Source organism: Mustelus asterias, chromosome 20 (genome assembly GCF_964213995.1).
Source record: "Mustelus asterias chromosome 20, sMusAst1.hap1.1, whole genome shotgun sequence".
In the NCBI taxonomy this organism is placed as follows: Eukaryota; Metazoa; Chordata; class Chondrichthyes; order Carcharhiniformes; family Triakidae; genus Mustelus; species Mustelus asterias.
In genome coordinates, this window is record NC_135820.1 from 2,448,400 (window position 1) to 2,584,643 (window position 136,244).

The following is a 136,244-nucleotide window of genomic DNA, read 5'->3' on the forward strand; positions in this document are numbered from 1 at the left end:
TGGTTACATTTCTGCCTGCTTTTGATTGCCATTCTTCAGCCATTTTGCTTAGCCATTGATCCTGCTTCTCAAATCTTTGGATGATTTTAAAGATATTGTTGAAGGCAATATTCTTTGAAGCAGATGAATGGTCAGCTTGAAGGAGACAGTGTTTCTCATCAGAATTTGAATAGCCTCATTATTTTCATCCAAAGCTGCCTCGTGTTTACCAGCAGACGTCCCATGTGTCCCTGGTGTTCTGGGATATGAGAGTGCACCAGATCTTTGAAGGCTACTCAGTCATCCTCCACATTGGAAGGGACAAATTTAAGACCAAGCTTGGAATCCTTATCTTCTGAGATGTTTTAAGACTTGAGACATTGAGTTTTTTATCGCTTGTTTTCTTCTTGAGGGTGTCTCTGGTGTTGAATATGGATGTTGAGCTTTGAGACAATGAGTCTGGTCAGTCCAATAAGCTGATCCACATGTGGCATCCTGCCTTCTGACAACAACACTGTCAATTAACGCCAGTGTTTAGAGCAGGTGGGGGGAAGCATCCAGGATTTTTTTCGGTTTGGCAGGAGAAAAACAGTGTTGGTGATGAGGAGGTCATGCACACAGTCAGCAGAAGCCTGGTGCATCTCCCAACTTCATTCCTCCTGAAAACTCCCCACCGGGTCTGGTGATCATTTTCAACTCTGACTTTGAAATCATTAAGGCTGATGAGTTTGTCTGATCTTAGCATTATAGCAAAGATTCTAGTTCTTCATAAATTTCATCTTCCACTTCAGGATTTGTCATGGGTGGTTAATCTATGGTAATGGTGTTGTGAACATTTATCTGTGCTAGCAAGTTGCAATATCATGAGCTGGTCATTTTTGTCTTGTGATCAACAGGCATGCTGCACAGCACTTGTACTTGGCCAACAGATTTGAGGTTCTTGCAGCCTTTGTGGATGAGAATAGGGACTGCAGGGAGAAGAAGCAAATTGATTGCATTACCCTGGTACAGGAAGCCATTCAGGTTGAGAGAGTAAAAAACAAATGACATATTACTTGGAAACCATGTAGATGGAGTGGTAGATACTGGTTTCTTCAGCCTAGAATGCAAGTCTTGAAGATTGTGTTATTTCAGGGACTCTTTAGGGCTGGAGAAGAGCTGGGAATGGGAGGAGAAAGATCCAGTTGCCATGGTCTGTGTGGGTAACAATAACATAGCAAAACAATGTTCATCCTACCTAATATGAGCAGCTGGGGACTAAATTAAAAAGCAGGACCACAAAGGTCTGGATTACCACCTGAATCATGAGTAAGTTGGAATAGGGTAAATAAGCTAAACTGTTCAATAAGTGGCACAAGAATTGGTTTGGGAGAAATGGGTTTCAATTCGTGGAACACAGGCAGCAGTAATGGAGAACAGGGGAGGTATAGATGCAGGGAGGATGTTCCATAGATGCAGGAAGGACGTTCCCGATGGTGGGGGAAGTGCAGAACCAGGCGTCACAGTCTGAGGATACAGGGTAGACCATTTAGGACGGAGGTGAGGAGATATTTCTTCACCCAAGAATGGTGAGCCTGTGGAATTCATTACCACAGGAAGTAGTTGATGCCGAAACATTGAATGTATTCAAGAGGCAGCTGGATATAGCACTTGGGGCGAATGGATCAAAGGTTATGGGGAGAAAGCAGGATTAGGCTAGTGAGTTAGACGATCAGCCATGATCGTAATGAATGGCGGAGCAGGCTCGAAGGGCCAAATGGCCACCTCCTGCTCTTATCTTCTATGTGTTCCATTAGGCCCCACTTAAAGTCATGTGGGACAAGTATCCTGGCAAATTAAATAACTAGGGCTGTAGAGAAGGGAATGGTTCACATGAGAGGAAATTTGGTTAAAGGGACAGGAGAAGGCAATAGTGCAGGATAACAATGCCCCTAATGATAGGAGAGAGCATATCAGGAGTGCATCAACAAATGAAGTCACAGTATGGCAAAATGGTAAAATAAATTAAAATCTCTTTACCTGAATGCACACAGCTTTCATAATAAGATGGATAAATTGGTGGCACAAATATAAATAAATCTGTATGATAGCCATTACAGAGATATGCTTGCAAGCGACCAACACTGGGAACTGAATATTAAAGATATTTGACTGTTTAAAAGGATATGAATAAGGGGAAAATGGGATGGGGCAGCTTTGTTAATAAAGGATGAGATCAGTACAGCAGTAAGAAATTACCTTAGCTCAGAAAATCAAGATGTAAAATCAGTTTGGAGATGATGTCATGCACTTGGAACTTTACAAAGTAATTTTGTTTTAAAATGTTCCCTTTAACTTGAGGTGAAAAGGAGGATGGTGATGTCATGATAAACATTTCAATTTGAAGAAATGCCCATGTCATCTGTTTGCCATGAGGAGAGAAACTCAAACAAATCCATTGAAGCTATGTGGCAATCTTGATACCTTTTCATAGTTTCTCAAACAGAAAAACACACCGATGTTTGAGATGCAGAAGGGGTCAGAACAGATGGGATTTTGAAAGACAGCCAAAGTGTTCCTGGTTGGATATAATCATATCCTTGGAATTTCGGGCTAAGTGGAATGATTGTTGAAGGACACTGGAAGTTTTGATCTAGGATGGAAGGAATGACTGAATCTTTTCTGGAGAACTGGGAGTACCAACGAGTTTCTGTAAAGTGCTACATATCTGCCAGATTTAATTGTGTAAAAGCATTTCAAAAGTTATAGGTCAGTTGTATTCATTAGTGAATTGGAAACTATCCTGTTTCTTTAGTTGCCCGTTAACCTAAAGTCAACACAGATCAAATTTTTTGTTACAGTAAGAGCCTTAAAACAGTGAAACCTCCATTAGTTCTTTCTGTCTTCAGGATTGCAACAATAAGAAATAGCAAAAGGTAAATAAGTCAGCAATTGGAGTAGTTCCCAGGCCTCAAACTGTAGCTACTCAGTAGGACAGAGTACAAAACAAGTAATAATGCAGCATGTAAAAAAAAAGGTACTGCGATAATTGTGGGCAATTTTAATCAAAGATAGCCTTGGGTACCAGTTCATAAGAGTTTCTTAGATTAGTACATTCTAAAATTAACCAGGGGACAGACTATGCTATAAAAGAACTGGCAGATGTATAATAAGACAGGAAAGAATTCTCCTGGAAAATGATCATGATAAACTGACAGTGAGAAATGGTCTAAAAGTAGTCTCTTACATAAGGAAAAAGGTATGAAAACTGTTGACTGAAGGGGACTGAGAACATAGGCTAAAATGGTAGATAAATAGTATAAAACATTTCAGGTGATATTTCATAATTTTCAACAGAAAGGAAGACTACCATAGCAGTTTCCAAACTACAGGTCTAATGGGGGGGTTGCAGAAACTGAATTGCTTTTTGAGCTCTTAGAAATCATAGAAACCCTACAGTACAGAAAGAGGCCATTCGGCCCATTGAGTCTGCACCGACCACAATCCCACCCAGACCCTACCCCCGTATCCCTACATATTTTACCCACTAATCCCTCTAATCTACACATCCCAGGACACTAAGGGCAATTTTAGCATGGCCAATCAACCTAACCCGCACATCTTTGGACTGTGGGAGGAAACCGGAGCACCCGGAGGAAACCCACGCAGACACGAGGAGAATGTGCAAACTCCACACACACACTGACCCAAGCCGGGAATCGAACCCAGGTTCCTGGAGCTGTGAAGCAGCAGTGCTAACCACTGTGCTACCGTGCCGCCCCTAAAGTAAATTTCATCAGTAGCCATGGTGGGTTTTGAACCTGTATCCCAGAGCATTTGTCTGGGCCTTTGGATTACTAATCCAGTGATATTACCAATGTGCCACCATCTCCTCTACCTCCTCTGAGAATGCACTCCACGCTGATACTGAGACCTAGGCATGTCTAGCCCTTCCCATGTTCTGCTCGTCCTTCTCTGGGATGTGGGCTCTTGCCTGTGGCCACTTTACTGATTATTGTAGCACCAGGGAATATGGAGAGCTTGGCTGAAACCTCTGGCCAGTAACTTCCCAATGTTATGTTGTATGTCTGTTCAGAAGTACTCTGCTTTACTCATGAAGCTGGACACGGACTATAAAACCAGAATCGACAGTGGTGCGCTTTGACCAATCTCTGAGCTCAATCCCATCACCCTGGCACTGTGCAAATGACTTGGACTCCAACATCAGCTCGAGATCCTTAACCTGTGCTTGCCCTGCTTCTTGGCCAAAGTTCCTGAGCTGGAGCAGCTCAGATGGAGCAACAGACTGGTGAGTACAAAAAATAACATTTTTACAAAGTACTTTAAAACACAGATTTTCATATTTACATGATTTATCACGATCTATCATACAGAATCTCTAATTACAAACAATGTTACACTCCTGCTTTATTGCTGTTTTAAGTGTTAAAATTGAGTTGCATTGGAAAATAGTAAGGAAGTATGTTATTAAAAATTATCATTGCTGGCTCAGCCATCATTTGTTGCTGATTTCTGAGTCAACCCATTGCTGTGGTTCTGGAGTCACATGTCAGCCAGACCAGATGAGAACAGATTTCCTTCCCGAAAGAAAATTGGTGAACTAGATGTGTTTTTAATAACAATGGTTTCACCTGGTGGCACAGTGCCTAGCACTGCTGCCTCACAGTGCCAGGGACCCGGGTTCGATTCCTGGCTTGGGTCACTGTCTGTGTGGAGTCTGCACGTTTTCCCCGTGTCTGCGTGGGTTTCCTCCGGGTGCTCCGGTTTCCTCCCACAGTCCAAAGTCATGTAGGTTAGGTGCATTGGCTATGCTAAATTCTCCCTCAGTGTACCCTAACAGGTGCCGGAATGTGGCGACTAGGGGATTTTCACAGTAACTTAATTGCATGTTAATGTAAGCTTAGTTGTGACAAATAAATACTTTTTATGGTCATCATTTTTTTTATTGAATTCAAATTTTATTATCTGCCACAGTGGGATTTGAACCCCGAGTTCCCAGAGCATTACCCAGGGTCGCTGGTTTACTAGCCCAGTGACAAAACCACTATCTCGCCTGGAAAATGAAGGATCTAAGTAAGGAAGTTAAGCTGGTTTCAAAATCTTTGAAGATTAATGGTAGACCAGAAGATTGGGAAAATTTTAAAAGTCAGCAAGTTGACTAATAGAAAAGAAATAAAAATAGAATAATAAAATAAACTCAAGAAATATAAACATGTACAGCAAGAGCTACAATTACATTAAACGGAGAGGAGCTGACAAACATTGGTCCCACAGAGGATGAGACTGAGGAATTAATAATTGGAAACAAGAACAAAGGAAAGTACAGCACAGAAACAGGCCCTCCAAGCCTGTGCCGGTCAAGATGCTCTAACTGAACTAAAAAAAACCTTCTGCCCTTACTTGGTCCGTATCCCTCTATACACGTTCGCATCCAGATGCCTCTTAAATGTTGCTAATGTGCCTGCTTCCACCACTTCCTCTGGCAACACGTTCCAGGCACTCACCACTCTCTGCATGAAAAAAACTTTCCCCATCTCACCTTCAACCTGTGCCCCCTTGTTATTGACACTTCCACCCTGGGAAAAAGCCTCGACTATCCACCCTGTCCATGCCTCTTATTTTGTAGACCTCTATCAGGTCTCTTCTCAGCCTCTGTCTTTCCAGTGAAAACAAGCCTAGTTTATTCAACCGCTCCTCATAGCCAACACCCTCAAGACCAGGCAATATCCTGGTAAACCTTCTTTGCAAGGAAACAGCAGAGACTTTTAACGAGTATTTGTATCTGCCCTCGTGGTTTTAAAGGTTCCTAATTTCAGTCTCTTTGTCCTCACTATCTGCATCTGAGTCTTCATCGGATTCTTCCTCGGAGGCAGGTGCACCTGCAGCAGCATCATCTGGTCCAGCGGTTACCCCCAAAAGAGAGAGAAATTGTCAAGAGCACAGCAGATAGTTACAGTGTGTGACATTCACTCTGGCAGACATTGTAGGGTGCAGGAGTGGTCCAGGCATACAAATCTCATCTTCAGCAGGGTTATTGTCCTTTTCATCACTGCCCAGGTGGAGACATAGCTTAGATTGTAGCTCTCCTCTGCCCTCGGGTACCTAAGAGGCACATCAACCACCTTTTCAAAGGATAACCCTTGTCAGCAATCAACCGTCGAAGTGAGCTAGAGCAGCGAACAGCCCTGGCATTCGAGTGGCACTATGTGGGCATCATCTGAGCTGCCAAGGTATCTTGCACAAACTTCTAGAATCTGGGTTCTGTGATCACAAACTATCTGAACACTCATGACCTGAAACCTCTTCCTGATGACAAAGGCACCCGGCTGGTACCTTGATAGCCACATGGGTGCAATCAACAGCACCCTGGATATGGTGAAGCTCAGCAATTGCAGCAAGGACTTTGGCCTGTTCAGTCTAGTTGACTTGGTTGGTCGTTAAACATAAATGCTCTCACCCTTCTGAACAGAGCTTCAGTCACCAACTTGACACATCTGTGTGCAGCTGAATGGGAGACTCCGCAAAGATCACCCAAAGAGCCCTAGAGAGATCCAGAGGCATAAATGTTAACTGCCATAATGACCTTTAGATCTACCGGCACTGAGTGTCCAACCACATAATTGGAGGCTACCTCCGGCCCAATCATCTGGCAAATGGTCATGATGGCTTCCCTTGAAAGCCATGGCCTTGTGTGGCAGTAAATCGCTGCCTATACACCCTGGCAGCAGGGTAGTGGCGTCTTCTGTGGGGATATCCTCCTTGCTGCCCCTGAGCAGCCTGTGCTCTAAGGTGATGCCTGCTACCACTTGGCCTCCCCTCTTCCTCATACGAGGTACTCCTTGCTGAATAGACTATACCCAGCTGCAGAGAAGCAAATGAGGCTGACCCGTGCACGGAGGGTGCCAGGAAGATACAACTTTCTCACGGGAAAGGACTGCCAAATCCTGAAATCTCCAGACTAGATGCTGAAACCTCCAGAGAATGCAGAAAAAATACTCTCAATGCCCAAAACCAAATCCTCACTGAACTCTTTAAAACCTCCTAACAACACAGCCTGCCATTGCTCCTCTCCCCTTTTATACCATCCTTGGATGGGAAAACTGCAAAAACAGTATGTCTGGTTTTCTGTGTTGCTTGTGCCGATCTAAAAATCGCATGGGCACGGTAATATTCTGGTCAATTGGAGATTCAGTTCTCCCAAGTTCCACCACAATTTTCAGCAGGCACTTGATCCACACTTGCGCCTGACTGAAATATTGCACAAGTGCACAATGATATCAGGATACGCATCCAACATCACTACGAGCTTCCAGGTTGGGTGTGTACCTGCCTGGGCACCATAAAATTCTACTCCATGTTTACTTTAACCAGCCCCCTCAGGATTTTAAATACCTTTATCAAATATCAATTTTCTCTTCTCCAAGGAATTATTTTCACATGCGAGATGGAGACAGAGACATTTCTTCACTCAAAGCAACTGAATTTTTAGAATTGCGAGGGCTCTGTATGCTTCATTTGTGTGGATTCCAAACTGAGGTAGAATCTTTAATGAAATGGAGAGATATGAGGTGCAGGTAGAAAAACAAGTTAAGGAAGATCAACCACGGTTGTATTGAATAGCAGAGCAGGATCAAGGGACCATAAGGACTACTGCTCCTATTTCTTAGGTCATTTAAAGCAACAGACATTTTCTCATTATCTCAGTTTCACACTTCAAAAATTGCTCTATGTTTACAAAAAACCAAAGATTACAAGCAAACACTTGACAATGTGCAAACATGCAGGAACTAAACTGGGTATTTTGAATGACCATTCTGAATGTTAAAATACTTCAGTGAATAAAACTCTTGCATTTTTTGTGAACCTAACAATCCTCTTGTGTTGTATAATAAATTTAAGTAGGTAGTGAAAACTTTTCAAACACTCAGAAGAAACAGCTTATTACACATTGGCAAAGCAGTTCTGATTCTGTTCAAGTATTTGGTGAAAGCATAACTAGACATCCTGTGCTTAAAGAAACTCAACTGCAATATTTTGCATGTCTATACTAGTAACCATTCTGTGATTATATGGCACATTCAGTCCTTGTGTCCTGACTGCAATAAAAAGAGTAAAATATTTTTGCCACTTCTAATAAACCTCTGACTACAATGTTTGTCGGTTTCATTGTGCCAGTGCATAGGCTTTATTTTACAGCTAAATTTTAGATTTCATGGTAGAAGAGTTAAAATGAATTGCAAAAAGCAAACAAAATCTAAAATATTTATTGTATATGCAGGGTTACAAAAACCTGTGTAATTGACATCAGCTGATACAGGCAAGCTGCTCTTGAAGTCACACACCATCCTCACTTGGAAATATATCACCATTCCTTCATTGTTGCTGGATACAAACTATAGAACTCCCTTCCGAGCAGCACTGTGGGTGTACTTACAGCCCAAGGCCTGCAACCGTTAAAGAAGACAGCTCACCACCACCTTAACAGCTTTGAAGAGACTCTATGTTTCTGACCATATTTTTCAGTATGTACAAAGCAAGAACACATTTTGTCTTCTCGATCTTATCACCTTTCCACTGATTCGAAATGACAAACATGGTGTGTTTTTTCATTCCAATATAATCTGACAACTTTGCAAACTAAGAGGAAAATGGAGAGAGAGAAACAGGTCAAGTAATTATCTTCTAGGTTATAATTACATGTGCTACATCATTCATTTGAACCAATATTTATTAAAACAAAATCTGGTCACTTTATTGCTGCTTGCTTGCACAATATCACTGTTGTGATTTCCCTTGTTAAAACAATGACTATATTTCAAAATGCTTTGGGACATCTAGAGTATGTGAAAGGTGTTACATAAATACAGGTAAAATTGAAGTCATTGAGAATCATGGAGAAAGTTCTCCACTAGCTAGAGTCAACAAAAAAATGATGATTGTGCTTAGTGAAGGCAAATCATCTCACTCCCAGGATATCACTACCAAGGCCCGATCATCTTAACTGTCTCATCAATGACTACCCCTCCATCGTAAGGTTAAACCTGATGATTGCACAGCATTCAGTTTCATTCGCAACTTCTCAGACTGAAATAGTCAATGTTCATTCAGCAAAACCTCAACAAGTGTCAAGTAACATTCGTGCCACACAAACTTCAGGCAATGGTCGTCTCCAATAAGGGAGACTGTAATCATCATCTCTTCACATTGCATGGCATTACCATAGCTCAATACCCCACTAACAACACCCGGGAGCAGGGGGTGGGGGGCTAATGTTGCCATTGACCAGAAAAGTAACTGGACCAGTCATATAGATGTGTGCCTACAGAGCAAGTCAGAGACTGAGAGAGGTCTCTGTGACAAGAAACTTGCATCCTGATTCCTCAAAATCTGTCCATCTACAACACAGGATTGTGATGGAAGACTGCCCACTTGCCTGGATGAGTAAAGCTTGAACAACACTCAGAAGTTTGCCACCAACCAGAACAAAGCAGCCTGCTTGATCTGCACCATCCTGACTTGGAACTAATTATCATTCCTTCATCGGGTCAATTTGCTGCAACCCGTTTTCTGCAACAACTGTGGGTATAACTACAACACTGACTGCAATGGTTCAAGGTGGAAACTCACCATCACCTTAGAGGGCAATTAACAAAGGAAAACAAATACTGGCCATGCTACAATGCTGCTATCCCATGGAAGAATAAAAAAAAACAAATTACATTCAAAAAATAAATTTGGCAACAGGATTTCAGATTTGTAAAATGACTGACTCAAATCATTGTATGATCTTCGGGACTCTTTGGCAGTCCAAACACAATGACTCTGGGAATTGCCTGAGGAACTTCCAGGAGGCAATTCTCTCCAACTTGGAATTAGAATTAAATTGCGGACAGTTCTGACATATTATTTAAACCGTTACTCAGAAATTTTAGACAAAAGTCCTAGTCTAACTCCTGGGTAACTATACAACTGACACTGTCCACACCCCCAACTCCAAAAATCCCCCTCCCCCACCACCAATTCAAGCCCTTCTTCCCACCCCCCTCAACCTGACTATTCCCCACGATGCAAAACCACCACTGACCCCTCAACTCCCCCACCAGACAAATACGACATGTCCTTACCCCAATCTGCCACCTGACTCACTATCACCCTCCCTATCCACTTTTCTTTCCCACCCCGCCAGCACCCCAGAACGATCCAGCGCTTTTAGTAAACAGTTCAATGAAAGACCACACTGCTCTGAAGCCATGGGGCAAGGGACCTGGCCGAAATGCCAAGTTAAATTGTGATGCATAGGAGGAGGAATGGAGCAGCAATTTCCATTCGTTGGAAGATTTGGAGCCTGCAGTTACCAGTGGTGTTACATTTGTCAACATCCAATACCCTGGACATGTTCTAGAATCTAGGGAATTTTAGAAAATCATAACCAGTGCATCCATTATCACTGCAGCCACGCCTTAGAACCAGGATATAGGCTGTCAGGTGCTGAGAATTGGTCAGATTTCAATCCCTTAAGTTACTCCAATACATTTTCTCTGCTGATACTAATTACTTTAATTCCCCCCTTTGTTCCCCACTATTTGTGACACGAAATTTGTCTCTTCTACTGAGAAAAGAATAATATGTCTTTGCCATTTCCTTAAACCTCATGATTCTCCTTTGTCTGCCTCCAAGGGACCAACAAATACTTAGCTACTTTCCTTTATTTATCTTCTTGTACAGGCTCTATTTTTATTCTCCTGCCTAGTTTACTCTCCTATTCATTATCATTTTAATCAAGTTTTTGGTGACCTTTTGTTGGTTTAGAATACTCCCAATCCTCAAACTCACTGTTGTTCTCTGCAACATTAGAAGTCTCTTCATTTAAACCATCTGTGGGCAATTCTCCCAAAAAAGCTAAGTACCCAATGGGCAGGAAAACAGAAGATTTTCCCATCCGTTCTTTGGGCGTACTCAGTTGACTTGAGTCTCCGGCACTCTGTGCATCACAGAGTGCTGTTGGCGAGAGGCCTACTCCCACTCATCGTGCTGAGTGGACCATTGTGCCGGTCTCAGTGGAGAAATTGCCACGTGTGCACTGGCAACCGCTGGCCTCCCAATTGCTTCCCAGGCACTTCCCCTCCCGACAATGCCAGGGTGTCAAAAGGGGCCACCTCGCCGGGGGACCTCAATGATCTCTGTCCCCACCAGCGGGGAGATCACACCTGGTCCCTGTTGATAGACATTAGTCAGCCTGGGAATACTGTCCCCAGAATTATATGGAAATAAAGATTTCCATATTGTAATCAGCCTCGTGCTGATTTTGGCAAAAAACATGGTCTGGGAGACTCGCGATCAGCTGGATGCCGTTACAAGCTCCAATTATTTCTTAACGCTCAGTCCAATGGCATAATCGCTGTTAGGGAGCCAATAAACTACTTCCACCAGCATTATCTGACTCTAATCTCCACCCACACAGATTCTTCTTCCTCACCTTCTGACAAGATCCTTTTTACTGCTATCCTTACGTCATCCTTTAATTTCAGAACTGACTTTTTGAAATGTTGTGCACTAATTTCCCAACTACGGTCATCTTGTATTCATGTCTGTCATGATAATTAAATATTTATTCATTTTTCGTCTATATTGTGAAGAATGCTGTATGCATTCAGATAAAGGTATTTTCATTTTAAGTTTTCTATCACTATTTGCTTATCACTTCTCCAATTTAACCTCCTGTTCCACCACTACTTGTCTTTAGCCAAATCACTGCACTGCTCAATTGCTTGGACCTTTCTTCTCAGATTTCTAAATCTCCCTCAAGTGACCCCTCCCCCACCACTTAGCTTAAAGATCTACCCACAACAACTCTCCAAAGATCCTTCAACAGCACATTTCAAACCTGTGAGCTCTATCACCTAGAAGAACAAGGGCTCCAGACCCATGGCAACACCATCATTTGCAAGTTCCCCTCCAAATCTCTCACTATTTTGATGAAGTATCTTGCCTGTTCTGCCACTGCATTGGGTCAAATTCCTGGAACCCCCCTCGCTAACAGCACTGCGAGTGTACCTACAACATATGACCACAGCAGTTCAACACCACTTTCAAATGGAATAGGGATGCTAGGCTTGTCAGCGATGCTCACGTCCTGAGAGCCATTGTATTTTTAAAAAATTGTATCAGTACACCCGATTCCACCAATGAAAACACTCCAATTACCTTCCGTTTTAGTTTTTTGTTTTCATAAATGTAATTATAGCTTTTCTCCGGTATCCTTAATCGGTCAAAGTTTGTCCCGATCACAATCTTGTAAATGGCTGAAAAGAGACATTTGACATAAATATGAATGTTAAATATGAAATTGAATAGTGACAAGGGTTATATCAGCAGAGAGAAGAGAGACTTACATTTCTGTGCAACATTTTGTAGATCCTGAAACTGCTTCAACAAATCCACGTCAACATTGTCCATGGTAAAGGTGTTAAAAATGAATGCAACTCCATGAATTACATTTTCTGGAATGACTGGATTCTGAGCATCGTCTGAATCAGGATTGAAATCCTTCAACTAAATTAGAGAAAAGTGAATAGCTACCAATGGCATAAAACTTCACAATTATTCAGCACGAAGATGAAAGCTTACTGAAAAGGTTCTCAGTCCCAGACAAGGCCCAGTCATTTAATTCACCAATTCTATTGAAATCAAGGTTGGCCCCTATGAGTACGGGTTAACTTCTCACTCCATCAAGCTCCAACAGTATCTCTTCCTATAATTTTGTTTTTTTTGCTTCATTTTCTCTGTACATTTGGATTATCCTCTATGTTCCAGTTCCTCTGTCCGCATGTTATCTTGGGCCATTCTCTGTTTCTATTACTCTGCCCGTACGTTACTGTTGCACAATTCTCAATGTAACTTTATTGCTCTGTCTTGTGTATTACTCCATTAATATTCTCTATTTTCTAATACTCAGTCCCCGTGTGTTTCTCCATGACTATTCACTATATTTTTGCTTTGATTACATGTGTCACTCTGACTATTGTCATGCCCAGAAAACATACATCATCCTGACTACTTTAATGGATAAAAAAGGGACAAAACCTTACTAGGTACGACTGACAAAAAGGAAGTTCTAGCCTTCAGAAAACAGCAAGAAGCTGGTTATCTTGAAAAATGTGCTAATGTCCTTCTTGTGACTGTAGAAAACAATTTCCAAGGAAATACACAAAGACCCTTCTTCATTTCTAACAACACTGACTAGCTACAACTCTCAGAAAAAGGAATATCTAACCTTCAGAAAACAGCAAGAATCTCATTGTCTCTAAAGGTGCACTAATGCTGCTTGTATCTGCAGAACTCAAATTCCAAAGAAATGCACAAAGACCCTTTTCCATTTCTAAGGCAAAGCTCTGGCCAATGGATATGATACGTCTGAGAGAATAAAGGTGCCCTGAAACTTATTGAACCTTGATCACGAATGAAACATTAAGCATCTCAAGAATCCAGACCATCCATCCTTTACACAAACCAAGGGGAAGAAGTGGGAGTGCTGCCAAATAACAACCGCCCCCCTTCTAAAGAACACACCATTGGACTTCTTGCTCACATGAAAACCATACTTATTTTGACTGTGGTCTTTGCCGAGTATATCTTTCTTTATCCCTCTTTTATTGTTTTTTTAAATTAATTTTTGGGACATGGGCATCACTGGCTGGCCAGCATTTTTTATTGCCCATCCCTAGTTGCCCTCAGAGAGCAGTTGAGAGTCAATTCCATTGCTGTGGTTCTGGAGTCACAGACCAGACCAGGTAAGGACAGCAGATTTCCTTCCCTAAAGCACATTAGTGAACTAGGTGGGTTTTTCCGACAATTGACAATGGTTTTATGGTCATCAGTAAATTCTTAATTCCAGATATTTTTTATTGAATTCAAATTCCACCATCTGTTGTGGCGGGATTTGAATCCGGGTCTCCAGAACATTAGTCGAGTTTCTGGATTAATAGTCTAGCAATGAGACCACGAGGCCATCACCTCTCACTGAATGTGTGAATGTATTGGGGCGACATTACAACCTGCCCCCCTCCCATATTTTTGAGCATATGTAAAATAAACTAAGTGCTGTGGTAACTAAATCCCAAAGGGAAACTTGGCAAGCTACCACAATAATTTTCAATTTATTAACAAAAGAAAACTTGAATACACAGGATTACATATACAGTTAAAATTTACAAAACATTTCCCCCCCAAAAAATGGCTTCCTCTTTCCATCACTCCAGTGTGTGGAATTCCAGAAGCTTTAGAACAGAACTCTGATTTCTGAAGACAAAAGGCATTCTTTTGGGTAGCTGAAGATGGTTTCATTTTGCTTCTGAAGCAAATCACATTCAGAGAAGTTAAACTCTGAGGTTTTAATGGAGGTGAAAGCTAATTGGATGCTGTTGTGTTCCAGCTTGTTCTGTAGTAGCAGGTCTAAGCAGATATATTTCACAATGCAGAATTCACACAAGGGGAAGCAAGTAAAACTCTCTATCAATAGATTAATTTCCTGCCTGGCAGTAAGAAAACATAACTTCAGAAACCGTGCAAGGAGTCAAGAGACTGAATGTTAAAAGTGGTGCGAATAGCTCAGTCATCCTAAACAGTTGAGACTGTGTATTAGAGGACCAGACTCTGAACCATGTGAGTTTCTTGGTTGGTTTGAAAGGACTATCAGGACTAATGTGACTAGAGTGAAAGAGTGCTTACAGATGTAATCTTTGTCAATGTATCTGGGAACTTCGGATAGAATATGGTTGCTGGTGAACACAAATTGAGGGCTGAATTCATTGAGTGGGAAAGTGAGAGATCCTGCATACCAGAGGCCACATTGCACAATTTTAGGAATGCATTTGTGGGCATGGAATACTGTGGCTTAGAAAGCTGAATGGGTAGATGTTGTCTTAATCTGACAGCGCAACACTCCTTCAGTCCTAGCACTAAGGGCTCTGATCACTGAAGGGGGTTTGAACCTATAACTGACGCTGAAGTGAGAGTGCCATCAGCTTAGCCACTACTGATTAAAGGAAGCCTTGCTTTGTAAATATTGCTTCTTTTTCACTCCAAAGGTTTTTGAATTCCACGAGATTATCTAAAGTGGTACATCTTAAAAACATGAAATAGATAAACTTACGTTGGCTCCTAGTGGCACCCTTCCTTCCAGAATCATCCTTAACACTTTCTTTGTCTTAACTGGATCATCCAATGAATTCCAACCAGCTGTGTCCCAAAACTTCAATGAGTTTGACTTGTACGATGTGAGCTGTCAAATAATTGTTATGATGTGCATTTATATGGTTCCTTTCACAACGTCAGGAGATCCTAAAGCACTATATTGCCAATTAAGTACCTTAATGCTGTAACATAGGAAATGTGGGAGCTAATTTCTGCACAGCATGCACCACAAAGAGCAACAACGTAATGACTAGATCTTCTGTTTGAGTCACTGGAAAGAAGTCGGCTATTAAAAATAGTGGTTCTGGGATCTTTTGCCTGAGGGAACAGACATGGCATTGGTTTAAGGTCTTATCCAGAAGATGGCACCTCAGACCTCACAGAACCCTCCCAGTACTGGCACTGGGAGTGTGTGGATTATTGTGCTTAAATCTGTGGAATGAGATTTGAACCCTCAAATTTCTGACTTGATGCATTGCCTCAAATACTAAGTCAATTTACAGTATGATCATGTCAAGGCTACAGTATAGGCTTAATAAGTGAGTTTAAATCACAACAGGGCAGTTTCAGAATTTAAATACAATTTTAAAAGTCTTCAAATAAAGTGCTAGTCTCAGTAAAAAGTAATTATGAAGCCTCAGTTTTGAATCAGGGTTATAAAGGATGAGCAATTAATGCCAGCTTGCCACAACACATTTTCCAAGAATTAAATTTTAAAAACACATGGGAGAGGGTACCTGTTGGGTGAGAGAGTCAGGATGCTGGCCAGTTGGGACACAGTTTATTGTTCTTCTATCTGGATCCAGAGCTGAGAGAAACGTATTAATGGTGGATGATTTACCAGCTCCTTTCATGCCAAACAGCAAGATGTTTACAGAGCCCACACATTTTTCAGGAGGTTTGTCCATACACAGATGGCTCCTCAGAGTTTTGAGGGCACTGCAGGAAGGGAAGAAAGAGTTAGATCTCAAAGACAGATTTGTTCAAGCAAAGTAAAGATTATCTTGTCTGCTCTGGAAACACACTTTCTGATCAAAGTAGCTTACCTCTGGTTGATAGTTAAATGACGAACAACATAATGCCTTGAATATGAAGTGTGTGGGTATTTCTGCTTTGAAAAATCTGAAATTAAAACCAATTACATTAAATGATACTTTAAAAAATATTAGTGGAATGCAGGAAAAGCGTAAAGTTCAAATCTACAACCTCGTATGTCAGGATTCAAAATGCCATTAGAAACCCAATAACATGCAGAAAACAAAATGAACTTGTTTTCTGATTTTGGAAAAAAAATTATTTCTTCTGTGAAGAGACTCAAATACTTACTTTAACCTGAAGTTGGAGTGGGGGACACCAGTTCCTGATGAGCCTTGGCCTTTTGCGCATGCACCTGCTGGGAAATGGTTGCATATGCGCACTACATTTATTTTACCTTCGCCAAGCAGGAACTGGTTTTGCACATCTGCACAGAAGCAAGGAAGGGCAAACAGCATGAAAAATAGCATGAAGTAGAATATCATTACCAAGCAGCTGCCCAGAGAGCAGGAAATGGGAGGGGGAGGAGCTCTCAAAAGAGAGGGAGGTGCCAGAAGGAAGTCCCAGATAAGGAGACACAGATCAGGACTAGGTCCTGTTAAGGTAAGCTAAAAGAAAGGAACAGAGAAATAGACTCCGAGTAAAAGAGCTGCCCAATATGTAGAACGGATGAGGTATTTCTTCAGAGTGAATGACATAGGCTCAGATGAAAAGCAATGGGTTATTTTGAGATGGCTTGTGGACCAGCAGCTTTCGCTGTTATGTGCAGTTTAACCTTTCTGGAGGCACCGGACACAAAAACCTTCTAGGAATTGATGGACTTGGTAAAAGAGTATTATGACCCTAAGCCACTTCTGATCCTGCGAAGGTAGCGGTTTTACACAGCATTCCAAGAGACAGGGAAGGCAGTCACTACTTTCCTGATGAGGTTAAGGCAATTAGTAGAGGCTTGCAAATTCAGATTGACATTAAATGAGATGCTCGGAGACGGATTGGTGCGCAGAATCAATAATATGACCATACAAAAATGCCTGATAGCAGAGGCCAAGCTGGATTACAAACAAGCATTACAGCTGTCTTTGTCCTTGGAAAAAGTGGTGAGTGTAGCACATCAGTTACAGGGTATTCCGATGGAGGTAGACGCCCACATCAGTGCAACTGAGTTAAGGGACCTCCACTGTGGGGCAGGCAACTATATAGCCACCCTCAGGAAGAATTCGGATACAAGGAAACCCAGGTCTGCCCGCACATCCACTCCTAAACAAGGCCGAATTAGGACTAGACAGACAGTAGCCCCTGCAGAATCCCAACTGGCAAGATAGTACAAATGTTGTCAGTATCCGGCATCAGAGAAGAAAAACAAAGTTCCAAAACCGACATTTTGGAAAACGACACGTAGGCCAGGATACAGGAGAATGCAAACTCTGGAAGCTCCACCTACCTCCGACAAGGAACAACTACTTTGTGTCACAATGACCAAATTGGAACCTAGTAAATTATCTGTAAGACTGAACAGACATCCAATAATAACAGAGGTCAACACAGGCACAGCCGTATCCGTGGTCAGGGAAACAGTGTTCAATAAAACTCACACTGGACTCCAACTCCTATCCCTAACTGAGACTTTGGCAAGAATAAGGACTTATACAGGGGAACCACTGAGAGTGTTGGGCACAACCCATGTTCCTGGCGCTTATGGAAAGCAACTGGTTAGGCTACCATTGGTGGTAATGGAAGTTTCAGGACCGACCCTTTGGGATGGAATTGGCTGAAGGAGATTCAACTAGACTGGGTAACCAATTTTCAGTTGGAAAATGGTCGCCTGAGCGAAGTCCTGCTCAAATACCCAGAGGTCTTTCGAAAAGGCTAGGAACAATTAAGGGAGCAAAAATGACATTACTTGTCGATCTGAAATTTTGCAAGGCCCAGCCAGTACCTTTCACATCAAGGGAAAAGGTGGACATGGAAATCAAAAGATTGTAACATGAAGGCATAATAAAACCGGTCCAGTTTGCAGAATGGGCAGCACTGTAGTGCCTATCCTAAAGCTGGACGGCTCAGTTCGCCTTTGTGGAGATTTCAAGCAGACAATAAACCGCTACTCTCAAGCTGGCAGGAGGACTCTTATTCTCTAAACTAGACATGAGTCACGCATACCTACAGCTGAAGCTGGATGAAGATTCGCAAAAATTTTCCACAATCAACACACTGAAGGGCCTTTATCAGTATAGAAGATTACTCTTTAGGGTATCATCAGCCTGTGCGATATTTCAGAGAATGATGGAGAACATACTACAAGGGTTACCACAGGTCGCTATTTATCTGGACGATGTCCTCATCACTGGGAAAACGAGGGCAGAACACCTGCAGAACCTGGAGGAAGTCCTTAGAAGGTTTCCAGCAGCGGGTGTGCGCTTAAAGAGGGAGAAATGTGTTTTCTTAGTACCGCAAGTAACCTATGCGGGTTACAAGGTCAAAGTCAGGCCTGCATCCTCTGGAGGATCGGGTGCGGACAATCAAAGATGCCCCAGCCCCCACCACAATCCAGGAGTTATGGTCGTTTTTAGTGACATATTATGGGAAATTTATACAAAACAGGACCTCCATCTTAGATCCCCTACATCAGTTACTAAAAAAAAAAGGGGCAAGCCTGGGAATGGTCTTTCCACCAAGGCCAAGCCTTTAAGAAAGTAAAACAACAGCTCTCCTCATCAAATGTTATAGTGCATTATGACCCCAGGAAAGAGTTGGTGCTCACTTGCAACACATCTCCATATGATGTGGACACAGTTCTGGCAGACAAATGGCAAAATGGAGAGGAACACCCTATAGCCTATGCCTCCAGGACCCTAGCAATAACAGAAGTACGCTCAGGTTGAAAAAGAAGCGCTGGCCTAATTTTTACGGAAAATAAATTCCACTAATACCTATACTAAGGGGCGGCACGGTAGCACAGTGGTTAGCACTGCTGCTTCACAGCTCCAGGGACCTGGGTTCGAATCCCGGCTCGGGTCACTGTCTGTGTGGAGTTTGCACATTCTCCCTGTGTCTGCGTGGGTTTCCTCCAGGTGCTCCGGTTTCCTCCCACAGTCCAAAGATGTGTGGGCTAGGTTGATTGGCCATTCTAAATTGCCCCTTAGTGTCCCGGGATGCATAGGTTAGAGGGATTAGTGGGTATGGGGATAGGGCCTGGGTGGGATTGTGGTTGGTGCAGACTTGATGGGCCAAATGGCCTCTTTCTGCACTGTAGGATTCTATGATCTATATGGGTGGAAATTCACGATCCTCACTCACAAACCTTTGCTGGGTCTGCTAAAAGAGGACAAAGCGGTGCCACCAATAGCATCAGCCCAAACCAGCGCTGGGCATTACTGGCAGCATATCTGTATCAGCTAGAGATCTAGCCGGGAACTCGAGTGGCAAATGCCAATGCTCTAAGCAGGCTACCATTGCCAGACACCCCATTGTTGGTACCCAGAGTAGAAGAAAGAGTGATGACACTGAACTTTCTGGATACCCTTCCGGTGGCCACACACAACATACGCCTGTGGACACAAAAGGACCCGGTACTAGTGCAAGTTAAACACCTGGTACTAACAGGGGAAATGGAAAGACCTGTCCAACCACAATTCCATCCATATTGGAGCAGAAGAGAGCACATCACCATCAAAGACGGGATACTGCTCAGGGGATCATGGGTCATAGTCCCAAGTCAGGGCCATCGGGCCGAATTACATCATAGGCACCCAGGAGTGTCCAAGATGAAGATGCTGGCCAGGAGCCAAGTCTGGTGGCCAGGTTTGAATATGGATATAGTGACATTGGTGGGTCGGTGCCAGGAATGCCAACAAGGGCAGACGGTGACACTGGCAGCCCTGCTGCACCCGTGGGAATGGCCAGGTAGGCCATGGACCTGACTGCACGTCGATTTTGCAGGCCTATTTATGGGTTCCATGTTCTTGGTAATAGTAGATGCTCACTGAAAATGGTTGGATGTCTACAAGGTGAATTCGGCAAACAACGACAACCGTCGAGAAGCTGTGTGCCTCGATCTTGACACACGGAATTCCAGAGGTGCTAGTCTCGGACAACGGATCAGCTTTCTACCAGCCAAGAATGAACCAGATTTATGAAATCGAACGGGATTCAACACATCTGGATTGCACCGTATCATCCAGCGCAAATGGGCTTGCGGAGAGAGCTGTCCAAACTTTAAAAGCTGGATTAAAGAAACAGCGAGTGGCGTCAATAGACCCCAAACTCTCCCGCTGGTTTGATTACCAGAGAACCCTACACAGGAATAACACCAACCAACCTACTCATGGGCAGATGAGCCTGCTATTCTCAAACCTGGGGCGGAAAAGTACCAAGGGGCCCATTGCAGGGGGCATGACAACAGCCACCGAGGGGGGCATTTTGACATGGGCAAAGAAGTCTGGCTGAGGAACTTCACAAATGGTCCCACAGAGATAGCGGGAACGGTAGAGTCAAGGACCGTTATCCTACTGGATATGCATGGTAGAGACCGTCTTAAGAAAGCACCTAGACCAGGTGCGGGCCTAGAATTCGTCGCCTATCCCAGAGACGATTCTGCCCAGCGGGCCAAGGACCGAGGAGAGTCTTTCCTGACAGACCAGCTCCGCCTCTCCGGCACCCCTGGAGAGAACCTCTGAGTCTTGAGATGGACACAGTGGACCCCTACCGCTGGAGGAAGTGGGCAAACCAGCCCTCCAGCATTCATGGAACAGTGGGGCTAGCAAATACACCCCTCCCTCGTCGGATGCTGAATTTGAGGATCCAGACCTGGGGCGGAAACGGAGAAAGAAACGAAGCGCCCGGACCAAGGGCATTTCGTGGACTTTGGGGGCGGGGGGTGGGGATGAAATGACTTCAATAAGGCCATTGAGGTTGGCCTATTGGAATATGAACTCCCTGATTAAGGAGTCAATTGATGGGCCAGTCAGGGAGCATTTTCCTTGTATTTAATCGGGCATGTCAATTCCTCTGCACTCCCAAAGGTAGACTGCTGACTGATAGCACTCTGTACTGCTGTTGGAATTGTAAATTAAGAGATTTTGGTGAAGGGACTTTTGCCTCCGAAGACTTATTACAAACATTAATTTTCAGTTTCTTCCAATCTTTGTATTAACAAGTTGCCTTCTCGTGCCAGATTCACAATTAGTTATGAGTCAAAAACGGAAAATGCTGTAAAATCTCAGCAGATCCGGCAGCATTTGTCGAGAGAGAAACAGAGCTCGTGTTGAGTCTGGATGACACTCGTCAAAGCTAGAGAGAACTGGAAATAGGATGAGAATTATACTGTTATGGGGGTGGGGAATGGTGGAGCAGTATGGGCTGGATAGAGGGCAAGCGATAGGTAGTAGCTGGGGAGAGATTGACAAAGATATTGTGGACAAAAAGACAAAGGGGAGAATTTTCCTGTCCCGGCCGCCATGGGAATCGTAGCAGGCAGGGGGCAGACCATACAAAGGTCTATTGACCTCAGGTGGGATTTTCCGGTTTTATGGTGAGCGCGGCCAGGAAATCTTGCCCAAGGGGAATGTAAATGGTGATGATAGTGGCACAGACCAGAATGTGTTAATAGCAGAAACAGGGAGGCCAGGTTGTCCTTTGACACATTGAATAGGAAACAGATGGCCTGAATGGAATGGGGAGGGGAGAGATGGTGGTGTGGGAAAAAAAAAGATGGAAAGCAGGATTAAAAGGAGATGGAAAAATGAATCAATGAAAGTAAACTGATAATAAATTTAAAATGGGGTGAAGTTACAGGAGAGAATTCACAGTCTGATGTTGTTGAACTCAGTGTTAAGCCCAGAGGGCCATCATGAGCTCAATCGGAAGATGAGGTGCTGTTCCTTCAGTTTGCTTTGGGTTTCACTAGAACACTGCAACAGGCCAAGGACAAGCAGGTGAACATGACCAGGATGGTGTGTTGAAATGGCAAGCGATAGGTAGGTCTGGGTCTTGCTTGTGGAGGGACCAAAGATGTTCTTCAAAGTGGTACCCAGTCTGTGATTAGTCTCTCCAGTACTGCAAGTACACCACATTGGGAGCAGCAATTGCAATAGACCAGATTGAAGGAGGTGCACATGAAGCACTGCACCTGAAAAAAGTGTTTAGGTCCTTAGATGGTGAGCAGGGAGGAAGTAAAAGGGGCAGGTGTTGCACCTTCCGCGATTGCATGGGAAGATGATGAGGTGTAGGGGGATGGAGGAGTGGACTAGGGTATCCCAGAGGGAATGGTCTCTGCAGAACACTGACAGAGGGAGAGAGAGGAAAATACAGTGTAGCCCCGTTGTAACGCGATGGTTGGGGTCCATAAAATGTTAATGCGAATGTTATCGGGGGTCGCGCTAAATCACTAAACCAGAAAGAGCAAAAAAGGTCCAATGATTCATTGCGTCATATCCGATTTCGCACTAAATCGGGGCTCCACTGTATGTTTGATGGTGGCTTTATGCTGTAGTTGGAGGAAATGGCGAAGGATGATTCTTTGAATGCGGAGGTGATTGAGTGAAAAGTGGACAATGGGGACCCTTTCCTGGTTTTGAGAGGGAGGGGAAGAGGTGAGAGCAGAAGCGTGGAAGATAGGTCAGACACAGTTGAGAGCCCTGTCAACCACAGTGTGTGGGAAACTATGATTAAGGAAGAAACACACCCTGGACATGCTCTCTTCCACCTTCTTCCATCAGGAAAAGATACAAAAGTCTGAGGTCACGTATACCAATTGACTCAAGAACAGCTTCTCCCTTGCTGCCACCAGACTTGTGAATGGACCTACCTCGTATTAAGTTGATCTTTCTCTACACCCTATCTGTGACTGTAACACTACATTCTGCACCCTCTCCTTTCCTTCTCTATGTCTGGTATGCTTTGTCTGTATAGCGTGCAAGAAACAATACTTTCCACTGTGTACTAATACATGTGACAATAATAAATCAAACCAAAAGTGACATCATCGGAACCGATGCGATGGAGACGAAGAGACAGAGAGTGGGATGGAGTCCTTATAGATGTGGGGTGTGAAGAGCTGGAGTCCAGGGAGCTGTGGGAGTCAGCGGGCTTGTAATGCGTACTAGTGGACAGTCTATCACCAGAAATGGAGACAGAGGTCAAGAAAGTGAAGTGCCAGATATGGATTGTATGAAGGTGAGGGGAGTGGAAATTGGAAGTTATTTGGGTGACTTGTTAGCATTGGTTCTCAAATCAACAGGGCTTGACTCAGGTGCCTGGAATTCCAGTTCGTATAAAGACAGGAGAATTTTGCTCAGGGAGTAAGTAGCATGGAAGCTAGCTCAATGGAGTACTAGTAGACAGAGTACGCAGCAGGGGAACCTGGCACAGCCAGGGAATAAGTTCTATTTTTTTGTACAGAATTAGGAATGGTCTGAGAGGGAATGACACACAATGAGATCAGAGATCTGAAGTCGAGAGCCATTTACTGAGGTAAGACTGAATTTTAAAACTTTTTTTCTGAATTTGGGCAGTACTTTAAACTAGGGCCAAGGAGTTCTTGGTACCAATTAAATTTAAGCAACTTAATAGAACTACAAATTATAATTGAATGATATTCCTAAAAACTTGAAACCCTAATTAGATGATGAAAATACAATAAAAATGGCAGGGCGAGTGTGGGTGGAGTGGACACCAGTATGATCCACAATGATCATATTTGCATCAGGCATCTTCAACTTAAGAAACTTTGGTTCAGAGTTGATGAGTTGAAATCCGAGATTTGGAACATTGCGTCAGGGAGGGAGAAAGTTGCCTGGACACTTTATTCTGGAAGGTAGTCATACCCCTTGGGCTAGGTATTGTAGATTTAGCCCATGGTTAGGGAAAGGAGGGTTGTGGCTATGAACAAGATGGTTTTGGGAATCCAAAAGGTAGCACTAGAGGTGTCTTAGTTTTGTACTTGTCCAACAGGTTCACTATTGCAGCCTGTGGGAATGAGAACAGGGATAGGCCATAGCACTGTTATAGTGGGGCCATTCAAGCAGAGGAAGTAAAAGAGGAATACAGTATTAGTAGGGGACAGTAGCTAGGAGGATAAATACATTGCCAGTTCTAAAGGCTACCATTTGCAAGTCCACAGATACTGAAGCAGTCTGTGTCCATATGTAGCAAGACCTATTCAGGACAATATCCAGGCTTGGGCTAATAAGTGGCAAGTAACATTCATGCCCCACAGATATCAGACAATGACAATTTTCAACAAGAATCTAACCATCTCCCCTTGATGTTCAATGACAATACCATAAATGAATCCCCAGCATCCTCATCCTGGGGATTACAATTGACCAGAAACTCTTAGTATCAACACTACAGATAATTGACACTTTATCAAACAATGTACCAACGCACAGGAGCTTCCTGCAGTAAGATCCAGATACACATGGCACAGCCTCTTCCCACATCTTTTGTTCTCACTTACATTTATCCAAATGTTCTGCTTTGCTATCCAAGCTGAATTCAGAATCGGTCGACTCTTCCCCCCAACTCGAATCTGTCAGGCACATGCCAATTAGAAAGCTGTTAGTTGGAAAATGTGGAATTTGTTGGCAGTTGTAGAGAACAAGGCAATTATTCTATTCCTCCAGCAAAGTATATTGGGAATTCTATCCTGTGCACTTTATCACGACTCTCTATTGTGGGCAAACACTTCCTCTAATGTGTTTTCATGATTTCCGTTATCTATACTTCAGATATCTGACAGTAGACATTGGGGGAGATGATGACTTAGTGGTACAGTCACTGGACTAGTAATCTGGAGGCCTAAGCTAATGCTCTGGGAACAATGGTTCCAATTCCACCATGGCAGCTGGTAACAGTTCAATTCAATTAATAGATCTGGAATATAAAGCTAATCTCAGTGATGGTGACCATAATAACTGTTGTTGTTGTAAAAATCTGGCACACTAATGTCTTTTAGGGAAAATAAATTTTCCATCCTTACCTGGTCTGGCTTTTTGTGATACCAGACCCAGAGCATTGTGGTTCACTCTTAACTGTCCTCTGAATTGACCTTGCAAGCCACTCTGTTAGAGTGAAAGTAGGGATTGTCAACAAATTCCTTGTCGGCAAAGCTCACATCTTGTGAATGAATAAAGAATAAAAATATCAATTTGAGAGCCTATTGGAGTTTCCTTCTCTCTGGAGGGTAACTGACTGACTGTACAGTTCTGTGTTGTCCCCCAATACAGGGTGTGGGAAATTTACCCCAACAGCAACTGACACTCTGGGAAGAGGCACATTGTGGACTAGGATAGTCACAACTATGACCTGTCATTCTCTCTTATTCTGAACTCAAGATGGGAACCAAAACTGCAACAGCTGGAGAAGAATCACAGCAAGAGCTTTCAGTCATTAGTCAGATCGAGATGCGAGGTGACCAGTCACTGTCTCACTCTGGCACAGTGAGGGAGAGCCATCACTGGCTCACACTGGAATTACAGAAAGGCAGGTGGCTTCAGCCAATGGGACCCTGTGCCCGGAGGTCTAAAGCATAGGTATAAGAGACTAAATCTGACAATGACAAAACCAACCGGAGTATCCTGCACCAGGATTCCAGCCCCAATCCAAACACCAAGGCGAGAACGCTACATAGCAACCCGACTTGTTCTCACTTACCTTCATCCAATTGATTCTCCTTCACTACTCTCACCCCCATATCACTCAGCTCATGTGGCTTTATGTGCAGTCTTGAGGGAATCGTCCAAAGATCCTCTGTAACTGGAAGAGCACACATCAATCAGAAACCCGATGGCTGGGCATTATGCAAACTCATTAACAAGAGAGGTGAGGGAGGAACAAACAGGGCAGCATTTCGATCTTTCCAGTATAAAGGAAATTCTATCCTGTGCATTTTATCAGCACTGTATTCTGGGGAAACACTTGCTCTAGTATTTTTCCTAATCTCTCTCTTCAGTCAGTGTTTTCTATAATTCATATATCTGACACTGGATATGAATCAGCTTGAAAGCCCACTGGAGTTATCGAAGTTGTCCTTCCCTCCCAGAGGGGTAACTAACAGTCCTGTGCTTCATTGGGACATGATGAGGTAGACCCTGCACCAGGTCATGCTGGGACAGGGATGCCACTGCTGGGTCATGGCAGGACAATGGAGGTCCAGTGCCATGTCATGGCAGGACGAGCAGACCCACCTCTGCACTATGGTGGAACAGTGATACCTGAACCATGTGAGATGGTCCATGCAACCTGACAGAGGAGCTCCTCAGCACATTGAGCCCTTGTGTTGAGTCGCCGCTCTGCAATTTCCCTCTGTAGTTATTGTTTTTAGGTATTGGACACTGGACATTAAATCAGTTTGAGAGTCCACAGGAGTTTTCAGAGTCCGGACTGTGGTGTCCCCTAGCTTCCACCTTCACATGCCACATTAAACCTGCCCTGACTATTTTGTGGAACATTTACTCCGACAGTAATCCACATGTTGGCAAAGCATATAATATGGAAGAAGATGGTCAGTATGTGGACATTTGTTGATCCTGTTTCTGAATCTGTGGTGTTGGAGCACCCGAAACCAGGATGGGAACCGCTGATGCCATTCCAATGAAACTGCAACTACAGTTGACAGTTCGAGAGTATACACAGAAAGAGCTGTGGTGGATTATCATTTGGTCGTACTGGCAGAGCAAGTCCCGCCACTAGCTCAGACCAGACCAATGAGGGAGGTCCATGAAACCTGACAGAGGTACTCCTCAGCTCATTGAGCCCTTGCATCGAGAGAGTTCTCCTCAGGTCCAAACATGACAGCTTGGTCATAGATATGTAATACTATATTAAAAAAAAGTCAGAAACCACAGGTTTTTCCTACAGGTGGGACCCAGCGGATAGTCCTATCCCAGAGTTCCACAGCAGCTCCTCTTGCCCTCACGTTCATTCATATTTTCCTTGTAGCCTTCTGAGCTGTCATCCAAACTGATCAACACTTGCCACCAGCACAACTCAAGGAATCTGTCAGAAACTAATCTGCTAATGGAAGCACAGATCAATTAAAACCCATGGCTGGAATTGTCTGGCCATTCACACTAGCGGGATTCTCCAGTCCCGCTGGCAGCACACCCCTGCCCGCAGGTTTCTCGCCGGTGTGGGGTAACATCAAAGGGAATTCCCATTAACAGTGGCAGGACCAGAGAATCCCGCCACTAATAAACAATGCACCACCTCCCGCAAGCGGAAAACACGCAGCTGGGAGACTGGAGAATCTCGCCCCATATGTTTGGGTAACGTGGAAGCACTTGACAGTTGTAGAGGGGGAAGGCAGGTAGTCTATATTAGGAATTCCATCCTGAGAATTTTATCAGCACATTCTGGTCTGAGGAAAGACTTGCTCTCTTGTATTTTTCTTGATTTCCCTCCTAAGTCACTGTTATCTATGTTTCAGATATCTGACAGTGGACATCAATCAGCCTGAGGGCTCACAGGAGTTTCCAGAGCCTTCCTTCTCTCCTGGACTGGATGTATGGTTCTGTGTCACCCCCAACATTAACTCCAACTGTTACATTAAACAGATCTCTTGTGTTTGGAAACAAAAACCCCAACAATAAGCCATACCCTGGCAAGAGGTACATTGTGGACGAGAGTAGTCATTATTTTGACCAGTCCTGTTGGTCCTTTTCCTGATTCCCGCTCGCTCTTTACCACATCAGAACAACTGAAACTAGGAAGGGATTTTTGCCCTCCCAAAGAATCTGTAACAACTACTGTTGACTGCTCGATATGTGACACATTAAAGGTGGGGTGACCAGTCACTGGGTCACACCAGGACTGGGAGGCAGGGATTAGGGCTTACCATGTCAGGAAACCTGACAAAAGTGCCATATCAAGACAGGAGACCCATGGAACTGCAAAAGCTTTCTAACCCAGTGTGCCCCTGCACCTTGGTATTGTCAAAAGACCACTGTAAGCCTATGTTTATTTCAGACCGCACCAAACAGCATCCTAACCCACAGGGGCTGCCTGCATTGAGGTCCCAGCCCTATTCCAGAGTCCATACTCATAGGGACCTGAGGACAACCCTCTTTACACTCTCACTTACAATGATCCAGATTGTTGGTGTCCCTCTCCGAGCTCATATCCGCTTCATTCGATGATTGTGACTGGTTTGACAATAACTCAAAACTACTGTCTGTCTCCAGAATATCTATCAGAAACTCCTCCTCAGCTGTTGGAAGATGCACACACATTAATCAGAAACAATGGTTGGGTTTGGAAGATGTGCAGCACATTCTACCCCTCCAACAGTATATTGGAAATTCTATCCTGTCAATTTTATCAGCACTCTGTTCTGGGTAAACACTTGCATCGTGTATTCCCGATTTCCCTCATAAGTCACCGTCATCTATATTTCAGATATCAAACAGTTTGAGAGCAGATGGGGGTTTCAAGAGTCCTCTTTCCTTCCAGGAGTTTGTGCACAGTTCTATGTTGTCCATAACATTAACCTCCAACTGTTACGTTAAAGCTGCCTCCACTATTGTGTGTTGAAATATTTACCACAAATGTAACCCACACTTTAAGAGGCACCTTGTGAATCAGGAGAGTCTTTCTCTTCACCTGTCCTGTTGATCCTTTTCTTGATTCTCACTCCCTCTTTACCCCTTCAGAGCTGCTGAAACCAGGGTGAGAACCGCTCAGCTCTTTGCAAAGAAAGTGCAACAAGCGCATTGGCAGCTTCAGAGGAGATGCAGCAAGAGCTGGGGAAGTTATCCCAAGACCAATGCCTACACCAGGGCCAACCATTAATATCCAACAATGGATTTAAAAACAAGCACTGCGTCCAAAAGGAATTTCCTGCATCGGAGCCCCATTCAACCCTGACACCTAGGCCCAGTCCAATTCCCTAGGGCTGAAATCTGGGTTCCTTGTTCTCTTACTATGAAGATTTGACTGTGCCTTCCTCTCAGTCCCGCAACTCAACTCCTGCAGCAGCTGGGAAATACGACCTTTTTGAAGGAGAGGAATCTGGCCAATCTGTAAAACTGGAAGAAACACAGATCAATCAAAACGTTAATGGCTGCAGGATGTGCGAATAGTCCACAGGGGGGAAAATGGCAGATTTTCCATCCCTCCAAAGACAGTACATTGAGAACTATATTCTGTGCATTTTATCAGCACTATTCAACACAAATATTTCCTATATTGTAATTTTAGGGAACAGACACCTTCATTAACCTGACCGGTTTTGTTATTCCTTTTCCTGATTCTCTCCCAGGTGAAACCAGGATGGGAACCAATTGTCACTTTCCAAACAAACTGCAAAAACTGTTGTTGGAAGCACAAAGAGCTGGAGATTATTGTTGGGTCGGATTGCAATGGGGAGATCTGTCATTGGGTTAGACTGTGATGGGAATCTTGTCACCAGATCCCACTGTGATGGGAAGCCTGTGAAATTACACAAAGAAAGGACACCAGCACATTCAGTCCATGCTGAGGGATCATCCCAGGTCCAAAGCCCACAGCCAGCATTAGAAATTGAACACTATACTAAACAGTGTTAGAACCCACAGGAATCTCCTGCACTGGCAACCCAGTCTCCCACTAGCATGCCACCTCGCAGTGTGCCAACAACAGCCCTCCTTGTTCTCACTTACAATCCTCCAGATCATCGGCCTGCCTTTCCAAGCTCACCCCAGCAATGTTCAACTCTTGTGGTTCATTCAACAAATACTCAGAACTTCCATGCCATCCCCAGGGATCTGTCAGGGACTCCTCAGCTGTTGGATGAAATACACATCAATGAACAATCTGTTGGTTGGTCAATGCACAAACCATCAGCAGAGGAACAAAACAGAACAGAAAGTGGGGAGTCTTCAGCCCAAAGACAGCCAGGCCATAGCTATCCAACACTATCAAAAACGGTGCCATAACCCACGGCCCAGCCCTGTCCAAACCTTGATACAGAGGCGGCACGGTGGCACAGTGGTTAGCACTGCTGCCTCGCAGGGCCAGGGACCTGGGTTCGATTCCCAGCTTGGGTCACTGTCTGTGTGGAGTCTGCACGTTCTCCCCATGTCTATGAGTTTCCTCCCACAGTCTGAAAGACATGCAAAATTCTCCCTCAGTGTACCCGAACAGATGCCAGAGTGTGGCAGCTCGGGGATTTTCACAGTAACTTCGTGCAGTGTTAATGTAAGCCTCCTTGTGGCTAATAAATAAACTTTAACTGTAAAGGCCAGAATACCCGTTAACAATTCCCTCAAACTCTACTTACACTTATCCAGACATTTCTCCTTCCTCACCAGGACATCACTGGAAACCTGTGGCCAACTATGAGTTGTCCGAATGTCCTTTCTAACTGGAAGAAGCATACATTGATTAGAAACTATTTAGCTGAGGTTTGTGAAAATGGTTACTGGCAGTAAATGGGGAGGGAGAGAAATTGACTTTTTTCCTATTCTGCCTGACGACAATATACTGAGAATTTGACCCTGTGTAGTTTCTCAGCACTTCAAATTCTGGCTAACCACTTCCTCGGTTGTGATTTTCTTCCCAAGTCAGGTTTCTATATTTCAGATATCTGACACTGGATATCAATCAGCTTACGATCCCACAGGAGATTCCAGAGTTCTCCTTCCCTCCTGGGGGGGGGGGGGGGGGGGGGGGGGCGCGGGGGAGGACTGACTGGGTCTACAGTTCTGTGTTGTTCCTTAACATTAACCTCTAGCTGCCACATTATACATGGTGCTGTGGGTAGAAATACCGCCATGCTTACCCACACCCACATCTGCCACATTGTGGACCAGGACAATTTTTACCTTGGCCTTTCCTGATTCCCTCTGACTCTCCTGCTTCAGAACAGCTGAAACAAGGATGGGAACCACTCATCATGTTCAATGAAACTGCAAAAGCTGCTATTGGCAGCCGGAGAGGAGACACTGCCCCCCCCATCCCCCAGGGGGTGGAGAGACCTCTCACAGGGCCACCCCCTGGCTTGGGGAGACCCCCGTTAGGATCCCGGTCCAATTTAGAAGCCAAGGTTAGACCAAAGCAATATTTCTATTTTGCCATTGTGAGGAAGGGATGCTTCATTCCTGGAGCAATATGACTGCTGATTGATCTACATTTTTCCTCTGATAGTTGAAAAGTTGCTGTTGACAGTCCCAGTTTCTGCTCAGTTAATTTCAGCAACTCAGGAACAGGCTCCAAATCAGTCAACTTTTTCTGCATCTGTCTCCATACCTGTTCAATTTCCTTATTCACATCATTTGTCAGAAGCTTGTTCTCCTTCTCTGCAGTCACCAGTTTCACATTGCACTATCTGCCTCCACTTGTGTCTCCATTAACTGAGATTTGTAACCATTGACCAGCCCTTCCTGGTGTATGATAGAGACTTTAAGCTGCTGCATCTAAGCTTCTCCTTCCAAACGTGCCAACTTGAGTGGGTTAAGTCTATACGGATGTTGCTTCATTGGAACATCTACATCATGTACAATTACTTTGGTACATCCCAGTTTGTTCTCAGTTGTGATTGTCATAATTCTTTCAGGTCATTTTGATTTTCCTCCGGAAGGTACCTCAGTAATTTATCCCAATTTCAGATTACTTCCTCATTGTCCAATCTAATTTGAGGAATATCAACTTCCGAATCATCTGAATTTGTTTCTTTACTCTGAGTTACATCAACTGACTTCTGCTTTCCTTCCCTATCAAAATACCATGTGAGCATATTCATAGGACACAAGGCTTTCATTTTACCTGACATGTCTGACAGGTACGGCAAAAGTCTTGGTTTTGCACATCCAGGCCAATCAAAGTGTTTTTGTATTTTCACTCGCGCTTTCCTTACTCCTAAATGACCTGCGACTGGAATCTCATGCGCTACCCGCAAAGCCTCCTTTCTATAACCCACCAGTAATACAACTTGATGAACTACTGCCCACTTTTCATCCGCCTGAATTTGTAAAGGTCTCCACTTCCTCAATATGACATTGGCCGGAATTTTACTGCCCCGCCCACCACGAGAATCGGTTGGACAATGAAAAGGTCCGTTGACCTTGCGTGGGATTTTATGGTTTTGGGACGAGCGAGGCGGTAAAATCCCACCCATTGGGAATTCTCCGGCCATGCTGGTCTAAAAGCCAGAAATTCTTGCCCGACCGTAAATGCCAGTTCACATTCTCCACAACGTGCCCGCTAAATTTCCAGTGGCAGGCGGGATGGGAGAATTCCAGCTATTATGTCTAATGTAATAACACTCCAGTATACACTTAGATTCTCCTTCGATGTATGCTTTCTGATACAACTTCTTTATCTCTGAATCTTTTTGTTGTAATTTGGCCACCTTCCCTGAACCAAAGATATCGAGTGTGATTCTCCCATCCCGAAACGCTGCTTTTGTTGCACACCAGGCCAGGAAACTTGAGTGGAGGCCGTTTCGTGGGCTCCCCGCTGGGCACCACAGCCTCCACAATTCTTTGGCAGCCGGATTTCTGTGCTGTCAGCTCTGTGCCAGAAATCAGCGCTGAGCTCAATAATTTGTGCAAATTATAATTTGCATACAATTTAATTCCCATTAGCGGGCCTGGGACTGAAATTTCTGAGCCCGCCAGCATCTCTTTCTCCCTCCCTCCCTCTCCCCTCCCCAAACGTGGTTCACTTCAGCGGGGTTTAGTATAGCTGCCCACTTGCAGGGAGCTGGCAGCCTGACCCCGCTGGAATGAAGGGGGGCCATGGAGGCCCCCTGGAGGGTCGGGCACCATGGGGGTGCCCCTGGGCATTGCCAGCCTGGGTCCCTGGCACTGCCCAAGGGGCAAAGTGCCAATGCCACCCAGCATGGGCAGGGCCTGATGGGGGTTGATCGGTGGAGGTTGGAGGTCCTGCTGACACTCTGCATTTGAGCTGAATAAGAACTTTAACAACACCAGGTTAAAGTCCAACAGGTTTATTTGGTAGCAAAAGCCACAAGCTTTCGGAGCCTTAAGCTCCTTCTTCAGGGGAGTGGGAATTCTGTTCACAAACAGGGCATATAAAGACAAACTCAATTTACAGAATAATGGTTGGAATGCGAATACTTACAGCTAATCAAGTCTTAAAGGTACAAACAATGTGAGTGGAGAGCGCATTAAGACAGGTTAAAGAGATGTGTATTGTCTCCAGACAGGACAGCCAGAGAGACTGCAGGTCCAGGCAAGCTGTGGGGATTACAGATAGTGTGACATGAACCCAATATCCCGGTTGAGGCCGTCCTCATGTGTGCGGAACTTGGCTATCAGTTTCTGCTCAGCAACTCTGCGCCATCGTGTGTCGTGAAGGCCGCCTTGGAGAACGCTTACGCGAAGATCAGAGGCCAAATGCCCAAAAGCGGTCATGGGCATTCGGCCTCTGATATTAAACTTCTTACTGTGTTTAACCCAGTTAACTGGGTAGAAATACTGCCTGGGTAGAAATACCGTTCTGGGCGTCAGTTGATGCAACTCAGAGTAAAGAAACAAATTCAGATGATTCGGAAGTTGATATTCCTCAAATTAGATTGGACAATGAGGAAGTTCCTGTGCGGCACGGTAGCACAGTGGTTAGCACTGCTGCTTCACAGCTCCAGGGTCCCGGGTTCGATTCCCGGCTCGGGTCACTGTCTGTGTGGAGTTTGCACATTCGCCTCGTGTTTGCGTGGGTTTCCTCCGGGTGCTCCGGTTTCCTCCCACAGTCCAAAGATGTGCGGGTGAGGTTGATTGGCCAGGTTAAAATTGCCCCGAGATGCGTAGGTTAGAGGGATTAGCGGGTAAATATGTGGGGGTAGGGCCTGGGTGGGATTGTGGTCGGTGCAGACTCGATGGGCCGAATGGCCTCCTTCTGCACTGTATGATTTCTATGATTTCAGTCCAACGCCGGCATCTCCACATTTTGAGCTGAGTGACAGAGGGAGGTCAACAGAGGGAGGGCTGGCCATCGGGAGTGGTGGGAGGTCAGCCTGCTGGGTGCGTCTGGGCAATCGGGAGATCAGGGGTGGGGGGGTGTTGGGGAAAGAAAAATCCTAGTAGCTTAGAGAAAATTTTAAACCATTCGGCATTTAAGACACTGACAGAACTATCAGTATTGAGTTGAATGACTCAGAATCAGACCTATAAGCTAACAAGGAAGCAGTTTCTACACGGGAATGCAGTAAGAAATTTAAACAAGTGATTGTGATTTAAATGCATATTTCGATATCAAAAATGTATTAACTGTATTTAATAAAAGTAATTGTATATTTTAGCCAAGAGCAGGTTGTTGCAAGGCCTGATGGTATGAGGGTATTCAGACATCACCACATTCTTAGGGAACGTTGCAGCTTTAGGATGTGGTAGTTTTTATCAGCAGACTTGCTAACAGAAGAATTTTCAAGGCTGGCCAGCGATCGGGAGGCCGGCAGTGCGGGGCTACTGTGCATGCGTCGAACTCGGCACCAACAGATTGATGCATGCGCAGTGACCCACTCAGCGCTATGCTGCCAGCCTCCCCAGCGGGAATAGCCCCCACCCACTGAATTTCAGGATGATTCACGCTGAGACACTCTGCGTGTGGGAGATTCATTTTGAAACTCCCGCTGAAAAAGCCAGCATGATTTACTCCAGCTTTTATGCAAATTCGACACTTAGAATTTTTTGGGAAGAATCGCCCCATCTGCTTCATCCTCTACTTGTTCTTGATCAACCATCTGGTCAAAGATGGTTTCTGATAACTGAACCTCAACCTCCTTATTTTCTCCTCCTCCCTTCTCAACCTGTGGCTTTGTGACCTGTTGCCACACAGTCGGGAAACATCCCAGGAAATGCTTCCTACAACACCTCAGTTGTTTGAGTTTTCACTGGCTTTTCAACCACATTAGGCATCAATTCCACCTGTGATCCAGCAATATTGCTACTCAGGATGAACTGTACTCCTGAAAAAGTTAATTCCTCTATCACTTTTAACTGAACTCTGTAACCTTACACAATGGAACACTACGCCCTTCACCACTAATTTCACATATTTTCACCCTTTCTGGCAATACTCCTTCTGAACCATAGATCTCTTTATCTCTCACCATTAAAGATTGACTTGCTCCAGTATCCCTTAAGACCTTAACCCTCCTCCTTGTACACATGAGTAAATCTTCCGCACAAATAAAATCTGGAGAAGTATTTGACACTTGCTTATCAACCAACATCTGAACAGGCTGTACTTTATTTTGCACCTCTTCAGCTTCAACCTTTGCCAATTTAACAAACCCCATTGGCTTATCATGTTTAACATGTCTGTCTTCTCAGTACTTTTCTTAAGCCATCAATGCTGTGACTGTGTGTTCAAATTTATCACAATGAAAACAACTACGGTTTCTTATCTCTCTTCCACCCTCATACGTTTCCTTTTTAACCCGAGGCAAACTGTCCTTACTATCTCCAATGAGACTTCCTTTGCTTCGACCACCTGCGGATTTCTTTTTTCCCCAGTTTCTACCCCTCACAGATTGAAATCGAGGTTGAAAAGTAAAACATTGATTTATGAACTATTTCAAAATCATCCGCTGCAATCTCACAATTTTAACCCTTTGCTCTTCCATACAAGTTCTCACTACATTGGGAAGTGAATTTTTAAATTCCTCCAAAATAATAATTTCCTTAAGAGTGTCATATGTCTGGTCTATTTTCAATGCTCTTATTTATCTGTCAAAGTTACTTTGATTCTTTCATATTCTATACAAGTCTGACTTGGTCCTTTACTTAGATTTCTTAAGTTCTGTCTGTAGACTTCTGTCACTAGTTCAAATGCAATTAAGATAGCATTTCTCATCTCACCATGATACCTAGATACCTCCTCTGATAGTGACACCAACACCTCTCCACCTCGACCTACCAACTTTGTTTGAACCAACAATACCCACATGGTCTGTGGCCATTTTAATTGTTTAGCTACTTTCTCAAATGAAATGATAAGGGCTTCTACATCCTTCTCATCAAACCTCGACAGTGCTTGGATATATTTAAATATATCCTCACTAGACCTTTGACTAAGGGGTGGATTCCTCCTCACTTTACTCAACTTCTGCATTTGCCTCCACCATTTTAAGTTGATGTTCTCTTTTCAGTTCCTGTTTCTGAAGTTCAAATGTTCCCTTTTCTTTGCTTAAAATTTAAGCTGTCTCATTTCTTTAGTCTGTTGCAATTATTTCATTTGTTATTGAATTCTAGCCAATTCCAATGCTTCAGACGGTGTCTCTGACAAATTTAAATGTTGCGCTATCACTGAAATTATCTCTACCGCCCCTGCCCTTTCAGGTAAAGTCAACTGCAGCTTGTTCACCAACTCCAAAAGCTTCGTTTTAACCACCACTCCACGTTACTTCTTCCATACCCAGGAAATTTGTAACCACTGAAAAGAGCCATTTTTCACAAGGCACTCCCCATTTAAACAAACCAAATGCTACGCCTGAAAGAAAGCGCTCTCTCCTCAAACCCAATGTCTTTTAAAATTCAATAATCCCAAGGCAATCAAGGAATTATACTTTAAATCCCAGCAAGAGGCTCCAATTTGTGTTAGGATACTGGACCAGAATCCCAAATATTAGAAAGCCAGATTAGACAACAGCAAATTTTCTATTTTGGCATAAATGTAAGGATAGGATGCTTCACACCAGGAGTAATTCTGTTGACAAATTAGGGATCTTTTTTAGTAAAACAAACTTTATTTAATAACAGTTTAAATATAACCCTAACAAATGAAACATCTTAACTATTAACAGTTGGACAATATTTAAAATCGAAAGGAAGCAACTCTCTAGCTTATGACTGTTTCAGTTCTAAATAAGCAACATTCCTCTTACAGACTTAAATTCCACTTTAAATAATCAGAAATATACTTGCTATAAATTGTGCTAACAATCAGCTTTCAGAGAGATGTTGTAGAGAGAGAGACTTATCAGGAACATATCCCCACTAGGCCTTTGACCAAGGGGTGGATTCCTCCTCACTTTACTCAACTTTTGCATTTGCACATGGCTCTGATTTCAGTCGATCTGCAATCCTAAACACTGCCAAAGCTGTTTTATCTGCAGACCCAGCTTTGCACATTATCTCATGACCCTGTCAATCACTCTAATCAGAAATCTTAGGGGAATTTAAAGTAAGAAATTCCTAGCTGAAATTAAATGTTTGCAGTCACATTGGCTGCCTGCAGAATAAATCTGAAATTTTAAACATTTGCCTTAAACAAGAATTTTTTAAAATATTAATTGGATGGCTATCATTACACCTGTCACAAGGCAGTTCTCCCCTGGTTGGGGAGACTCATCAGTTGGTTGAATCAGGGCAGGAGGCCCATGGAATTATAGAAGGAAGGCGCTTCTCGGCCCATTGAAATTCTGTGTCCCAAAATCAACCCAGGTCCAAAGCTGACAGCCAGGCCATAGATAGGAGAGACTATATGACAGCAACAAAACCACCAGATGTACCGTATGCTGGGGACCCAGACCCAATTCAAAATACCCATAACAATGCCCCCTCTCCTCCCCCCAAACTTACTTTTATTCAGACATTTCTCCTTCCTTACGCAGCTCACCAGCATATCACTGGAAACTTGTGGCCAGCTGTAAAATCTTGGGCGAATCATTTCGTGATCCATTGTAACTGGAAGAAGCACACATCAATTACAACTGGATGGCTGAGTATTGTGCAAATGGTCATTTGTTGTACGCAGCATGGCACATCTGTGCAAAAGACAAGGCTGAAGCATTTGCAAGTATTCAGTCAGAAGTGCCGAGTGGATGATCCACCTCAGCTTCCTCCAGTGGTCACCAGCATCACAGATGTCAGTCTTCAGCCAATTTCATTCAGTCCATGTGATTTCAAGAAGTGGCTGAATGCTTGGGTTGGGCTGATAAGTGGCAAGTAACATTCACGCCACACAAGTGCCAGGCAATGACCATCTACAACAAGAGAGGATCTTACCATCACTGAATCACCCACTATTGACATCTTGGGGAATACCATTGAACTGGATTAGCCATATAAATACTGTGGCTATCAGAGCAGGTAAAAGGCTAGGTAACTCACCTCTGACCCCCAAGGCACAGATCAGAAGTGTAAAGGAATACTCTCCACTTGCCTGGATGAGTGCAGCTCCAACATCACCATCCAGGACAAAACAACCTACTTGATTGCTACCCCTTCCACAAATATTCACTCCCTCCACCATTAACGAACCGTGGCAGTCATGTTCACCATCTACAAAATGCACTGCAGGAACTCACCAAGGTTCCTTAGGCTTCACCTTCCAAACCCACAATCACTACCAACTATAGGAGGACATGGGCAGCAGATAACTGGAAACACCACCACCTATATCGGTACATTCCTTCACTGTCGCTGGGTCAAAATCCTGGACCTCCCTCCCTAACAGCGCTGTGGGTGTATCTTAAGACTTGATTACCTGTAAAGACTCGCATTCCAACCATTATTTTGTAAATTGAGTTTGTGTCTTTATATGCCCTGTTTGTGAACAGAACTCCCACTTACCCAACAAAGGAGCAACGCTCTGAAAGCTGGTGGCTTTTGCTACCAAATAAACCTGTTGGACAACCTGATGTTGTGAGACTTCTTACTGGGTGTACCTATGCCTCAGGGACCGCAGCGGTTCAAGGCAGCAGCTCACCACCACCTTCTCAAGGGCAACTAGGGAAAGGCAATAAATGCTGGTCCAGCCAGTGAATACCATGTACCATTAAATGATTATTAAAAAGTACACGGGAAGGAAGACAAAGTTTTTTAAAATCCTCCAATGTATTGTATTGGGAATTCTATCCTGTCCATTTTATCAGCACCCTCTATTCAGGATAAACACTTGATCATAGAAATCCTACACTACAGAAATAGGCCATTGGACCCATCGAGTCTGCACCGACCACAATCCCACCCAGGCCCTACCACCACATCCCTACATATTTACCCACTAATCCCTCCAACCTACACATCTCAGGACACTAAGGGCAATTTTTAGCATGGCCAATCAACCTAACCTATCTTTGGACTGTGGGAGGAAACCCACGCAGACACAAGGAGAATGTGTGGAGTTTGCACAGTGACCCAAGCCAGGAATCGAACCCAGGTCCCTGGAGCTGTGAAGCAGCAGTGCTAACCACTGTGCTACCGTGCCGCCCCATTGATCCATTGTGCTTTTACTGATTTCCTTCCCACGTCATTGTTACCTAGATTTCAGATATTTGGAATACTTGGATCAGCTTGAAAGCAGTTTCCAGAGTTCTCTTTCCCTCCTCGGAGGGGTAACTGACTGGGTGTACAGTTCTGTATTGTTTCCCCAATAGTAACCTGCAGCCACTACATTTGTGTGTCGCTGTTGTATGTGGAAGCATTTAGTGCAACAATAACGCACACTTCAGGAAGAGGCACATTGTGGAGCGGGATAGTTATGATCTTGACATGTCCTGGGACATGTCCCGAGTCGGGCTTGAGGTTAGTGGAATTACAGGAAGGTGTTCTTCGGCCCATTGGTTCCGTTCTCTGAGCGGCTGGGTTGTCCGAGGTCGGAATAAGGCAACTTGTCCATTGCGATCCGATACCTTGTCAAATAGAGCCAGAACGGACAAGTTTCCAGAACCCCGAGTTAGGATCTCCTACCTTGACATTCTGTCCTGAACATAATGTCCTCCATCCTCTTCAGTTTCTGTCCCTTCAGTACGATAATTAAAGGAAATTAAACAAAACTCACTCACTCCACGAACTGTCTTATTGGAATAATGTCAATCAGCAATCTGCTCATCAATCAATGAGTGGTGTAGGTTAGGTGTATGAAACCCCGCCTTCAGTCTGTGCGGATTGGTGAAGAATCTAAAACTAATTGACTCATTGACCAACGAGGTGGAGTCTGTTGTGTGTGCAAATTCCAATTGTTTCAGTTTCGATTGGGGTTAGTAATCCACCCCAACTGACATTCAGCTTTCAGTCTCTGATGTTATCTTCCTCTTTTATTTAAAACATTCTGGTTTTATAGAATCCCTACAGTGCAGAAGGTACATTCAGCCCATCAAGTCTGTACCGACCACAATCCCACCCAGCCCCTATCCCCGTAGCCCCATGTATTTACCCTGCTAGTCCCCCTGATGCTAAGGGGCAATTTAGCATGGCCAATCAACCTAACCCACACATCTTTGGACCGTGGGAGGAAACCAGAGCACCCGGAGGAAACCCACGCAGACATGAGGAGAACGTGCAAACTCCACACAGACAGTGACCCAAGCCGGGAATCAAACCCAGGTCCCTGGCGCTGTGAGGCAGCAGTGCTAACCACTGTGCCACCATGCCGCCAATGTTGACGTATTCCTGTTCCGATGGTTAAAAATTACAGAAACTTGCGTTTTGGGAATTACATGTGTGAGTGTTGAACAGTATCTTGCATTATTTCAATTTTCTATCATTAATTCAAATTAATGAACTCCATTAATAAAAAAATAAATAACTCCTTTTTTCGGTTTTACTGTAAAATATTACTCGACATTTGGACAGGTACATGGATTGGAAATGTTTAATGGGATATGGGCCAAATGCAGGCAAATAGAACTAGTTCAATTGAGGAAACCTGGTCGGCATGGACCAGTTGGACCGAAGGCTTACTTGGCAGACTGGCTGAGATCATTCATTCTCTTCCTGCACTGGATGGAGCTTCAGGTGCATTGCCATCTGCGCTGACCTGCTCTGCAACCGCCTTCCAGGCCAGAGAGGTGAGATTCATGCACTTCCTGCAGCCATCTCTGGGGTACAGGATATGTCTGTGTACCTGCACTCCTCTGATCAAGGCCTAGAGGGCCTGGTGGGTGAAATGGGGTGTCAACTTCTTGAGGCTTTTGGTTTTCTTTTTATGGCTCGGAGATATCTCTGCATACGCTCTAAAGCTAGGTGGGCTGGAGATGGTGAGATGTATGAGTTGGGCTGGCATTTAAACATGGCATGGGAACATTTGAACCGCCAGCTGAAGGCAGATAGATGAATTAGGTCTTGACATGTGAGTTGATTCAACCCAAAACTCACCTGTGAATAATGAGCTTTCAAACGCTGAATCAGACGCGAGTTCCCAAAATTTCTCCCAGCGGAGTGGGTGCCTCCAAAACCGTCCACTCGTCAGCACACACAGTCTAGTTAGTGGAAAATTCCGCCCTGTGATTTGCTGAAGTGTTGTAACTCAACACTCTCACTGAAACCTTTCAGGCAGTCTAAATATGTCACCAAAAGTTTTCAAGACTCTCCTTACCTTCGGACTCACATCATCCACTGTTCATGCCTTTTCTCACTGGATGTGATGCATGAGGAATCACATAGGAATTAGGAGCAGAAGTAGGTAATTTAGCCCTTCGAGCCTGCTCCACCATTCAATCAGATCATGGCTGATCTCCTCCTGGTCTCAAATCCACCTTCCTGCCTGTTCACCATATCCCTTTAACTTGTTTTTTTTAAATCAGAAATATATCTATCTCCTTCTTGAATCCAGTTAATGATTCAGACTGCACTACACTATGGGGCAGCGAGTTACACAAATTCACAACTTCTGCGAACAGTAGTTCCTCCTCATCTCAGTTTTCAATCTACCCGCTGCCTCTGTGCAAATTGTGTAGCTTCCCAAATCGGGATTTTCACTGTGGCTTCAGCAAGCTCAATGCCTTCAGACAAGTGTCTGGTTTCCACCCACACACTTTTCTGTGCTGCACAAGATGGCGGAGGAAATGGAGCTGGAATTTCCAGCTCAACAGCCATTATGTTTGCCATCTATTCTCATCCGCTTGGAAAGGAAAATATTTGACCCTTTGTGTTTGTTTTCACAGAAGAGGGGGATGAAGTTGATATTATAGTTAAGTAAAAGGAGTTCAAAATATTGGATGGGGTAAACATTGTCAGAGAGAAAATATTCAGGTGTTTGACATCCCTGAAAGTGGATCAATCACCTGCTTAAGACAATCAGGATATATCAATGTTTCTGACCATTATTTTTCTAATCCTCTCTGGCATAATGCCACAAGAGGACTGCTAATGTTTTATCATTGTTTGAAAAAGGAGGAAGTGAAAACTAGAGTAACTACAGACCATTCATCTTAACCTTGGTGGGCAGCAAATTATTGGAAAATTTTCAATAAGATTATAATTTAGAAAACAAAGATTAGTTAAGGAAAATCAGCATTTTTTTAATTCTTTGATAGGATGTGGGTATCACTGGCAAGGTCCATTTGTTGCCAATCCCTAATTGCTCTTGGGCTGAGGGGACTGCTAGACAATTTCAGAGGGCAGTTAAGATACAGCTGTATTGTTGTGGAGTCTGGTTTCACATGTAAGCCAGACCATGTAAGGATGGTAGATTTCCTTCCCCGACAAGACATTAGTTTTTAACAACAATCAATGATTTTATGATCACCATTTCTGAGATATTTCAATTCCCCCAGATTTATTAATTGGTAGTGATTGGTTTTGAACCTGTGTTCCCAAAGCATAAACCTAGGTATCTAGATTACAAGTCTAGTGACATTACCACTACACCACTGTTAAGAACCCTACTGATGTTAACTGTGAGCATATCCCAAAACTCAGAAGGGTGACCTGGAATACCGGTTCTTAGTACCTTATATTTCCAATTTGGTATAATCTGAAGAAAGATATGCAAACCAATGTGGAACAGGTGGATCTTGTTTTATTCAAATCAATAAAGAATATTTATGAAATTAATGGAACACACAAGAAAATACACTACAACAGCGCACTTAACTACAATAATGGCTGAACACACACAGATCTCATGAAGTTACTCCTATTCCCAACTATCTACGTTGCTGAACCTTCCCAAACAGCATGCTATATTATATAACTGTATGAGATAAATCTAGCATACAGTTACCGCCCATAAGTTATCTTCTGAATTGGGAAAACTTTTCTTCAGTTCATCATAGTATTTCTTGAGAGTTTTAAAGCAGCAGCTTTCAGCACCATCTGGTTTTTGGGAGAACCTTCTTTCTCCAGCTGTGTGTGGCTATGGTAGTAGCTGCTCCTCTCCTACTGTATTCAGTTACCCTGCTATGGGTATAGTGACTTCTCTTTGATGTTAGGCTATCTCAATAACACTTCGGACCAGGCTTTCAGCATATAGGTGCAACTTATTTTCTCCACTTTGAACTCATCTCTTCTAACACCTATTTCTATACACCATTGTTCACCCCAAGTCACTAGGTAAACACTTGTTTTCCTGCTACTGAGCTAACTTTCAGATCAAAACACCTTCAAACAGACGCAGCCTTATCAGTTACCCTGTTATCCAGTTCTTATTTTATCCCAATTTTATTTTCAATCTTGATTTTACTCAATTCTTGAATCTTACTTTTGCTCCAGTATCTTGACACCACCTTTTAACTGGACTTACTTTATTGAGGCAAAGTAATTTCTAATGAACTGGATTGAACCTTTTGAGGAGGCTGCAAGGAAAACTGACAAGGCCAGTGCTTTTCACGTCATCTACCTGGAATTTAGCAAGGCTTTTGATAAGATTTCACATGGCAAACCGGCTAGAAAATTAAAAGCCCATGGGACCCAGAGGAAATGGGCAGGTTGAATCCAATGTTGGCTCAGAAGCGGGAAGAAAAGGCCCGTGTTTGATAGTTTCTTTTTGACTGGAAGGCTGTTTTCAATGGGATTTCACAGGCCTCAGTATTGGGTGCATTGTGTCTGTGGTATATCGCAATGATTTAGACTTAAATGTTGGAGGAATGATGAATAAGTTTGAAAAATGCAGCACAAAATAGTGGTTTGTTAGGAAAAAAGCTGTTGACAGCAGGAAAATATTAATGAACTAGTCAAGTAGGCAGGAAGAAGAAAAATGTAATTCAACACAGAGAAGTCTGGGATAACGCATTTGGGAGGACAAACTGTGTCGTGTTAACATCAGAAGCATACTGACTATTGTGTTAGAACATACTGACTAAGAGAGATCTGAAAGAGAGAGAAGGAATCCAAATGTGTTAAACAAAACTGTTTATTTACAGCAAGTATTAAGTAACATACTAGACAATCCCCAAAACTCTGCCCAGAGACTTCATTATTTCAACTCACTCCTAGGGTGGCATTTTACGTACTCGATTGCTCCCAGATCAGAAATTCCTGCCTGAGGGTCAACAAATTTTTCAGTCGTCTGTCAAATTTTCCATACTGCCCACGATGACTTTCATGGCTAGCAGGACCAGAAACTTTACCCCCAGGAGTTTTTCCCTCCATCTACCCTTAGAACTCTCCATATTCCAACTTTTACCAAGACTGGTTCATCCAATCTCCCCTGTGCTTGCTGACTTACATCAGCTCCTGGTTAAGTAACATGATTTAGTGAGGGGCTTTTCCCCTCATTAACCTCATTGAACTTCACAGTTCTCCAAGGTCTCTGCACTCCTCAAATTCAATTTTCCTGATCATTGCTGATTTTAATTGCACCCACCGCCCCACCATTTCCTCCCTAAAGTTTTCTGCCTGTCTACCTTTCTTCCTTCCTTTAAGACAGTCCATAAAACCCACCTCTTTCATTAAAGTTTTGATTATCTGCTCTAATTTCTCTTTATGTGATTCTAACCCTTATGAAATTCCTTGGGTCATTTTGGTATGTTAAAGATGCTGAATGAATGCAGGTTGATGTAGTTCTGCTGGTGATTAAAGGGAAAATAACTGGAGACTGTTGGTTCTGAAGACCATAAGACACAGGAGCAGAATTAGGCCACTCGGCCCATCATGTCTGTTCCACCATTCAATCATGGCTGATATTTCTCTTATCCCCATTCTTCTGCCTTTTCTCATAACCCCTGATCCCCTTATTAATCAAGAACCTATTTATCTCTGTCTTAAAGACACTCAATGACCTGGCCTCCACAGCCTTCTGCGGCAAAGAGTTCCACAGATTCACCACTCTCTGGCTGAAGAAATTCCTCCTCATCTCTGTTTTAAAGGATCGCCCCTTTAGCCTGAGTTTGTGCCATCTGGTTCTAGTTTTTCCTACTAGTGGAAACATCCTCTCCACATCCACTCTATCCAGGCCTCGCAGTATCCTGTAAGTTTCAATAAGATCCCCCTCATCCTTCTAAAAAGTGAAAGGATATCTTTGGTCTCGAGTGGATGTTTTGATAGAGAACTGCAAGGTCCAATAGTATTTGCTGTATGAAGAAACATGGCTAAAACTTTGTGCACTAGATACAGTCAATTCTGTGTACCTTGCATTTGAGGAGTGAAGATGAGGGCTGTATTGGCCAAAGTGAGAAACAGTAAGGCCAAAATCTTCTGGTCCCACTCACTGCAGGAATCGCCATGGGCAAGACGGAGAATTCAACAGATAAGCAAAGGGTCCATTGATGTTAGGCGGAAATTTCTGGTCTTGGAGCGGATAATATGCCACAGACACAATGCACCCAGTACTGAGGCCTGTGGAATCCCATTGAACACAGTAAGAAGTTTAACAACACCAGGTTAAAGTCCAACAGGTTTATTTGGTAGCAAAAGCCACACAAGCTTTCGGAGCTGCAAGCCCCTTCTTCAGGTGAGTGGGAATTCTGTTCACAAACAGAGCATATAAAGACACAAACTCAATTTACATGAATAATGGTTGGAATGCGAATACTTACAACTAATCAAGTCTTTAAGAAACAAAACAATATGAGTGGAGAGAGCATCAAGACAGGCTTAAAAAGGTGTGTATTGTCTCTAGACAAGATCTCCACATCATGAATCCCATTGAAAACAGCCTTCCAGTCAAATCCCACCATTGTGTTTTAATGGGGACAAGGGCACCAAAAGAGAGGAGAGTCTGAGTTGATTTGAAAGCTGCAGAAAGCTCTATGTCCTAGAACCATCCATGCAGGACCCACTGCCACCCCACTTCATTTTAACTGGGGAGGGATAGACAAAAACAAACTTAGTCAAAAGCAGCAGGTTAATGAACCACACAGCAACTAAATTTGAATGGCAACATTGAATGGACATGAGGGAATTCAGTTCATGTGGGGAAACTGGAAAAGCTGGGTTTTTCCTCCATACAGCAGAGAAGCAGCAAGCAAAATTTAATACAAACATTCAAAATGATGAGGGGTTTCAGTAGAGTAAATAAGAAGAAAATGTTTCCAGTGGCAAGATGGTTGGTAATCAGAGGGGTACTCAGCTTTAGGATAAGTATGAAAATCTCAATGGGAAAGATGAGAACTTTCTTTTTACGAGTTGTTATGGTCTGGAAGGTGCTGCCTGAAAGGGAAATGGAAGCAGATTCAACAGGAACTTTCAAAAGGGAGAAATTGGATAAATATCTGAAAAGGAGAAAGTCACAGGACATGAGGTAATGAGACAAATCGGATATTCTTTCAGTGAGCTGGCACAGGAACGATGCACTGAATGGCCTCCTTCTGTGCCAATTGGCTCAATGACTACATCTGCTGGAAACATGCATAGAGAGTGATTACATCCAATCCTCACATACTAACCTGACTCGATAATTCTACAAAACAATTTAAAAGTTAATAGATTTTCATGTTGCATCATCTAAAGTGAACAGCTCTCTATAAGATTAAGTGTGTTCATTAATGTTCTGATTTGTAGTATTCATCTATGTTTTTGACCATATTTTCCAGTGCATGCAAAATGAGCACACATCTGGTCTGATCTATGGTATCGCCTTTCCATTCATTTGAAATGGCAAACATTTGGTCCTTGTTAATCCCAATATCTTCTGACAACTTTGCGAGCTAAGAGAAAAAGGAGAGAGAGAGAGAGACAGGTTATAAAATGCAATTATAAACCAGTCATGAGTGACTATAAATTTTGGATCATTAATCTGAACTCATATTCAATTAAAAGGCAGCATACCTGGCCATTTATCACATTTCTATCTGTGGGAGCTTACTGTGCACAAATTAGACATCGGGCAGGACTTTACAACCATTTTTTGGTGAATTAAGGTTGTAAAATCGGGAGTGAACTGACTAGTGGGAATGGCGCTCATTTTCAGACCCATTCCCATCTTACCAGAAAACAAATGGGCACGATTGGGAGCTCACCCAAAACAGGCGAGATGTCAATTAGCATTTTTTTTATTCGTCTCAATGTAACTAACTGGCTTCATTCACAATGGTCCCACCTCACCAGCCTTAATGACCTTGTTCTCTGCAGCTGCAACCGACGAGTAAAACACCTCCTCTATAAAAGTCGGCTTCAGGCGCTGGAGCAGTGAGGGTGAGCGAGGAGGTAGTCTCTGGTTGCAAACGGCTCTGTGCTGTAGAGGGGGGTTGATTTGTGGCGGCCACATTGCCGTTCGGGTCGGGGGGGCCTGCGTATGTGTTGGGGGTGAGGGGATGTTGTTCATGGGTCAGACCTAGGGTTCTCAGCGTTGACTCAGGTCTGAACACTGACCTTGGATCTTAGCGCTGACTCTGGGTCCTAGTGCTGGCAGCAGCAAACAATGTTGGTGGTGGGGGGAAAGGCTAAAGAGTCTCAGAACTGGCAATGCTGCAGCCTTGGGGCTTGTAAATTAGTGCTGTTTTGGGCCACAACTGCATGGGTTGTGTGTGTGTGTGTGTGTGTGTGTGGGGGGGGGGGGGGGGGGGGAAGCTGGGGGGGGGGTGTTTGTGGCTTGTCTGGGGGGATGGGGGGTGAAGTAGCGGGTGTGTATGGGTGTGCGTGGCTTGTCTGGGAGGATGGGGGGGGAAGTGTGTATGGTTTGTTCAGGGGGATGGGTGGAAGTGGGGGTATGTGTAGCTAGTCTGGGGAGATGGGGGGAAGTGGCGGTGTGTTTGGCTTGTCTGGGGGATGGGGGGGAAGTGGGGGCGAGTGTGGCTTGTCTTGGAGATGGGGGGGAAATGGGGTGTGTGTGGCTTGTCTGGGCAGATGGGGGGGGAAGTGGGTACGTGTGCGGCTTGTGCAGGGGAGATGGGGGGAAGTGGGGTGTGTGTGGCTTGTCCTGGGTGGATGGGGTGGGGGGGAGGTAGGGGGTGTGTGTGGCTTGTATGGGGGTGGGGCAGAGTCTAACTTATCCATCCCTCTCCTCTTCCCCCAACCACACCCCTGCCCCAAGTCCCTCCAGATTTAAGATGGTTTATGCAGTGCAACCAGTAGATCTTGTGGTTCTTTTAATTGCTGCTGGAGCTGAGGAGGAGGAAATGAATTGCAGGCATGGCAGGCCCAGGCCATACAACTGGCTCAAATAGGAGGAGAGGGATACAGCTGCTGGAGGCAGGAGATGGCCAACAATTGCCTTGAGGAGGTGGGGGTGGTCTGTCAGGAGAGCTGGTGTTTTGATGCTTTTTCTGCGCATGCGCATTTTGTGGCTCTGATCTGAGCTGGCAAGCTAAGCCCCACTCACTCCCTCTTCTAGTGGCTCGAAACAGTCTAGCCCATTTTTTCATTGTCAAAGTTCATATGATTTGGAGTAAAGACTCGCCCAAAAAACAGATCTGAAACTCTCCCATTTTCATGCTGGACACTTAGAACTTTTCTCGTAAAACTCCGCCCACTGGGCGAGATTTTTTGGCCTCGCTTGCCCCGAATCCAGAAAATCCCATCTGAGGTCAAAGGACTTTTTCATGGTCCGCCCCTCGCTCGCTCCGATTCCCATGGCGGACAGGGCGGTAAAATTTGCCCTGTTGTGTTTTCTATGTTATGACAGTGACTATACTTCATTGTCTGACAATGACTTTGGAATATTCCGAGGTTGTGAAAAATGCTTTCTAATGACCAGTCTATACAGATATGTAACAGCCAATTTCTACAGAACCAGCAACTAAAATAATTCAAAGAACAATCCAACACAGGAACAGGCCCTTCGGCCCTCCAAGCCTGCGCCGCTCATGTGCCCACTAGACCATTCTTTTGTATCCTTCTATTCCCAGTCTGTTCATGTGGTTATCTAGATAGGTCTTAAACAATCCCAGCGTGTCCGCCTCAATCACCTTGCTTGGCAGTGCATTCCAGGCCCCCCACCACCCTCTGTGTAAAATACGTCCCCCTGACGCCTGTGTTGAACCTTGCCCCCCTCACCTTGAACCCGTGACCCCTTGTGTTCGTCACCTCCGACCTGGGAAAAAGCTTCCCACTGTTCACTCTGTCTATGCCCTTCATAATTTTATACACCTCTATTAGGTCGCCCCCTCATCCTCCGTCTCTCCAGGGAGAACAAACCCAGTTTACCTAATCTCTCCTCATAGCTAAGACGCTCCATACCAGGCAACATCCTGGTAAACCTTCTCTGTAGCCAATTCAGTTGATAACCCTGACTTTTGCCTATTGAGGAATAAATATTGGCCAGGATACAGGGGAGAATAGTAGCATGAAATTGTCTACATCCACCTGAGAGGCAGATAGAGCCTCAATTAAACAAATCATTTGCGAGATGGCACCTCCAGACTCATTTCAGTCAACTCATTTTAGTCACCCCAGTCCAGTTACCTTCTTCTGTAGTGGCTTGTATTGATAGATGTAACTATGGTATTTATTTGGTATCCCCAGTAGGTCAAATTTGGTGCCAATCACAATCCTGTAAATATCTGCAAAGAGATTTTAAAATATGGATGTTAAACATGAAACTGAATGTGGTCAAAGGTTAGATTGACAGAAAGTAAAACAGATACTTGCGTTTCTGTGCTACAATGGTTTGTAGTTCCTCAAACTGCTTCTTCGAATCAGTACTGATGTTGTCCATTGTGTCCAGGTTAACAATGAATGCGACTCCATGAATTACATTTTCTGGAATGACTGGATACTCACGAACATCCAAAACAGAATTGAAATTGTGCAACTATAAGACAGAGTGAAATAGTTACACTAACAGCCACTAATGGCACAAATGTTTACCATGGCTGAACAGTGGGGTGAATGCTTATTGTTGGAGTTCCGAGTCCTACCAAACAGCCCATTCACTTACAGAGATCCAGATTGCTCTTGTCTCAGTGTCATTTAAATACCATTAAGAATCTTTATTTTTCTCTAACAAACTGTAACTTTGTCTCTTTCTTTCCTGCTCTGTAAATTGCTCATTTCATTTCTTTCCTATGTGCTTTAATTTCTTAGTTACTCTGTCCCTCTGTGTAACTCTTGGACTTTTTTCAATATTTCTCAAGTACTCCATCCCGAGAACCATAGAACCATAGAAAATTACAGCTCAGAAACAGGCCTTTTGGCCCTTCTTGTCTGTGCCGAACCATTTTATGCCTAGTCCCACTGACCTGCACTTGGACCATATCCCTCCACACCCCTCTCATCCATGAACCCATCCAAGTTTTTCTTAAATGTTAAAAGTGACCCCGCATTTACCACTTTATCCGGCAGCTCATTCCACACTCCCACCACTCTCTGCGTGAAGAAGCCCCCCGCTAATATTCCCTTTAAACTTTTCTCCTTTCACCCTTAACCCATGCCCTCTGGTTTTTTTCTCCCCTAGCTTCAGCGGAAAATGCCTGCTTGCATTCACTCTATCTATACCCATCAAAATCTTATACACCTCTATCAAATCTCCCCTCAATCTTCTACGCTCCAGGGAAGAAAGTCCCAACCTATTCAATCTCTCTCTGTAACTCAGCTTCTCAAGTCCCGGCAACATCCTTGTGAACCTTCTCTGCACTCTTTCAACCTTATTTACATCCTTCCTGTAACTAGGTGACCCAAAACTGTACACAATACTCCAAATTCGGCCCCCCATGCCTTATATAACCTTACCATAACACTCCAACTTTTATACTCGATACTCCGATTCATAAAGGCCAATGTACCAAAGGCACTCTTTACGACCCTATCCACCTGTGACGTCACTTTTAGGGAATTCTGTACCTGTATTCCCAGATCCCTCTGTTCAACTGCACTCTTCAGAGTCCTACCACTTACCCTGTACGTTCTTCTTTGGTTTGTCCTTCCAAAGTGCAATATCTCACACTTGTCTGCATTAAATTCCATTTGCCATTTTTCAGCCCATTTTTCTCCTTGGTCCAAATCCCTCTGCAAGCTTTGAAAACCTTCCTCACTGTCCACTGCACCTCCAATCTTTGCATCATCAGCAAACTTGCTGATCCAATTTACCACATTATCATCCAGATCATTGATATAGATGACAAACAACAATGGACCCAACACCGATCCCTGCGGCACACCACTAGTCACAGGCCTCCACTCAGAGAAGCAATCCTCCACAACCACTCTCTGGCTTCTTCCATTGAGCCAGTGTCTAATCCAATTTACTACCTCCCCATGTATACCTAGCGACTGAACCTTCCTAACTAACCTCCCATGAGGGACCTTGTCAAAGGCCTTGCTGAAATCCAGGTAGACAACATCCACCGCCTTCCCTTCATCCACTTTCCTGGTAACCTCCTCGAAAAACTCTAATAGATTGGTCAAACATGACCTACCACGCACAAAGCCATGTTGACTCTCCCTAATAAGTCCCTGTCTATCCAAATATTTGTAGATCCTATCCCTTATCACACGTCCCAATAACTTGCCCACCACCGACGTCAAACTTACTGGCCTATAATTTCCCGGATTTCTTTTGGAACCTTTTTTAAACACGGAACAACATGAGCCACCCTCCAATCATCCGGCACCTCCCCCGTGAATACTGACATTTTAAATATGTCTGCCAGGGCCCCTGCAAGTTCAACACTAGCTTCCCTCAAGGTCTGTGGGAATACCCTGTCCGGTCCTGGGGATTTATCCACTCTGATTTGCCTCAAGACAGCGAGCACCTCCTCTCCTTTAATCTGTAAAGGTTCCATGACCTCCCTACCTGTTTGCCCTATTTCCGTAGACTCCATGCCCGTTTCCTCAGTAAATACGGATGCAAAAAAACCATTTAGTATCTCCCCCATCTCTTTTGGTTCCATACACAGTCTACCACTCTGGTCTTCAAGAGGACTAATTTTATCCCTCACTATCCTTTTGCTCCTAACATACCTATAGAAGCTCTTTGGATTTTTCTTCACTCTGTCTGCCAAAGCAACCTCATGTCTTCTTTTAGCCCTCCTGATTTCCCTCTTAAGTAGCTTCTTGCACTTTTTATACTCCTCGAGCATCTGATTTGTTCCTTGCTGCCTGTACATTTCATACAACTCTCTCTTCCTCTTAATCAGTATTACAATCTCCCTCGAGAACCAAGGTTCCTTATTCCTATTTACTTTGCCTTTAATCCTGACAGGAACATACAAACTCTGCACTCTCAAAATTTCTCCTTTGAAGGCCTCCCACTTTCCATTTACATCCTTACCAGAGAACAGCCTGTGCCAATCCACACTTCCCAGATCCCTTCTCATTTCATCAAATTTGGCCTTTTTCCAGTTCAGAACTTCAACTCGAGGACCAGATCTATCCTTATCCATGATCAGGTTGAAACTAATGGCATTATGATCACTGGATCCAAAGTGTTCCCTCACACTCACATCCATCACCTGCCCTAACTCATTTCCCAACAGGAGATCCAATATCGCATCCTCTCTAGTTGGCACCTCTATATACTGATGTAGAAAATTCTCCTGAACACATTTTACAAACTCTACCCCGTCTAAACCTTTAACAGTATGCGAGTCCCAATCTATATGTGGAAAATTAAAATCCCCTACTATCACAACTTTGTGTTTCTTGCAGTTGTCAGCTATCTCTCTGCTGATTTGCTCCTCCAATTCTCGCTGACTATTGGGTGGTCTATAATACAACCCCATTAATGTGGTCATACCTTTCCTGTTTCTCAGCTCCACCCATAGGGCCTCTGTAGACAAGCTCCCTATTCTATCCTGCCTGAGTACCGCTGTAACATTTTCCCTGACCAACAATGCCACCCCCCCACCTTTTATCCTTCTGCCTCTATCCCGCCTGAAACATTGGAACCCTGGAACATTGAGCTGCCAGTCCTACCCCTCCTGTAGCCAAGTTTCACTAATGGCTATAATGTCATATTTCCATGTGTCTATCCACGCCTTCAGCTCATCTGCCTTCCCCACAATACTCCTGGCATTGAAATAGACACACCTCAAAAGATTATTTCCACCACACTCTACCCTTCCATTTGTGATTTTGCTTGAACTAACCTGTCTTTTTACCCCTGCTTCACTATCTGCTCTGGCACTCTGGTTCCCATCCCCCTGCAAATCTAGTTTAAACGCTCCCCAATAACACTAGCAAATCTCCCTGCAAGTATATTGTCCCCTTGTAGTTTAGGTGTAACCTGTCTCTCTTGTACAGGTCCCACCTGCCCCAGAAGAGGTCCCAATGATCCAAGAATTGGAAACCCTGCCCCCTGCACCAGTTCCTCAGCCACGTGTTCATCCGCCCAAGCATCCTACTCCTGCCCTCACTGGCATGTGGCTCAGGTAGCAATCCTGAGATTACTACCCTCGGGGTCCTGCTTTTTAACTTCCTTCCAAGCTCTTTGTACTCACTCTTTAGGACCTCCTCACTCTTCCTTCCCACGTCATTGGTACCGATGTGTACCACGACATCTGGCTGATCACCTTCCCACTTTAGAACGCTGTGCACGCGATCAGAGACATCGCTGACCTTGGCACCTGGGAGGCAACAAACCGTGCGGGAGTCTCTGTCCCGACCACAGAACCTCCTGTCTGTACCTCTGACCATTGAGTCCCTTATCACTACTGCTCTCCTCTTCTTCATCCCACCCTTTTGCGCTGTGGAACCAGACTCAGTATCAGAGTTCCGGCTGTCGCAGCTTGTCCCAGGTAAAGCATCTCCCACAACAGTATCCAATTCAGTATACCTGTTGTGGATGGGTATGGCCACAGGAGAACCCTGCTCTGCCTGTCCTTTCACACTGCCATTTCCTCTCCTTACAGTAACCCAATTTCCTGTGCTCTGCTGCTTAGGTGTAACTATCTCCCTAAAGCTACTGTCTATATACTTCTCATTCTCCCGAATTAGATGGAGGTCATCAAGCTCCTTCTCCAGTTCCCTAACACGCTTTGCTAGCAGCTGAATGTGTGTCACTTTTGGACTTTTCTCTGTGCTTTATTGTCTTAGTGTGTTGCTCTGGGACTTTATTCCATGTTTTCAAATTACACTGTAACCTTGTGTTACTTTGTTCTAACAGTTACTGTTAGAATATTTTATAGTGACCCAAACAGTCAGGACATATCCAAACTTTTCCAGCTCCCATGTCTTAGCTAAAGTGTGAACATGAATAAAGGGTGAGGATCAAGATTCGTGTCTTTGTTTGTGAGCAAAAAACAGTTTGGAAACTCAGAGAGTGATGATTAATACCTATGACAAGAGATGATTCATACTAAAATAACAGATCAGGGCTGGGATTTTCCAGCCTCCCTATGGCAAGTTTTCCGGTCATGATGTGGAAATAAACCTGTTGGACTTTAACCTGGTGTTGTTAAACTTCTTACTCAGTTTTCTGGTGGCAGAGGTGGGTTGCCATTGACTAGTCGCTTCCCCGGAAGCATAGCTGGCAAGCCATGGAAAACGCAGAACTTCTTTGGCAGAACTGGAAGATCCCACTGATGGCCAGTGTTGAGCCAGCTTCACCGCTGAAAAATCCACCACAGAAACTAACTCACCTCCTGACTCCCCCAAAGCCTGTCCACCATCTACAAGGCACATTCTGATGGAATACTCTCCACTTGCCTGGATAAGTGCAGCTCCAACAACACTCAAGAAACTCAACATCATCTAGGACAAAGCAGCGCTCTTGATTGGCATCACATTCACAAACATTCACTCATAGAACATAGAACATTACAGCGCAGAACAGGCCCTTCGGCCCACGATGTTGCACCGACCAGTTAAAAAAAAAACTGTGACCCTCCAACCTAAACCAATTTCTTTTCGTCCATGAACCTATCTACGGATCTCTTAAACGCCCCCAAACTAGGCGCATTTACTACTGATGCTGGCAGGGCATTCCAATCCCTCACCACCCTCTGGGTAAAGAACCTACCCCTGACATCGGTTCTATAACTACCCCCCCTCAATTTAAAGCCATGCCCCCTCGTGCTGGATTTCTCCATCAGAGGAAAAAGGCTATCACTATCCACCCTATCTAAACCTCTAATCATCTTATATGTTTCAATAAGATCCCCTCTTAGCCGCCGCCTTTCCAGCGAAAACAATCCCAAATCCCTCAGCCTCTCCTCATAGGATCTCCCCTCCATACCAGGCAACATCCTGGTAAACCTCCTCTGCACCCTCTCCAAAGCCTCCACATCCTTCCTCAACAACCAAAGAACAGTGGCAGCCATGTGTACCATCGATAAAATGCACTACAGGAACCCACCAAGCCTCCTCAGGCAGCTTCCTTTAAATCCACGACCACTACCATCTAGAAGGATAAAGGCAGTAAAGACATGAGAACACCACCACCTGCAATTCCCCTCCAAGCCACTCGCCACCCTGACTTGGAAATATGTGGTAGCCTGGCCCCTTTAAGAGGCAATCCTTTGCAGGCCGGGCCACAACTAATGGAGCACAAGCATGCAAACCTTGGCCAATCAGGGAAGAGGGCATGCAACCCCAAAGCTGGAAGTCGGCAGAGCGAGTTGGGGAGTTGTTGGGAGCAGACCTGTGTTGTTGTGTTGCAAATCCTTTGATTGTAAATAGTTTCTTCTCGTTGAAGAAATCTTTCTGTTTATACTTGCAATACCGAATCATCTTGAGTTATTACACTGGCAACGAGGAAAACCGAATCAGTCATTGAAAGCTTGCAGTGTAGAGTTAGAGAGGGAGGAGAGTGATCACTCTTAAGTCCTAAGGAGAAAAAATACTGGGCGGGATTTTAAGGCCTTGCTTGTCTCAAAACTGTAAAATCCCACCCGATGTCAATAGACCTTCCCATTGTCCGCCCCTCACCTGCTCCGATTCCCGTGGCAGGTGGGGTGGTAAAATTCCAGCCATAGACTCCATTTCAACGATGCCGCTATTCAGAAAAATAGAGCCATATTTGATCCTGAAGAGAGTTGGGGGCAGTACACCACAAACAAAATAACAACCAAAGGCGATGCTGCAGCCCACAGACTTACAATCTTGTGAAGAAGTTGACATCACCCAAAGCTCCAGACACACAAACCTTCAACCAGTTTGTCAATTTAGTTAAGGATCACTATAACTCCTGACCTTTCATTTTCAAGTTTGCTGACAACACCACCGTAGTGGGCCGGATCTCAAACAATGATGAGACAGAGTACAGGAATGAGATAGAGAATCTGGTGAACTAGTGCGGCAACAATAATCTCTCCCTCAGTGTCAACAAAACAAAGGAGATTGTCATCGACTTCAGGAAGTGTAAAGGAGAACATGCCCCTGTCTACATCAACAGGGATGAAGTAGAAAGGGTCGAGAGCTTCAAGTTTTTAGGTGTCCAGATCACCAACAACCTGTCCTGGTCCCCCCTTGCCAACACTATAGTTAAGAAAGCCCACCAACGCCTCTACTTTCTCAGAAGACTAAGGAAATTTGGCATGTCAGCTATGACTCTCATCAACTTTTACAGATGCACCATAGAAAGCATTCTTTCTGGTTGTATCACAGTTTGGGATGGCTCCTGCTCTGCCCAAGACCGCAAGGAACTACAAAAGGTCATGAATGTAGCCCAATCCGTCACACAAACCAGCCTCCCATCCACTGACTCTGTCTACACTTCCCACTTCCTCGGAAAAGCAGACAGCATAATTAAGGACCCCACGCACCCCGGACATTCTTCCATTTCTTCTGTTGGGAAAAAGATATAAAAGTCTGAGGTCACGTACCAACTGACTCAAGAACAGCTTCTTCCCTGCTGCCGTCAGACTTTCGAACGGACTTAGCCTGCATTAAGTTGATCTTTCTCTACACCCTAGCTATGACTGTAAGACTACATTCTGCACTGTCTCGTTTCCTTCTCTATGAAAATAGGTATTCTTTGTCTGTATAGTGCACAAGAAACAATACTTTTCACTGTATGTTAATACATGTGACAATAATAAATCAAATCAAAACATTATCGTGCAGGGGTATCATGCTGTTAAGGATTCAGGAGAAACAGTCTCCGACTTCATGGCCAAACTTCGACAGTTGGCTGAGCAGTGTGAGTTCAGAACTTAGGAGACATGTTGAGGGATTGTTTAGTCTGTGGGATCAACAACCTCAACAACCAAAAGAAACGACTAGCTGAAACCAAGATTTCACTCGAACAAGCAGTAGAGATGGCCCAAGCAACTGAGTGCACTGAGCAAGCCATTAATGAGCTGCAAGGTGTGCAGAATGAGGTGAACCAGTTGTGGTGGGAAACAGCTGCTACTTGGAACAGCCCGAGTGATGGTGCTGCAGAGCCTGAGAAGAGAAAGAAGAGTCGTTCAGCACCAGGGTCTAAGGCATGTTTTCAGTGTGGGGGAGACCACTCCCAAGGGACGTGCCAGTGAAAAAATTTTATCTGTTTCAAATGCAGAAAGAATGGTCACCTGCAAGCTAGTTGTAGAGTGAAGCAGGCTGCATGGAATGCTAAAAAACATGATTAAGAGCATGTGAATAAGCTGGCAGAGGAACCAAAGGAGGGATTGGAGCTTACACATTCAATAAGGTCCACTTAGTAAGACACCTCCCATTGAGATTGTTTTAATGGTTAACAGTCTTCCTTGAAAATGGAGGGAGGTTGGCACTGGTGCAGGGGCCACTTTCATTGAAGAAAACACATACAGATATGTCCAGAAGAGACTGCAACCTTCAGCCTGAGCTACTCTGGTAACATACACTGGAGAGACACCAAAGGTAGTGAGGACAATGTCCATGCCTGTATCCAATAGGAACCAGTCAGCTCAGCTACCCATCATGGTGACTGAAGGACAGAGGCCCAGTCTCATGGGACGGGACTGGTTAAAACAAATAAAACTCAACTGGCTGGAAATATTAATATTTAAGAACTCTGTGCAAATAACAGGAGGTATTCCAGAGAGAACTGGGTCAGATGAAAGGGGCGAAAGCTAAAATTTACTTAAACCCTGAGGCCACACCAAGGAGTTTTCTAAGCTCTCCCAGTGCCCTATGCATAACAGCAGAAAATAGAGGTTGAAATGAAAAAGCCCGAAGAGCTGTGCATCAACAGGACTGTCAGTTTTCCAAATGGATTGCGCCTGTTGTCCCTGTCCGGAAACTGGACCTCACCGGAAGATCTGTGGGGACTATAAACGGTAAACAGGGGAGCTCAGCTGGATCATTACCCCATTCCAAGGATAGAGGACATCTATGTTAAGTTAGCAGGGGGCCTCAAATATATCAAGCTAAAACTTAGTCATGCTTATCAACAGCTGGAACTGGAAGAAGACTCCAGGAAATTAGCTACAATAAATATTCAGATTGCCATTTGGTGTTTTGTCAGCCTGCGCCATTTTTCAGTGCACCACGGAGAGCCTGCTGCATGGAATCCCCAAAGTGGTGATATACTTGGACAATATCTTAGTTACAGGTGCTTTTCCTGAAGAACATGATGAAGTCCTCAAGAAGTTGAAGGAAGCTGGCATACATTGAAAGCATGAGAAATGTACTTTTCAAGCTGACAAGGTTACGTATCTCGGTTTCGAAGATGAGATGAAAGCTTTTAAGGAAGTGCCTGCACCTAGGAATGTGACAGAAATGAAGTCCTTCTTAGGAAAGATCAATTATTATGGAAGGCTCCTGCTTAATGCATCAACAGTTCTGGTCCCCTAGCTTTAAAAAAAAAATCAGTGTTGGAGAAAATGTTGGGGAGAATGCAGAAAGAGATTTTTTCCCAAATAAAACAAGCTTTACAATCGTCAACATTACTCATTCTTTTCGACCCGAGCAAGCCACTTGTAGTCACTATTGCCTGACTGTATGGAATTGAAGCAGTTCCATCCCATAGAATGGTCAATCGTGTGGAGAGGCCAATTGCGTTTGCTTTGAGAACTTTGTCAGATGCTGAGAAAAGGTAGTCACAAATCGATAAAGAAAGCCTAACAGTCATCTACACAGTGAAGAAATTTCGCCAGTATATCTATGGACACCACTTCATCATCGTGTCAGACCATAAGACATTTTTGGGGCTTTTCCGTGAGGGTAGGCCAGTGCCATCTATTGCCTTGGCCAGGGTGCAAAGATGGTCCTTGCTGCTGGCAGCATACCGTGATATTTTCCAGCATAGGCCAGGGACTCAGATCTCGAATGTAGATGCACTTAGGTGCCTCCCACTGCCAGAGACCATTCTGTCGCCATCTGTTCCACAGGAAATAGTATCGGCTTTGCACTTCCTGGAGACCCAGCCTGTCTCAGCAGCCCACATTAAGTCGTGGACAGATAGGGGATCCATTGCTGTCAAAGGTCAAGTAAATGGTGCTGACAGGTTGGCACTTCGACAAGGCAGAGCAAATGAAGCTGTATTTGCAACACTGGGATGAGATCACCTGCGAAGATGGGGTGCTATTGTGGGAGGCCCTTGTCATCGTATCACTAAGTCTAAGTGGTTACGCCGGTGCTGACTCATTAACAATTCTGCAGGCATGATCCCAGTGGTGGCATGAGGCGTAGTGCTGCCGGACAGCAAAAAGCTTGCCAATTGCAATGGCAACGGTCTCTGAGGGGGATGATAGCCACTTCTCTAAGAGTTACATGATGCCATCCTGGCCAGACCAAAATGAAAATGTTGGCCAGAAGCTAAGTCTGGTGGTCTGGCATTAACCGAGAAATTGAGCAAATGGTTGGGCAGTGTGAAAGTTGTCAGACCCAGCAAGCATTACCGCCAACAGCTAACATTCACCTCTGTGAATAGCCGGACCATCTGTGGTCACGCTTCACATAGATTTTCCTGGGCCTTTTATGGGCACTTGTTTGAAAGACGTGCTAGTTAGGTGCATTGGCCATGCTAAATTCACCCTCAGTGTAACCCGAACAGTTGCCAGAATGTGGCGGGTAGGAAATTTTCACAGTAACTTCCTTGCAGTGTTACTGTAAGCCTACTTGTGACACTAATAAATTTAAAAAGCAATATTATGGTTGTTTTCTTTTAATTGGTAAAAGTTATGCTAATTTTTCTTATTATATTTCAACTATGTTCATAAATAAACTTTGTTTGATAAAAGCTTCCTAGTGGGTCACTTGAGTGTTATTCCAGTATTTTTATATACGCTGCTCTGTGGCTGTGTACTCTGTCCATTTTCTCAATAATTCTCTATTTCTGCTCCTGTGGTTTACTTTATGTCCATTTGAGAGGACAGACAGCGTCACTGTTCAATGTCTCATCTGAAAGACAGCATGTCAACAAGGTAGCAATCCCCCAGTACTGCATTTGAAACATCAGCCTAGATTATGTGCTCAATTCTGCAAAGTGGGGACTGAGACCCATACATGCAGACTCAGATGACAGTACAGTCCCTTGATTCACAACTGACATAGAGGAAAATGTTCCCTGTAAATATTGTTCCTTTCACACTCCAATGGCTTTTGAGTTTAATGAGAATCAGTCAAATATAGACCTTGAAAGAGTAAAGTAATTGAGGAAACTCACATTGGTTTCTTTTGGCACCCTTCCTTCCAGGATCATCGTTAACACTTTCTTTCCATGCTCTGTGTCATCTACTGCATCCCAACCAGCTGTATCCCAAAATTTTATTGACTTTGAGTAACGTTTAGTGTAGAATCTGAGCTGTTAAATAATGAAGGAAACCGTAAGTAGCTTTAGGGATATGGTAAATTAGTGGTTGTGTTGCTGGAGTAATAATCCAGATCACATGAATTCAAATCTCACCATGGTCAAGCAAGTTTAAAAGCAAATTGGCATTATAACATTTGACAATGAAGTTGTCATTAAAACACAACTGATTACCAAATGCCCTTTAGGAAACCTCTATTCCTCACCCTGAGCCCATATGTGACTCATTCCATACTGATCTTGCGAATCTTTAACTCTGTTTTGCAATGGTCTCGTGCACACTTAGCTGTATCAAACCTACTGCCAATGGATAATGACAAGGTTCTACCATCACCTTATCGGGCGACTATAGGAGATGGTCAATAATAGCCTTGCCAATAATGTTAACATAGAACAGTACAGGCCCTTCGGCCCTCGATGTTGTGCCGAGCTTTGTCCGAAACCAAGATTAAGCTATCCCACTCCCTATCATTCTGGTGTGCTCCATGTACCTATCCATATAACCGCTTGAAAGTTCCTAAAGTGTCCGACTCCACTATCACAGCAGGCAGTTCATTCCACACCCCAACCACTCTGAGTAAAGAACCTAACTCGGACATCCCTCCTATATCCCCCACCATGAACCTTATAGTTATGCCCCCTAGTAACAGCTACATCCACCTGAGGAAATAGTCTCTGAACATCCACTCTATCTATCCCCCTCATCATCTTATAAACCGCTATTAAGTCGCCTCTCATCCTTCTCCGCTCTAAAGAGAAAAACCCTGGCTCCCTCAACCTTTCCTCATAAGACCTACCCTCCAAACCAGGCAGCATCCTGGTAAATCTCCTTTGCACTCTCTCCAATGCTTCCACATCCTTCTTATAGTGAGGTGACCAGAACTGCACACAATATTTCAAATGTGGTCTCACCAAGGTCCTGTACAGTTGCAGCATAACCCCACGGCTCTTAAGCTCAAACCCCCTGTTAATAAACACGAACACACTATAGGCCTTCTTCACGGCTCTATCCACTGCATAGTTTCTCTTCCTGTGGGGGAGCACTTCAGCAGTCACGGGCATTCAGCCTTGGATCTTCAGGTAAGCGTTCTCCAAGGCGGCCTTCACGACACACGACAGCGCAGAGTCGCTGAGCAGAAACTGATAGCCAAGTTCCGCACACATGAGGACGGCCTAAACCGGGATGTTGGATTTATGTCACATTATCAGTAACCCCCACAGCTTTCCCCCTGATCTTGCAGAATCTCACTAGCTGTTCTGTCGAGACAATACACATCTCTTTAACCTGTGTTGAATGCTCCCTCCACCCACATTGTCTGTACCTTTAAGACCTGGCTGGCTGTAGAGATTTGCATTCTAATTAGTATTCTGTAACTTGATTTCTGTGTCTGTGCACTGTTGGAGAAGAGATATCCACTCCATCTGACGAAGGAGCTGTGCTCCGAAAGCTTATGGTATTTGCTACCAAATAAACCTGTTGGACTTTAACCTGGTGTTGTGAGACTTCTTACTATCTCCGTGGACAGTGAGGACCCAAAGATCAAAGCCAAAGGCTCAGCAATCTCATCCCTTGTCTCCCAAAGAATCCTAGGATATATCCCATCTGGCCCAGGGGACTTATCAACCCTCAGGTTTTTCAAAATTGCTAATACATCTTCCCTCAGAACATCTACCTCCTCCAGCCTATCAGCCTGTATCACACTCTCATCCTCAAAAACATGGCCCCTCTCCTTGGTGAACACTGAAGAAAAGTATTCATTCATCGCCTCGCCTATCTCTTCTGACTCCATGCACAAGTTCCCACTACTGCCCTTGACTGGCCCTAATCTCACCCTGGTCATTCTTTTATTTCTCACATAAGAGTAAAAAGCCTTGGGGTGTTCCTTGATCCAACCCGCCAAGGACTTCTCATGCCCCCTCCTAGCTCTCCTAAGCTCTTTTTTTAGCTCATTCCTTGCTACCTTGTACTCAAGTGACCAAACTGAACCTTGTTTTCTCATCCTTACATACGCTTCCTTTTTCCTCTTGACAAGACATTCCACCTCTTTTGTGAACCATGGTTCCCTCACTCGGCCATTTCCTCCCTGCCTGACAGGGACATACCTATCAAGGACACGCAGTATTTGTTCCTTGAACAAGCTCCACTTTTCATTTGTGCCTTTCCCTGACAGTTTCTATTCCCATCTTATGCTCCCTAATTCTTGCCTAATCGCATCATAATTACCCCTCCCCCAATTATCAACCTTGCCCTGCCGTACAGCCCTATCCCTCGCCATTGCAATAATGAAAGACACCAAATTGTGGTCACTATCTCCAAAGTGCTCTCCCACAAACAAATCTAACACTTGGCCCGGTTCATTTCCCAGTACAAAATCCAATGTGGTCCCACCTCTTGTCGGCCTATCCACATATTGTGTCAGGAACCCTCCTGCATACTCTGTACAAAAACTGCCCCATCCGAACTATTCGACCTATAAAGGTTCCAATCAATATTTGGAAAGTTAAAGTCACCCATGACAACTACCCTGTGACCTCCACACCTATCCATAATCTGCTTAGCAATTTCTTCCTCCACCTCTCTATTACTATTTGGGGGCCTATAGAAAACTCCTAACAACGTGACCGCTCCTTTCCTATTTCTAACTTCAGCCCATATTACCTCAGTAGGCAGATCCCTCTCGAACTGCCTTTCTGCAGCCATTAAACTATCCTTGATTCACAATGCTACTCCTCCACCTCTTTTACCATCTTCCCTACACTTACTGAAACATCTATACCCCGGAACTTCCAACAACCATTCCTGTCTCTGTTCTAACCATGGCTCCGTCATGGCCACAACATCGTAGTCCCAAGTACCAATCCATGCAAGTTCACCTACCTTATTCCAGATGCTCCTTGTATTGAAGTAGACACACTTCAACCCATCTTCCTGTCTGCCAGTACACTCCTGCGACCATGATACCCTCCTCAGTACCTCACGACACTCAACACTGGCTTCTGGACTACAGCTCGTTTTCCCATCCCCCTGACAAATTAGTTTAAACCCCCCGAAGAGCTGTAGCAAATTTCCCTCCCAGGATATTGGTGCCCCTCTGGTTCAGGTGCAAACCGTCCTGTTTGTACAGGTCCCACCTTCCCCAGAATGCGCTCCAATTATCCATGTAACTGAAACCCTCCCTCCTACATCATCCCTGCAGCCACGTGTTTATCTGCACTCTCTCCCTGTTCCTCAACTCGCTATCACGTGGCACCGGCAACAAACCAGAGATGACAACATGGTTTGTCCTGGCTCTCAGCTTCCACCATAGCTCCCTAAATTCCTGTTTTAAATCCCTGTCCCTTCTCTTACCTATGTTGTTGGTACCGATGTGTACCACGACTTGTGACTGTTCCCCCTCCCCCTTAAGGATCCTGAAAACACGGTCCAAGATGTCACGGACCCTGGCACCCGGGAGGCAACATACCATCCATGATGTGGAGATGCCGGCGTTGGACTGGGGTAAACACTGTAAGAAATTTAACAACACCAGGTTAAAGTCCAACAGGTTTATTTGGTAGCAAAAGCCACACAGGCTTTTGCTACCAAATAAACCTGTTGGACTTTAACCTGGTGTTGTTAAACTTCTTACTCTCTTTTGCTGCCGCAGAACCTCTATCTGTCCCTCTAACTATCGAGTCCCCAATAACTATTGCCCTCCTGCTCCCCCCACTTCCCTTCTGAGCCACAGGGACGGACTCAGTGCTGGAGATCCGGTCACTGTGGTTTACCACTGGTATGTCGTCCCCTTCAACAGTATCCAAAGCGGTATACTTGTTGCCGAGGGCAACGACCACAGGGGATCCCCGCACTGACTGCTTCCTCCCAGCCCCTCTCACCATCACCCATCTATCTTCATTCTTCGGAGTAACTACATCCTTGAAACTTCTATCTATGGCCACCTCTGCCTCCCGAATGATCCGAAGTTCATCCAGCTCCAGCTCCCTAACGTGGTTTTTGAGGAGCTGGAGATGGGTGCACTTCCCACAGGTGAAATCAGCAGGGACACTGATGGCGTCCCTCACCTCAAACATTCTGCAGGAGGAACATTGCACTGCCTTCCCTGCCATCCCCTCTAGATAACTTGCGGATAAAACAAGAAAAAGAAAGAAAGAGCTTAGGAACTGCCCAACTTATATACAGGTAAAAATAAAACACTTAACCAGCAACCACTAGGAACCTGCACTATAAAAGCAAACTACAAACCTTCCCAGCACTCCCCACGGCCGACTTCCTGCTGCTCTGAAAAAAAAGGTAAGTTAGTTTTATACTCACAATTACGCTCAGCTCCGCCCTCCGACCGCTCCCTGCAGACTAGTTAATAATGATGGAAATAATTTTTAAAAACAGGAAAAGGAAAGATTACCTCAGGTGTAAGAGAGTTTGGACTCAGCCCTGTTGGGACATAACTTATAGTTTTTCCTTCTGGATCCAGAGCTGAGAGGATTGTATTGATAGTGGCTGATTTCCCAGCGCCCACCAAGCCGAACAGTAGGATATTTATTGAGTCCCCACATGCTCTGGGAGGGTTATAGTTCCACAGCTTGCTCTGAAGAGATTTCATGAAACTTGTGGAGAGGAAAAAAAAGGAAGAGAGGAAAGACTAAGATGTTGAGGGTTTTAAAAAAAATAATCATTTACCTATCGGTATGACTGGTCTAGAAACATTTCATGATCAAAGTAGCTTACCTTTTGCTGACAGTTAAACCATGACTGTCATTCTCTGTTGAATATTCTGAAATGAGAATTAAATGCATTAAACAATTTTAAATATGAGAATGGAATCACAGTCACAATGTAAAATTGCAATCTCACCGCCTCCCATGTCTGCCTTCAGTGACGTTGTGAACTGTAACCTGCAGTAAAGAAACTAATCGGATATCTTCACACCCACACTGACAAATCCTATGAGGGTTTGACATTTCAAGTCAACATTGACTTTCACTTTCATTGTTGACATTAGTGATTGCACGAACCTTTGAACAGAGAGGCAGGAATGGAGAAAAGGTTTAAATGTGTGTTAATTATTATTTTTCAGCATCTTTATCCTGATCTCAAACATCAACTCCTAAAACAACAAATACCTCCTTCCCTGCTAAAAAGTTGGAAATTTTCACTGGAGTTGGCACAGACTGGACACAGTGGGGAATGAGGATCAGCTAGCTCACTGCTCACCTCTGTCCTATATTTGTACAGAAATCCTATTGGTCATTCAATATGATTTTCCAATTTGCACCCCAGCAATCATAACATCTTACAACAAAGAAGGAAGCTCTTCAACCTAGCACCCTGGCATTGCTCACTGGGCATCCTGGCACCAGGCAGTGCCAGGGAATGTGGGACCTGAAGGAGGCTAGGCCATGACATGCGGAGGTGGGGGAAGCTCCGTGGGGGAGAGGGAAGGGAGAACTCAGCAGGGTGTTGAGGGGATTTGATTGGCGACGGGTTCCGATATCAGTACACTGGAAGATCAGGGTGCCTGCACAATGGTGCCCCTTGAGCTCAGCAGCCAGCTTCACTGGCGGGGTTAGGCTCCATCCCGCCCTTTACTGGCGAGAATTGCATCCTGCCACCTTTTTTTTACTAAATGCCGTACAATTGCAACTGTGAGCTCACCCAAAAAATCTCTCCCTGTTCCCAGTGTGATCCAGTGACCAGTCTCTCTTTCTCTCCCTGCTCCCAGTGTGATCCAGTGACAGGTTTCTGTCTCCCTGCTCCCTGTGTGATCCAGCGACAGGTCTCTCTCACTGCTCCCAGTGTGATCCAGTGATGGGTCTCTGTCTCTCTCCCTGCTGTGAGAAGTCTCACAACACCAGGTTAAAGTCCAACAGGTTTATTTGGTAGCACAAGCCACTAGCTTTCAGAGCGCTGCCCCTTCATCAGGTAAGTCAGGTTCATCAGGATCATCAGGTAAGGGGCAGCGCTCCAAAAGCTAGTGGCTTGTGCTACCAAATAAACCTGTTGGACTTCAACCTGGTGTTGTGAGACTCCTTACTGTGTTTACCCCAGTCCAACGCTGGCATCTCCACATCATCTCTCCCTGCTCCTAGTGCAATCCAGTGACGGGTCTCTTTCTCCCTGTTCCCAGTGTGATCCAGTGATAGATCTGTCTCCCTGCTCCCAGTGTGATCCAGTGACATAAGAACATAAGAAATAGGAGCAGGAGTAGGCCATCTAGCCCCTTGAGCCTGCCCCGCCATTCAATAAGATCATGGCTGATCTGACGTGGATCAGTACCACTTACCCGCCTGATCCCCATAACCCTTAGTTCCCTTACCGATCAGGAATCCATCCATCCGCGCTTTAAACATATTCAGCGAGGTAGCCTCCACCACCTCAGTGGGCAGAGAATTCCAAAGATTCACCACCCTCTGGGAGAAGAAGTTCCTCCTCAACTCTGTCTTAAACCGACCCCCCTTTATTTTGAGGCTGTGTCCTCTAGTTTTAACTTCCTTACTAAGTGGAAAGAATCTCTCCGCCTCCACCCTATCCAGCCCGCGCATTATCTTATAAGTCTCCATAAGTTCCCCCTCATCCTTCTAAACTCCAACGAGTACAAACCCAATCTCCTCAGCCTCTCCTCATAATCCAAACCCCTCATCTCCTGTATCAACCTGGTGAACCTTCTCTGCACTCCCTCCAATGCCAATATATCCTTCCTCATATAAGGGGACCAATACTGCACACAGTATTCCAGCTGCGGCCTCACCAATGCCCTGTACAGGTGCATCAAGACATCCCTGCTTTTATATTCTATCCCCCTCGCGATACAGGCCAACATCCCATTTGCCTTCTTGATCACCTGTTGTACCTGCAGACTGGGCTTTTGCGTCTCATGCACAAGGACCCCCAGGTCCCTTTGCACGGTAGCATGTTTTAATTTGTTTCCATTGAGATAGTAATCCCATTTGTTATTATTTCCTCCAAAGTGTATAACCTCGCATTTATCAACGTTATACTCCATTTGCCATATCCTCGCCCACTCACTCAGCCTGTCCAAATCTCTCTGCAGATCTTCTCCGTCCTCCACACGATTCACTTTTCCACTTATCTTTGTGTCGTCTGCAAACTTCGTTACCCTACACTCCGTCCCCTCCTCCAGATCATCTATATAAATGGTAAATAGTTGCGGCCCGAGTACCGATCCCTGCGGCACGCCACTAGTTACCTTCCTCCAACCGGAAAAACACCCATTTATTCCGACTCTTTGCTTCCTGTCGGATAGCCAGTCCCCAATCCACTTTAACACACTACCCCCAACTCCGTGTGCCCTAATCTTCTTCAGCAGCCTTTTATGGGGCACCTTATCAAACGCCTTTTGGAAATCCAAAAACACCGCATCCACCGGTTCTCCTCCATCAACCGCCCTAGTCACATCTTCATAAAAATCCAACATGTTCGTCAAGCACGACTTTCCCCTCATGAATCCATGCTGCGTCTGATTGATCGAACCATTTCTATCCAGATGCCCTGCTATCTCCTCTTTAATAATGGATTCCAGCATTTTCCCTACTACAGACGTTAAGCTGACCGGCCTATAGTTACCCGCCTTTTGTCTCCTTCCTTTTTTAAACAGCGGCGTAACATTAGCCGTTTTCCAATCAACCGGCACTACCCCAGAATGCAACGAGTTTTGATAAATAATCACTAACGCATCCACTATTACCTCTGACATTTCTTTCAATACCCTGGGATGCATTCCATCCGGACCCGGGGACTTGTCCACCTTCAGTCCCATTAGTCTACCCAGCACTGCCTCTCTGGTAACATTAATTGTATTAAGTATTTCTCCTGCTGCCAACCCTCTATCGTTAATATTTGGCAAACTATTTGTGTCCTCCACCGTGAAGACCGACACAAAAAACTTATTTAAAGACTCAGCCATATCCTCATTTCCCACTATTAACTCCCCCCTCTCGTCCTCCAAGGGTCCAACATTCACTCTAGCCACTCTATTCCTTTTTATATATTTATAAAAACTTTTACTATCATTTTTTATATTAATTGCTAGCCTAGCTTCATAGTCTATCCTTCCTTTCTTTATCGCTTTCTTAGTCTCTCTTTGTTGTTTCTTAAATTTTTCCCAATCACTTGTTTCTCCACTATTTTTGGCCACTCTGTACACAGCTATTTTTATTTTAATACTCTCCTTTATTTCCTTCGTTATCCACGGCTGGTTCTCCCTTTTCTTACAATCCTTGTTTTTTGCTGGAATATATTTTTGCTGAGAACTGAAAAGAATCTCCTTAAAAATCCTCCACTGTTCCTCAGCTATCCTACCTGCCAGCCTGCTCTCCCAGTCTACCTTAGCCAATTCATCCCTCATCCTATCATATTTCCCTCTGTTCAAACAGAGGACACTGGTTTGGGACCAAACTTTCTCCTCTTCCATCTGAATCAGAAATTCGACCATATTGTGGTCACTAGACCCAAGAGGGTCCTTCACAATAAGATCCTTAATTCTACCTACCTCGTTACACAATACCAGATCCAAAATAGCTCGTTCCCTCGTCGGTTCCGTAACATGCTGTTCAAGGAAACTATCCCGACAGCATTCTAAGAACTCTTCCTCCATTCCACCCTTACCGACTTGAGTCTGCCAGTCAATGTGCATGTTGAAGTCGCCCATGATTATTGCCGTTCCGTTTTTACACACATCCCTTATCTGCTTGTTTATAGCCCTCCCTACCTCAACATTATTATTTGGGGGCCTATATACCACACCTACTAGTGTCTTTCTCCCTCTACTATTCCTCATCTCTACCCATAATGATTCCACGTTTTGTTCCTCAGAGCCTATGTCATCCCTCAGTACTACCCTGATATTATCTCTTATTAATAGCGCGACCCCACCACCTTTTCCTTCCTGTCTATTCTTCCTAAACGCCTGATACCCCTGGATATTCATCTCCCAGTCCTGGTCACCTTTCAGCCACGTTTCTGTAATGGCCACTAGATCGTACCCACTTGTGCTGATTGGCACCATCAACTCATTTACCTTGGTCCGAATGCTTCGTGCATTCAGACAAAGTGTCCTTATTCCAGCTTTTATCTGGACCCGCTTTGATGAGTCGCGAACACCCTCTCCCTCTACTCCCTTATCTAAATTACCGCCTTCATTCACTTGCACCCTCTCCTCTACCATTAATTTTGTAATTCCCCTTACCCCTGCATCCTCCCCCCCATCAATTAGTTCCTTGATCCTAGTCAACTCTTCTAGCTCCCCTCCCCCCAACCTATCTAGTTTAAATTCTCCCCAGTAGCCTTAGCCAACCTACCGGCCAGGATATTGGTCCCCCTGTGATTCAAGTTCCACCCGTTTTTTGTATACAGATCACCCCTGCCCCTAAAGAGGTCCCAATGGTCCAGGAACCTGAATCCCTGCCCCCTGCACGGGTCTCTGACTCTCTCCCTGCTCCCAGTGTGATCCAGTGACGAGTCTCTCTCTCTCTCCCTGCTCCCAGTGTGAGCCAGTGATGGATCTCTGTCTCCCTGCTCCCAGTGTGATCCAGTGATGGGTCTCTTTCTCGCTCCCTGCTCCCAGTGTGATCCAGTGAACAATCTCTCTCTCTCCCGCCCTCCTCCATGCCCTGATCCTGTTGCGATCTAAGAAAGATTCAAATAGGGAGCAGTAGGCCGATTGACTCCTTGACTCTCCGCCATTTGTTATGTTCATGGCTGGACTGACTGTAACTAATTACCCGCCCCATCAATCCTCTCTTGACTATCAGTAAAATGACAGAAGGGGTCAACAGTGCTATCAAGTGGCACTTACTCAGCAATAACCTGCTCACTGAAGCTCAGTTGGGTGCCGCCAGGGTCACTCAGCACCTGACCTAATTACAGCCACGGAGGTCAATCATCTCAGTTCCACTTCAACACTGGAGGAGTTCTCAGATTTGATGCAGCATCAATCAAGCAAAGACTAGTTTGTACGCAAGAACAAATAGGCTTTTATTAGCAAAAGACTTGGAGCACACCCATGCCGATGAACTGGTCCAGAGACTGAGGCAGAGGGTGGGGAGCAGACCAGGACCAGGGGGGGAGGAGTCCCGGGCAGGGCCGGCAGGGACATGTCCAGGCATGTCACACACACAGGCAATACGCTAACAGTGGTTTACCACATTCACCCCCTGTTTTAAAAAAGAGTCCTGCGGGGGTGAGGTGGGTGGAACGATATTTACAGAATTACAAATTTAGTCTCTCTGGGGGCTTGATCTGCCGCTGCGACCGCCGTAGTGCCGGTTGTGGTGCCGGTTCCGGTGGCCGCGGTGTTGGTTCAGGCGCCAGGCCGTAGTTGCTCGAGTCGTCTGTAGTCCCTTCCGATTGTCGGGTGCGCGGTGGCGGCTCCTGGGGCTCAGGCATGCTGTATACGGGGGTTGGGGGTGTGGGGTTGTGGGTCGTAGTGGTCCCTGGGGCACCTGCGGGTGCCAGGTCTCTAATACAGACCGTGTCCTCCCGCCCGTCGAGGTACGCCACATAGGGGGTTGGCGTGGAGGAGTTGGACCCTTTCAACCATGGGGTCCGACTTATGGGTCCTCACATGCTTCAGGAGCAGGACAGGGCCTGGGGACGTCAGCCACGACGGTAGTGAGGTCCCCGAGGAGGACTTTCTGGGGAAAACAAACATTCCTTCATGAGGGGTAGCATTGGTAGCTGTGCAAAGGAGTGATCTAATCGAGTGTAGTGCATCAGGGAGGACCTCATGCCAGCGGGTGACTGGAAGACCTTTAGATCTCGGAGCGAGTAAAACGGCCTTCCAGACTGTCGTGTTCTCCCTCTCTACCTGTCCGTTCCCCCTGGGGTTGTAGCTGGTGGTCCTACTCGAGGCTCTGCCTTTGGAGAGCAGGTACTGTCGCAGCTCTTCACTCATAAAGGAGGATCCCCAGTCGCTATGGGTATAGCTAGGGAAACCGAACAGGGTGAAGAGGCTGTGCAGGGCCCTGACGACCGTGGCCGAGCTCATATCCGGGCAGGGAATAGCGAAGGGGAAACGTGAATACTCATCAATGACTTTGAGGAAGTATATGTTGCGGTCAGAAGAGGGGAGGGGGCCTTTGAAGTCGACGCTTAGACTTTCGAAAGGGTGGGTGGCCTTTATGAGGTGTGCTCTGTCTGGCCGATAGAAGTGCAGCTTGCACTCTGCGCAGACCTGGCAGTGTCTGGTTATAGACCTGACTTCCTCAATGGAGGAGGGCAGGTTACGGGCTTTAACGAAGTGAAAAAACCTGGTGACCCCCAGGTGGCAGAGGTCGTTGTGGAGAGTCTGCAATTGGTCTATTTGTGCGCTGGCACATATTCCCCGGGACAGGGCGTCTGGGGGCTCATTGAGCTTCCCGGGCCGGTATAAGATGTCATAATTGTAGGTGGAAAGCTCGAATCTCCACCTCAATATTTTATCATTTTTGATCTTGCCCCACTGCGTGTTATTAAACATGCATGCAACTGACCGTTGGTCCGTGAGTAGGGTGAATCGTTTACCAGCTAAGTAGTGGCGCCAGTGCCGTACAGCTTCCACTATGGCTTGGGCCTCCTTTTCGACAGAGGAGTGTCGAATTTCAGGGCCTTGGAGGGTTCGTGAGAAGAAGGCCATGGGTCTGCCTGCCTGGTTAAGGGTGGTGGCTAGGGCGAAGTCAGACGCATCACTCTCCACCTGGAACGGGATGGATTCGTCTACAGCGTGCATCGTGGCCTTCGCGATGTCTGCTTTGATGCGGTCGAAGGCCAGGCGGGCCTCTGCCATCAGGGGAAAAGAGGTGGATTTGATGAGCGGACGGGCTTTATCCGCATAATTGGGGACCCACTGGGCGTAATACGAGAAGAAGCCCAGGCATCTCCTCAGTGCTTTGAAGCTGGTGGTGAGGGGAAGTTCCAGGAGGGGACGCATGCGGTCGGGATCGGGACCGATGAACCTGTTTTCAACAACACAACCAAGGATGGCGAGGCAGTGTGTGCGGAATACGCACTTCTCCTTATTATAGGTCAGATTTAGGAGCGTGGCGGTGTGGAGGAATTTGTGGAGGTTGGCGTCGTGGTCCTGCTGATCATGGCCGCAGATGGTGACGTTATCCAGGTACGGGAAGGTGGCCCGCAGCCCGTTCTGGTCTACCATTCGGTCCATCTCACGCTGGAAAACCGAGACCCCGTTGGTGACGCCGAAGGGGACCCTAAGGAAGTGATAGAGGCGGCCATCGGCCTCGAAGGCAGTATATTGGCGGTCTTCCGGGCGGATAGGGAGCTGGTGGTATGCAGATTTTAAGTCGATGGTGGAGAACACCCGATATTGCGCAATCTGATTAACCATGTCAGATATGTGGGGAAGTGGGTACGCGTCCAGCTGCGTGTAACGGTTAATGGTCTGACTGTAGTCAATGACCATGCGATGTTTCTCCCCAGTCTTAACAACAACTACTTGGGCTCTCCAGGGGCTGGTACTGGCCTCAATGATCCCCTCCCCTAGGAGCCGTTGTACTTTGGACCTGATAAAAGCTCTGTCTCCAGCACTGTACCGTCTGCTCTTGGTGGCGATGGGCTTGCAATCGGGGGTGAGATTTTCAAGCAGTGAGGGAGAGGCGACTTTAAGGGTCGAGAGGCTGCAGGTGGTACGCGGTGGGTGATCTAAGAACTGCTGATTGCAAACGGAGAGCGGGGGAAAAGGCCCATTATACTCCATGGTGACGCTCTTAAGGTGAGTCAGGAAATCTAGCCCCAGGCGTACAGCAGCGCAGACTTGTGGCAGCACGAAGAGCCTGAAATTTTTGTACACTGTGCCCTGTACAGTCAGGGTCGCCACGCAGTACCTGAGGACATCCACTGAGTGGGACTTTGAAGCCATGGAGATTGTTTGCTTCACTGGCAGTACTGAAAGGGCGTAGCGACTCACTGTGTTAGGGTGAATAAAGCTCTCCGTACTCCCACAGTCAAATAAACAGTTTGTAGTGTGACCGTTTACCTCGGATGTCCATCATGGTCCTGGCGAGTTGGTGAGGCCTGGACTGGTCCAGCGTATTCGAAGCCACCGTTGGATTTTGCGACGCGGCTGACAGCATCCAAGATGGCGGCCTGCACGGCTCACATGCGGCTGAAGGCGTCTAAGATGGCGGCCCGCACGTGTCTGAAGGCGTCCAAGATGGCGGCTCGCGTGGCTCACACGCGGCTACCGGCGCCCAAGATGGTGGCCCCCGCGGGTCGCACGCGGCGCTACTGGGCTTGGAGGTCGATTTCGCCCTGCATACCTTCACGTAATGGCCCTTCTTTCCACACCCGGAGCAGATCACATCCTTCGCTGGGCAACGTTGTCGGGGGTGCTTCCCCAGGCTGCAGAAGTAGCACTTCGGGCCTCCGGAGATTGCCACGCAGCGGTCGTGTCATTGGTGGGACGTGGCATGGTGTAGGCCTGCGGCCCTCCCGAGTACAGAGGTGGCAGCGACTGCGGTGTCCATGATGAGCCCCTGTGGTCAGGGGTGTTGGCTTCGAGATTACGGAAGGCCATCTCTAACGAGTCGGCAAGCGCCACAGTCTTTTGGAGGTCCAGCCCACCCTGTTCCAGCAGTCGTTGCCGGATATAGGATGACCTGATACCTGTGACAGAGGCATCTCTGATTAAGTCCTCAGTGTTTTGGGCGGCTGTTACGGCCTTGCAGTTGCTGGCCCTGCCAAGTGCTCGCAACGCACGCAGGAATTGATCGCCCGATTCTCCTGGCTGTTGTCTGCAAGTAGCCAGAAGATGCCTGGTGTAGATTACATTAGTCTGTTTGTTGTACTGGCCTTTTAAAAGTTCGATCGCATCCTTGTAAGTTTCAACGTCTCTAATCATCGAGAATACTTGATCGCTTACCCGGGCGTGGAGCATGTGTAGCTTGTCGGTTTCGGTCCGGACGACGGAGGAGGAGGTGAGGAAAGTTTCGAAACAGCGCAGCCAGTGATCGAAGCTGTTAGAGGCTCCTACAGCTTGAGGGTCCAGTTCTAGTTTATTGGGTTTTAGTATCTGCTCCATCCCAAAACTTTTGCTAATAAAATTGATGCACCATCAATCAAGCAAAGACTAGTTTGTATGCAAGAACAAATAGGCTTTTATTAGCAAAAGACTTGGAGCACACCCATGCCGATGAACTGGTCCAGAGACTGAGGCAGGGGGTGGGGAGCAGTCACCTTTATACCTGGACTGGGGGGGAAGAGTCCCAGGCAGGGCCGGCAGGGACGTGTCCAGGCATGTCACACACACAGGCAATAAGCTAACAGTGGTTTACCACAAGATTACTTTTCAAAAGTATAGCACGGTTGATGATAAAGCCTTCACCAGTGTTCTTAATTGTCGCAGGTAAAGATACCTACAAGTCTATTCGTAGGTCAAAATACTTTGGTTTATTTGCACAATTGTGGGAGACCGTCCGATGCCTAACATTGCCTCAGATGTCTCAGAAATTTTAGGCTAAACACATACATTTATACCCCACCTTGCACGTACGCAGGTTCCCAGGCTCTCACAGGTTCCCAGGCGATTGCACATCTTCCTGTGTGAACCTTGTTGCCTGGGCGTTTTCTTCATGGTTATCCCAAGGCCGTGAGTGTTGTTCTTCTCTGTGAGCACAGGTGGGGTATCTCACCAACGTACAAAGTTACAGTCTTCGCACAAACAAGTTAATTGGCATACAACAATTTATATACGTTCGTAGGTACTTGTATAATGTATATCGGTACAGGTAATATATGAAGGTATCATTATACGTCACAAAAGGCCTAGATATAGGCACCCATTGTTACACAGCAATACATAATTAAAGAATACAAAATGGCGGATTAGCCACATTCTTGAACAGAAAAACATACAACAGCTGTGCTCTTATCTGTTCTGCAAACATGAGCATGAAAACACCCTAACGTAAACATGAGTTCTACAGTATTTCTCACACAAGCTCTAAATATCACAGAGGTCACTGTGACACTTTGAGTTGAAGTTCATTAACCCATTCCCGACTTCATTAATGCCACCACTTTTTGATTCAAACACACTCCCTGGGTTAGTGAGCTCCATTCTCCCACCACACTTCTGTAAAGTGGTTTCTCCTGCATTCATATATTATACATGTGTGTGTATACATGTGTGTGTTTTGCGTGTGTGTGTGTTGTGTATGTATTGATTTGTGTGGGTGTATTTATGTATTCATGAGTTCTGTTATATCCCAGTGGAGTGTTACGGTCAAGGAAAAATCTATGAAGATATTGTGAAAGAAGTAAACATTTCCAAATGTGAAGGAAGACCAGGGACTCCGCGTATTCTGTTTGTCTACAAAGTGTCTCAGGAAAATGTTGATCTTTGAAATGCTCTACAGTGGGTCACAGGTAACTGCTGTCATTTTGTGTTCATTACAGTCTCTCCCTCTGTAGATTTTTCTCTGGTATCTATTTCCAATTTAATGAGTTCTGCTGTTTGCCTCTTCACTCTCTATCTGTGATTACCATGTGATATGGGCCTGTAATCCCGGGGATGAATTAATTTAAAAAGACTCACAATTCCACAGCTCCTTTCACTCTCTCAGGACATTTCAAAACCCTTTACAGCTGATGGAATGCTTTTGAACTGTGTCACTTTGTAATGTGGGAAGCTCCCACTGGCTGTTCCTGAGCACATAGGGACATGGGAACATTGGAATTAGGAATTCAGCTCTTCGAGCCTGCTCTGCCATTCTATATGATCATGGCTGATCTCCATCTCATCCTAACTCCACTTCCCTGCCTTTTCCACAAAGCCCTTTTTCCCGCTCTTGGTCAAATATTTATCTATCTCTTTCTTGAATCCATTGATTGATTCTGCATCCATTGCACTCTGGGGCAGTGAGCTCCATAGATTCACAAACCTCTGTGAGAAGTAGCTTCTCCTTATCTCTGTCTTGAACCTCCCCCCTCTTACTCTACAATAATGACCAGCTGTCCTGGATTGTTCTAGAAGGGAGAACATTTGGTTAACATTTACTCTCTCAATTCCGTTGAGTATTTTATATACCTCAATCAAATCCCCCCCCTCAATCTTCAGTACTCCAGCAAGTACAAGCTCAAGCTACTCAACCGCTCCTCATACGACAGCTCCTTCAAACCGGGAATCAATCTAGTGAACCTCTTCTGAACCGCCTCCAGTGTCACCACATCCTTCAAGGAAGGTGACCAGAACTGAACACAACACTCCAAGCGCGGTCTCACCAATGCCTTATACAATTGTAGCAACACTTCTCTACTTTTAGACCCTTTGCAATAAGTGCCAAGATTCCATTTGCCTTCCTTATAACATTCTGCATCTGCAGACCCACTTTCTGAGACTCCTGCACAAGGAAACCCAGATCTCTCTACACAGACACCTTTTGAATCTGTTTCCCATTTAAATAGTAATTTGCCCTTTTATTGTTCTGGCCAAAATGGATAACATCGCATTTATCCACATTAAACTCCATCTGCTAGATTCTGGCCCTGAGCCTGTCAATATCCATTTGTAAACATTTTATCTCATCACAGCCTGCTTTACTATTTTCATGTCAGCAAATTTCGCTATGTTACAGTCTGTCCCTGATTGTAGATCATCGCTATAGATTGTAAGTGGTTATGGTCTGAGAACTGAACCCTGCGGGACCCCACTAGTTACTGATCGCCAACTGGAGAAGGACTCATTTATCCCAAACCTCTGCTTTCAATCAGTCAGCCAATCCTCAATCCAAGCCACTACTCTACCCCCAATCTCTTGGGATATAACCTTCTGGATCAGTCTCTTGTGTGGCACCTTATCAAATGCCTTCTGGAAGTCCAGATAGATCACATCCACAGGATCCCTGTTATCTACCTTGCTGGTTACATCCTCAAAGAACTCCAGCAGGTTCGTCAAACAAGACTTGTTCTTCACAAAACATAGCCTGTTTTTGTGATGCTGATTGAGGGATAAGTATTGACCAGAGACTGCCCTGCCCTTTGAAATGTTGCTGTGAGATCCTTTACATCCACCCCAGCAGACAAGTGGAGCCTCTGTTTATTGTCATATCTGAGAAATGGCACCTCAGACAGTGTGTCACACCCTCAGTGCTGCACTGGAGTGCTGGCTTTGATTTTTACCCTCAGACCCTGTAGTGGGACGTGAACCTATAGCCCTCTGACACAGAGATAGGTATGTTACCCACGATCCAATACTGACAGAGGTGAGTGCCTGTAGTACAGAATAGGCGACCAGTCTTGATTTGATTTTATTGTCACATGGGGAAATAAATAGTGATTCTTCTTGACAAGTGTACATGTAACAGAAAAGAAGGTGCTGAAAGTCTTAAAGCACATCAAGGTAGATAAATCCCTGGGACCTGATGAAGTGTATCCCAAGATGTTGTGGGAGGCTAGGGAGGAAATTGTGGGTCCCCTCGCAGAGATAATTGATTCATCAACAGCCACAGGTGAGGTGCCTGAAGATTGGAGGGTGGCAAATGTTGTGCATTTGTTTAAAGAGGGCTGCAGGGAAAAGCCTGGGAACTGCAGGCCGGTGAGCCTCACATCTGTAGGGGGTAAGTTGTTAGAAGGTATTCTGAGACAGGATCTATGGCATTTAGAGGGGTAAGGACTGATTAGAGACAGACTTTGTGAGTGGAAAATCATGTCTCTCAAATTTGAGTTTTTTTGAGCATTGGGGAGAGTTATAGAACAAAGAGATCTAGGGGTATGGTTCATAGCTCCTTGAAAGTGGAGTCACAGGTGGACAAGAGTGGTGAAGAAGGCATTCAGCATGCTTGGTTTCATTGGTCAGAACATTGAATACAGGAGTTGGGACGTCTTGTCGAAGTTGTACAAGACATTGGTAAGGCCACACTTGGAATACAGTTCTGGTCACCCTATTATAGAAAGGATATTATTAAACTAGAAAGAGTGTAGAAAAGATTTACTAGGATGCTACCGGGACTTGATGGTTTGAGTTATAAGGAGAGGCTGGATAGACTGGGAGTTTTTTCTCTGGAGTGCAGGAGGCTTAGGGGTGATCTTATCGAGGTCTATAAAATAATGAGGGGCATAGATCAGCTAGATAGTCAATATCTTTTCCAGAAGTAGGGGAGTCTAAAACTAGAGGGCATAGGTTTAAGGTGAGAGGAGAGAGATACAAAAGGGTCCAGAGGGGCAATTGTTTCACAGAGGGGGTGAGTGTCTGGAACAAGCTGCCAGAGGCAGTAGTAGAGGCAGGTACAATTTTCTCTTTTAAAAAGCATTTAGACAATTACATGGATAAGATGGGTATAGAGGGATATGGGCCAAAAGTGGACAATTGGGACTAGCTTAGTGGTTTAAAAAAAAACGGGCGGCATGGACAAGTTGGGCCCAAGGTCCATTCAAAAGTCTGATGGCAGCAGGGAAGAAGCTGTTCTTGAGTTGGTTGGTACGTGATCTCAGACTTTTGTATCATTTTCCTGATGGAAGAAGGTGAAAGTGAGTATGTCCGGGGTGCGTGGGGTCCTTAATTATGCTGGCTGCTTTTCCGAAGTGGCGGGAAGTGTAGACAGTGTCAATGGATGGGAGGCTGGTTTGAGTGACGGACTCCATTCACGACCCTTTGTAGTTCCTTGTGGTCTTGGACAGAGCAGGAGTCATGCCAGGCTATGATACAGTCAGAAGTTTAACAACACCAGGTTAAAGTCCAACAGGTTTATTTGGTAGCAAAAGCCACACAAGCTTTCGGAGCTCCAAGCCCCTTCTTCAGGTGAGTGGGCATTCTGTTCACAAACAGGGCATATAAAGACAGAGACTCAATTTACATGAATAATGGTTGGAATGCGAATACTTACAGCTAATCAAGTCTTTAAGAAACAAAACAATGTGAGTGGAGAGAGCATCAAGACAGGCTAAAAAGATGTGTATTGTCTCCAGACAAGACAGCCAGTGAAACTCGGCAGGTCCAGGCAACTGTGGGGGTTACAGATAGTGTGACATGAACCCAATATCCCGGTTGAGGCCATCCTCGTGTGTGTGGAACTTGGCTATCAGTTTCTGCTCAGCGACTCTACGCCGTCATGTGTCGCGAAGGCCGCCTTGGAGAACGCTTACTCGAATATCAGAGGCTGAATGCTCGTGACCGCTGAAGTGCTCCCCAACAGGAAGAGAACAGTCTTGCCTGGTGAATGTTGAGCGGTGTTCATTCATCCGTTGTCACAGCATCTGCATAGTTTCCCCAATGTACCATGCCTCGGGACATCCTTTCCTGCAGCGTATCAGGTAGACAATGCCAGGAGTATTGTGGGGAAGGCAGATGAGCTGAAGGCGTGGATAGACACATGGAAATATGACATTATAGCCATTAGTGAAACTTGGCTACAGGAGGGGCAGGACTGGCAGCTCAATGTTCCAGGGTTCCAATGTTGATAGAGGCAGAGGGATAAAAGGTGGGGGGGGTGGCATTGTTGGTCAGGGAAAATGTTACAGCGGTATTCAGGCAGGATAGATTAGGGAGCTTGTCTACAGAGGCCCTATGGGTGGAGCTGAGAAACAGGAAAGGTATGACCACATTAATGGGCTTGTATTATAGACCACCCAATAGTCAGCGAGAATTGGAGGAGCAAATCAGCGGAGAGATAGCTGACAACTGCAAGAAACACAAAGTTGTGATAGTAGGGGATTTTAATTTTCCACATATAGATTGGGACTCGCATACTGTTAAAGGTTTAGATGGGGTAGAGTTTGTAAAATGTGTTCAGGAGAATTTTCTACATCAGTATATAGAGGTGCCAACTAGAGAGGATGCGATATTGGATCTCCTATTGGGAAATGAGTTAGGGCAGGTGATGGATGTGAGTGTGAGGGAACACTTTGGATCCAGTGATCATAATGCCATTAGTTTCAACCTGATCGTGGATAAGGATAGATCTGGTCCTCGGGTTGAAGTTCTGAACTGGAAAAAGGCCAAATTTGATGAAATGAGAAGGGATCTGGGAAGTATGGATTGGCACAGGCTGTTCTCTGGTAAGGATGTAAATGGAAAGTGGGAGGCCTTCAAAGGAGAAATTTTGAGAGTGCAGAGTTTGTATGTTCCTGTCAGGATTAAAGGCAAAGTAAATCGGAATAAGGAACCTTGGTTCTCGAGGGAGATTGTAACACTGATTAAGAGGAAGAGAGAGTTGTATGAAATGTACAGGCAGCAAGGAACACATCAGATGCTCGAGGAGTATAAAAAGTGCAAGAAGCTACTTAAGAGGGAAATCAGGAGGGCTAAAAGAAGACATGAGGTTGCTTTGGCAGACAGTGAAGGAAAATCCAAAGAGCTTCTATAGGTATGTTAGGAGCAAAAGGATAGTGAGGGATAAAATTGGTCCTCTTGAAGACCAGAGTGGTAGACTGTGTATGGAACCAAAAGAGATGGGGGAGATACTAAATGGTTTTTTTTTGCATCCGTATTTACTGAGGAAACGGGCATGGAGTCTACGGAAATAGGGCAAACTGGTAGGGAGGCCATGGAACCTTTACAGATTAAAGGGGAGGAGGTGCTCGCTGTCTTGAGGCAAATCAGAGTGGATAAATCCCCAGGACCGGACAGGGTATTCCCACGGACCTTGAGGGAAGCTAGTGTTGAACTTGCAGGGGCCCTGGCAGACATATTTAAAATGTCAATATTCACGGGGGAGGGGCCGGATGATTGGAGGGTGGCTCATGTTGTTCCGTTGTTTAAAAAAGGTTCCAAAAGAAATCCGGGAAATTATAGGCCAGTAAGTTTGACGTCGGTGGTGGGCAAGTTATTGGGACGTGTGATAAGGGATAGGATCTACAAATATTTGGATAGACAGGGACTTATTAGGGAGAGTCAACATGGCTTTGTGCGTGGTAGGTCATGTTTGACCAATCTATTAGAGTTTTTCGAGGAGGTTACCAGGAAAGTGGATGAAGGGAAGGCGGTGGATGTTGTCTACCTGGATTTCAGCAAGGCCTTTGACAAGGTCCCTCATGGGAGGTTAGTTAGGAAGGTTCAGTCGCTAGGTATACATGGGGAGGTAGTAAATTGGATTAGACACTGGCTCAATGGAAGAAGCCAGAGAGTGGTTGTGGAGGATTGCTTCTCTGAGTGGAGGCCTGTGACTAGTGGTGTGCCGCAGGGATCGGTGTTGGGTCCATTGTTGTTTGTCATCTATATCAATGATCTGGATGATAATGTGGTGAATTGGATCAGCAAGTTTGCTGATGATACAAAGATTGGAGGTGTAGTGGACAGTGAGGAAGGTTTTCAAAGCTTGCAGAGGGATTTGGACCAACTAGAAAAATGGGCTGAAAAATGGCAAATGGAATTTAACGCAGACAAGTGTGAGATATTGCACTTTGGAAGGACAAACCAAAGAAGAACGTACAGGGTAAATGGTAGGACTCTGAAGAGTGCAGTTGAACAGAGGGATCTGGGAATACAGGTACAGAATTCCCTAAAAGTGACGTCACAGGTGGATAGGGTCGTAAAGAGTGCCTTTGGTACATTGGCCTTTATAAATCGGAGTATCGAGTATAAAAGTTGGAGTGTTATGGTAAGGTTATATAAGGCATGGGGGGCCGAATTTGGAGTATTGTGTACAGTTTTGGTCACCTAGTTACAGGAAGGATGTAAATAAGATTGAAAGAGTGCAGAGAAGGTTCACAAGGATGTTGCCAGGACTTGTGAAGCTGAGTTACAGAGAGAGATTGAATAGGTTGGGACTTTCTTCCCTGGAGCGTAGAAGATTGAGGGGAGATTTGATAGAGGTGTATAAGATTTTGATGGGTATAGATAGAGTGAATGCAAGCAGGCTTTTTCCGCTGAGGCTAGGGGAGAAAAAAACCAGAGGGCATGGGTTAAGAGTGAAAGGAGAAAAGTTTAAAGGGAATATTAGGGGGGGCTTCTTCACGGAGAGAGTGGTGGGAGTGTGGAATGAGCTGCCAGATAAAGTGGTAAATGCGGGGTCACTTTTAACATTTAAGAAAAACTTGGACGGGTTTATGGATGAGAGGGGTGTGGAGGGATATGGTCCAAGTGCAGGTCAGTGGGACTAGGCATAAAATGGTTCAGCACAGACAAGAAGGGCCAAAAGGCCTGTTTCTGAGCTGTAATTTTCTATGGTTCTATGGTTCTATTGGCCTTGTGAACAATATTGTATCAAACAATGGAAATGGCCCCACTCTGCATTCCAAAGCTGCCCCAGGCCTGGCCCAAAGTCCCACACCCATTGCTCTTTCCTACTGTGACTCTGATTCTCTGTCTTCATCTGTGTTCCCAGCTGTGGATTCCTCCACCGTATCCTCTCCTCCTATTGGACAAAGCACACATCATCACAAATGTGTTGGCCAATGAACGCACAAGCCATTGTTCTGAAGGAGCATGGTTTTCCCTCCCACCAATGAGCTTGTAGGGAATTCAATCCGTGCACTACCTTGTCAGAGCGTCTTAAACAGCAGGATGAACCAGAGAGTTGTCAATGATTTCCCTCCCATTAACATCTGCATTATAGATAATCAGAAGTTGCACCGAATGTGCAATAGTCATCACAAAAACACAAGAATTAGGAACAGGAGTCGGCCACTAGGCCCTTCAAGCCTGCCCCACCATTCAATACAATCATGGATGATCTTTGCCTTTTCTGTACCATTTTCCCATAGCCCTCTATTCCTCGATCTTTCAAAATTTATCCAAATCAACATTAAATACCTTGAATGATCCAGCCTCCTTTGGGTCAGAGAATTCCAGAGATTCACCACCAACTGCGACAAGAAATTTCAATGCACCTCAGCTTTAAATGACCGGCCCATTATCTTGTAGCTGCCTCCTTGTTCCAGACTCTCCCATTTGTGAAATCATCTCACCATCTATCCTGTCAAGCCCCCTCAGGATCTTATATGTTAGATATCCAAGTGAAACCTCACTTTCCCATTGCTATAGAATTCTCTGGAATGCAGAATCGGGACATTCAGCCCATTAATTTTGCACCGAGTGTCCGAAAGAGCACTCTATTTTGGCTCACTCCCGCCATATCCCTACATCCCTGACCATTGATCATCGCCAATCCACCTAACCTGCACCTCTTTGGATTGTGGGAGGAAATCAGACACAAAGAAGAGAGACAAAGAACAATACAGCACAGGAACAGGCCCTTCGGCCCTCCAAGCCCGTGCTGCTCCCTGGTCCAAACTAGACCATTCTTTTGTATCCCTCCATTCGCACCCTGTTCATATGGCTATCTAGATAAGTCTTAAATGTTCCCAGTGTGTCCGCCTCCACCACCTTGCCTGGCAGCGCATTCCAGGCCCCCACCACCCTCTGTGTAAAATATGTCCTTCGGATATCTGTGTTAAACTTCCCCCCCATTTCACCTTGAACCTATGACCCCTCGTGAACGTCACCACCGACCTGGGGAAAAGCTTCCCACCGTTCACCCTACCTATACCTTTCATAATTTTATACACCTCTATTAACTCTCCCCTCATCCTCCGTCTTTCCAGGGAGAACAACCCCAGTTTACCCAATCTCTCCTCATAACTAAGCCCCTCCATACCAGGCAACATCCTGGTAAACCTCCTCTGTACTCTCTCCAAAGCCTCCACGTCCTTCTGGTAGTGTGGCGACCAGAACTGGACGCAGTATTCCAAATGCGGCCGAACCAACGTTCTATACATCTGCAACATCAGACCCCAACTTTTATACTCTATGCCCCGTCCTATAAAGGCAAGCATGCCATATGCCTTCTTCACCACCTTCTCCACCTGCGACGTCACCTTCAAGGATCTGTGGACTTGCACACCCAGGTCCCTCTGCGTATCTACACCCTTTATGGTTCTGCCATTTATCGTATAGCTCCTCCCTACATTATTTCTACCAAAATGCATCACTTCGCATTTATCAGGATTGAACTCCATCTGCCATTTCTTTGCCCAAATTTCCAGCCTATCTATATCCTTCTGTAGCTTCTGACAATGCTCCTCACTATCTGCAAGTCCTGCCAATTTTGTGTGGTCCGCAAACTTACTGATCACCCCAGTTACACCTTCTTCCAGATTGTTTATAGAAATCACAAACAGCAGAGGCCCCAATACAGAGCCCTGCGGAACACCACTAGTCACAGGCCTCCAGCCGGAAAAAGACCCTTCCACTACCACCCTCTGTCTTCTGTGACCAAGCCAGTTCTCCACCCATCTAGCCACCTCCCCCTTTATCCCATGAGATCCAACCTTTTTCACCAGCCTACCATGAGGGACTTTGTCAAACGCTTTACTAAAGTCCATATAGACGACATCCACGCCCCTTCCCTCATCAACCATTCTGGTCACTTCTTCAAAAAACTCCACCAGGTTAGTGAGGCATGACCTCCCTCTCACAAAACCATGCTGACTATCGTTAATGAATTTATTCCTTTCTAAATGCGCATACATCCTATCTCTAAGGATCTTCTCCAACAACTTCCCCACCACGGACGTCAAGCTCACTGGCCTATAATTACCCGGGTTATCCTTCCTACCCTTCTTAAATAACGGGACCACATTAGCTATCCTCCAATCCTCTGGGACCTCACCTGCGTCCAGTGACGAGACAAAGATTTGCGTCAGAGGCCCAGCGATTTCATCTCTCATCTCCCTGAGCAGCCTTGGATAGGTTCCATCAGGCCCTGGGGATTTGTCAGTCTTTATATTCTCTAACAAACCTAACACTTCCTCCCTTGTAATGGAGATTTTCTCGAACGGTTCAACACTCCCCTCCGAGACACTCCCAGGAAACACCTGGAGGAAACACAAGGAGAGAAAGTGCAAACTCCACACAGTCACCCAGACCAGAATCATACCTGGGTCCTTGGCTCTGTGGCGCAGCTATGCTACTCGCTATACCATCCAGAATCATCCCAGTGAAACTTCACTGTCCCATTCCCAATCCCAGTGAAACATCACTGTCCCATTCCCATAGACATTCCAGTGAAATTTCACTATTTTTCTTTAGCATTATTTTCCACATTTTATCAGGATGCCCTGAGCTACATCATAATTTTCATAAATGACCTGGATGAGGAAGCGGAGGGATGGATTGGTAAGTTTGCCGACGACACGAAGGTTGGTGGGGTTGTGGATAGTCTGGAGGGATGTCAGAGGTTACAGAGGGACATAGATAGGATGCAAGACTGGGCGGAGAAGTGGCAGATGGACTTCAACCCAGATAAATGCGTCGTGGTCCATTTTGGCAGGTCAAATGGGATGAAGGAATACAATATAAAGGGAAAGACTCTTAGTACTGTAGAGGATCAGAAGGACCTTGGGGTCCGGGTCCATCGGACTCTAAAATCGGCCCCGCAGGTGGAGGAGGTGGTTAAGGTGGTGTATGGTGTGCTGGCCTTTATCAATCGAGGGTTTGAGTTTAGGAGTCCGGGGATAATGATACAGCTATACAAGACCCTCGTCAGACCCCACTTGGAGTACTGTGCTCAGTTCTGGTCGCCTCACTAAAGGAAGGATGTGGAAAAGATTGAAAGGGTGCAGAGGAGATTTACAAGGATGTTGCCTGGATTGAGTGGCATGCCTTATGAGGATAGGCTGAGGGAGCTCGGTCTTTTCCCCTTGGAGAGACGAAGGATGAGAGGAGACCTAATAGAGGTGTATAAGATGTTGAGAGGCATAGATCGGGTGGACTCTGAGGCTTTTTCCCAGGGTGGAAATGGCTGCTACGAGAGGACGCAGGTTTAAGGTGCTGGGGGGTAGGTACAGGGGAGATGTTAGGGGCAAGTTTTTCACACAGAGGGTGGTGGGCGAGTGGAATCGGCTGCCGTCAGTGGTGTAAAGGCAAACTCAATAGGGTCTTTTAAGAGACTCCTGGATGAGTACATGGAGCTTAATAGGATGGAGGGTTATAGGTAGGTCTAGAAGGTAGGGATGTGTTCGGCACAAATTGTGGGCCAAAAGGCCTGTTTGTGCTGTAGTTTTTCTATGTTTCTATAATCTCTGACCTTGTGACGAGACACAGCCACTTCTGAGTTTGCATCAATGCCCTCATTATGTTAAACCTGACAGTCCATGTCTATTTACAGTCCATTATACCCACACTCCCCCTTTAATGAACAAAGTATCTGAGCCAAAAATCATGGGTTTCCTCCACTCCAGTCATGCACCACATTTCACCAGATTTCAACACTTTAGTTTGAAAATGCACACCAGTTATGTGCATAGTATTGAGAGCATCAGCCCATCCCACTCCTTCAGTCAATAGAAATGTGTCCATCATTTGAACCCAACCAAGATCTTTCAACCTGTAAGATTTATTTTTAACACTGATCCTGTGCAGGAAGGTTTTTTCTTTACTGCCTTCTGAATTAGTCTTGTAAACAATATTCAATCAATCCTGAATTCCAAAGCTAGGGACGGCCCAGGCCCGGCCCAAAGTCCCACACCCATTGCTCTTTGCTCTCTCCTACCGTGACTCTGATTCTCTGTCTTCACCTCCGAGTTCCCGGCTGTGGATTCATTCACCGTATCCCCTCCTCCTATTGGACAAAGCACACATCATCACAAATGTGTTGGCCAGTGAACACACAAGCCATTGTTCTGAAGGAGCATGGTTTTCCCTCCCACCAATGAGCTTGTAGGGAATTCGATCCCTGCACTCTCTTGTCAGAGCGTCTTAAACAGCAGGATGAACCAGAGAGTTGTCAGTGATTTCCCTCCCATTAACATCTGGACAACATTATAGATAATCAGAGATTGCACCAACTGTGCAATAGTCATCATAAGAACACAAGAATTAGGCACAGGAGCCGGCCACCAGGCCCTTCAAGCCTGCCCCACCATTCAATACAATCATGGAAGATCTATGCTGGCTTCATCTGCTTTTCAGTGCCATTTCCCATAATCCTCTATTCCTCGATCTATTAGATATTTATCCACTTCCATTTTAAATACTTCTAACTGCCCCCACCACTCTTTGAAGCAGAGAATTCCAGAGATTCAGCACCCTCTGCAAGAAGAAATGTCTACGCACCTCAGTTTTAAATGACCATCCCATTATCTTGTAGCTATGTCCTCTTGTTCCAGACTCTCCCACTTGTGAAAACATCTCACTATTTACCCTGTCAAGCCCCCTCAGGATCTTATATGTTGGATATTGAAGTGAACTCACTTTCCCATTGCCATGGTATTCCCTAGATTGCAGAAGGGGGTCATTCAGCCTATCAAGTCTGCACCGACTGTCTGAAAGAGCATGATATCTTGACCCATTCACCACTATACCCCTGCATCCCTGAGCATTGATCATCGCCAATCCACGGAACCTGCGCATCTTTGGACTGTGGGACGAAAACACAGCACCTGGAGGAAACCCATGCAGACACGGGGGGAACATGCAAACCTCACCCAGTGACCCAGGCCAGATTTCAACATGGGTCCTTGGCTCTGTGACGCAGCTGTGCTAGCCACTGTACCACCCAGGGTCATTCCAGTCAAGCTCCACTGTCCCCTTCCCATAGACGTCCCAGTAAACCTTCACTGTTCCATTCCCATAGACGTCCCAGTAAACCTTCACTGTTCCATTCCCATAGACATCCCAGTGAAACGTCACTGTCCCATTCCCAGAGACATCCCAGTGAAACATCACTGTCCCATTCCCAATCCCAGTGAAACATCACTGTCCCATTCCCAATCCCAGTGAAACTTCACTGTCCCATTCCCATAGACATCCCAGTGAAACTTCACTGTCCCATTCCCAATCCCAGTGAAACATCACTATCCCATTCCCAATCCCAGTGAAACATCACTGTCCCATTCCCAATCCCAGTGAAACATCACTATCCCATTCCCAATCCCAGTGAAACATCACTGTCCCATTCCCAATCCCAGTGAAACATCACTGTCCCATTCCCAATCCCAGTGAAACATCACTGTCCCATTCCCAATCCCAGTGAAACTTCACTGTCCCATTCCCAATCCCAGTGAAACTTCACTGTCCCATTCCCATAGACATCCCAGTGAAACTTCACTATTTTTCTTTAACAGTATTTTCCACATTTTATCAGGATGCCCTGAGCTACATCATAATCTCTGACCTTGTAACGAGACAGTCAGTCCCGTGCGTTTGCATCAATGCCCTCATTATGTAAAACCTGACAGTCCATGTCCATTTACGGTCCATTATACCCACACTCCCCCTTTAACGAACAAAGTATCTGAGCCCAAAATCATGGGTTTCCTCCACTCCAGTCATACACCACGTTTCACCAGATTTCAATGCCTTAGTTTGAAAATACACACCAGGTACCTGCATAGTATTGACTGCACCTCCCCATCCCACTCCTTCAGTCCGTAGAAATGTGTCCATCATTTGAACCCAACCAAGATCTTTCAACCTGTAAGATTTATTTTTAACACTGATCCTGTTCAGCAAAGCTTTTTCTTTATCGCCTTCTGAATTGGCCTTGTGAACAATATTCAATCAAACCATGGGAATGGCCTCACCCTGAATTCCAAAGCTAGGGACAGCCCAGGCCCGGCCCAAAGTCCCACACCCATTGCTCTTTGCTCTCTCCTACCGTGACTCTGATTCTCTGTCTTCACCTCCAGGTTCCCGGCTGTGGATTCATTCACCGTATCCCCTCCTCCTATTGGACAAAGCACACATCATCACAAATGTGTTGGCCAGTGAACACACAAGCCATTGTTCTGAAGGAGCATGGTTTTCCCTCCCACCAATGAGCTTGTAGGGAATTCGATCCCTGCACTCTCTTGTCAGAGTGTCTTAAACAGCAGGATGAACCAGAGAGTTGTCAGTGATTTCCCTCCCATTAACATCTGGACAACATTATAGATAATCCGAGATTGCACCGACTGTGCAATAGTCATCATAAGAACACAAGAATTAGGAGCAGGTGTCGGGCACCAGGCCCTTCAAGCCTGCCCCACCATTCAATACAATCAAGGATGATCTTTGCTGGCTTCAACTCCTTTTCCGTGCCATTTCCCATCGCCCTCCATTCCTCAATCTATTAGATATTTATCCACCTCCAATTTAAATACTTCTAACTGCCCCCACCACTCTTTGAAGCAGAAAATTCCAGAGATTCACCACTCTCCGCGAGAAGAAATTTCTATGCACCTCAGTTTTAAATGACTGTCCCATTATCTTGTAGCGATGTCCTCTTGTTCCAGACTCTCCCACTTGTGAAATCATCTCGTCATCTACCCTGTCAAGCCCCCTTATATGTTAGATATTTAAGTGAAACCTCACTTTTCCATTGCCATAGAATTCCCGAGAGTGCAGAAGGGGGTCATTCAGCCCATCACGTCTGCACCGACCATCTGAAAGAACACGTTATGTTGGCCTACTCCCCACTATACCCCTGCATCCCTGAGCATCGCCAATCCACCAAACCTGCACATCTTTGGATTGTGGGACGTAAACAGAGCACCTAGAGGAAACCAATGCAGGCATGGGGAGCACATGCAGACTCCATGCAGTGAACCAGGCCTGAAATCAAACTGGTCCTTGGCTCTGTGACGCAACTGCGCTAGCCACTGTACCACCCAGAGTCATCCCAGTTCCCTGTCCCCTTCCCATAGACATCCCAGCGAAACTTCACTGTCCCAGTCCCATAGACATCCCAGTGAAACTCCACTATTTTTCTTTAACATTATTTTCCACATTTTATCAGGATGCCCTGAGCTACATCATAATCTCTGACCTTGTAACGAGACACAAACTCTGAGTTTGCATCAATGCCCTCATTATGTTAAACTTGACAGTCCATGTCTATTTACGGTCCATTATACCCACACTCCCCCTTTAATGAACACAGTATCTGAGCCCAAAATCATGGGTTTCCTCCACTCCAGTCATACACCACGTTTCACCAGATTTCAATGCCTTAGTTTGAAAATACACACCAGGTACCTGCATAGTATTGACTGCACCTGCCCATCCCACTCCTTCAGTCAATAGAAATATGTCCATCATTTGAACCCAACCAAGATTTATTTTTAACCCTGCACTCTCTTGTCAGAGTGTCTTAAACAGCAGGATGAACCAGAGAGTTGTCAGTGATTTCCCTCCTATTAACATCTAGATAACATTATAGATAATCAGAGATTGCACCAACTGTGCAATCGTCATCATAAGAACACAAGAATTAGGCACAGGAGTCGGCCACCAGGCCCTTCAAGCCTGCCCCACCATTCAATACAATCAAGGAAGATCTTTGCTGGCTTCAACTGCTTTTCAGTGCCATTTCCCATAATCCTCTATTCCTCGACCTATCAGATATTTATCCACCTCCATTTTAAATACTTCTAACGACCCAACCGCTTGAAAGTTCCTCAAGTGTCCGACTCCACTATCACAGCAGGCAGTCCATTCCACACCCCAACCACTCTGAGTAAAGAACCTACCTCGTACATCCCTCCTATATCTTCCACCACGAACCTTATAGTTATGCCCCCTAGTAACAAGTGCATCCACCCGAGAAAATAGTCTCTGAACGTCCACTCTATCTATCCCCCCATCATCTTATAAACCTCTATTAAGTCACCTCTCAACCTCCTCCACTCTAAAGAGAAAAGCCCTAGCTCCCTCAACCTTTCCTCATAAGACCTATCCTCCAAACCAGGCAGCATCCTGGTAAATCTCCTCTGCACTCTTTCCAGTGCTTCCACATCCTTCTTATAGTGAGGTGACCAGAACTGCACACAATATTCCAAATGTGGTCTCACCAAGGTCCTTTACAGTTGCAGCATAACCCCAAGGCTCTTAAACTCAAACCCCCTGTTAATGAACGCTAACACACTATAGGCCTTCTTCACCGCTCTATCCACTTGAGTGGCAACCTTCAGAGATCTGTGGATATGAACCCCAAGATCTCTCTGTTCCTCCACATTCCTCAGAACCCTATCTTTGACCCTGTGATCCGCATTCAAATTTGTCCTACCAAAATGAATCACCTTGCACTTATCAGGGTTAAACTCTATCTGCCATTTTTCGGCCCAGCTCTGCATCCTATCAATGTCTCTTTGCAGCCTACAACAGCCCTCCACCTCATCCACTACTCCACCAATCTTGGTGTCATCAGCAAATTTACTGATCCACCCTTCAGCCCCCTCCTCTAAGTCATTTATAAAAATCACAAATAGCAGAGGACCCCACCTTCCTCACCCCGGCAGACATCCCCACTCTGGGAAGCAGGCTCCTCCCCCAGCAGACCACCCCCCCCCCCCCCCCCCCCCCAGCCCACACCAATCACTGCCCTCCCCCCATCTCAGGCTGACCGCCATGCAGAGTGGCAGCGGCACCTCCCCACTGATCACCCCTTGGCCCCACCCACAATAGTCCCAGTGGGCAGTGCCAAGGTGCTCCCTGGGCATGGGCACTTTGCCTCTTGGGCTGTGCCAGGGGGCACAGGCTGGCACTCCAGGGTGCCAATGCCCAGGGGCACCACCCCCCTGTCGCCCCCGCCTCTCTATTCCGGCAGAGGTTCCCACTAGTTCCCCAAATGTGGGGAGCTTCTCTAAACCCCGCTGGAATGAAGTATTCCTGGTGGGATGGGAGATTCAATCGGGACCAGTAAGTTCCCGATAATTAAATCTAAAGAACATATAAAACACATTAAAAACAGATTCAAATTACTTACCTGCCTACCTGTCGGTTTCCAGTATGGTCTGGCCTGCGACCGTTGTCATGATGTGGAGATGCCGGCATTGGACTGGGGTAATCACAGTAAGAAGTTTAACAACACCAGGTTAAAGTCCAACAGGTTTATTTGGTGGCTTTTGCTGCCAAATAAACTTGTTGGACTTTAACCTGGTGTTGTTAAACTTCGTACAGCGACCGTTCGCCAGCTCTGGGAGAGGCGCATGCGTTCCTGGCGCATGCGCAAATCCTGGAACGAGGCCGGCGACGTGCATCTCCCACCCCGACCCGCCAGAAAAGTTGCAGGTCGGGATGGGAGAATCGCGGCCACTGTGTTTCAGTGAGAGAGTCCATACCCTCTCTGTGTGGGTTCCTCAGCCATATATCATGGAGCCCTATGGACCACACACAGTTTAAATGGACTCTCCCATCAGTCTGTATTTCTCCCAAGCTGCTGATATAACAATCTGCATTTATATAGCACCTTTTGGATAGGCACAAGAATGTTAGCAAAATTAAAATCTGACACTGAGTCAAATGTGACCCCATTGTTGAGATTCTCCAGCCATGGGAAACAACTTCTCAGTGCCTAACTTGTAAAAACCTTTCAATATTTTGAACTTTCACCAAGATCCAGTCTCATTCTTCTAAATGATTCCACCTCACATCGCAGGGACCATTGCTTATAGCTGGATAACTGGTTCAGTGAACTCAGCATCTACCTCAGTCTCCAGAGGTTTGGCTCAGGAGGTAACACTATCTCCCCAATAAAGACTTCCAATTCACTACTACAGGCTCTCACCTCTGCTAACATTGGCTCAGTGTGTAACATTCCCACCTCTGTGCCACAAGGTTCTGGGGGTCCTGAGTCCAAAAATCAAAGTTAATACTCCAGCGTGGTCCTGAGGATGTGATGCACTGTCTGAGCCACACACTGTCATTCTGGAGACTGAGGTAGAAGATATAGATCTTGGGCAGTATTTTATGATAAAAGTTATGTGTCCAACTAGTGTTAAAATGGGAGAGTTGCAGATCTGTTTTTTGGGCGAGTTTTTAGGCAATCGTGTGCACATAGTGTATGGAAAAATGGGCTAGACTGTTTCTAGCTACAACAGGCAGTGGCCAGGCTTAATTCGCCAGCCAGCAACAGAGGGAGATATTAAGCACGTGCAGACCTCTGTGTCTGCACATGCACAGTTCCAACAGCAGATGAAACTTTTGTGCATGTGCAGACCTAGAGCGGGGCGAACCGGTAGAATGCCGCCAGTTGAGTCCACAGAGCCAAATGGTGATGTTTCTAGTGCATTTCCTGCAGTTAACCTGTCTGTTGCAGTGCCTGAGGTGTGATGATAAACTGCTGCTCGGCTGGATGTAAAAGAACCCATGGCACAATTCTGCACACGACCAGGAGAGTTCGCCCTTGTATCCCTGTCAATAGTTATCCCTCAAGCTTGCTGTGCACATATTGATTTTGCGACTCCTACATCACAAAAATAATTTCAAAATTTCTTCATTGCTTGGAAGCACCTTCATTGCTTGTAAATGTCCTGAGAATGTGAATGGTGCTGTACAAATATAAGTCTTTCTTTTTAAATTAATCCATCCCAGTATCCCAGGACATACAATAGCATAGTTACAGACAGGTAGAAAATGGGAAATAAATGAAAGGGAAATCCTGGTTAAGACATAACGACAATAATTCCTTATGAACAGTAGGGCATTTCGGAGATCTTCATTCTCACGAGACACTCTGTAGACAAAGAGAATACACGGAATTCCTGGTTCTCCTTTGCAAGCAGTAACATTCAGTTTTTTCAGAATATCCTCATGTATTTTTCCTTGACCATACAATTGCACTGGTAAGAAACAGAACTTGGGGTGAATCAGACATTCTTACAGCAGAGGCATTTTACTCACTATAATGGTTTTCAGAGGCTGAAAGAAGTCAGCCTTATAAATACATATATGTGGCTAACAATATACATTAACTATCCATCGGATGAGTACTAATAAGTTCAATAGGGAGCAGAAGCTTCACACAGCATATGGTGACAGAGTGAAACTCACCATCCCAGAGAGCGCTTGAATTCATCTCTGGCTTTGTTGAGAATGGTGGTGTCAAGTGTTGTGTCATTAAAAGTGCCATCAAGCGACACTTACTCAGCAATAACCTGCTCACTGACTTCAGTTTGGGTTCCAATAGGGCAAATCAGCTCCTAACCTCATTGCAGCCTCAGCCCAAACATGGACAAAAGTGCTGATTTCCAGAACTGAATTGAAATGGACCACCCTTGACCGAGTGTGGCATCAAGGAGCCTGAACAAAACTCGAGCCAATGGGAATCTGCTGGTTGGAGTCATAACTGGCACAAAGGAAGATGTTTGTGGAAGTCAATCAGCTCAATTCCTGCCTATCTCTGCAGGAGTTTCTCAGGGTAGTGTCCCAGGCCCAGCCATCTCCAGCTGCTTCATCAATGAACCTTCTTTCCATCACAAAGTAAAACGTGGGGATGTTCGCTGATAACTGCGCAATGTTCAGTACAATTCGTGACTCCTCAGATACTGAAGCAATCCATGCCTGTGTGCGGCAATACCTGGTCAAATATCAGTCCTTTATTGCAAAGCAGCAAGTAACATTTGGATTGCACATGCACCGGGCATTGACCACCAGTGCTTCACATTCAACAGCATTATCACGGCATAATCCATTGAATCCATTTGGGCGGCACGGTAGCACAGTGGTTAGCACAGTGGTTAGCATTGCTGCTTCACAGCTCCAGGGACCTGGGTTCGATTCCCGGCTTGGGTCACTGTCTGTGTGTAGTTTGCACATTCTCCTCGTGTCTGTGTGGGTTTCCTCCCACAGTCCAAAGATGTGCGGGTTAGGTTGATTGGCCATGCTAAAATTGCCCCTTAGTGTACTGAGATGCGTAGATTAGAGGGATTAGTGGGTAAATATGTAGGGGTAGGGCCTGGGTAGGATTGTGGTTGGTGCAGACTCGATGGGCCGAATGGCCTCTTTCTGCACTGTAGGGTTTCTATGATTCTATGAAGTACTTGGGAACAACAGCACATCAAAGTTCCACTCCAACTATCAACATTTTGACTTGGAAATATATCACTGTTCTTCCACTGTCACTGGGTCAAATCCTGGAATTCACTCTCTAACTGCACTGTAGGTGTACCAACACCATATGGACTGCAGTGGTTCAAGAAGGCAGCTCACCATCACCTTCCGTTACACAATTCTGATGGTGAATAAATGCTGAAATTGTCAGAAATGTTCACAATCCATGAATAGAACATAGAACAGTACAGCACAGAACAGGCCCTTCGGCCCACGTTGTTGTGCCGAGCTTTGTCTGAAACCCAGATCAAGCTATTTCCTCCCTATCATCCTGAAGTACTCCATGAGCTTCTTAAATGTTCCTAAAGTTTCTGACTCCACTATCACTGCAGGCAGTCCATTCCACACGCCAACCACTCTGAGTAAAAAACCTACCTCGGACATCCTTCCTATATCTCCCACCATGAACCCTATAGTTATGCCCCCTCGTTACCACTCCATTCACCCGAGGAAATAGTCTTTGAATGTCCACTCTATCTATCCCCCTCATCATCTTATAAACCTCTATCAAGTCTCCTCTCAACCTCCTCCGCTCCAAAGAGAAAAGCCCAAGTTCCCTCAACCTTTCCTCATAAGACCTACCCTCCAAACCAGGCAGCATCCTGGTAAATCTCCTTTGCACTCTTTCCAGTGTCTCCACATCCTTCTTATAGTGAGGTGACCAGAACTGCACACAATATTCCAAATGTGGTCTCACCAAGGTCCTGTACAGTTGCAGCATAACCCCACGGCTCTTAAACTCAAACCCCCTGTTAATGAACGCCAACACACTATAGGCCTTCTTCACGGCTCTATCCACTTGAGTGGCAACCTTCAGAGATCTATGGCTATGAACCCCAAGATCTCTCTGTTCCTCCACAGTCTTCAGAACCCTACCTTTGACCCTGTAATCCACATTTAAATTTGTCCTACCAAAATGAATCACCTCGCATTTGTCAGGGTTAAACTCCATTTGCCATTTTTCAGCCCAGCTCTGCATCCTATCTATGTCTCTTTGCAGCCTACAACAGCCCTCCACCTCATCCACTACTCCACCCCAATCTTGGTGTCATCAGCAAATTTACTGATCCACCCTTCAGCCCCCTCCAAGTCATTTATAAAAATGACAAATAGCAGAGGACCAAGCACTGATCCCTGTGGCACTCCGCTGGTAACCGGTTTCCAGTCCGAAAATTTTCCATCCACCACCACCCTCTGTCTTCTGTTAGATAGCCAGTTACCTATCCAATCGGCCAAATAAAAAGAAATAAAATAAAAAGAAACAAGAATCAATAAGATACTGAATTGCCCAGAATTACATCACAAATTCCAGCCGTGACATTGTTCGCATCAACATCTGTTCCCTGTAGGTTTTCAGTTCCCTTCTCCTGAGATACGAAAGCACATGGCTGAGTCTACCCACATTTCTCACTTTAAAGAACAATGTATGTCTGTTCATACATATTATCCATTTCATCCAGTAATGTATCGATGTCACGAAAGATGTCACGAAAATGCCTTTTTTTTTTAACTAATTTTTAAAAACTTTCAAAAGACCTGAGGTTCAGAAATATTAAAAATGAGATCACTCATTCTTCAATAATGGGCGGCACGGTAGCACAGTGGTTAGCACTGCTGCTTCACAGCTCCAGGGACCTGGGTTCGATTCCCGGCTTGAGTCACTGTCTGTGTGGAGTTTGTACATTCTCTTCGTGTCTGCGTGGGTTTCCTCTGGGTGCTCCGGTTTCCTCCCACAGTCCAAATTAAATAGGGAGCATGAGGCTTCCTGATTTAACCACCAATTAGGACTCATCAGGTTGTTCATACTCTAGCAAGCCAACCTCATTAGCCTGGCTGACGTCATCACACTCCTCCCCACCAAAGTCCAAGGAATACCCTTGGTTTGCTTCCCTCCGGGGTCTTTTCCTCTGCCTGAGTGCCGGGTCTGGATCCTCCAACTCGGCCTCTGGTGTCGGCGGTGTGTCACAGTTGGGCGCCCGTCTCTTCCGCTGCGAACGCCAGAGGTCTGGCTCCTCGTCCACTTCAGGTGGTAGGGGAAATCGCTGCAGCTTTGTCCCGTGTTCATTTCGGACACTGAGATCCCCATCAAGGATACAGGGGAAGTGGTACTGGCTTGTCGAGGGGGACTCTGCTAGGGCTGCAGGGCGGACTCGGCTCCGGAATGGATGGAGAGCTTGAGGCCCAGACCTGGTCCAGGGTGTTTCCTTACCACTGCCTCGCCTACACGTACTCGGTAGGATACCGGTCCAGTCCTGGACTCGACTGTTCCGGTTACCCAGGCGGTAGTATTTGCATAATTTCTGACCCAAACTCTCTCCCCCGCTTCAAAGTGCCTCTCTCAGTGAGTGTTGTCATGGCCCCTGCTTTAGGCTTCCTGGTGTCTTTCCACCTTTCCTCCCAGCTTTGCCAACAACAGGCTCAATCTGGTGCGGGGCCGTCTGCCCATCAGTAACTCTGCTGGCGCAGTTCCCATGGTGGCGTGTGGAGTGGTCCTATAGTCGAATAACCACCTTGAGAGTTTCGTCTCTAATGAGGCCGGTGGTGCCTTCTGCCCCTGTTGGCACTTCTGGCACTGTCCTACCAGTTTCGCTATGTCTGCGTCCAGACCTGGCCACCAGATGTAGCTCTTGGCCAGCATCTTCATTTTTGATACTCCAGGCGCCCATGGTGTAATTCGGCCAGTATGCCCTGATGGGTCTGCCTTGGGACAGTGACCCGTGCTCCCCACAGCAGTATCCCGTCTTCCACCGTGATTTGCTCCCTCCTGCTCCAGTATGGGTGGAACTGTGGATGGACCGCTCTTTCCAGCTGCCCTGTTAGCACCAGATGCTTTACCTTCGCCAATACCGGGTCTTTCTGCGTCCACTGGCGTATATTGTGTGCATCCACCGGGAGGGTATCCATAAAGTTTAATGTCATTACTGTCTCCTCCATTCTGGGTATCAATATCGGGGTGTCCGGTAACGGTAGCCAGCTTAAGGCATCGGCATTTGCCACTCTAGTCCCTGGTCAGTGTCCAATCGATACTGATATGCCGCCAGCAATAATGCCCAATGCTGGATCCGGGCTGATGCTATCGACCGCACTGCTTTGTCTTCCTTCAGTAGGCTCAGCACAGGTTTATGATCTGTTATGATCGTAAATTTTCACCATATAAGTACTGGTGAAACTTTTTTGACCACGAAGATTACCGCCAGTCCTTCCTTTTCAATCTGGGCATATCTTCGCTCTGCCATTGCCAGGGTTCTGGAGGCAATGCTATTGGCCGCTCTTGTCCGTTCTGCCACCTGTGTGCCAGGACTGCGCCCCTTCCATATGGGGATACATCACAGGTGAGCACCAATTCCTTCTTGAGGTCATAATGTACCAATACATTTTTGGATGAGAGTTGCTGTTTAATTTTCTTGAAGGACCTGTCCTGGTGGGCCGACCATTCCCAAGTTTGTCCTTTTTTTAGCAACTGGTGGAGTGGATCCAGAATGGAGGCCCTATTCTGTATGAATTTCCCGTGGTATGTTACCAGTCCTAAAAACGTCCGTAGCTCCTGGATGTTATGGGAGCCGGGGTATCTTTTATTGCTTGCACCCGATCCTCCAGAGGATGTAGGCCTGACTTATACACTTTGTACCCAAGGTAGGTTACTTGTGGTGCTAAAAAGACGCATTTTTCCCTTTTCAGACGCACTCCCGCTGCTGCAAATCTCCTGAGAACTTCCTCCAGGTTCTGCAGATGTTCCGCCCTTGTTTTACCCGTAATGAGGACATCATCTAGGTAAATTGCAACCTGTGGTAACCTCTGTAGGATGCTCTCCATGGTCCTTTGGAATATGGCACAAGCTGACGAAACCCCCAAATGGCAATCTTTTATACTGGAAGAGGCCTTTCAGCGTATTTATTGTGGCGAATGTTTGCGAATCCTCGTTCAGCCGTAGTTGCAGGTATGCATATCTCATGTCCAGTTTTGTGATTAGGAGTTCACCTGCCAACTTTGCGTACAGGTCCTCAATCCTGGGAATTGGGTATTTGTCTAGCTGAGAGTACTGATTTATCATCTGTTTGAAATCGCCACAAAGGCGCACCGAGCCATCGGCTTTAAGATAGGAATCACGGGTGCCGCCCATTCCGCGAACTGGACCGGTTTTATTATTCCTTTATGCTGTAATCTTTTGATTTCTGCATCGACCTTTTCCCTCAATGCAAATGGTACCAGTCGGGCTTTGCAAAACTTTGGGACAGCCTGCGGGTCAACGTGCAATTTTTGCCTTGACTCCTTTGATTGTCCCCAGGCCTTCCCGAAAAACCTCTGGATATTTGCTCAGTCGACCATTTTCCAGCTGGAAGATATTTGTCCAATCTAGCTGGATCTCTTTTAGCCAATTTCGCCCTAATAGGCTCGGTCCCGAACTTTCCACTACCATTAATGGGAGCCTAACTAATTGTTTCCCGTAAGCAACTGGCACATGGGTTGTACCCATCACTTTCAGTGGTTCCCCTGTACAGGTCCTCAGCCTTGCTGAAGTTGTGGTCAGGGCTAAGGGTTGGAGTCCAGTGTGTATCTTGTTAAACACTGTCTCCCCATGACCGATACGGCTGTGCCTGTGTCGACCTCCATTAAAATTGGACGTCCATTCAGTCTCACTGACAATTTGATGGGTTCTGATTTTGTCATCACTACGCACAGTAGCTGTTCCTCGTCAGAGATAGGGGGAGCTTCCAGGTTGTGCGTTCTCCTGCCCCTCGGCCTACATGTTCTTTTCGGCCATGTTGGTTTAGGAGACTTGCTTTTCCTCTGTGCATCCTGACACTGGCAACCATCGCAATGTCAGGTCGGGTGAGGCTCCACAGGAACTGCTGTCATTCTGGGCTTAACCTGACCTTGTCTGACCTTGCGGTTCTATAAGCAGACTTGGGCTCCCTCATATCCAAATCCTTCTGGAGGGCCGCTATGTAGTGGTCTGCCCCGTAGTAGTAGTCCCCTAACGCAGTCTCCCTGGTGTTGGCCTCTACCTCCATCGGGATACCTTGGAGCTCATGCGCTCCGCTTGCCGCTTTTTCTGATGACAAGGCCAGCTGTAATGAGCGTTTACAGTCCAGCTGGGCCTCCACCAACAGGCGTTTCTGTATAGTCATATTGTTAATTCTGCACACCAACCATTCTCGGAGCATCTCATTTAGTGTCTCCCCGCATTCACAAGCCTCCGCCAGACGTCTTAGCCTTGTTAGGAAACTGGTGATTGACTCCCCCGCTTCTCTAAATGTGGTGTAAAAACGGTACCTCCACAGGATCAGGGGTGGCTTTGCTTCATAATATTCTTGAACTAAGTTTGACAAGTCTTGGAAGGACTTTGTGTCCAGTGTCTGCAGGAAAGTTAAACTGTGCATAATCACAAAAGCTGTTCATCTACGCGCAGTCAGCAGGATAACCCTTTGCTTCTCATCGGAGGTTATTTCATTTGCCCTGAAGAAATATCTCATTCTTTCCACATATTGGGCCCAGTCCTCCACTGTGGGGTCAAAAGAGTCCAGCTTCCCAAACAGCAGCATGTTTTTTCAACAATGGTTTACCCTCAATATGTGCGGTGGTTCAGCAAGTTCCTTCAGGTCACTCCTTTTTCCTTATCGCCACTGTAATAACTCCACAGAGGCGAAAGTCCCGTCACCAAGTTATTTTATTTACACCATACATCTGTACACAGCCAGCTCTCCAGTTGCCCCCTGCTGAATGCAGGTTGGGAGTCTGACACACCTGCTTTAAATAGGGTGCATGAGGCTCTCTGATTTAACCATCAATTGGGACTCATCAGGTAGTTCATACTCTAGCAAGCCAACCTCATTAGCCTGGCTGAAGTCATCACAGTAAGGAATCTTGTTCCATTTCTTTACAGCGCAAAAATTGAACCCCAGAGATTGAAACGGCCCATAGAAAGAAGCTCAGCAGAAACTCATTGATTGCTGGGAGATGCATCGTGGGATTAAAACAAAATTATCTTCAGCAAAGTGCAGTTATCTGGACCCCATTTCAACTTCAGCAGTTAAAAGAGAACCAGCTAACTTCAACGGCTGCAACATCTCAAGGACATACTCATCCCTATGAAACTTCACATTATACTTGGATTTCTGAAACTACATCACAGTGTAATCTTATAAGGAGTCACAGTCATCCCCTTGAATTTGTTTTCAATGTCATTTGTTTTGTTAAATCCAGAATCTCCTGTCCTTTTACAGTCCATTGTACACACACTGTCTGTTTTAAGGAACCAGGTATCAGTGTTCAAACAAGTTTTTACTCCACTCTAGTGACACCAATTCTCACCAGATTGCACATTCTAGTTTTTAAAAGACATTTCCAGTACCTTCCTGGTATTGCCCGCACCTGCTCACTCCATTCCTTCAATCTATAGAAGCTTGTCCATCATTTACAACTCACCCAACATCCTCCAATTCTTTAATTTTTAACACCAAACCCACATCAATATGGCTCTTTCTTCACTGCCTTCTGAATCAGCCTCATCAACAACATTCAATCAAACCATGGGAATAGCCTCACCCTGAGTTCCAAAGCTAGGGACTGCCCCAGGCCTGACCCAAAGTCCCACACCCATTACTCTTTGCTCTCTCCTACCGTGACTCTGATTCTCTGTCTTCACCTCCGAGTTCCCGGCTGTGGATTCCTCCACCGTATCCTCTCCTCCTATTGGACAAAGCACACATCATCACAAATGTGTTGGCCAATGAACACACAAGCCATTGTTCTAATGCAACATGATTTTCCCTCCCACCAATGAGTTTATAGGGAATTCAATCCTTGCACTATCTTGTCAGACTTCCCATCCCAGTGAAACCTCACTGTTGTCTTCCCATAGACATCCTAGTGTAACTTCAATGTCCCCTTCCCAATCCCAGTGAAATTTCACTGTCCCATTCCCATAGACATCCCAGTGAAACCTAACCATCCCATTCCCAGTTTTATTTATACTATTCCAGTCTGCCCAGAATTGTAGTTGAGGGTGATGACAATTCATCAGCACTAACCCATATCCTGTGAAAGAACACATTTTGAAACCAAGGCACTCATTACCGTGATATCTGTTCCAACTATTGATTGTCTCCTTTACTGTTTCCTTTACTGCCTGAGTCACTTCAGTGTGGGAGAAGCAAACAGAACCCAATCTGCGTGTCTCATTCCAATGAATTCGAACAACTTTCGTTTCTTTATGAAATAACTCTGGCTCAGTTCTCAGCTCCACTTCCATCTTCTTGGATTTCTCTGGAATCTTCACAAGCAGAAACACAAACCTAATGTCTTCCTTTCGTATTGCCCCTTTATCTAAAGTATGAATCAACAGAATAATTTTAATGCGTTATTTACAATTTCTGTGTATTTTTATTGTAGTTTAGCAGATGAATGTACATTAAATTCACACACACAGTAAAGATCACACATCGTGCTTGGGTGAGAGTCCATACCCTCTCTGTGTGGGTCCCTTGGACACGTACCATGGAGCCTTATGGACCACACAATGTTTAAGTGGACATTTCCATTAATCTGTATTTCTCCCAAGCTGCTGATACAACAACCTGCATTTATATAGCACCTTTCAGGTAGGTACAGGAGTGTTAGCAAAAAGCAATTTAACACTGAGTCACATGAGATATTAGGACAGGTGATTAAAACCATGCTCAAGGATGTAGGTTTCCAAAAGGAGATAGAGGTAATGGTGGGGAGGTTATGGTGGGAGCGGCATAGAGGGGGAACTAGGAACAGTGTTGGACCATTCGGCCCTCGAGTCAAAACAATCGCAGTTGATCTTCTCCCTGAACTCCACTTATCCTCTGAGTCGCCATTTGTGTCTATCTAAGCCTTCAACATATTTAATGATGGAGCATCCACAATTCTCTGGGGTACAGAATTGTAAAAATTCAAAACCCTCTGAGTGAAGAAATTTCTCATCATCGATCTCTTATCCTGAGGTCCCAGATTCCCCAATTGCCGGAAACACCCTCAGTGTCTCCCCTTCTCCAGAATCTTGTACCTCTCTGTGAGCTCTTCTCTCCTTTAAAACTCTATAGAATATAGGCTCAATTTACTCAACTTCTGATCATAAAATAATCCCTTATCCAACAAACCAATGCTTATTGCTGGATAACTGCAGGAGATCCACTTGGTTCAATGAACTCAGTATCTACACCTTCTACCTCAGTCTCCAGAGTGACAGGGTGTGGTTCAGGAGGTAGCAGTGTCCGCCTTTCACCTTCTTCCGTCGGGAAAAAGATGCAAAATTCTGAGGTCACACGTACCAACCGACTCAAGAACAGCTTCTTCTCTGCTGCAACCAGACTTTTGAATGGACCTACCTTTATATTAAGTTGATCTTTCTCTATGCCCTAGCTATGACTGTAACACTACATTCTTAATTCTCTCCTTTCCTTCTCTATGAACGGTATGTTTTGTCAGTCTACTGCGCAAGAAACAATACTTTTCTCTGTATACCAATACATGTGACAATGATAAATCAAATCAAATCGAATCAAGACTGGTCGCCTATTCTGTACTACAGGCACTCACCTCTGTCAGCATTGGATCAGTTGGCAACATATCTATCTCTGTCAGGGGGCTGTGGGTTCAGGTCACACTGCAGGGTCTCAGTGTAAAAATCAAAGCTAACACTCCAGTGAGGGTGTGACACACTGTCTGAGGTGCCATTTCTCAGATGTGAGAATAAACAGAGGCTCCACCTGTCTGCTGGGGTGGATGTAAACGATCCCACAGCAACATTTCAAAGGGCAGGACAGTCTCTAGTCAATACTTATCTCTCAATCAGCATCACAAAAACAGGCTATGTTTTGTGAAGAGCAAGTCTTGTTTGACGAACCTGCTGGAGTTCTTTGAGGATGTAACCAGCAAGGTAGATAATAGGGATTCTGTGGATGTGATCTATCTGGACTTCCAGAAGGCATTTGATAAGGTGCCACACAAGAGACTGATCCAGAAGGTTATATCCCAAGGAATTGGGGGTAGAGTAGTGGCTTGGATTGAGGATTGGCTGATTGATTGAAAGCAGAGGTTTGGGATAAATGGGTCTTTCTCCAGTTGGCAATCAGTAACTAGTGGGGTCCCGCAGGGTTTAGTTCTCAGACTATAACTATTTACAATTTACATCAATGATCTACAAGCAGGGACAGAGTGTAACATAGCGAAATTTGCTGATGACATGAAAATAGGTGGGAAAGCAGGTTGTGATGAGGAGATAAAATGTTTACAAATGGCTATTGACAGGCTCGGGGAATGGGCCAGAATCTAGCAGATGGAGTTTAATGTGGATAAGGGCAAATTACTATTTAAATGGGAAACAGATTCAAAAGGTGCCTGTGCAGAGAGATCTGGGTGTCCTTGTGCATGAGTCTCAGAAAGTGGGTCTGCAGATGCAGAATGTTACAAGGAAGGCAAATGGAATCTTGGCATTTATTGCAAAGGGTCTAAAAGTAGAGAAGTGTTGCTACAATTGTATAAGGCACTTGGAGTGTTGTGTTCAGTTTTGGTCACCTTCTTTGAGGAAGGATGTGGTGACACTGGAGGCAGTTCAGAAAAGGTTCACTAGATTCATTCCTGGTTTGAAGGGGCTGTCGTATGAGGAGGGGTTGAGTAGCTTGGGCTTGTACTCACTGGAGTGCAGAAGAACGAAGGGGGATTTGATTGAGGTATAGAAAATACTCAACGGGATTGAGAAAGTAAATGTTAACCAAATGTCCCCCCTTCTAAAACTGTCTTGGACAAGAGGTCACAGTTGTAGAGTAAGAGGGCGGAGGTTCAAGACAGAGATTAGGAGAAGTGACTTCTCACAGAAGTTTGTGAATCTATGGAACTCACTGCCCCAGAGTGCAATGGATGCAGAATCATTCAATGGATTCAAGAAAGAGATAGATAAATATTTGACCAAGAGCGGGATAAAGGGCTTTGGGGAAAAGGCAGGGAAGTGGAGTTAGGATGAGATGGAGATCAGCCATGATCATATAGAATGGCAGAGCAGGCTCGAAGAGCTGAATTGCCTATTCTCACTCCTAAGTCCAATGTTCCCATGTCCCTAGGTGCTCAGGAACAGCCAGTGGGAGCTTCCCACATTGCAAAGTGACACAGTTCAAAAACATTCCATCAGCTGTAAAGGGTTTTGAAATGTCCTGAGAGAGTGAAAGGAGCTGTGGAATTGTGAGTCTTTTTAAATTAATTAATCCCCGGCATTACAGGCCCATATCACATGGTAATTAAAGATAGGGAGTGAAGAGGCAAACAGCAGAACTCATTAAATGGGAAATAGATACCAGAGAAAAATCTACAGAGGGAGAGACTGTAATGAACACAAAATGACAGCAGTTACCTGTGACCCACTGTAGAGCATTTCGAAGATCTTCATTTTCCTGAGACACTTTGTAGACAAACAGAATACACGGAGTCCCTGGTCTTCCTTCATGTTTGGAAATGTTTAGTTCTTTCACAATATCTTCATGGATTTTTCCTTGACCGTAACATTCCACTGGGATATAACAGAACTCATGAATACATAAATACACCCACACAAATCAATACATACACAACACACACACACGCAAAACACACACATGTATACACACACATGTATAGTATATGAATGCAGGAGAAACCACTTTACAGAAGTGTGGTGGGAGAATGGAGCTCACTAACCCAGGGAGTGTGTTTGAATCAAATACTGGTGGCATTAAGAACACTGGTGAAGGCTTTATCATCAACCGTGCTTTACTTTTGAAAAGTACTCTGAGGAACTCCTCCAGTGTTGATCTGGAACTGAGATGATTGATCTCTAACCATGTTCCTTTGTGACAGGCACGACTCCAACCAGCGGAGTTTTCCGCCTCATTCCCATTGACTCCAGTTTTGCCAGGGCTCCTCGATGCCACACTTGCTCAAATGCTGCTTCAGTGTCAAGGGCAGTCACTCTCAACTCTCCCATTGAGTTCAGCTCTTTCTTCCTTGTTTGAACCAAGGCTGTAATTAGGTCAAGAGCTGAATGACCCTGACTGAACCCAACTGAGCTTCAGCGAGCAGGTTATTGCTGAGTAAGTGCCACTTGATAGCACTGTTGATCCTTTCTGTCATTTTACTGATAATCAAGAGAGGATTGATGGGGCGGGTAATTGGTCACAGTCAGTCCAGCCATGATCATAACAAATGGTGGAGATTCAAGGAGTCAGTCGGCCTACTGCTCCTCATTTGAATCTTTGTTAGGTCACAACAGGATCAGGGCATGGAGGAGGGTGGGAGAGAGAGAGATCGTTCACTGGATCACACTGGGAGCAGGGAGAAAGACTGGTCACTGGATCACAATGGGAGCAGAGACAGATCCATCACTGGATCACACTGGCAGCAGGGAGACAGATCCATCACTGGATCACACTGAGAGCAGGGAGTGAGAGACCCGTCACTGGATCACACTGGGAGCAGGGAGACAGATCCATCATTGGATCACACTGGGAGCAGTGAGTGAGAGACCCGTCACTAGATTACACTGGGAGCAGGGAGTGAGACCGAGACCTGTCACTGGATCACACTGGGAGCAGGGAGAGAGACCTGTCACTGGATCACACTGGGAGCAGGGAGAGAGACCTGTCACTGGGTCACACTGGGAGCAGGGAGAGAGACCTGTCACTGGATCACACTGGGAGCAGGGAGAGAGACCTGTCACTGGATCACACTGGGAGCAGGGAGAGAGACCTGTCACTGGATCACACTGGGAGCAGGGAGAGAGACCTATCACTGGATCACAGTGGGAGCAGGGAGAGAGACCTGTCACTGGATCACACTGGGAGCAGGGAGAGAGACCTGTCACTGGATCACACTGGGAGCAGGGAGAGAGACCTGTCACTGGATCACACTGGGAGCAGGGAGAGAGACCTGTCACTGGATCACACTGGGAGCAGGGAGAGAGACCTGTCACTGGATCACACTGGGAGCAGGGAGAGAGACCTGTCACTGGATCACACTGGGAGCAGGGAGAGAGACCTGTCACTGGATCACACTGGGAGCAGGGAGAGAGACCTGTCACTGGATCACACTGGGAGCAGGGAGAGAGACCTGTCACTGGATCACACTGGGAGCAGGGAGAGAGACCTGTCACTGGATCACACTGGGAGCTGGCAGGGTTTGTATTACTGGGAGATTTCTCTCTGGGAGATAGCGGAGCTGCTAGACATTCCGGATCAGATTCAGATTCCCGGCGAGTTTGCAGCTCTGCAGAGCCCGGGGCTCCGGCACCAGGACCCGGCTCCACCTTATCCCCCTCTCTCCTACCTTGATACTTCTGATCTGAATTGTTTGTTCTATCCAAAGTCGAACTGCTCCGTCCCCCCATCTCTGCTCCGCTTCCACTTTGTGTTCGACCCAAAACCAGCTTCAGGAAGCGGAACAAACTCACCACTCCCATTGCTCTCATTATGCACTGAACACAGCTACTCCCGTTGGATATAGGACCTGTCACTCAAAACTCCTCAAAGTCCAGTGGCTATTGGATTAATTATTATATATGATAGAAATTATAAACAATGTTTTGATTGATCACACAATCCCTTATCCAGTCTAATTAACTCTTACCTGCCCTTCTCCACTCTATATTCTTGCTTCCCTCATTTATACACCAAACCTCCTCTTAAACACATCTCTGCTCTCTGCTAGGGACAAGTTTCACATTCTGATACAAGGTCAAACACCTAAAATATTTACTCTGTTTCTCTTCCCACAGATTCTACCTGACCATTTCTCTGATTTTCTGTTTTCAATCGACCTCCTCAATAGTCTCCGTGTGAAGAAATCCCTCCTCCTATGTTTTCGTTCTTTTAGTGGCTGTCTTATATTTCTGATCCATATTGTGGACTCAGGCACAAGTGAAATATCTTAATGAGAGTTTGTCAAATGCAGCGGAAAATGACATATATATTTAATATTACCCAGATAGAATGCACAATGAGTACCTACATCAATTAACAGAATATTCTACATCATAAAATACCAAATATACAATTTGCTCCAATTGATAGAATCAGGGAAAATGTGTCTGGTGATATGATTGCTGCAGGAAATGCAGGATTGCTGCACCAATTATCCCCACACACTTAATTACCCTTGAGAAGCTGGTGGGGCACCTCTTTGAACCATCCTGGTCCAATTGGTGAAGATATTCATTCTGCTGTGAGAGAGGAAGTTCCAGGATTGTGAGGAGATTGTGAGAGGCGGCACGAGGCACAGTGGTTATCACTACTGCCTCACAGTGCCAGGGACCTGGGTTTGATTCCCGGCTTGGGTCACTGTCTGTGCGGAGTCTGCACGTTCTCCCCATATCTGCATGGGTTTCTTCGGGTTCTCCGGTTTCCCCCCACAGTCTGAAAGGCGTGCTGGTTAGGTGAATTGGCCATGCTAAATTCTCCCTCAGTGTAACCCCACCAGGTGCTGGAGTGTGGCGACTAGGAGATTTTCACAGTAACTTCATTACAGTGTTAATGTAAGCTGACTTGTGACTAATAAATAAACTTTACTTTGAGATTGGAGAAAAGAGTGGAAAATGGAGGATCAAATCATCACCCCCAATTCAAAGACAAAGATGTTCCCACACATTCTTTGTCTCACCATTGGTGCCATTGGTGCCCATGGCTTCAGCTGCAAAGATCCTAACTGCTGGAATTACCTTCCTACATCTTTATATGTTACTTATTCCCTGTTGTAGGTTGTAAGTTCCTGTGCTGCCTTTGCTGTCCCATAAAGTGGGTAGGCTATCGTGAAGAACCGTTCTGTCTCACTAATGGCTCGCTTAGCCCTAAGCAGGTGTATCTCGGGGTGGTCCCGTAAGTCAGTGTAATGGTGAATATAAGTGTAACCCTCTGCTGACTACTATATGTTCTGACCAGCTGAGTGAAGTGAAGCTGTACCTGGGATGTGCTTGATGTTATAAGGGGCTACTATGTAAATGTTCAATTAACAGGATCCTGAGTTCTTAGCGGTTGGTGTTGAGCTAGGCTAAATTTCCTATTTACCAATAAATGTCAGTACAGGCGTGAATGAAAAGGATTAGTGTATGCAGTTGCAATCTAGAGTAATAACCTATTAATAAAGCACGGTGCCTCCTAAAATGGTAAGTATGTAAACCTTATAATAAGAAAAGGACAACCATGCAAAAGGAATAACAAAAATAAATGTATTTTCTTGCATTGTTGCATCTCATAAAACAGGAAAAGAGTCCCAAACTAAAGATTTTTCAATTAAACAGTTTCAACCCTGAGAAATGTTCAAAATATTACCAAGCGCTTGGATTTATAAATGTTGGGGCCCATACGTTGGTGCACATATGAAGAAAACACGCCCTCAACAACACACTGCTGATACCGTTCAGTGTCTGATATTATAGTCTCCAGTTACTCACGCAACCATGACACACACAGTCCAGAAGGGTCTGCGAGTGGGAAGATGATGCAGCAGGAAAAAAATGCAGCAAGCTGTCCGTGTAGTGACGCAGGTCCAGTGCGCTGAAGTCTGTCCTCCTCGGCAGTGCTACTTAGCAAGTTAGCTTCAGCTAATCCTCACTCTCTCCGTCTTCTCAGTGAAACCATGCCCGGCGTTTATAGCTGACTGTCCCTCACCGGCAGTTTCTAGCAGAAACGTCCACGCTTGAGAGTACAAAACGATGCGCTTTACACTTTTTCTCAACAGTAATGAAAATAACAAACAGGACTAAACCTTGCTGCCTTTCACTTCAAACTGGAAAAAACGAGTTACTAAACTGCGACAAACACGAGCTTTAACTGCACAGTAATATTTTTGCCCGTACTGTGAAGTATGTTAGTCTACAAATATTATTTGCCTCGATATTAAAACTGGGTTTTTACCGCATGGAAACAGCTCCTCTTCCCCACGTGTGTCTCCCCACTGCAGCTTCCTCTCCCCCACGTGTGTCTCCCCACTGCAGCTTCCTCTCCCCCACGTGTGTCTCCCCACTGCAGCTTCCTCTCCCCCACGCGTGTCTCCCCACTGCAGCTTCCTCTTCCCCCACGTGTGTCTCCCCACTGCAGCTTCCTCTCCCCCACGTGTGTCTCCCCAGTATTTGGCCCAGTAAACAGGATATTGAAACTCACAAGAAAACAAAGAACAATGGTAAATGTCTTTTTCATTAAATTTACCGATATTTCACGAAAACACACTCTTTTCATTTTTTCTTTCATTTATCCTTTTTTTTTCAGGCCCCTACATTCTCCCCCCAGCAAAATACAGCATGCCCCCATGCTGGGCTACATGACATAGAACCCAGTTAACCAATTACACCATGTACCTTAAACTGGCCCTCATAGTGTGATGACTGGTATAATAGGGGGTGAAAAGAGTGGTACCTTATTCATACATGACGAGCACTGAGCAAATGAGTTACACCACCATGCATGACAACTATTGCAGTGTTCAGGAAAATACATAGTGGGTGGCGTAGCTGAGTGAACACTTGTATGTCCTACTACTACAGACTTTGCACACGGCTCTCCCAGCTTTGTATAATTTAAACGGTCTGCTGGCTTTCTCTCTGTGATCTCCTTATCTCTGGTTCTGGATTTGCTATGTTAGATGTGTCTGTAGTGTAAGTGCCCTCAACAGAACTTTCTTGTTCTACTTCCCTTTGCCCAGTTACTACCTCTTCTATCACAACAGGTAGCCCTTCTAAAGATTCTGAGCTGACTGCGACTTCTGGCACTTCTGTAGCATTTGTGGGGGGATTGCACTCTGTAGGCATGACATCCTGTTCCAGTTGTTCACAGATTTCCTCCGGATTGTCAATGATCAAGACTTCTGGGTAATGTCCATACTCTGACTCCAAGTCTGAAGAGTTTTGGTCTCCCAGGGGCACATCAGCTGCGGAGTCATCTTTGTGAACCTCAAGAGTTTGATTCCTTTCTTTTGCTTTTCTGCACCTGAGGGGTCTTGTAGAGGGAGTAGGCTTTGGGTCAAACTCAGTGCTCAATTGGACCTCTTGTCCCAGGGGCAAAATATCATAGAAATCATAGAAACCCTACAGTGCAGAAGGAGGCCATTCGGCCCATCGAGTCTGCACCGACCACAATCCCACCCAGGCCCTACCCCCACATATTTTACCCGCTAATCCCTCTAACCTACGCATCCCAGGACTCTAAGGAGCAATTTTTTTAACCTAGCCAATCAACCTAACCCGCACATCTTTGGACCGTGGGAGGAAACCGGAGCACCCGGAGGAAACCCACGCAGACACGAGGAGAATGTGCAAACTCCACACAGACAGTGACCCGATGATTGTGGTGCATGACCTTAATGGGTCCCAAACCATCTGCAGGCTTTAGACGATAAACAGGAAGATCAGACATTTGACTCTCAACCACATAAGGATTTGCACTCTATCGATCAGCAAGCTTCTGTTTCCCTTTCAGGCCAAGGTTTCGAATGAGGACTCTATCCCCAGGCTTCAAGCAATGGTAGCACACTCTCTGGTCATACCTCTCTTTGTTACTTTGGTTCATTTTAGCGGAAGTGGCTTGGGCCAACTGATAGGCTGCTTGCAGCTCTTTCTTCATCTTAGATACATTCTGCAAGTGGGAAGTTGTTGAGGTCCCATCCGCTGACACACCAAAGCAAACGTCCACAGGAAGTCTGGCTTCCCTCCCGAACATTAAAAAGTAGGGTGAATACCCGGTAGCTTCATTTGGGGTACAGTTGTACGCGTGGACTAGATGTGCAATGTGCTGACTCCATTTGGACTTTTGACTGGGCTCAAGAGTTCCTAGCATGTTCAACAGGGTTCTATTGAACCTCTCTGGTTGAGGGTCACCTTGTGGGTGATATGGTGAAGTTCTTGATTTCCTCACACCCAACATGGTCAACATCTCCTTCACCAACTGGCTTTCAAAATCCCGACCCTGGTCTGAATGTATGCGAGTTGGTAGGCCGTAGTGAATGAAGTATTTCTCCCATAGGGTTCTGGCAACCGTTATGGCTCTCTGATCCTTGGTTGGGAATGCTTGTGCATACCGAGTGAAGTGGTCAGTGACGACCAACACATTACATACATTGCGGGAATCAGGTTCTATGGAGAGAAAGTCAATGCATACAAGATCCATAGGGCCTGAACTTTGGATGTGGGAAAGTGGTGCTGCTCTCTGTGGCAGAGTCTTTCTCTTAATGCAGCGTTCACATGTCTTGCAGTAGGTCTCTACGTCTAGCTTCATGCGGGGCCAGAAGAATCTGTCACAGACGAGTGCATAGGTCTTGTCAAATCCCAGATATCCATTGTTGTCATGCAGTGACTTCAGAACAATACTGTGGAACTGCTTGGGGAGCACAAGCTGTCGCCGTAAGCGTAGGTCAGACTGTTTGACTGTCCTGTAAAGCAGACCCTGCTCGATGGACAGCTTCTCCCACTCTCGTTTCAGAAGTGTAAGATTAGGGTGGCTTGTCTGTATTTGACTTGCCGGTGCCTTCTGATTGACAGCTAGCCATACTTCTCCTATACACGGGTCACTTTTCTGAGCAGCTTGAAGCTCTGCTGGACTGAAAGTGGGTAGCTGATCAGCTACTACTGCAGCAATATGACAGAAAGCCTTGGGAACTGCAAACACATGTGCCCCTATTTGTTCGATCACACATGGATAGGAGTGTCCTGCTCGTGTGCTACTCGACACAGTCTGACAGAGAGCCCGCACTCCTGGAAGTGGGATTTCTTGCCATTCATCATCTGGTGTCATGCTGTCATGTGGACATCGAGACAATGAGTCTACGTCAAGGTGATACCGGCCTGATCTATACTTAAGGCTAAAATTGTAGGTGGACAGTGCTGAGAGCCAGCGATGACCAGTGGCATCCAGTTTAGCTGACGTTGTGACGTATGTCAGGGGATTGTTGTCCGTTCTGACTTGTACATAGCTCCGTAAAGATAGTCATGTAGCTTATCCACAATAGCCCAATTGAGAGCTAAAAACTCCAGTTTGTGCGCTGGATAGGTTTTCTCAGATGGCGAGAGACTTCTGCTGATGAATGCAACTGGGCGTAGACCATCATCCTGCTCTTGGTATAAGACACCACCTAGTCTGTCCAGGCTAGCATCCACGTGCAGAACGTAAGGCTTCTGTGGATCTGCGAACACCAATACAGGGGCTTTGGTGAGCCGGGTCTTGAGTCCTTGGAAAGCATGTTCACATTTCTCACTCCACCGAGAGCCAAAGGGTTGAGAAGGCTTGAAGTAAGTCTTGTCAGGTGAGTTTGCAGTCTGACTCCCCTTGGAGCGGGGACGGGGAGGATATCCTTGAAGGAGTCCGTTGAGGGGACGGCAGAGTTTGGAGAAGTCCCTGACAAAGCGGCGATAGTAGCCACAAAATCCAAGGAAGGACCTGAGCTCTGTCACAGTTTGGGGTCTCGGCCAAGAGACAACAGCCTCTACCTTGGATGGGTCCGTCACTATTCCGTCCTGCGACACTACGTGTCCAACGTAGGTGACAGAAGTCGTGCCAAACTGGCACTTGTCAAGCGACAGCTTCAGACCTTCTTCTTGTAGCCGGTCGAGCACTTTGAGCAACCGCTCCTCGTGTTCTTCGAGGGTTCGTCCAAACACAATGAGGTCATCCAGGTACACTAACACCTCCAGAATGTTCATGTCGCCGACAGTATGTTCCACGACTTTCTGAAAAGTGGCCGGTGCTCCGGAAATTCCCTGAGGCATGCGTTCGAACTGATAAAAAGCCAACGGGCAGATAAAAGCGGTCTTCTCCTTGTCAGCCTCACTCATGGGTATTTGATAGTACCCGCTCCTCAGGTCGAGGACTGTGAACCATTTACTCCCAGACAAGCAGTGAAGAGCGTCTTCTATCCTTGGGACAGTGTACCGGTCCGGTATTGTTCAAAGGTTAAGGGTACGTAGTCCACGCACATTTGTACCTTCCCTGACTTCTTGCGTACGAGTACTATTGGCGATGCGTAGGGACTACGCGATTCAAGATGATGCCATGGCTCCGTAGTTCCTGTAGGTGCTGGCGCACATCCTCAAAGTCAGCAGGCGACAAGCGACGTGACCTCTCCCGGAAGGGCCTTGCATCCTTCAGTCTTATTTCATGTCTGGTGCTTTTAGAACAACCTACATCCCACTCGTGCTGCGAGAAGACCTCTTTCCTCTCCATCATTTTCTCACAGAGACACCTTTTTGCCTCCTCTGGCATAGGAGAGGCTCCGAAATCAAAAGATGAAGGGGTCAGTTCGATTGCAGCTTCATCTGTATGCGGTGCCCTCGGCAGAGGAACGGGGCTACTGGAAAAATGTGGGCTAGTGGAGTCCCACGTTTCAAGGAGATTTCTCTGGATGACAGGTTCTTCACAGTCACAGTAATGTGTCTGCTGGAAACAACTGATGCAGGATGAACCTCAGGCCTCACCCACAACTCTTCAGGGGAAAAAGTGTCATTAGGCTGATCTATCAGTGTTGGCTGGTCTGTGAAATCACCAGGAAACTTTGGGAGGCCAGTGACTTTAAACACTTGTCCTGGTTGCAAGATGATTGGCTTGTGCTGGGTAAACCACACAGTACCATGCTTGTCTACCCCTTCTGTTGTTTCAGACTGGGTGAGTGTCTCATAAGCTTCTCGGAGGACGGGGTGTATGGTCAAAGTACCCAAGAAGTGTTCTCCTGCCTATTCTTTACAGGACTCCACCAACTTTCTCACCAGCCGGGTATTTGTCCCCACCAGCATGGCAATGTTGTTATCTTTCACAGGGCTAGGACATACTAAGGCCAAAGTGTCAACTGCCTGCGGCACTCCGGTTACAGCAGCAGTGAACTCGAGTTGTATTGGTGAGAGCTTAAACCCAAATATTTCCAGGTCTTCAAGTGGCTGGAGAGGTAGGTATCATAGAAGTTGCGATGCAAAATGGTTACTTGGGAGCCACTGTCAAGCAAAGCTCTTGCATAAACTCCTTCTATTTGCACAGGTACACCAGAGATGGGCCCCACTAATCCTGCAGGTAGCTGTTTTGAGCCTTGCTTTGCTGGGGGTTGACATTGGGTGGAACGTATTTCACACGGAACCAAGCACTGTTCCTTCACCTGGCTCCTGGGAAGTTTCCCTGCCGTCTGCTTGCTTTGATCAGCTTCTGATTCACTTTCCTCAGATCCTCGGGTTCTTTGCACTCTCTCCTTGTATGCCCATCTTGCCCACACCTGTAGCAAAAGATTCCTGCCGGTAGTGGTTTGGACATTTTCACTCGGGGCGACGCGTCCCGAACAGTAGCTGCTAGCACTTGCTGTACGGACCCAGTCCTCGCTGTCGTACTTTCAGATGTAGGGGTAACTGGAACGGCGCTCAACAGTCTGGCCACCTGAGAAGTCAGTTCCCTTACCTCATTTCGTAGGCTGTTCAACTCAGACGTAACTGAGGACTGCGGTACAGTGGCGTTGGCTGCGGTACAGTGGCTTTCACCCCTTCTCTGGCGCTAATCCAATTTTCTTCCTCTCTTACCTCCCGCATCAGCTGGGAGAAGGAAGGGGGTTTGTCCAGGGTGTGTCTCATCCTTACACGCAGAGCAACCATGTCTCGAGTGAGTGCACCCTTGACTAGCTGTTCCATCCGAGCTCGATTCATGTCTGCAGCCGTAATTCCTCCCGTAAGAAGAGCATGATGGAGATGTTTATCAAGGCGATATAGAAAAGCAGAGAGTTTTTCTCCTTCATCCTGGTATGTGTGTCTGAACTTGGCCAAGATGTCGGCTCCACTCTCTGTGGTGCCATAAGCTGTGTCCAGAGCAGATAAATAATCGGTGGCCGTAGCAGTGGGAGTGCTAACTTTCAAAAATCGGACGATGTCAACAGCAGGCCCTTTTAAACTCTCCACTATACGCTGTCTCTTGGCGGCGTCAGTGCATTGCCACTCACTGATCATCTGGGTAGCCTGCTCCATCCAGGCATCGTATTCTTCCTCACCTGGGGGTACAGGTTTCTGTCCTGAAAACAGTCTCAGCTTTCTGTAGGTAGGCCCATCGGTAGACACTTGGTTGCACTTGTCCACTAGTTTGCCAATAGCAGTCACTAACTCCATGTTCACATCCACTTTGGGAGCTTGATTTTCTGATACTATGGCCTGAAAATCCTCCATTGACTTGCCTTCCTGTTGTAGTAGTAACAACAGCTTTGGATGGAAAACGTCCTCTTCAGGAACAGCATCCAAGCTTTCTAGCATATGCACAGCCCATGGCCCAGCTTCTCCTTCAATACCTACATCTGGAGGTACAGTGTCAGGGGTTAAATCAATGCTAGTCTCCACTAGTATGAACAACTGTGTGCCAGTAGAATCCCCACGGAAACCACAAATCTTGGTGTGACCAAAAACTTTCACTGTGTTTTAAGACCCTAGCAATGGTCTCCTCACTAGTATCTATTGGCACATTGCTCAGTAATATGCCACGAGAAAGACTGATATTCTTTTGGTGGCTCCGATCAGCAGCCTGAGAAAAATCCATTGTCTTAAGTGAGCTACTAACACTGTAAAACTTTTCCTGTTGTAATTACTGGGTTAACTGTTACTGACTGACCAAAAGAAGAAAGAAAAAAATATTTGACCTGTCTGGTAAACAGGAAATATCTCAGCGGTGCCTCCAAAAATGTAACCCCTGCTGACCACTAACTATATGCTCTGACCAGCTGAGTGAAGTGAAGCTGTACCTGGGATGTGCTTGATGTTATAAGGGGCTACTATGTAAATGTTCAATTAACAGGATCCTGAGTTCTTAGCGGTTGGTGTTGAGCTGGGCTAAATTTCCTATTTACCAATAAATGTCAGTACAGGCGTGAATGAAAAGGGTTAGTGTATGCAGTTGCAATCTAGAGTAATAACCTATTAATAAAGCACGGTGCCTCCTAAAATGGTAAGTATGTAAACCTTATAATAAGAAAAGGTTCAGGACAACCATGCAAAAGGAATAACAAAAATAAATGTATTTTCTTGCATTGTTGCGTCTCATAAAACAGGTAAAGAGTCCCAAACTAAAGATTTTTCAATTAAACAGTTTCAACCCTGAGAAATGTTCAAAATATTACCAAGCGCTTGGATTTATAAACGTTGGGGCCAATACGTTGGTGCACATATGAAGAAAACACGCCCTCAACAACACACTGCTGATACCGTTCAGTGTCTGATATTATAGTCTCCAGTTACTCACGCAACCACGACACACACAGTCCAGAAGGGTCTGCGAGTGGGAAGATGATGCAGCAGGAAAAAAATGCAGCAAGCTGTCCGTGTAGTGACGCAGGTCCAGTGCGCTGACGTCTGTCCTCCTCGGCAGTGCTACTTAGCAAGTTAGCTTCAGCTAATCCCCGTTCTCTCCGTCTCCTCAGTGAAAACTACGCCCGGCGTTTATAGCTGACTGTCCCTCACCGGCAGTTTCTAGCAGAAACGTCCACACTTGAGAGTACAAGACGATGTGCTTTACACTTTTTCTCAACAGTAATGAAAATAACAAACAGGACTAAACCTTGCTGCCTTTCACTTCAAACTGGAAAAAACGAGTTACTAAACTGCGACAAACACGAGCTTTAACTGCACAGTAATATTTGTGCCCATACTGTGAAGTATGTTAGTCTACAAATATTATTTGCCTCGACGTTAAAACTGGGTTTTTACCGCATGGAAACAGCTCCTCTTCCCCACGTGTGTCTCCCCACTGCAGCTTCCTCTCCCCCACGTGTGTCTCCCCACTGCAGCTTCCTCTCCCCCACGTGTGTCTCCCCACTGCAGCTTCCTCTTCCCCACGTGTGTCTCCCCACTGCAGCTTCCTCTCCCCCACGCTTGTCTCCCCACTGCAGCTTCCTCTTCCCCACGTGTGTCTCCCCACTGCAGCTTCCTCTCCCCCACGTGTGTCTCCCCACTGCAGCTTCCTCTTCCCCACGTGTGTCTCCCCACTGCAGCTTCCTCTCCCCCACGTGTGTCTCCCCACTGCAGCTTCCTCTCCCCCACGTGTGTCTCCCCACTGCAGCTTCCTCTCCCCCACGTGTGTCTCCCCACTGCAGCTTCCTCTCCCCCACGTGTGTCTCCCCACTGCAGCTTCCTCTCCCCCACGCGTGTCTCCCCACTGCAGCTTCCTCTCCCCCACGTGTGTCTCCCCACTGCAGCTTCCTCTCCCCCACGTGTGTCTCCCCACTGCAGCTTCCTCTCCCCCACGTGTGTCTCCCCACTGCAGCTTCCTCTCCCCCACGTGTGTCTCCCCACTGCAGCTTCCTCTCCCCCACGTGTGTCTCCCCACTGCAGCTTCCTCTCCCCCACGTGTGTCTCCCCACTGCAGCTTCCTCTCCCCTACGCGTGTCTCCCCACTGCAGCTTCCTCTCCCCCACGTGTGTCTCCCCACTGCAGCTTCCTCTCCCCCACGCGTGTCTCCCCACTGCAGCTTCCTCTCCCCCACGTGTGTCTCCCCACTGCAGCTTCCTCTCCCCCACGTGTGTCTCCCCACTGCAGCTTCCTCTCCCCCACGTGTGTCTCCCCACTGCAGCTTCCTCTCCCCCACGTGTGTCTCCCCACTGCAGCTTCCTCTCCCCCACGTGTGTCTCCCCACTGCAGCTTCCTCTCCCCCACGTGTGTCTCCCCACTGCAGCTTCCTCTCCCCCACGCGTGTCTCCCCACTGCAGCTTCCTCTCCCCCACGTGTGTCTCCCCACTGCAGCTTCCTCTCCCCCACGTGTGTCTCCCCACTGCAGCTTCCTCTCCCCCACGTGTGTCTCCCCACTGCAGCTTCCTCTCCCCCACGTGTGTCTCCCCACTGCAGCTTCCTCTCCCCCACGTGTGTCTCCCCACTGCAGCTTCCTCTCCCCCACGCGTGTCTCCCCACTGCAGCTTCCTCTCCCCCACGTGTGTCTCCCCACTGCAGCTTCCTCTCCCCCACGTGTGTCTCCCCACTGCAGCTTCCTCTCCCCCACGTGTGTCTCCCCACTGCAGCTTCCTCTGCCTCCCGCCGCTTTTCTTTTCCCCTCCCCCTAAGTAATCTGATTGGCTTAAAGTGCAGCTCTCTAGAAAATGGATTGGCTTAGCTTACATCACTCAAACAAACAGTATCTGTTCACGGTATTGGGCCCAGGAAACAGGATATTGAAACTCACAAGAAAACAAAGAACAATGGGAAATGTCTTTTTCATTAAATTTACCCATATTTCACAAAAACACACTCTTTTCATTTTTTCTTTCATTTATCCTTTTTTTTCAGGCCCCTACATAAGGCACCACATATGCCAAATAACCTGATCCTGCCCAATTCCATGGAAGCCACGGATAGGCATTATTTCCACAGACAAAATAAGTACCATTATATGCAGTCACCTCGCTTACATAAGCGGCGGAGAGGCTAACCGGGATGGTGGCTTTGGGCCACTGGATTGTGACCTGTATCATGGCCTCAGCGTCATCAGTGATATCAATCTGCTGTATACAGTAGCTACGGCCAACAGGTATGGTTCCATTTCTTATCAGGCAGATAACTCCCCTCTGTTTATGTTTCACAATGAAGTAGGGTGGGGAATCTGATCTGTCGTAGCTGGGTTGGTAATGTTTCTTAAAGGTCAATAAAGTGCACCCTCCGCCCCCTAGCCTTAAAACAACATCACTCTTGCTAATATTAAACGTACCCTGCATAGTGGTACCCAATGGGGTTTTGAATGTCAGTTTCCTTGTCCCTTCCTGGGTTCCATTCTGATTTAAAACCCATTCTATAATTTTTAGAGCTGATAAAGGGATAGGGAATAAAGGAATTCCTCCCTTTCCTCCGTGCATGGGAATGTGTGAACAAACCCAGCACTTGCTCAGATTCGATTGTGATGCATACAGATAAGACCTATACACAAAGGTGTTCATACAATAGACAGAGTCATCATTACAGAGATGTTCACTGTGTCCCATCCCTAAATTCTCATAATTCCATCTATACTTTCCTGCTATGGCTAACAGGGTCAGGGTCGTGAGAAGCAGAATGAAAAGCATCTTATCTCTTACTAATAACCCGCGCGACCGTTATACAATGGTCCAAAGGCTATACCGCCCGCGCGCAACTTCCCGCAAACCCGTTCAGCTTGCTTGGAGGTCAGTCATTGTCTGTACATACCTGCAATGGGAGTATATCACACATTTTCCCAATTAGTTTCAGCATATTCTTTCAACTGAGTTTAATGCTTAATATCTCCATATATCTTTCCCTCTTAACCGACGAGGGAACGAGCTATTTTGGATCTGGTATTGTGTAACGAGGTAGGTAGAATTAAGGATCTTATTGTGAAGGACCCTCTTGGGTCTAGTGACCACAATATGGTCGAATTTCTGATTCAGATGGAAGAGGAGAAAGTTTGGTCTCAAACCAGTGTCCTCTGTTTGAACAGAGGGAAATATGATAGGATGAGGGATGAATTGGCTAAGGTAGACTGGGAGAGCAGGCTGGCAGGTAGGATAGCTGAGGAACAGTGGAGGATTTTTAAGGAGATCCTTTTCAGTTCTCAGCAAAAATATATTCCAGCAAAAAACAAGGATTGTAAGAAAAGGGAGAACCAGCCGTGGATAACGAAGGAAATAAAGGAGTGTATTAAAATAAAAACAGCTGCGTACAGAGTGGCCAAAAATAGTGGAGAAACAAGTGATTGGGAAAAATTTAAGAAACAACAAAGAGAGACTAAGAAAGCGATAAAGAAAGGAAGGATAGACTATGAAGCTAGGCTAGCAATTAATATAAAAAATGATAGTAAAAGTTTTTATAAATATATAAAAAGGAATAGAGTGGCTAGAGTGAATGTTGGACCCTTGGAGGACGAGAGGGGGGAGTTAATAGTGGGAAATGAGGATATGGCTGAGTCTTTAAATAAGTTTTTTGTGTCGGTCTTCACGGTGGAGGACACAAATAGTTTGCCAAATATTAACGATAGAGGGTTGGCAGCAGGAGAAATACTTAATACGATTAATGTTACCAGAGAGGCAGTGCTGGGTAGACTATTGGGACTGAAGGTGGACAAGTCCCCGGGTCCGGATGGAATGCATCCCAGGGTATTGAAAGAAATGTCAGAGGTAATAGTGGATGCGTTAGTGATTATTTATCAAAACTCGTTGCATTCTGGGGTAGTGCCGGTTGATTGGAAAACGGCTAATGTTACGCCGCTGTTTAAAAAAGGAAGGAGACAAAAGGCGGGTAACTATAGGCCGGTCAGCTTAACGTCTGTAGTAGGGAAAATGCTGGAATCCATTATTAAAGAGGAGATAGCAGGGCATCTGGATAGAAATGGTTCGATCAATCAGACGCAGCATGGATTCATGAGGGGAAAGTCGTGCTTGACGAACATGTTGGATTTTTATGAAGATGTGACTAGGGCGGTTGATGGAGGAGAACCGGTGGATGCGGTGTTTTTGGATTTCCAAAAGGCGTTTGATAAGGTGCCCCATAAAAGGCTGCTGAAGAAGATTAGGGCACACGGAGTTGGGGGTAGTGTGTTAAAGTGGATTGGGGACTGGCTATCCGACAGGAAGCAAAGAGTCGGAATAAATGGGTGTTTTTCCGGTTGGAGGAAGGTAACTAGTGGCGTGCCGCAGGGATCGGTACTCGGGCCGCAACTGTTTACCATTTATATAGATGATCTGGAGGAGGGGACGGAGTGTAGGGTAACGAAGTTTGCAGACGACACAAAGATAAGTGGAAAAGTGAATCGTGTGGAGGACGGAGAAGATCTGCAGAGAGATTTGGACAGGCTGAGTGAGTGGGCGAGGATATGGCAAATGGAGTATAACGTTGATAAATGCGAGGTTATACACTTTGGAGGAAATAATAACAAATGGGATTACTATCTCAATGGAAACAAATTAAAACATGCTACCGTGCAAAGGGACCTGGGGGTCCTTGTGCATGAGACGCAAAAGCCCAGTCTGCAGGTACAACAGGTGATCAAGAAGGCAAATGGGATGTTGGCCTATATTGCGAGGGGGATAGAATATAAAAGCAGGGATGTCTTGATGCACCTGTACAGGGCATTGGTGAGGCCGCAGCTGGAATACTGTGTGCAGTATTGGTCCCCTTATATGAGGAAGGATATATTGGCATTGGAGGGAGTGCAGAGAAGGTTCACCAGGTTGATACCGGAGATGAGGGGTTTGGATTATGAGGAGAGGCTGAGGAGATTGGGTTTGTACTCGTTGGAGTTTAGAAGGATGAGGGGGGATCTTATGGAGACTTATAAGATAATGCGGGGGCTGGATAGGGTGGAGGCGGAGAGATTCTTTCCACTTAGTAAGGAAGTTAAAACTAGAGGACACAGCCTCAAAATAAAGGGGGGGTCGGTTTAAGACAGAGTTGAGGAGGAACTTCTTCTCCCAGAGGGTGGTGAATCTCTGGAATTCTCTGCCCACTGAGGTGGTGGAGGCTACCTCGCTGAATATGTTTAAAGCGCGGATGGATGGATTCCTGATCGGTAAGGGAATTAAGGGTTATGGGGATCAGGCGGGTAAGTGGTACTGATCCACGTCAGATCAGCCATGATCTTATTGAATGGCGGGGCAGGCTCGAGGGGCTAGATGGCCTACTCCTGCTCCTATTTCTTCTTATGTTCTTATGTCTATACAGGCACAGGTATCTTCACTAATTATAACTTCATACGGCCCATTCCATTTTAGTACAAACCCTGATTTGGCAGGTAGTGTTTTCACTAGGACGTCCCACTGTTGGGACGTCAGGGAGCATTCCAAGCTCTCTGCATCTCTTATTTCCTGATTGCCTTTTACCAATTTGCGCATCCCTCTTAGGTGGGTGCTTAGTTCCAAAACATATCTCCTGATCTTATCTTTTAGTGGACCTACATCGGTCCCACTTGTTATGATGTTTTCTGGAATTGCATCACCCGTCCTGTCATTAGTTCATAAGGGGTTAATCCGGTTGTCCGGTTTGTGGTAGCCCTTAATCTCATTAGTATGGTGGGCAATACCTTTGTCCACAGTTTTCCTGATGTCTGTATGGCTTTAGTAAGAAGTCTCACAACACCAGGTTAAAGTCCAACAGGTTTATTTGGTAGCAAATACCATAAGCTTTCGGAGCAGAGCTCCTTCATCAGATGGAGTGGATATCTGTTCTCAAACAGGGCACAGACACAGAAATCAAATTACAGAATACTGATTAGAATGCAAATCTCTACAGCCAGCCAGGTCTTAAATGTACAGACAATGTGGGTGGAGGGAGCATTCAACACAGGTTAAAGAGATGTGTATTGTCTCCAGACAGGACAGCCAGTGAGACTCTGCAAGTCCAGGAGGCAAGCTGTGGGGGTTACTGATAATGTGACATAAATCCAACATCCCGGTTTAGGCCGTCCTCATGTGTGCAGAACTTGGCTATCAGTTTCTGCTCAGCGACTCTGCGCTGTCGTGTGTTGTGAAGGCCGCCTTGGAGAACGCTTACCTGAAGATCCAAGGCTGAATGCCCGTGACTGCTGAAGTGCTCCCCCACAGGAAGAGAACAGTCTTGCCTGGTGATTGTCGAGCGGTGTTCATTCATCCGTTGTCGTAGCGTCTGCATGGTTTCCCCAATGTACCATGCCTCAGGACATCCTTTCTTGCAGCGTATCAGGTAGACAACGTTGGCCGAGTTGCAAGAGTAGGTACCGTGTACCTGGTAGATGGTGTTCTCACGTGAGATGATGGCATCCGTGTCGATGATCCGGCACGTCTTGCAGAGGTTGCTGTGGCAGGGTTGTGTGGTGTCGTGGTCACTGTTCTCCTGAAGGCTGGGTAGTTTGCTGCGGACAATGGTCTGTTTGAGGTTGCGTGGTTGTTTGAAGGCAAGAAGTGGGGGTGTGGGGATGGCCTTGGCGAGATATTCGTCTTCATCAATGACATGTTGAAGGCTCCGGAGGAGATGCCGTAGCTTCTCCACTCCGGGGGAGTACTGGACAACGAAGGGTACTCTGTCCACCGTGTCCCGTGTTTGTCTTCCGAGGAGGTTGGTGCGGTTTTTCGCTGTGGCGCGTCGGAACTGTTGATCGATGAGTCGAGTGCCATAATTTGATTTCTGTGTCTGTGCCCTGTTTGAGAACAGGTATCCACTCCACCTCACGAAGGAGCTCTGCTCCGAAAGCTTATGGTATTTGCTACCAAATAAACCTGTTGGACTTTAACCTGGTGTTGTGAGACTTCTTACTGCGCTTACCCCAGTCCAACGTCGGCATCTCCACATCATGTATGGCTTTAGCCAGTGCATTATACATTTAACTACATACCCGCCTTTCATAGAAGGTTCAGTGTAAATCAAATAACACTCTGCACTGGCTGCAGCTGGACATCCATTCATTTGTATATAATCCTATCAAAAGACATCGCTTTCCCCATTAAAATCACATGCCATACAGCTCCGATCTTTATATGATGTACTCTTACATTATATCTAATTTGATCATTTGTTTTCCCACATTTGAAAGTGCGATGTTTAAGCAGAAATGATCCTTCTATAGACAGATTTTCTCATGAGGTAAACAGCAGTGTTTCATGCCTATTGTTTATGCCAATTATGTTTATGCAGCCAGACACAGTGTGTACCCAGTTCTTTCAAAACACAGATAACCAAAAAGTTATAATGAGCTATCTCTTGTATTCAGTCGAATGCTGCAAGATTTTTTAGTCTGGCTGCAAAGTTTCTCTATCTCCCTCTCTCTCAAGTAATCCGATTTCACTTCCTGTCATGTTAATGTTAATTGTGCAAGTTATTACAAATTATGGCAAAGAATGGTTACATGTTTGGAATAAATAGCCTTTTCATGGAGGAAAACAGGAAGCTCCTACAGTATTATGTTTTTATCAATACACAATCTATATTATAAAATTGGTTAAGGCTCTTCAGGATTTGATTTTATTTGTTTATACTGTATAATAATCGAGCGGCAGTTGTATCATGCCACTTTACACCTCATAAGTGTGATATCCAAAGGTTCTTAATTTAAGTCGTTTCCATCTTTAAACTGAGCTCCAGATCAAAATCCCTGCATTTTAGAACAATAACAGGCACAATACATATAGCAATAACAATAGTTACTTGATTAGAAATGTTTTGGTTTGATTCCTAGCTGGCTAGGTTTTAAGCTTTGTAATGTTTTTATATTTGGAAAACCTTGAACAATAGATGGCACATGCAATTCCAATGGCAGTACATATATTTTAACCAGTTACAGAATACTACACTATCAGAAGTATCATCAATGTTAGATGATATAATTGGTTGCATGTTAACGAAACATCATACAAGCCTCGAATTTCATATTGGTCCAAATGTTATTTAGAACAAACTGGCAACACAAGTTCCAACAATTCATGGTGTTCAATGGTTGGCAACAAATGCAGATTAAAAATACTCAATGACAACATCTGTATCTGTATTAATCTCCTGCTGGAACTTGGAGTAATCAGAACTATGAGTCATTTCACTAATTTGATATACTTTAAACTGACTCAGAGACACAGTATATTCACCTTATTCATTTGTTCCTATTTTTCTTTTTTTTCACAAAATTACTTATTATTTTTTTAACTTCTCAACTACACTCTTATAATTTCAATTTCAAGACAAGGAAAGAGCACATGGTCCTTCCAAGGTTTAACTCCTTTCTCAACATTAAAACATTAAAGCGAACAACAACAAAACATTCACGCAACCACTTTGTTAAATACACAGATACACATGGAAGCTTCCAACATTTATTCAGACTTAGCATCTTAAACTGGGATGAAAGTAAAACACTTGAGAATACAGAACGTTGATTAACAGTCGGTCTTCCAAACTGTAATTAAACTCAAAACAGAAGTAAATTCAAGAAATCTTATCACTTTAATCTCTAACAGTTTGTAACAAACACTCAACTGGGGAACGTGATGTATTAAACTCGCACAGCACACAGAGAAGCAATTCACTTTGACCCTGTTCCACCACATGAGGCTCTCGGTTGCACAATTTCACCTCTTTCTCTCTCTTCCTTTGTCAAGAGAGAGACTTACAACCTGCTGGTGTTTAACCCTTTACTCCCCTCTTTGGTCTATCACGCTTCAAACTAACCAAGTTAGCCTGATTTGAGTCCCTTCTGTCTTTGCAGCGGCACTGGCGCTGGTGTCTGTCTTATTCATCGGGGCAACGACGGCTACCTTAGAGTTCTGGTGATTATCTACACTGGGTCAATTCCACCACTCCTGTTCATCCGTATTGGCATTTTGAAGCAACATTGGCAAGCCGGTTGCCTCCGGTATTTTATCTTTCCTTTGTTCGGCTTGCCGTGCTAACCCTTTTTTCTCGGGCTCATCTTTCCTTTGCAGTCTTTCCCGTTCTACTCTATCTCTTTTCTCTTTCTCATATCTCTCACATTCCCACTTCAACCGTACCCAAGTCTTAGGGTTTCCCTCATTATCACATATATTGATCCCTCCTCTGCGTGCATTCTTCCCCCTCTTAATTGTTTTGCTGTGGTAATTCTGCTCCAGTAAGTGGGAGCATTCCCTAATACCCTCTGAGTCTACCCTCTGAATCTTTGTTTTAAACTGGGTGAAGGGTTTATAATTTGCTTTTGGCCATGCACCAGTTCCCCTCCGTGTTACTGGCGCTAAGTTGTGTTCTGGCACCTCCCACTGGCCTGGTTTCCCGCAATTGTAACAGGTACCTTTTGATTTAGTGGCCAATTGGTGAACTAAGAGAACTCCAATTTTCTTAGTTCTGTCTTTCTTTTCTTTTTCCAACCATTTTCGTTGTTGGTCGAGTGGGTGGTCTAAATCCCACCCCTCTTTGTTCATCTGTTTAATGAGCTTGTCCCTCTTAGTCATATATTCATTTATCAGTGTCCCTGGGGGCCCCCCACTGTCCTTGTCCCGCCATAACATCGATAAGGTTATACTCACCACCTGGAGTCTTCTATTCTCCTTTCTCGCTCTCCCCCTCCTAGGTTTCTCTTTTCCGCGTTCGGTGATGCCTGTCCGGGGTGATCAGATCCCTCCGTACCACCACTTACACTATATTTTTATTAAGCCGGCTTTCACATGAAGGCTTTTCCTTCAACTCTGGCGACCACTCAGACAGTTTTTATCTATCACTCACGTCTGAACATCACACCTCAGGCACCCTAGCACCCATTTCAATTTCCTGTCATCAGCGTGGGGGATTTCCCCTCTTAACATTCAGTCTAAGGCTGGGTGCCAGAGTCAATTGCCTCCTTGTCCATATGCGCTCAGTTCAGACGTCGTTCATCAGTTCAGACACTTTCTCATCACAGATGATTACCCAATGTATTTTGACCCACTTCATCAAGTTCAGTAATCTATTCCGGTGTCCCGGTCGTGACCATTCGACCGGACCCGTAAACAGATTCCCGGGTTTCGGCACCAATTGTTGTAGGTAAAATAATACCTCTAAGACTAGTTGTAAGTCAATGAGTCAAAATACAGTGGTTTATTTGCACAATTGTGGAAGAGGTCCGATCGCTAACACGGTCTCAGACCTCTCATCAAATACAGGTTAAGAACAGATATTTATACCCCCCCTGTCACGTCCGCAGTTTCCCAGGCCCCGCAGGTTCCCAGGCTGTGGCTTGTCCTCCATCGTGTGAACCTTGCTGCCTTGGCGGTTTCTTCATGGTTGCCTCAAGGCCGTGACTGTTGTTGCTCTCTGTGGACACCTGTGGGGTGTCTCACTAACGTACAAGGTTACAGTCTTGAACAAACAAGTTAACTGGCATACAGAGGTGCATACAACAATTTATATATGTTCGTAGGTACTTGTATAATGTATATCGGTACAGGATATGATGAATATATATGAATGTATCATTATACGATCACAGAAGGCCTGCATGTAGGCTCTACTGTTGCACAGCAGTACATAATATTAAAGAATACAAAATGGCTACCAGCTGGGTTAGCCACATTCCTGAACAGGATTAACCGGGAAAAACATAAGCTTGTATACAACAGCTGCTGCTCTTATCTGTTCTTTTGATACATGAGAAACAGGTTCTGCAGACACGGAAACAAGTACAATGCTTCTCACAACTCTCTCAAGTATTTCTCTCAAGTGTTACAAAGTTAACCCGTTCCCGTCTTCATTCCCCATTAATATGTCCCCTAAAATCTGTCACCCATCCTAACGTCTCCTTCTTCATCTCAGTGTTAGATTTTGGCTGATTACACTCTCATGATCCACCTTCAAATGTTGTGTGTGTTAAAGTTACTACTATTAGTAATGAAGAGGAATGAGAGAATCTGTGACAATTACTTCCTCCATTTTCTTTTTTTCCAGATTCTTCTAGATGTGGAAAGATGGACGTAAATCAAATCTACACCCTCACCAACTCAGAAACTCATGGCACTGTTTATAGTATGGCAGCACGGTGGCACAGTTGGACGGCACGGTGACACAATGGTTAGCACTGCTGCCTCACAGCGCCAGGGATCCGGGTTTGATTCCCGGCTTGGGTGACTGTCCATGTGGAGTTTTCACATTCTCCCCGTGTCTGCGTGGGCTTCCTCCGGGTGCTCCGGTTTCCTCCCACAGTCTGAAAGATGTGTTGGTTAAGTGCATTGGCCATGCTAAATTCTCCCTCAGTGTACCCGAACAGGAGCCGGAGTGTGGCGACTAGGAGATTTTCACAGTAACTTCATTGTAACGTTAATGTAAACCTACTTGTGATATTAATAAATAAACTTTATCATACAGAGGTAGAGGGTACACATGATGTCATCTGAAAAACCCTGAACTCCTACTGAACAGCCAAGATATTTTAGATTGAAATTCCACCTAAAACTCACCTAATCTGATTCACTGCATTTATTGTCCAAACGTGAGGGCATTTGAGAGTCAACAATATTGCTGTGGCTCTGGAGTCACATGTAGGCCAGACCGGGTAAGGACAATAGATTTCACTCCTGTTATGTGAATTCCCTGGGAAGTGCTGTGGTTTCCTTATTGCACAGAATTCCAATCTGTTCACCCCTCAGCCTTTCCTTCTTTCGAGAAAAGAGCCCTAGCATCTACAAACGTTCCTGATAAGTGTTACCTCCCAGGTTTTGTATCTTTCTTGTAAATAGGTTTTGCACATTCTCCAGTGCTTTAATATCCCTGCTATAATGTTGAGGCCAGAACTGAGCACAGATTTCAATGCAGTCTAACCAATGTTCGTATGAGATTAACATTATTTCCCTGTTTTATAATTCCATCCTCCAGAAAATAACCCTTTGTGGCCTTATGAACCCAAGTCACTACTTTAGTGTTGGGATGGCTCAACTCGGGCTGATTTTTATTCTCTATTGGGCCTGATTCTATTCACTTCAGAGGCGGCCAGCTTGCAGGCAAATGGATGCATCAATTTATCTTATGCTAAAATGCTGCGCTACACAGCCCATTCAATTTTAGCTTAACACCAAACTTCTAGCCTAAAGGCATGGTTGCTGTCAATGTTTAAGAACAATTGTTTAAAGTGGCAGGGGCATGATTGAATGCATACCCTTTACTAGGAAAGTGTCCTTGACCCTCATTGGCCCACTCCCCACTTTGTCAGAGCAAAGCTGTTCTATGACCGGAGAGCATCAGTTTTTGCAGAGAATCCGTAGCCGGAATATTACAGGAGGCATGGACAACTTGACTCCATCCCCCCAGCCACCAACCCCGACCCCAAGAGCAAAGTTGGCATGGAGCCAACCTGCTCGCTACACACCGGCCCACTCTGCAGCCATAATGTGCATTCAGTGGGCTAAACAAGGGCCAAGTGGGACTTCTGCCCCTCACTGGGGAAGAAGACCCGCCCTCAGGCCAATCCAATTGTCAAATGTGTTACGGAGTGAGCAGTGTCTAATCAGGGTCAATTGGTTTGGTATTGAGCCAAATTAACCCTTGATTATCTACTTAACTATGATGGGTGGGCTCCCAGTTTTGATGCCCACCTTCCCCCATCCACCCCCCCCCCCCCCCCCACACACCCCCTCCGCCCCACTGGCCCGTACGTAATATGGGGTCAGCTCAGAGATCGGTAATAGTTACAACACCATTCTTTTGGGTGAGGTATTAACTGAGGCTTTCTTTGCAATCCCCTCCCATTTAACTATTTTCAATGCAGAATCTATTATTTAAAAGGAGTTCGACACAAATGACCCTGACCTGGGCTTATATTCTGTACAGAGACCTCTACTACACATTCTGCTTTTTGTGCTAAGTCTGGAAAAGGGTAATAGCATATCTTTTACCAATTACAAGGCTTAAACATGATGCAGTATAACTTGTAACAGCTAGCTATTTCTGCTGTTCCAAGTTAAACACCGCCCCACAGACGTACACCCTTCTTCAGACTTAGCACAAAACAAATATGCTCACATGATGTTGGATTTTCAGCTTTTAACACCTATGTGAATTGGTCCCTTGAATGTTGGATGAAATCTCCGAGGCGCCTCAGTCTTGGACCTGTCACAAAGCCTCTGGAACGAAGAAGCTCCACCAGCTCCTGGCAGCAACTGAGAAACAAAACTAAAAACTGGACTTTTCCGTGAAGCATAGCTGTCCCTAGCCACATGACATGACCTGTCAATCACCCAAAATCAAGCTCTACTCAGCAATCCCCAAAGGACCACTGAACCACAGAACACTGCATTAGTTCTGATTAAAATCAACATGATATCAATTATACTCCCTCAATGACAATACAGGACACTGACTACAGACAATACGGTGCCGACAAAATATCCGGCAGAGAAACATGATTAAATTACATTTCTTAAAGGCACAGTACCATCACATCAGTGTCTGGTCCTGACTGGAAACCGGTGTGTTTCTCTCCAGAAGCACAGCCAAGTTTTTAGACCAGATTTTAGACCAGATGCACAGAAAATCTGGGGTGCAGAGTCTGATAGAGACTCCATAGAGAACATGCATTTGTAAAGGGCACCCTTATCTGCACCCCTGCCCTATCCCTCTAACCCTAACCATGGCTAATCCACCTAACCTACACATCTTTGGACACTAAGGGACAACTTACCATGGCCAATCCACCTAACCTGAACATCTTTGGGCTGCACATTTTTGGACAGACTTTTCTTTTCAAGCACACAGATGTGTCAAGAATAATTTTGGCTACATCTCCAAGCCTGAAATTGAGAGCCCTTACCCAGTGACTCCAAATACGAATTGAAAAAGTTTAAGAATATCACTTATTTAATAAATATTTTTCTTTCATTTTGGAATCTAATATAGGAAAATGTGAACTCCTCCACAACAAAGTCGTAAATTATTTAAATAGGGAGATTGCAGAACCTTGTGGTACAGAGGGATCTGGGTGTCTAATTACATGTATGCAGGTACAGCAAGTGATTAGGAATGCAAATGCATATTCGCAGTTATTTCAGGCAAGTCAACTGTATACTTTTGCAACATTTGGTGAGCCTATATCTGGAGCACTGTGTAAGGTTAGGTACACTTACTTAAAAAGGATAGAAATTCAGCAGAAACACTTCAAATAAAGTTCACTTCGACTGGAGGGATTATCTTATGAGGACAGGTTGGATAGATTGGACCCTTGCTGTTTGTCATTTTCATAAATGATCTGGATGAGGAAGTGGAGGGATGGGTTGGTAAGTTTGCCGACGACACGAAGGTTGGTGGGGTTGTGGATAGTCTGGAGGGATGTCAGAAGTTACAGAGGGACATAGATAGGATGCAAGACTGGGCGGAGAAGTGGCAGATGGACTTCAACCCAGATAAATGCGTCGTGGTCCATTTTGGCAGGTCCAATGTGATGAAGGAGTACAATATAAAGGGAAAGACTCTTAGTACTGCAGAGGATCAGAAGGACCTTGGGGTCCGGGTCCATAGGACTCTAAAATCGGCCCCGCAGGTGGAGGAGGTGGTTAAGAAGGCGTATGGTGTGCTGGCCTTCATCAATCGAGGGATTGAGTTTAGGAGTCCGGGGATAATGATGCAGCTATATAAGACCCTCGTCAGACCCCACTTGGAGTACTGTGCTCAGTTCTGGTCGCCTCATTACAGGAAGGATGTGGAAAAGATTGAAAGGGTGCAGAGGCGATTTACAAGGATGTTGCCTGGACTGAGTGGCATGCCTTATGAGGATAAATGAATACTTTGCGTCGGTATTCACAAAGGAGAGGGATGTGTTGACTGGGAGTGTCTCGGAGGGGAGTGTTGAACCGTTGGAGAAAATCTCCATTACAAAGGAGGAAGTGTTAGGTTTGTTAGAGAATATAAAGACTGACAAATCCCCAGGGCCTGATGGAATCTATCCAAGGCTGCTCAGGGAGACGAGAGGTGAAATCGTTGGGCCTCTGACGCAAATCTTTGTCTCGTCACTGGACACAGGTGAGGTCCCAGAGGATTGGAGGATAGCCAATGTGGTCCCGTTATTTAAGAAGGGTAGGAAGGATAACCCGGGTAATTATAGGCCGGTGAGCTTGACGTCCGTGGTGGGGAAGTTGTTGGAGAAGATTCTTAAAGATAGGATGTATGCGCATTTAGAAAGGAATAAACTCATTAACGATAGTCAACATGGTTTTGTGAGAGGGAGGTCATGCCTCACTAACCTGGTGGTGTTTTTTGAAGAAGTGACCAAAATGGTTGACGAAGGAAGGGCCGTGGATGTTGTCTATATGGACTTTAGTAAAGCGTTTGACAAAGTCCCTCATGGTAGGCTAGTGAAAAAGGTTGGATCCCATGGGATAAAGGGGGAGGTGGCTAGATGGGTGGAGAACTGGCTTGGTCATAGAAGACAGAGGGTGGTAGTGGAAGGGTCTTTTTCCGGCTGGAGGCCTGTGACTAGTTGTGTACCGCAGGGCTCTGTATTGGGACCTCTGCTGTTTGTGATTTATATAAATGATCTGGAAGAAGGAGTAACTGGGGTGATCAGTAAGTTTGCGGACGACACAAAACTGGCAGGACTTGCAGATAGTGAGGAACATTGTCAGAGGCTACAGAAGGATATAGATAGGCTGGAAATTTGGGCAAGGAAATGGCAGATGGAGTTCAATCCTGATAAATGCGAAGTGATGCATTTTGGTGGGAATAATGTAGGGAGGAGCTACACGATAAATGGAAGAACCATAAAGGGTGTAGAGACGCAGAGGGACCTGGGTGTGCAAGTCCACAGATCTTTGAAGGTGATGTCACAGGTGGAGAAGGTGGTGAAGAAGGCATATGGCATGCTTGCCTTTATGGGACGGGGCATAGAGTATAAAAGTTGGGGTCTGATGTTGCAGATGTATAGAACGTTGGTTCGGCCGCATTTGGAATACTGCGTCCAGTTCTGGTCGCCACACTACCAGAAGGACGTGGAGGCTTTGGAGAGAGTACAGAGGAGGTTTACCAGGATGTTGCCTGGTATGGAGGGGCTTGGTTATGAGGAGAGATTGGGGAAACTGGGGTTGTTCTCCTTGGAAAGACGGAGGATGAGGGGAGACTTAATAGAGGTGTATAAAATTATGAAAGGCATAGATAGGGTGAACGGTGGGAAGCTTTTCCCCGGGTCGGTGGTGACGTTCACGAGGGGTCATAGGTTCAAGGTGAAGGGGGGGAGGTTTAACACAGATATCAGAAGGACATATTTCACACAGAGGGTCGTGGGGGCCTGGAATGTGTTGCCAGGCAAGGTGGTGGAGGCGGACACACTGGGAACGTTTAAGACTTATCTAGACAGCTATATGAACGGAGTGGGAATGGAGGGATACAAAAGAGTGGTCTAGTTTGGACCAGGGAGCGGCGCGGGCTAATTGTTCCTGGTTTCTCGTTTCAAGGCTTCATTCTATGATCATCTTGCTGGTGCCAGTACAGAGTGAGACTGCGGATAGTTGGGAACCTGTCTTGGGGGCAGGGAATTCATATGGTGTTCGTGGAAGTGGAAATGACTAGGGTTGGGAAGCACTTTCCGATCAGGGCCATTGTGATCTCCTGGACTCGTTTCGATCGCCTCAGGGGGTCGGAGAGGAATTTCCCAGATTTTTTTTTTCCCCATATTGGCCCTGGGGTTTTTCACTCTGGGTTTTCGCCTCTCCCTGGAGATCACATGGTCTGGAATGGGGGGGTGGGGGTGAGTTAATAGGTTGTAATGAACAAAGCATCGTAGCTGTGAGGGACAGCTCGGTGGATAGGATATTGGTATGTAGATAGGCTGGAAAATTGGGCGGGGATCCTGGATTCAGGATTCAATCCTGGACCGGGGAGCGGCGCGGGCTTGGAGGGCCGAAGGGCCTGTTCCTGTGCTGTATTGTTCTTTGTTCTTTGTTCTTTGATAGGCTGAGGGAGCTCGGTGTTTTCTCCTTGCAGAGACGAAGGATGAGAGGAGACCTGATAGAGGTATATAAGATGTTGAGAGGCATAGATCGGGTTGACTCTCAGAGGCTTTTTCCCAGGGTGGAAATGGCTGCTACGAGAGGACACAGGTTTAAGGTGCTGGGGTGTAGGTACAGAGGAAATGTTAGGGGCAAGTTTTTCACACAGAGGGTGGTGGGTGAGTGGAATCGGCTGCCATCAGTGGTGGTGGAGGCAAACTCAATAGGGTCTTTTAAGAGACTCCTGGATGAGTACATGGGACTTAATAGGATGGAGGGTTATAGGTAGGTCGAGAAGGTAGGGATATGTTTGGCACAACTTGTGGGGCCGAAGGGCCTGTTTTGTGCTGTAGTTTTTCTATGTTTTCTATGTAGATCACACCTGTATTCATTGTTCAGAAGAATGAGAGGTTGTCTTATTAAAACCAATAAGATCATGAAGGGACCTGATGGATGGATGCTGAGATGTTTTTCTCCTGTGGGAAACATTAGAACAAGAGGACTCCGTTTAAATATAAGGGATCTCCCATTTAAGATAGAAATGAGGAGATTTTTTATTTCTCTGAGATTCATTAGTCTGTGGAATTCATTTCCCCAGAGTGCAGTTGATGTCTGGTCATTAAATATATTTATAAGTTTGAATTACATAGATTCTTGATCGAAAAGAAAGTAAAGGGGTATAGGAGTAGACAAGACACTGGAGTTGAGACAAAATGAGGTCACCTGAGATCTTCTCAAATGGTGGCACATTCAAGGGTCCAAATGGACTAAATCTGCTCCTAATTCATATGTTGTTTTATTTATTTATAAAGTTTAGTTCAGTGTTAAAAATAAAAATAAAGCCACCTGGACTGTAACAAAAGCAAGTTTTTCAGGAGATCTGAAATAAAAAAACAGAAATCTGTTGAGCAGTTTGTGTGTTACGAGAAAGGGAAAGAAATAAATATTCCAGATTAATGACCTTCCAGCGCAGAAATGCAGAGATTTAGAAACACCAAGGGCTCCAATGTTCAATACAGAACAAAGTGAGGGATGTTGGTGAGAAACTGAAACTCAGTAGATGCTGAATCATTCCGGGAATGTGATGAGGCAATGGGGAAGAAACAGCTGGAAGGTATGAACATGCCTGGTGGTTTATTTTTCAGTGAAGGAATGAGAACAATGCCATCCTGCCACCTTCAAAGATTTGTCTCTCTGTCTCTCGCTGGTCTTGCATTCCCTTAAAGTTGTACTGTTTGGTTTATGGCGAATTTCATCTTCCATGTGTCCACCCAATTCACCAACTAATCTATCTCCTCTTGAAAT

General features: G+C 45.5%; 3 protein-coding genes across 11 annotated transcripts; all 3 read right to left on the reverse strand.

The window, feature by feature from the left end:
- Positions 1 to 8,229: 8,229 nt before the first annotated feature.
- LOC144508357 (uncharacterized) lies at positions 8,230 to 41,808 on the reverse strand. 9 transcript variants are annotated; one of them, XM_078236202.1, is made up of 14 exons: positions 41,464 to 41,806; positions 37,725 to 37,829; positions 30,461 to 30,544; positions 29,841 to 29,963; positions 29,124 to 29,228; positions 28,286 to 28,411; positions 25,858 to 25,959; positions 24,662 to 24,733; positions 16,218 to 16,293; positions 15,909 to 16,110; positions 15,131 to 15,259; positions 12,372 to 12,531; positions 12,184 to 12,281; positions 8,230 to 8,616 (listed from the first exon to the last, which is right to left on the reverse strand). In XM_078236202.1, the coding sequence occupies exons 2-14, from the start codon at positions 37,822 to 37,824 to the stop codon at positions 8,458 to 8,460; spliced, it is 1,536 nt and encodes a 511-aa protein (XP_078092328.1). In that variant the 5' UTR covers positions 37,825 to 37,829; positions 41,464 to 41,806; the 3' UTR covers positions 8,230 to 8,457. The 9 variants fall into 9 exon arrangements, with proteins under 9 accessions (XP_078092328.1, XP_078092326.1, XP_078092329.1 ...); XM_078236200.1 differs by lacking the exon at positions 41,464 to 41,806 and adding an exon at positions 39,837 to 40,029; XM_078236203.1 differs by lacking the exon at positions 41,464 to 41,806 and adding an exon at positions 39,932 to 40,003.
- Positions 41,809 to 44,203: 2,395 nt separating this feature from the next.
- LOC144508358 (interferon-induced protein 44-like) lies at positions 44,204 to 65,762 on the reverse strand. Its single transcript, XM_078236210.1, has 7 exons — positions 65,690 to 65,762; positions 65,564 to 65,609; positions 65,241 to 65,442; positions 60,694 to 60,831; positions 49,836 to 49,998; positions 49,650 to 49,747; positions 44,204 to 46,954 (listed from the first exon to the last, which is right to left on the reverse strand). Exons 1-7 carry the CDS (start codon positions 65,697 to 65,699, stop codon positions 46,790 to 46,792), a joined length of 822 nt encoding a protein of 273 aa, XP_078092336.1. The 5' UTR covers positions 65,700 to 65,762; the 3' UTR covers positions 44,204 to 46,789.
- Positions 65,763 to 82,221: 16,459 nt separating this feature from the next.
- LOC144508204 (uncharacterized) lies at positions 82,222 to 107,996 on the reverse strand. The gene is made up of 7 exons (XM_078236021.1): positions 107,913 to 107,996; positions 105,967 to 106,122; positions 102,672 to 102,920; positions 102,216 to 102,284; positions 89,383 to 89,451; positions 87,277 to 87,345; positions 82,222 to 83,139 (listed from the first exon to the last, which is right to left on the reverse strand). Exons 1-7 carry the CDS (start codon positions 107,971 to 107,973, stop codon positions 83,069 to 83,071), a joined length of 744 nt encoding a protein of 247 aa, XP_078092147.1. The 5' UTR covers positions 107,974 to 107,996; the 3' UTR covers positions 82,222 to 83,068.
- Between the last annotated feature and the right edge of the window lie 28,248 nt (positions 107,997 to 136,244).

Excerpts from the sequence above, each read along its gene's own strand:
- LOC144508357 (XM_078236200.1), bottom strand. The coding sequence starts at position 39,870 with ATGGAGGACATTATGTTCAGGACAGAATGTCAAG. Across the intron at positions 37,830-39,836 it reads GTTCAGGACAGAATGTCAAG|TTACAATGGATCACGAAATG; the intron begins GTAGGAGATCCT and ends TGCTTCTTCCAG. Across the intron at positions 29,229-29,840 it reads GGCCGATGATCTGGAGGATT|TTTTACAGATTGGCCAGATT; the intron begins GTAAGTGAGAAC and ends TGTTTCTTCCAG.
- LOC144508358 (XM_078236210.1), bottom strand. Across the intron at positions 65,443-65,563 it reads GGTTTAACTGTCAGCAAAAG|TTTCATGAAATCTCTTCAGA; the intron begins GTAAGCTACTTT and ends CCTCTCCACAAG. Across the intron at positions 60,832-65,240 it reads CAAACTCTCTTACACCTGAG|CTCAGATTCTACACTAAACG; the intron begins GTAATCTTTCCT and ends ATTATTTAACAG.
- LOC144508204 (XM_078236021.1), bottom strand. The coding sequence starts at position 107,973 with ATGGGGGGACGGAGCAGTTCGACTTTGGATAGAACAAACAATTCAGAT. Across the intron at positions 102,921-105,966 it reads TGCTCTACAGTGGGTCACAG|ATAAAGGGGCAATACGAAAG; the intron begins GTAACTGCTGTC and ends TTCATACTTTAG. Across the intron at positions 89,452-102,215 it reads GACAGAGAATCAGAGTCACG|GAGGAGGGGATACGGTGAAT; the intron begins GTAGGAGAGAGC and ends TTTGTCCAATAG.